Source organism: Gossypium arboreum, chromosome 2, assembly GCF_025698485.1.
Source record: "Gossypium arboreum isolate Shixiya-1 chromosome 2, ASM2569848v2, whole genome shotgun sequence".
NCBI classification, from domain to species: Eukaryota; Viridiplantae; Streptophyta; class Magnoliopsida; order Malvales; family Malvaceae; genus Gossypium; species Gossypium arboreum.
Window position 1 is genome coordinate 72,834,541 of NC_069071.1, and position 144,179 is coordinate 72,978,719.

At 33.6% G+C, this 144,179-nt stretch overlaps 4 protein-coding genes and 1 long non-coding RNA gene across 8 annotated transcripts; 1 reads left to right on the top strand and 4 right to left on the bottom strand.

Annotated features, from left to right (window-relative positions):
- Nucleotides 1–54,805: 54,805 nt before the first annotated feature.
- On the top strand, nt 54,806–55,540 carry LOC108466158 (uncharacterized). The gene has a single exon (XM_017766515.1). It carries the CDS (start codon nt 54,806–54,808, stop codon nt 55,538–55,540), a length of 735 nt encoding a protein of 244 aa, XP_017622004.1.
- A 21,463-nt stretch (nt 55,541–77,003) lies between these two features.
- On the bottom strand, nt 77,004–80,751 carry LOC128283725 (uncharacterized). Of its 2 annotated transcripts, none has more exons than XR_008274135.1 (5): nt 80,532–80,751; nt 79,165–79,313; nt 77,355–77,461; nt 77,198–77,265; nt 77,004–77,076 (listed from the first exon to the last, which is right to left on the bottom strand). It is a non-coding gene; the product is annotated as an uncharacterized LOC128283725 (long non-coding RNA). The 2 variants fall into 2 exon arrangements; XR_008274133.1 differs by having other exon boundaries at nt 77,355–77,644.
- On the bottom strand, nt 77,655–79,155 carry LOC128283721 (zinc finger BED domain-containing protein RICESLEEPER 1-like). The gene has a single exon (XM_053021101.1). The coding sequence runs from the start codon at nt 78,547–78,549 to the stop codon at nt 77,680–77,682; it is 870 nt and encodes a 289-aa protein (XP_052877061.1). The 5' UTR covers nt 78,550–79,155; the 3' UTR covers nt 77,655–77,679.
- A 15,546-nt stretch (nt 80,752–96,297) lies between the features above and the next one.
- Nucleotides 96,298–100,874, bottom strand: LOC108467083 (mitogen-activated protein kinase 17-like). 3 transcript variants are annotated; one of them, XR_001868754.2, is made up of 12 exons: nt 100,557–100,861; nt 99,303–99,711; nt 99,077–99,204; nt 98,918–98,977; nt 98,579–98,728; nt 98,289–98,444; nt 98,057–98,194; nt 97,885–97,958; nt 97,492–97,590; nt 97,164–97,416; nt 96,982–97,088; nt 96,298–96,879 (listed from the first exon to the last, which is right to left on the bottom strand). XR_001868754.2 is itself a non-coding variant. In XM_053024998.1 (11 exons), exons 2-11 carry the CDS (start codon nt 99,706–99,708, stop codon nt 96,450–96,452), a joined length of 1,524 nt encoding a protein of 507 aa, XP_052880958.1. In that variant the 5' UTR covers nt 99,709–99,711; nt 100,557–100,874; the 3' UTR covers nt 96,298–96,449. The 3 variants fall into 3 exon arrangements, 2 of the variants coding, with proteins under 2 accessions (XP_052880958.1, XP_017623064.1); XM_053024998.1 differs by lacking the exon at nt 96,982–97,088 and having other exon boundaries at nt 96,298–96,509; nt 100,557–100,874; XM_017767575.2 differs by lacking the exon at nt 96,298–96,879 and having other exon boundaries at nt 96,903–97,088; nt 100,557–100,854.
- A 2,308-nt stretch (nt 100,875–103,182) lies between these two features.
- Nucleotides 103,183–107,904, bottom strand: LOC108461754 (probable sulfate transporter 3.3). The gene is made up of 13 exons (XM_017761687.2): nt 107,413–107,904; nt 107,276–107,324; nt 106,966–107,173; nt 106,681–106,852; nt 106,408–106,473; nt 105,554–105,667; nt 105,334–105,450; nt 104,706–104,832; nt 104,339–104,625; nt 104,062–104,252; nt 103,879–103,961; nt 103,684–103,760; nt 103,183–103,583 (listed from the first exon to the last, which is right to left on the bottom strand). Exons 1-13 carry the CDS (start codon nt 107,716–107,718, stop codon nt 103,422–103,424), a joined length of 1,959 nt encoding a protein of 652 aa, XP_017617176.1. The 5' UTR covers nt 107,719–107,904; the 3' UTR covers nt 103,183–103,421.
- Nucleotides 107,905–144,179: the final 36,275 nt, after the last annotated feature.

Genomic DNA, 144,179 nt, shown 5'->3' on the forward strand with positions numbered 1-144,179 from the left:
CAATTATCTGATCTGGTTGCTCTGCCACATATATCTGTTCTGGTGGCTATGCCACGATTATCTGATCTGGTGGCTCTGCCACATATATCTGTTCTGGTGGCTCTTCCACAATATCTGTATCTGGTCACTTCGTCACAATATCTGGCAGCCTCGCTGCGATTTTTGTGGTGTGTAGCGGTTGGGTGGGTCGAGTAGTCTCCCCACATGGTGTAAGGTTGGTACGGGGGTGTTATGGATGAATCTGGGTTGGGTTTCTGCATAAACATGTAATATACATTACGTTACATTATGGGCCTATGGGCTTTATTCTGAATTCTGTTCTGGGCTAAGGCCAACTTATTCTATTTCTGCAGTTTGAGCTGATATAGGCTATGGTTGGGTTAATTTACACACTAAGTTTCCCCAAACTCACCCTGTGACAGCCCTAAATTGACCCTAGTCGGGAAGCGGTTTTGGGACCGCTAAACCGAGTCACCGAAGTATTTGAATATGATATATATTGTCTAAAATATGTGAATATGAATGTGTGAAAGTTTTAAGCTTCGATTTAGTCGATTGCATGTGAATTTAGTTAATAGGACTTATGTGTGACACTTTTGAAATGTAATAGGTTAATCTATAAGGATCTATTAAAGCATGTAGTGAAAACAATGGTTTTGCATGTCAAATACTCCTTTTTTTTATACATAGTGGCCGGCCATGATGGTACATATATTAAAATATGTAGTAAATCTTAATTAAATGGTTATTATTTTATGTAAGAGAAAGGAAATAAATAAAAGAAATAATAAGGATAATAAAAGAAAAGAAGAATGAAAGGGTGAGGAAAAGGAAAGGAGTAATCGGTTCTTCTTGGCCAAAATGAAAAGAGGAAGAAGGGAGGGAAGCATTCGGTCATCTTAGGTTAATATTAAGGTATGTTAATGCTCTTTCATTGAAAATCTTTGTATATTTGGAGTGGTCATCAAGTATAGAAGCTAGCTCATGGCAAATGTTTTTGTAAAGTTATGAAGATGACATTCGGTCATGGATGTTTGTATTTCTTTGATGTTGTTTTTGATGCTTTAGTGTATTGAGGGTTGATTATAGATGAGTTGAGCTTGGTAAAATTAAATGTTTGTGGCTTAATTGCTTAATGACAATCGGCTATGTTGAAATGCTAAATTAGTGTTAAATTGTAAGTATTTAATTGAGTGTTAGCCGAAATTGAGCTTATGATAGTAATTAGAATTTGTGAAATTTATGCATTTTGTGGTCCAAGTGTGATAAGAACCATACGGTTATGGCATGTAAGCATGAAGATTTGTGGATGTTTTAGAATTGGCCTAAGTGTTTTAGTCATTAATATATATATATATATATATATATATATATATTGCCGAATGTATGCTTAAGAAATTGGTTAAGTACATTGTTGTTAAATGCTTGTTGTTTTTGTATAATTGTTGCCTAGCTACTAAATGAACTTAGGGTATTATGGATAAGTTTAAGAGTGGCATAATTGAAATGAATGAAGTTTGGTTGTGCCGAATGTGATTTTAGTGCATGAATTAGGAGTTTAATTTCATTCGGTAACTCATACCAAATTGGGAGATAGTATTAAACATTAGTTTTATTTGTTAAATAATTGAAGTGAGCTTTGAATGGTTGTTTTGCTTATAATGGCCAATGTGATGAATGTGAACATGCATATATGTGTATTAAGGTAAGTTTCATGGTGATTATGCTTGTGATGTTGGGTTGATATTCAGCATTGAGTAATGTGGGGTAAGGTGATTAATCGGCTATGAAATTAGCTAAATTGAATAGGTATGTTTAATGATATGCTTAGTGTAATGTATAATCTTGTATCTCGGTTTAGTATTGAGATAAAGGTTAGATGTATGATTGGATTTTGGTATGTGTTAAATTGGTTAATCAAAGATTTAATACGACGAAATGTTAATGAATAACATAATTGGTTTGCACCTTAAGTAGTTGAAATAAAGCTTGCCGATTAAAATTAAATGTTTAAATTGTAATGGTCATATATAGGTATATATATATATATATATATGCCTTATGTATGTACCATGTACACATAAGGACATTCGGCAATATGATTAAATTCATGTATAAGGAAGCATGATAAATTAAGTGACTCCTTGCTTGTGAATGTGAATTAGATATAAATTAAATAAGCATGAAATCGAGTCATGGCATGTTAAATATGATACATATTGAAATCTATTGTTTTAGATATAGATTAAATGATATGTGATTGCCAAATGTGATTGTCAAGTGAATAATATTAGTTAAGTACTTAAGCAAATCTATTGTTTTACTTAAGCTTAAGAGCAAAGAGGATCAAAGTCGGATAGGGAAAAGAGAAAGTAAGCGAATAGCCGTGGATATCTAGTCGTCGACCACTTCGAGGTAAGTTTTAAGTGATTAAACGTTGAGTAAATTCAATCATAATAGGACATAATGAGTTGATTTAATAAGATATGATGTGGCCATGATATGCCTTAAACTCAAATGGTAAGTTCATAAGTGTTTGGACTTGGAAATTAAGAGCAAATTGTAATAATTTGCTTAGGACAGCAGCAGTAACGTGATTTTAGAAAATCACTATAAATTTTTGGTGTGGAATTATAGGCTGAATAAAATATTTAATCAAAGCTTAATTAGTCTAGTTTCTTATAAAAGATACCGTGTAAGCAAATAAATTTCCTATAAAGAGATATTTAAAGTTGTGTGAGACAGTGTCAGAATGACTCGAAATCCCTGTTCTGTTTTTAGAAAATCATTATAATTTGTAAAAAATGGTTATAAGATAAAATTTATATGCTTAGACTCCTTAATGAGTCTAGTTTCAAATGAAATCAAATAGAACATATTTTGAATTCTGTACAATGAGAAATTTGATTCGTAGTGAAGAGTGGTCAGATTAGTCAAACAGTGAAACAGGGGAAACTTTAAGAAAAATCTGGTATTGATTGGCCAAACCTAAAATTCTGAAAATTTTATGGATGTAAGATACATGAGTATATATTCAGGGAAAATTAATGGCAATTGATTTTGAGTTTTGTAGCTCCAGTTATAAATAATTTAGTGACTATTTCTTAGGAAAACAGCTTGTAGTGAATATGTGAATTTGTTGTAAACATTGATGAAACTATTTGAGTTGCTTATAAGCTATTGCTGAAATTGATGCACAAGATAAATATATGTATATGTGGTAAAGCTGAATGGCTAATGTGAAATATATATATATGAGATATGTATATGTGGTAAAGCCGAATGGCTAATGTGAAAAATATATATGAGATATGTATATGTGGTAAAGCCGAATGGCTAGTGTGAAATATGTATGAGATATGTATATGTGGTAAAGTGGTAAAGCCGAATGGCTAGTGTGAAATATGTATGAGATATGTATATGTGGTAAAGCCGAATGGCTAGTGTGAAATATGTATGAGATATGTATACGTGGTAAAGCCGAATGGCTAGTGTGAAATATGTAGGAGATGTGTGTATATTGTGGCCAAATGACCAAATGTGAAAGGTGTGTATTATTAGATATTGATGAGGCAAATGAATTACAAATATGACAGTCGATGTGAATGTTGTAACATGTGATTAAATGTACATGAAACTTGGAAATATATTCCGGGTAAGACCCGATGACTACGTGTGGAGATTATGCCCGGGTAAGACTCGATGACTACGTATGGAGATTTTGTCCGGGTAAGACCCGATAACTTCGTGTGGAGATTTCATCTGAGCTAAAGGTCTCACCGATAATCCGAGTAGAGGTTAAAGCTATAAGACTTCGTAATAAGAATTGCTTATAAATATATTCAATGCGAAAGGTTAAACAGGTATGTACTCCAAGTTTATATGTGAGCTTGACTTGAACTAAATCATAAGGTAGTTATGTGATGCATACGTGAGCAATCTATGAGACTATTCCTATGATTATGTGACATCGGATCAGTGTGAGAGGTTATGTGAAATTATACAATATATCTATGTCACATAAGCTCACTTTTATGTGAAAGTTTATCTGCCTATTGTATATGATGAGATGTGCATATTCGGTAAAGGGATGGTATGCCGAAGGAAGAGTGAAATAAAAATACGAACAACTATGTTATAATTTGATTGTTATCTATTGACACTGCTTAAAACTTACTAAGCATTGTAATGCTTACTCCGTTTGCTTTGTTCCTCTGTTTTATAGATCTCATTTCGAAGCTACAGGCTCGGGGATCGTAAGCAACTAGTCACACTATCACTATCCACTGCTTGTTATTGTTATGTTTTGAATTATTATGGCATGTATAGAATAGACCAATGGCCGAAGAATATTTTGGTTTATGTATATAAGCCATGCGAAAAGGGCATCTTTTGAATGTATACTTATAGAAGTTTAAATTGTATCCCTGACTGTCTTTAGTACTTATCTAAAGGAATGTTCAAAAAAAAAATTTTACTGTTCTGATATGAGTTTCAAGTCCGGTAATGCCCCTTTACCTATTCCGGTGACGGATACGGGATTGGGGTGTTACACACCCCTTTTATTTTCATCCACGCAGGTAATCCCCAACCATAGTGGGCTTGGAGCTGTGAGGGAATTCGGAGTTGCCACCTGTTCTGAAAGTTTGATTTTCTTCTGGTCAACTGGACATCCTTTTATTTACGTTTGAAGTTTTGGGTTTTTAAATGTAATAAGGCCGCTTAATTATTTTTTATGGTTTTAATATGTATTACTAAGATAGGTATTACTTATTTTAACTGTTGAAATTGGATAGCTTTAGGGCGCGTTTTCAAAAAAAGAAACAACAATTGATTTCAAAATAACACGACAACAAGCAAAGCTTCCACAATGAAAGTATTTTCCAAAATTAATCACTTTTCCTAAAAATGACTTAATCAAATCGGTTTCCTAGAAATATCCATGACGTTATGGTGTGGCAATAGCGGTATGCATGTCTAGGATTGGATCTGAAGGGAGCTCGGTACTTAAGCAGTCCGATGGACTCACCACCTCTTTTCCGGTTTCCTACCTGGTGCACAGCTTCCATTCATTTTAACCTATAATGAAATTATCTTTTAAAACACTAAGTATTTTTTTCTGGATCAACAATATAAAATGTTTTGAATGCTTCGATGTGGCATGTCAGATCCGACCATAACGTCTGGGCCGGGTTTGGGGTGCTACACTATCCCATTTCCACTCGGGTACCATCACTGGCTGAAGTAAACTCGAAGGCACTTGGTGTTCATCTTTTACTTATTGACAAATCAAACATTTTGATACAAATTCAAGGATATCTCATTTCATACCTGACCACCAATACAATTTCTTCAAATCATTATATATTTTTGTACTACCCGGATGAATTGGTAAACAACCACTGTGTGCTTCATGTAAAATTTTCTGAATAAATTCATATTTTTTGGTACACATACTCTATCCCTGAACATCAAACAATCATCCAAGCTGATCCGAAAGTCTGAATCATTACCCAATTCACACTAAGCTCTTTTGGCTTGCAATTCAGTATCATTTTTTTGCGTTTCACAAATTTGCTTAAGAAATATCGGTCTAGCTCTCATCTCGACCAAAATTGAACCATCATTAGACAAAGTCATTTTTGTATCCATAGCTCTCAAAGCAAACAAGGACTTTCTGCTCAAGCATCTACGACTACATTCGCCTTTCCAGATGATAGTCAATTATTAATTCATAATCTTTCAGTAACTCGAGCCATCTCCGTTGTCACAAGTTTAGATCTTTTTGAGTCATCAAATATTTTAAACTCTTATGATCAGTAAAAATATGTCATTTCTCACCGTACAAATAATGATGCCAAATTTTCAAAGCAAAAATAACGGCGGGTCAGTTTCAAATCGTGCATCGGATAATTCTTCTCGTGTGGTTTCAACTATCTCGAGACATAAGCTATCACATCTCCCTCTTGCATCAACACACAACCCAAACCATTTAATGAAGCGTCACTATAAATTACAAATTCTTTTCCCGATTCACGTTGTACTAAAACTGATGCCTCGGTCAATAATGCTTTCAATTTCTCAAAACTTTGCTGACATTTTTCGGACCATTCAAATTTAACATCTTTTTGCAACAACTTGGTCATAGGAGTAGCAATCATTGAAAATCCTTGGAAAAAATGTCGGTAATAACCGGCTAAACCCAAAAAGCTTCTAACTTCTAATACATTCCTTGGTGGTTTCCACTCAACAATTGCTCAAATCTTGCTTGGATCAATCCGATTACCATCACCTGAAACGATATGTCCCAAAAATTCGACTTCGCAGAGCCAAAACTCACTTTTACTGAATTTAGCAAACAATTTCTTATCTCTCAAGGTCTGCAATACAATTCTTAAATGCCCAACATGCTCGGACTCATCTCGAGAATAAATTAGAATATCATTGATGAACACAACCACAAACATATCTAAATACGATCGGAAGATCCGATTCATAAAATCCATAAATACGGTAGGAGCATTAGTTAATCCAAAAGGCATAACAAGAAATTCATAATGCCCATGCCTTGTCCTAAAAGCGATTTTCGGCACATCCGACTCTTTAACTCTCAACTGATAGTAGCCCGATCTCAAATCAATCTTTGAGAATATTACTACTCCTTTTAACTGATCAAACAAGTCATCGATCCTCAGTAAAGGATACTTGTTCTTAATAGTCACCTTGCTGAGCTGCCGGTAATCGATACAAAGTCTCATAGATCCGTCTTTCTTCTAAACAAATAACACTGGAGCAGCCCAGGAGAAAAACTCAGTCTCGCAAAACCCTTACCTGTCAACTTTTACAACTGAGCTTTCCATTCTTTCAATTCAATTGGAGCCATCATATACGGAGCAATCGATATTGGTGAAGTCCCAAGTACTAAATCAATGGAAAACTTAACCTCTCTGATCGGATAGCCATGCGAAAATGGCTTAAATATTTTGAGCATAGTATTAAAATCATTTTGTATATATATGGTTATTGAGAGGTGTGGAAATGCTTGGCAATGATTAGCCATTGGAATGGTTAATCACGATCATATTTGGTGCTATGTATGTCCAATGGCTAGTTGAATCATGGAAACTATGGAATAGGAAATTTCCCTTAAAATAGATGCTGACAGTAGCAGTGATGTGAGTTTGAAAATTCACTAAAAATATTAGGAATGTAATTAAATAATTAATAAATTATGTAATCGAACCTTGATGAGTCTATTTTCATATGGAAGAAGAAAAATGACCATATGAGTCGTATTTTATGAGATGTTTAAGTTTTCGTGAAATAGGGACAGAACGGTTACTGGATCCCCTGTTCTGACTTTGGAAATTTACCATAAAATAAAAAGAAATAATTAGAAGTCATTCTTTATATGTACAGATTCCTTTTTGAGTCTAGTTTCATTAGAAACAAACGGCATATGTATTGAAGCCCTGTACAGGGAGATATCTAAGTCGTAATGCATGAAGGTCAGAGTAGTCGAACCCTGAAACAGGGGAGACTTTAACTAATAAACTGTACTAATTGGCCTGACCAAAAATTCTAGAAAAAAATATGTAGATGGATATATGAGTCTAGTTTCAGGGAAAATTTACGGAATCAGTTTTTGAGTTTTTTAACTCGAGATATGATTTTTAAGGTGACAGTGATGCAGTTAGCCAGCTTGTCTGGAAATTTTAAAATGAACTGTGTAAATAAATGAATTAAGTTCATTAACACCTCGTGTTCGACTCCGGAAATGGTCTCGGGTGTGGGGCGTTACAATTTTATTGGTATCAGAGCTATGGTTTAGTCGATTCTAGGACTACCGTAATACGTTCGGGTCTAGCTATACATGCCATTGTGTGTCTATTTGATAGTGTGGTGATTTCTGATAGTTAAAAATGTATTTGTTTATAGTAATGGATCCCGATCCCAACCGAGCGGTAGCTGATGATCTTGAGAGTGTAGCGCCTACTCCCGCACAAGGGACAGCGCTGGTGGACTCTCAACCTATTGCTAGTAATCAGAATGACGAAGCTAGACAGGCTTTTTATAGCGTAATGAATGATTGGTTCAACCAATACATTCGAACTAATATGGCTGTTCCACAACCCCCATTCCCGACTAATACAACCCCTGCACCTGCGATACCTCCGGTAACTGACCAGATAAGGTTAAATAAGCCCCCAGTTGATAGAATCCAAAAATACGGGGCTACTGAATTTAAAGCTACAGACAGCGACGATGCCGAGCAAGCTGAATTTTGGTTGGACAACACTATTTGAGTACTTGATGAACTATCTTGCACACCCGATGAATGCCTAAAGTGTACGATCTCCTTGCTACGTGATTCTGCCTACTATTGGTGGAATACGTTGATTTATTATGCCCAAAGAGCAAGTAACTTGGGAGTTTTTCCAAACCGAGTTTGAAAAAAGTATATCACCAGAGATTCATTGATCAAAATGAAAAGAATTTCTTGAACTTAAACAAGGTTCCATGTCGATTCATCGATTATGAACGAAAGTTTGTAAGGCTTAGCCGGTATGCGCGAGAATGCATTTCTTCAGAAGCTGTGATGTGTAAACGTTTCGAAGATGGACTGAACGATGATATGTTGGCATTTTAGAAATCAGAGAATTTGTGGTACTTGTCGAGCGAGCTTGCAAAGCCGAAGAGCTCAGTAAGGAGAAAAGAAAAGATGATATGGGAGCAAAGGAGTTTCGTAAGAGATCTTCAGGAAAGCCCTTTCAACAGTCATCGAAGAAATTTAGAGATGATTTAGGCCGATCTAGAGACACGTCAGGCTTTTCTAGACGAGACCGTGATCGACCTCCTGTGAGTACACGAGTTACTTCGGTCGCCAGTGTTGGAAATGATCGTCGAGGCAGAACAGAGTGCTAGTATTGTGGTAAATGGCATTCGGGGAGTTGTAGATTCCATGATCGCTCCTGTTACAAGTGCGGATCAGTTGACCACTTTATTAAAGATTGCCCGAGATTGTCTGAACAGAATGTAAATCAGAGTGGGAAACCGGGTGCTACTACTACTCGTGGTAGACCATCTAAAAATGCGGGGAATGCTAGTGGCGGTCAGAGAGGATCTAGAGACGCTACAACCAGATCTGAGGCTCGTGCTCCTACTAGAGCTTATGCTATACGTGCACGCGAGGATGCTTCCTTGCCAGATGTTATTACCGGTACATTCACTCTCTTTGATACTAATGTGATTGCATTGATTGACCCTGGTTCTACCCATTCTTATATATGTGAGACTTTAGCATCCAGTAAGACTTTACCTGTTGAGTCTACTGAGTTCGTTATTAGAGTGTCGAATCCTTTGGGTCATTGTGTGCTTGTTGATAAGGTGTGTAAGAAATGTCCCCTAGTAATTCGAGGTTCCTGTTTTCCGGCGGACTTGATGCTTTTACCGTTTGATGAATTTGATGTTATTCTCGGTTTGGATTGGTTGACCGTGCATGATGCGGTTGTGAATTGCAAAAGCAAGACTATTGATTTGAGGTGTGCAAATAATGAGATAATCCGAGTTGAGTCTACTGGCTTGAATGGATTGCCAACAATAATATCCTCGATGTTAGCTCAAAAATATGTAAGAAAGGGGTGTGAAGCGTATCTTGCATACGTACTTGATAATGAAAAATCAAGAAAGAAACTTGAATTGGTACTAGTGGTTTGTGAATATCCGGATGTTTTTCCCGAAGAATTACCGGGGTTACCACCTGTTCGGGAGGTAGAGTTTGGCATCGAACTTGTACCTAGGACTACACCGATTTCGATAGCTCCGTATCGTATGGCACCAACGGAATTAAAGGAATTGAAAGCTCAGTTGCAAGAGTTGATGGATAGAGGTTTCGCGCTCGTGAGTTTCTCACCTTGGGTGCACCAGTATTGTTTGTGAAAAAGAAGGACGGAACCATGAGGTTGTGCATCGACTATCGTCAGCTGAATAAAGTGACAATAAAGAATAAATATCCGTTACCGCGTATTGATGATTTGTTTGATCAACTAAAGGGAGCTTCAGTGTTTTCAAAGATAGATTTGAGATCGGGTTATTATCAGTTGCGAATTCGAGATTCGGATATACCTAAAATTGCTTTAAGGAACGAGATATGGTCACTACGAGTTCTTAGTGATGCCGTTTGGGCTCACTAATGCCCTTGCGGTATTTATGGATTTGATGAATCGGATCTTCAGACCGTATTTGGATCAGTTTGTAGTTGTGTTTATCGATGATATTTTGGTTTATTCGAGAAATGAAACCGATCATGCTGAACACTTGGGATTAGTGTTGCAAATTTTACGGGATAAGCAGTTATATGCTAAGTTCAGTAAGTGCGAGTTCTAGTTAAGAGAGGTTAGCTTCTTGGGTCATGTGGTATCTGCATCGGGTATTCGAGTTGATCCGAGCAAAATTTCAGCCATATCTGCATCGGGTATTCGAGTTGATCCGAGCAAAATTTTAGCCATACTTAACTGGAAGCCCCCGAGAAATATTACTGAGGTTCAGAGCTTTTTGGGACTTGCCAGTTACTACAAACGGTTTGTAAAGGGTTTCTCGATGATAGCCACACCAATGACGAAACTACTTCAGAAAGATGTTAAGTTTGAATGGACAGAAAAATGTCAGACAAGTTTCGATCAACTAAAAGCTTATTTGACTGAAGCTCCAGTATTAGTGCAGCCTGAATCAGGCAAAGAGTTTGTCATTTACAGTGATGCATCCTTACTTGGGTTGGGTTGTGTATTGATGCAAGAAGGTCGAGTTGTAGCTTATGCGTCGAGACAATTGAAGCCACATGAGAAAAATTATCCAACCCATGATCTCGAACTAGCTGCCATCGTATTCGCTTTGAAAATATGGTGACATTACTTATTTGGTGAGAAGTGTTATGTATATTCAGATCACAAAAGTCTCAAATATTTGATGACTCAAAGAGACTTGAGTCTGCGACAAAGACGTTGGCTCGAGTTGTTAAAAGATTATGAATTTGTCATTGACTATCACCCGGGAAAGGCTAATGTGGTTGCGGATGCTTTAAGTCTTAAATCACCGCTTTTGTTTCTGACGATGAATGTACACCGTCTGCATTCTATCCGACAATGTGTTAGTAGCGAATTAAAGGCCAAACCATTGTTGATTCACCAAATTCGTGAAGCTCGTAAAGTCGATGATGAATTGGTTGCAAAAGCGGGCTGAATGCGTTTGAATATGGAATCGAGTTCCAAATTGATGATGACGATTGTTTGAGGTTCGAAGTCGTTTGTGTGTTCCAAGAAATTTAGAACTTATTTCGATGATTACGAGCGAAGCTCATTGTAGCCGAATGTCAATTCACCCGGAGTCTGAAAATGTACAACGATCCGAGACGTCGGTTTTGGTGGCATGGTATGAAGCGAGGCAGTTCCGATTTTGTTTCGAGGTGTTTAATATGTCAACAAGTGAAAGCGGAACATCAAGTACCTCTGAGTTTACTTGACCGATCATGATACACGAATGGAAATGGGATCGAGTCACGATGGATTTTGTATCCGGGTTGCCATTGTCGGCAAGTAAGAAAGATGCGATTTGGGTTGTTGTTGATAGACCGACTAAGTCGGCTCACTTCATCCCCGCGACGCACGGATTTTTCATTGGATAAACTAGCTGAATTGTATGTTTTCGATTGTAAGATTACACGGGTACCTATTTCTATTGTGTGGGATAGAGATCCGAGGTTCACCTCGCGATTTTGGAAGAAATTGCAAGAAGCTTTGGGTACCAAGTTGCATTTTAGCACCGCTCTTCATCCTGGCGATGGTCAATCCGGCGGATAATTCGGATACTTGAGGATATGTTGAGATGTTGCATCCTTGAGTTTAGTGGTTCATGGGAGCGGTATTTACCTTTGATTGAATTCACTTACAACAATAGTTTTCAATCAAGTACTAAGATGGCGGCTTACGAGGCTTTGTACGGTCGTAAATGCCGTACACCATTGTTTTGGACCAAGCTCGGTGAAAGTAAAATTTTGAGTTGATTTGATTAAAAATCACGAGAAAGAAAGTAAAAATAATTCGTGAAAGTGAAGGCGACATCGGATCGTCGAGAAGTCGCACGCGGATTTAAAACGAAGAGATATTGAGTATCAGGTGGGAGACAAAGTGTTTCTTAAAGTTTCACCTTGGAAAAAGATACTCAGATTTGGCCGTAAGGGCAAACTGAGTCCGAGGTTCATAGGGCCATATGAAATATCCGAACGAGTTGGCCCGATGGCATATAGATTGATTTTACCTCGACCTCGAGAAGATTCACAACGTTTTCATGTCTCAATGCTTGACGTTCTGGATCGATCCTTCGCACATAATAAATCCCTCCGAGGTTGAAATTCAAGCCGATATGAGTTATGAAGAAGAACCGATTCACATCCTAGCTCGTGAAGTGAAAGAGTTGCGAAACAAGAGGGTTCTGTTAGTAAAGGTGTTATGGCTCAAACACGGGATCGAAGAAGCTACTTGGGAAACCGAGAACTCTATGAAAGAACGATACCCAAACCTATTTACCAGTAAGATTTTCGGGGACGAAAATTTCTTAAGTGGGGGAGAGTTGTGACAACCCTAAATTGACCCTAGTCGGAAAGTGGTTTCGGGACTGCTAAACCGAGTCACCGAAGTATTTGAATATGATATTTATTGTCTAAAATATGTGAATATGAATGTGTGAAAGTTTTAAGCTTCGATTTAGTCGATTGCATGTGAATTTAATTAATAGGACTTATGTGTGACACTTTTAAAAGGTGATAGGTTAATCTATAAGGACCTATTAATGCATGTTATAAAAATGATGGGTTTGCATGTCAAATTGACCAAAATCTAGATGGTGGCCGGCCATGCTATGGGTTAAAGCATATTATAAACATTTTGTGTTAATGTTTTATGTTAGAAATAATAAAATAAAAGGTTAGTAATAAAGTAATGAAAAGGGAGGGGTGATGAAAACAAAAGTTGTCTCATCCATGCTCCCCCATTGCCGTGACTTGAGGAAGGAAGAAGAAGAGGATTCTCTTGCTTCATGTTCGGCTGGTTGATGTTTAGGAAGAGCTCAAGAGCCTAGAGGATCAAAGTTGGATAAGGGAAAGGAAAAAGTGATCGAATAGCCGTCGAAATCGTTCGACAACATCCGAGGTAAGTTTTCGAGTAATGAAACTTAGTTTATGATTTGATTAAGTCATGACATATAAGCATAACAAATAAGCGGTGATATAATGATTCTACTTGAATTGTATATTGAGGTGATTAGTTATTACCTATGACAGGTAGCAGAATGTGTATAGAGATCATGTTATAAAGCAAATCAAAATCATGCTCTTTGTATGTGGTTATTGAGCTGAAAATGGTAATGGTTGATAAGCGTCTTGTGTTTGAATTCTAGTTATGATAATGAAATATGGATGTGTCATGATTTATTGGTATATGTGCTTGATTATTCGGATGATATCCGGGCTAAGTCCCGAAGGCATTTGTGCAAGTTACTATATCCGGCTAAGTCCGAAGGCATTTGTGCTAGTAGTTGCTATACCGGGCTAAGTCCGAAGGCATTTGTGCTAGTGACTATATCCGGGCTAAGTCCGAAGGCATTCATGCTAGTGACTATATCCGGGCTAAGACCCGAAGGCATTTGTGCGAGTTGCTATATCCGGCTAAATCAAGATACTTGGGTTTGGAAGCGAGCGATCTTGCTGTAATAATTTCAATTAATACGCTCATAAAATACAAACGATAAGGTATGTTTCGTATATGCATCGGAAAGGTTGATTCCTTTCAAATAGTACTCGCTCAATTGATTAACGAGCTTCCAGCCTCTAGTTAGGTTTGATACCCTGTGTATGAATATATTGGTTGAAGCGTGAAGTAATTATGATTTTGAGAATGTGCATATATGAAATTATTCATTTAGTCATATGAACGCTATACTTTAGTCGTAAATAATTTCATTACTCAAAACTTACTAAGCATTAAATGCTTATTCCGTTTCTTAAATTCTCTGTTTTATAGATTTTTGTTCGTCAGCTATCGGACTCGGGATTGTTGAAGTCGAAGTCGTCCACACTATCTAAGCCTTTTTGGTACTCTTTTAGTTAAACGTTGATAATGGCATGTATAGGACTAACCTTTGTTGTTAATCAAGTACCTTTGGTGATGTGTATATATTCGGATAGCCATGCGAAAATAGCTTAAATATTTTGAGCATAGTATTAAAATCATTTTGTATATATATGGTTATTGAGAGGTGTGGAAATGCTTGGCAATGATTAGCCATTGGAATGGTTAATCACGATCATATTTGGTGCTATGTGTGTCCAATGGCTAGTTGAATCATGGAAACTATGGAATAGGAAATTTCCCTTAAAATAGATGCTGGCAGCAGCAGTGATGTGAGTTTTAAAATTCACTAAAAATAGTAGGAATGTAATTAAATAATGAATAAATTATTTAATCGAACCTTGATGAGTCTATTTTCATATGGAAGAAGCAAAACGACCATATGAGCCGTATTTTATGAGATGTTTAAGTTTTCGTGAAATAGGGACAGAACTGTTACTGGATCCCCTGTTCTGACTTTGGAAATTTATCATAAATTAAAAAGAAATAATTAGAAGTCATTCTTTATATGTACAGATTCCTTTTTGAGTCTAGTTTCATTAGAAACAAACGGCATATGTATTGAATCCCTGTACAGGGAGATATCTAAGTCGTAATGCATGAAGGTCAGAGTAGTCGAACCCTGAAACAGGGGAGACTTTAACTAATAAACTGTACTAATTGGCCTGACCAAAAATTCTAGAAAAAAATATTTAGATGAATATATGAGTCTAGTTTCAGGGAAAATTTACAGAATCAGTTTTCGAGTTTTTTAACTCGAGATATGATTTTTAAGGTGACAGTGATGCAGTTAGCCAGCTTGTCTGGAAATTTTAAAATGAACTGTGTAAATAAATGAATTAAGTTCGTTAACACCTCGTGTTCGACTCCGGCAACGGTCTCGGGTACGGGGCGTTACACATCTGGATATTCATAGACTACCGGCACTGATTAAATTTTCAATTCAGACATCTTTGTATTCAACACATAAGCAAGATAAGCTTCACAACCTTTCCTTACGTACCTCTGAGCATATATAGACAAAATCACAGTAGGAAATTCACTTGATTAATCGGTTTCCACCCAAAGCACATCACCTCTTTTACATTTCAATTTGATAGTTTTTTGTCTACAATTTACTTTGGCATCATGCAGTGTCAACCAGTCCATACCCAAAATAACATCGAATTCGTCAAATGGTAACAACATTAAGTCAGCCGGAAAACAGTGACTTCGAATCATCAAAAGACAATTCTTGTAAACATTATCAACTAGCACATATTTGCCTAAGGGGTTTGACACTTTAATCACAAACTCAGTAAACTCAATGGGCAAATTCTTACTAGATACCAAATTCATACAAACATAAGAATGAGTCAATCCAGGATCGATCAATGCAATAACATTAGTATCATAGAGAGCAAATGTACTGGTAATCACATCGGAAGATGACGCATCCTCACGAGCACGTATGGCATAAGCTCTAGTAGGTGCTCTAGCTTCGGATCTCACAGCTGAACCCTTTGTCACTCCTTTACTTCTAGTTCTATTCCCGGTATTTCTTGGTGGCCTACCTCTATTGGTAGTATTACTCAGCCTAGTACTCTGAAATTTTTCTTATTCAACCATCTTAAGGCAATCTCGGATAAAAAGCTCTTGAGAACCACATTTAAAACAAGGTCGATCATTCATTCCACACTCATCGGGATGTCGTCTACCACAACGTTGACATTCAGGTCTACTAGACCTAACATTACGCACACTTTCCATTGAAGTAGCTTGAGTTTTAGGACCCGAATATTGTTTCCCACGATCTCTGTGTGAATACCCAGCTGAAACATTCAAATGAGAATACATTTCTCTAGATTTCTTTGACTGAGATTGAAATGACTTACTCATCGGCCTTTTTCTTGAATCTCTAGCCTCACTCTCGGCCTTTCTTTTCTCTTTGCTTAGTTCTTCAGCTTTGCAAGCTCGTTCAACCAATACAACAAATTCTTTTAGTTCTAAGATTCCAACTAACAGTCTAATGTCCTCATTCAGCCCATCTTCAAATCTTTATGTTTCTGTCGATGAACCGCTGACTAATATATTTCTTTCAGAATTCCTCTTGAAAGAATTCCCATGAAACCCTCTCTCTCGGTACCATAGATGCTAGTGTCTTCCACCAGTGATATACTATGTCCCTCAATAACGATATAGCACATTTCAAGCATTCGTCGGATGTACATGATAACTCATCAAATAACCTGATAGTATTCTCAAGCCAGCTCTCTCGGGGTCTTCATCTACATTTGCTCTAAATTCTATAGCCCCTTGCTTTCAAATTTTATCAACCAGAGGCTTATTCAATCCTACCAATTCTACACCTTGAGGAGCTACGGAAATCAATTGGGGTTAAGGAAGGGGTGAAAGATGTTGAGCAGTCGGATTTTTTCGAACAAACTCTAAATACCACTCGTTCATCATGTGGAGGAAGGCTTCCCTAGCTCTTCCTCTCTGACTAACCGTGGGAGGTCTACTTTTACATGGCGCTGCCCCTTGAGCAGGAGCCGGTGCATTACTTTTTACCTCATCAGCTACAATTTGATCGGGATCCATTTACTATATGAAAACACAATTTAAAATTGTTAAGAGTAATCACACTATCACAATTTATTCATGATATGTATAGCTAGACTTTTACACATGCTACGTTAGTCTAAGAATCGACTAAATCGTAGCTCTGATACTATTAAATGTAATACTCCTTACACACATTTAATGTCAAAACAAAGTACGAAACATTACCGAACTTATCACATGAGCAACCATACAATTCCGAGTCATGAATTTGCGTCCAAATTAAAACCATTTGCATTTAATCATAAATTCCCTGGTACAAGCCTACGATGCCCAAAACGTACATTGGAAGTGATTTAGGACTAAATCGAGAACTTGAGAAATTTTTACAAAACTTAGAAAATTTTTCACTAAACAGGGGTCACACGCCCGAGTGGGCAGGCTGTGTTGTCACACACGCCCGTGTCGCAACCCCGTGTAACTCACTGACTTGTAACTCATGAACAAATTGAGATCTCATAGCCAAGCCACACCCTCGTATGCTAGGTCGTGTGGAAAATTAATTTTTATAAACTAGGTGCAGACTTCACACGGCCAGGGCACACACCCGTGTTCGAGGCCGTGTCGTCCACACAACTGAGACACACGCCCGTGTGCTCAATTCTGAGCATTCTATTTCTCAAAATTTAGGTGCAGGGGACACACGACCTAAACACATTCCCGTGCGGCAAACCGTGTATCAAGCATGGCCTAGACACACACCTGTGTGTCTACCCGTGTGGACAAAAATAAGGCTATTTACCAAGCCATTTTGCCACCCTTTAATGCAGACACCTACACAACATAACATAGCATCAATCCAAGCATATACATACAACCAAACTTCCACAATCAAAACATCAACACATCATTCATGAGAGACATCATTATATGATTATACTTATAACCAATATTAGCCCATTTCCAATGGCCTTATACAAAATGAACTTCTAACCAATATAAGCCAATACATTTGGCCAAATGAATTATGACACATAACAAAATGACCAAGTCCCCTATACATGCCATAACTCAAAATGTTGATTTCATTAATACCAAAATAATTGTTAATAGTGTGAGTGGATCTTCGACGATCTCTGAACCTGAGCTAGCTTGGTGTCACTAAAAGACAAGGGAAAGAAAGGGGAGTAAGCTTTATAGCTTAATAAGTTCATATGCAAATAATAAGCATCTTAACCACACCTTAATCATGCAATTTATATAATGTGAGATAACATAAATGTTACTAAAATCTCATAGTCATAATTTGCACAATCACAACCTTACCAAGAATTCATCACCCATCGAGTTTATTACTTATGAGTTTTACGTACATACTTGTACCAACTCGTAACATAACCACATCATTTCACATCTTTGACGTTCCTGTTGAACACTTGGAATATTACCAGACACTCAAAAAATCTTGCACATCAGTGTCATATATGTAGCTAAAGCTATCTCATATCTCATAACACATATAGGCTCGCTCACGAGCTATTCACGGGCCTGCTCGCTAAAGTTGTCAGTAAGGACGTAGCTACACAGTGCTGCTTACACAAGTTGTTAGGTATCTGCAACATATGCCAGAATACCCATCCACTGGTAGGACGTACAAGACCAGCACCTGGATTACATAAACACATATACACATGGGTTCCTAGTGACATGTCACTCGTATCCTATTCTATTCCTAAGGTTCAATCGGGATTTCTTGCTTGTCGAAAATTTGTCGAATACGTCCAAAGAATCAATCACACAATTCATGCAATATTAAAGCATTTAAAACATAAATATAACATTGCATTATTTACATACAAACTTACCTCGATACAAAAATAGTATAATTGGACCTAATCGTCAAACACTTTGCTTTTCCCCCGATCTAGGTCCGAACCTCATTTTTCTTAATCTATAATATCAAATTTAACTCATTTAACACTCAAATTTGGCCCAAAAATCATATTATGAAAAATTTACATTTTTCCCTAATGTTTCACATTTTTACAATTTAGTCCCTAGGCTCGTAAAATGAAATGTATTCAAGTTCTTCAAAACTCAAGCCTAGTCGAACCATTTTCATCAAGTTCTTCAAAACTCAAGCCTAGTCGAACCATTTTCATACTCATATCAGCCCACATTTTTCACTTAACCACACTTTTACTACTCATTTTATAACTTTTAAAAATAAGTCTTTTTTGACATTTTTACCGAAAATCACTTAGGAAAAGTTGTTTATCTAACACCAAACATGCATTTTCTACCATTAGACATCAAAATACACAAATATCTAACATGGATAAAATTTTAAACTTCATGTTTCTTTCAAATTAGTCCTTGAAATAGCTAGATTAGGTTACAAGGACTCAAAAACATGAAAATCATTAAAAACAGGGCTAGAACGGGCTTACAATCGAGCTTGAAAGCTTGGCAAACCTAGCTATGTCCTCTCTTGTGATTTTTGGCCATGGGAGGATGAAATTGAGAAGAAGACATCTTTTATTAGTTAAATTTTTTCTTTATTACCCAAATGACCAAAATGCCCTTAATGCCAAACTTTGAAATTTCACCCTACCATGTCCATATTTGTCCACCAAGAAGTATAATGGTCTAATTACCATTTAAGGACCTCAAATTTAAAATTTTATTTCAATTAGACACCTCTAGCATCTAGAACACACATTTTGCACTTATTGTAATCTAGTCCTATTAGTCAAATTGGACACTCTATCAGTAAAATTTCTTAACGAAATTTTCACACAATCATTCATTCATAATGTAGACCTTAAATAAATAATAAAAATTAACATTTCTACTTCAAATTTGTGGTCCCAAAACCAGTATTCTGACTTGACCCTGAAACGGTATTGTGGAATAAGTTCATGCCTAAGGGGTAGTGCACTCTTTTATCTGTAGCACTATGCAAGTTAAGTTACAAGGTAAGTTGATTAAAAATAAACTGGATGTAAATCAAGGTACTCAATTAGGTTTTTTGAAAGTTGTAAACCCTTGGAAAAGACAATTCAATAAAGATGTCACGCATGCCAGGTTCCACTATGAGAACATGGGTCATAAATATATATTATGATATGGACTTGAGAAAAAAGGGAGTTTCTTTTCTCTTCTTTCTTCCATTTTAAGAAAACAAATATATTGTGTGATTTCCTTAGAGATGAGTATAGTTCTCTCTTGTTAAGCTGAAACTAAGGATTTGAGTTCATTAAGAAGGTTGTTTCATATCCTACGTAACCATTATAGTCTTACATGTTAATCTTTAATAAAGTAAGCCTATTTTATGTGATTGATGGTAAAATGAAGAAATAAGGCTTTGCATGGGGTTATTTATGCTTAATATGATGATGATCTATAGTATTTAAATGAGCTTTAATGTTGTTCCCATGTTTTATAAGCAGTGGTGGCTGTAGTTTCTTGTTGAAAGTTGAATATGGAGTTCAAGTTGCAGTCCAAGGTGGTCAAGTGAGTCTTTATTCTAAATCTTGCACGAGTACTATTCATACCATGATATATGTGGAAAATTAATTGAATAGTGATGTTGAGATCATGAAAGATGTAGTATGAGATGGATGATGTATGAGTAATTTAGAGTGAAGTATGGTTATATTTGAACATCTAGAATGTATGATATGAGATGTGTGTTATGTTGTTTGGATATTAATAAATCCAGATGATTGTGTTTAGTTTTTTCCAATGCATAAAAGTTCTATAAAGTTAGTATGTGTCTGTTATTCGTGGATTTGTCTAAAAGGGCTCCGTCGGGACTTTAAACACGAACTCTGAAGTGAAACTCTGAATGAAAAGCCCATGGCCATGACACCATCTAAAAGGAATTAAAGGATAGTGATTACCCAATCAGGTTCTATGTGTGTCCCAGGACGATGATGGGCAAACATCACGTATTGTGAGTTTAGGCAAATCCATGTTGTAAACACGTCAGGAAAGAATAAGCCCTTATGGCGAACTATAAAAAAATAAGCCTTTGTGGCAAACTATGAAAAGAATAAGCCTTTGAGGTGAACTATGAAAGAATAAGTCTTTGTGGGGAATTAGAAAAGAATGAGCCTTTGTGGCAAACTATGAAAGAATAAGTCTTTGTGGAGAACTATGAAAGAATAAGTCTTTGTGGTGAGCTATGAAAGAATAAGCCTTTGTTGTGAACTATGAAATATTAGCCTTTGTGGTGAACTCTGTATGAAGTGATGTGAAGTGTCCCACATGACCTTTAATCACAATTAGAAAGACTAGAATGAACTAGAGTGTTTGATGATTTCAAGTAAGGACCAAGTAAATTCAAGAAATGATTGATAGTTTGAAGAAATAACGAGATGGATGAGCTTTCATTGAAAGAACAAATTTAAATAACGGCTGCGTTTAATAATTTGAAGAAGGGCATCTGTCTGTAAACAGTAATAGAAAAGAGTAGTAGAAGTTAAGATTAGGTATGAAGAGCAATTTTGAGTAATGGTTTGCAAATAATACGAATAATCCATGATTAAGATTAGTTGAAGGAGATTCCTAAGAGAATGAAGTTATTATATATGATGGTAATGGATTCAGACTAGGATATAACAGATAGAAGGAATAAAAATGTTTTGCAACTTGTTTGACACTTATTATTATAGATAGTGGATGATGAAAAAGAGAAGCTAGTGGTGATGAACTACTTGGAACTTTATGGAAACGATGACTAAGGTATAAGAGATTATTTCTCACCGAGTTCTTATGAACTTACTTGAGTTACACTTTATGTTTTAGGTTGAATGTGCATATGCGTCAGGAAGGACGATGCCAGGACTACACCGAACAAAGTGGCATATTGGGTTATTATGCATACAGAGCAAGTTTGATGGCATGTTTTAAAGTTTGAAATGTCACTTAGAAAACCATATATTGGAATAACTGTAATAGATTAAGATTTCAAATTGAATATCCTTGTAATTAAATTATCATGTGTCACAATTGTATCTACCTATTGTACATATATATTTGTGTAATTTAGTTTGAATTTCTTTGAAGTTAACTTGTGAATTTGTAATTTGTATAAGTAGAATAAGATTTTTCTGTATTTTTGTTGTAATAACCGAGATCCAGATCCGGCAAATTAGATCGGATTAAGGGTGTTATAGACCTTTCTTATTGCAGAAGAAAGATTTAGACTTAGATAAGTCTTTACGTTTCCTGGTTCTCTTCTTTTCCACCTATGGTTTCCTAAAGACCTTAGCATTGGCTTTCTTAGCATGTTTTCCCTTCCCTTTTGAGGAAGAAGCAATAGCTATCTTTGCTTCTACTCATCGGATCGGCTAACCGCCATCGAACATCAACTCATAGGACCGTAGTTCCTTTGTGAGTTGTGTAAGTGTCAAGTTCTTCTTTCCAAGGTTATAAGCGACTAGAAAGCTAGAAAAATCCTTGGATAAGTTTTCTAACACCATCTCAATTCGGGTGTTTTGGTCCAGATTGACCTCATTGTTTGTGGCCTCGACAAAGTAGCCCATAAGAGTGATCATATGGTCTTTACAGGGCTTTTGCTGGGCATTCATCAAGCTAGTTATAGTAGATTGTCAAGCCAAGGTAGCTTGGCCTCCGAACATCTCTTTAATGATCTTATAGCTCTCCAATTGCTTATACAGTGTGCTAGTCACACTTGCTATCATATAGTAATGATCTATCTCATCAGACTCTTCCCAGCATTTTTTAGCCTTAGCTTGAGTGGCCGGAAGGAACTTATTATCATGAACTATTTTAAGTTTCTCACAGCTCAAGACAATTATCATGTTCCTTTTCCATCCCTTATATTTATTTTCGATTAGTTTGTTTTCAGTGAGTATGTTCAATAAATGAGTGGGAGTAATTTTCGAACTAAAACAAAAAACATTCAATTATTAATATCTTTGTATAAGTAAGTGTTAGAAAAAATTTTGCAACATTATGATAAGCATTAAGATGATTCATGCGTCTTACATTAAACCTTGGAAACATTTGTAAGTTGTTGCAATAATGATTCCCACACCCATTGAATAAAGACACTGTGGGGTGATCATGATCAACTAGTAAGAATATGGATTTCTATCCAATTAGTACATGAACCTAATTCCTTAGGAATTCGTACGTACTAATAATCATGTAACATTTGGTCATCATTCTAACTTTGTAGAGATTTGTGGGGAGTTACTAGAACAAAAGAAATGTGCAATTGTACACACAATCACAACAAGTAATAAAGTGACAGGTAAACGTCAAGTTATCATACCCACAAGGACTATGAAAAGAATTATTTATGAAAGCACTTTTAAAAACACTTTGGTGAAGAAAAATGTTTTAATTTGAAGAAGTGATTAAAAACTAAGATTTTAACAAAGTAAAATAAATTTAAATAAAATAAAAGTTCAATGCACAATTTCAAAAAATGATTTTAACCAAGATGACATAATTGTGTTAGATTAATTACATTTCTTAACTTAGAATTATTAAACTCATGTTTATGTTGTTACGAATAAATTTAGAATTATTAAACTTATGTTTATGTTGTTACGAATAAATTCACGACAACTGGGTAATTTGCTAACTTATGAACATACTTACCTACCAAAAGCCATTTATCTCTTGACTTTATCTCTATGTTAATTCAACCGATTAAACAAATTTTAATAGGCAAATGTGTCCATGCACATACATACTTATGAAATTAAGACAATCTCTTGTACATATCTCTATGTCAATTCAAACAAATCATTTCAATCTCATAAGCACATAAAAGATTACGTGAAGTAACAATGTATTTCTACCTTGAAACAGTTTAATCACAACTTATGTCGTTGCTAATTTAACCCTCAGCTACCTTAGATGATTAAACATGCACTGATTAAGTATCATTTCAATTAATTGCAATTTCAATCCATTTAAATAATTAATTCATTAGTTACCTTACAATTGTAATCCAAGAATAACTTAGTCATGGTTTTACTTAATCAAACATCTTACCAAGGCCTATAACAACACAAACACAATTTTAATAAATTAAGTAGACGAAATAAAATCAACCTAACATGAATTAAATTCAATCCATATTAATTAAATTTAACAATTCAACATCACAAATATTCATAGACATGTTCATCATAACAACAACAAAATTAAAAAGATAAGGAACAAGAATCAAATCCGGTGTTCTTCGTGGCTTGACTATTTGCTCCACTCCTCATTCTCCACTTGTTCTTGTCAAACTGAGGCTTCTACGAACACTTGAATGCTGCTCCAAATGGTGGTTGATTGACTTTTTTTCAAGAGGTGAAATCGGCAAGGGAATAGGGGAAGAAAATGAAGAACAATAGAAGTGAATGAAGAGAGAAAAATGAGAGAGAAGTGAAGAGATGATAAGGGTTGAGATATGTTTGAAGTGAGCAGAAAAAGGAGTATTTATAGGTTGATATGGCTGATAAAATTAGCAAAAATCATCAGCCATAGAGTCCCCCAATGGCCGGCCATACATGCGGCAAGTGTAAAGAATTCAAACTTGCTATTTTAAGTTAGGGGCAAATCTATAAAGGCACAAATAGTGAAGGGTTTGAATGCAATTTGAAGGAGTCTTCAAGGGCCATTTTGAAAGTTAAATAATCAGCCAAGCAAGCTGATTGGGTCAGCATGTGGGACAGTTTTGGGCTGCCAAGTGCTCGGTTGGATCAATTTTCTCAGTTCAACTCAACTGGGCCACTTTTCATAATTAATTAATAATAATTTATTTAACCCAAATTAAATTGGATTAAATTAAAATTAATTATATTATGAATTAATAAACATAATTTGGACCGTAGGCTAAAAAATTAATTTGCCTTGATGCTTCAAAATTGCTTCTCAGTTTTGTGCTTCTAGTAGTGTCTGCCGAGCTATTTTTTGCCCTTTGTGCGAATCTGTCGAAAATGATCAAAATTAATCAAAATTTATTATAAAATTAAGTAAAATTAAACATTTTAATAATTTAATTACAATTTAATTATTTTATAATAATTAAAAATTTTTCGACAAGAATTTTCCTGAAACTGCATGAATTTGAGTTAAAAAGGGCATGAAAAAGTGTGTATATTTTCATGTGTCCAGTTACTTAACTAGAAAATCTTGAATGTATAACCATCAACTCAACACCTATTACATCATGTGCTACAATTCAGTTATCCTCTTTGAAGATAAAACTTCTAGATGTTCCTCTTTGACTAGTTACTTAACTAGAAAATCTTGAATGTATAGTCATCATGGGAAAATCTCATCGAGTAACATGCTTTGACTAGTTATCCTCTTTGAAGATAAAACTTCTACATGTTCCATATGATAATACCTACCCTATAGGTCAGTCCAATTATCATATGAAAAGAAGATAGTGCTTCCTACTTTCAAGAACTCTCTTTAATGAGATCCACATGGAAATCCTACCATAGAGTAATACACTTGCCATGCCATTACAATAGACCATTCAGGGAGGTTGTAAGTCTTGTTTAGGGACCTTCTCTCACTCAATATTTTAAAAAATATACAAGGTTTTTAAGTTTGGTTTCAATCATGAATGATCAATATATGCATGACAAGTACATGTGGCATTCTTAACTAATCTATATGGCATGCTTATCTCATATATGCATTAATATACATTCATAGTCATATAAATATCATCATGCTTATCTCATAAATATAAAAACATAACAGTTAAATGACTCTGACCAACCAAATTTTCCATGATTCCATCCTAGAAAAATAATAAAATTATAAAATTACAAAATTCACTCCAAAGCATACTTCGGGTCTTCAATTTTGCCACCACGAACTTCTGCTGTAGTCCTGGTTCACGTTTCTATTGTCTTTTCTCCATTTTTTACATGTCGTCACAACCGTTGGCCACCACCAGCCAATGTTAGCCATCGTCAGGCTGCCATCGACCACCGTCGGTCATCACTAAGAAAAATTGGGTTATAGCCGACCATTGTCGAACCACCGTCGGCCACTGTTGGACCACTGGTAACCTCCTACTGTCGAACCACTATTGGCTACCCTCTGGTTCAGGTTCATGTTGTGTTATCTCGGTTCTTACGTTTCGTTGAAAATAATTTTACAAAAATTTTTATGTCCGTTTTTGACTCACATATTTTATTCTAAAATAATAAAACTAAAATCATACGCGGAGACGATAGTCCACGGTCTAAAATATTTATGCCCAAAAAACAAATTAAATTACAAATAAATTTCTAGGAATCACAACTTCGGCAAAAATTACTTTATCATCCATAACAATAAAATAAATATGTACATTCATTCACATACGTTCTCCTAAATATGCGAATAATTACATGTCATATCTTATCTAATATTAATCAAACAAGATGAAGAGAGAGATTTGATCTTGATTTACACTATAAACATAGCACAACCTGGTGCTTAGATACCAATTGTTGGAAAAAATTTTGTTTGAAAATTGTTTTCTAGCACATCGAAAAATTAAAATTATGAAAATCAACTCGTTTGTGATATTTATAACAATAAACCTTAGATCGAAATTGTACCTGTGTTTTCGGATAAGGGAAACCTTGATGTTTTCCTACATTCAACCAAATGATCCTATTCACTATGCTCATGCCACGAATTGCTTTTTGAGTTTGGGATCAAACCAATTGAATCAAAACATAAGACTAGAAAAAGTTTTCTTTTCCTTTCTAGGGTGAAGGCGAAAACTCTCTCTTCTTTAATGGAAACTAGTATAATTTTTATTTTGAAAAAATATATTCAATAGTTAAGAAAATGTTCTGTTTATTTTTTGACATAGTAACAATCTTTCAAAGTTGTGTTAATAACTCTATTGGTACCATCTATTTATAGGAAAAGAAGGTAAAACCCTTATTGAGTTGTAGAGGTTTATTTCAAATAGAAAAACAACTTTCTACTTAGAGTAGGTGTAGGGTGTAGGGTGGACAACATCTCCTAGTATTCCTACTAGGGTTGTCCCCCTTTTATATCCATGAGGGGTTTTTGGACTTCTCTCACATCGGGTTCAATTATGAGTGCTTCCCAGACTTTTGACCCAGTACTTTTTAATTTGATCCAAAATAAACTTTAATATTCTATATTAAATAATTTCACATCCTAAGTTTACCCGCAATAAAATTATGACAATTTTACCCCTGGTAAAATTTCTAAAAAAATATGTTTAATATTTTACCACTCAACATGTTCACTATGGCCGAATGGTTTTTTTTTCATTTTTGGGCTTTAAAATAGCCCAAAAACATAAACTCATTTTTTACCCCATTTAAAATTTCTGAAAAAATTTGTTTAATATTTTACCACTCAACATGTTCACTATAACCGAATGGTTTATTTTTATTTTCGGGCTTTAAAATAGCCCAAAAACATAAACTCATTCTCTCAATCATTTTTAACTAATTCATCTACATTTGCAAATGAATCATTTCTTATTTTAATTTCTATTTCCATTTTGAGAAAGCCACATTCATTTCCAAATAATTCCATTTCCAAATAATTCTATTTCTCTATTTTAAATAAAACCATATTCATTTTTGAATGTTTTCCATTACTCTGATTCTATTCATTCTGTTTATTTTGATTCAAATACGCAATTCATTTTTGGTTTCAACAAGCTAGCGGAGGAACCAATTAGATATATGTAATTAGGACTCAAATGATTTATAATTAAATTATTGTTTTTCGCCTATTAATTATAAACTCATTTAGTCACGAAGTCATTCCACTATAATATCGTGATTGAGCTTTCCCTAATGGCATAACATTACAAAAGCAACTACTTAGTGCTCATCCAATGACCTTGCCACAAGTGTGTTACCCTCATAGGATATCCTTAATCTTTTTGAGATAATATTCATTCTCCCAATATGATCTTACTTTATCTCATGGTAACTACTACATCTTCCTTCATGAAAAGTCAACTACTATCAAATAATGATCAAGTCATCCATCACAAAGACGAACGACCCATGACCATGTTTACTTTTCATCAACCATGTAATGCCAATGAGAAGATATCATTTACCTATATCTTGAGCTATGAATTCCATTTTTGTGAATGGTGCTACATACTGCAGAAGTTGTACACCCAATACAGCAGCTTTCGGTTCCTTATTGATTCAAACTCAGGCTTTTACTTACATCGAAGCTGTCATCTACACAAGATTTAGGTATGCCACACTATGAACATCACAAGTGAATAAATCCATAAATGGATTCAGGATCTATTCTTCTTGGGTTCAATCCGATGTATTATCAGTCCAGTCAGTGACATCTATGTCTCTATCTTTTGGGAGTCATCTACTCTGATGCCCAAGACAAAGAATCTCCACAAATGGACTTGATAGACGACATATTAGCCTTTCAATCAGTTTGCTCATTTTCGGTTAGACTAAGGACATGTTTAGGTCCGTCTACTAATATAATTTGTTTTTTTGTATTACAATTTGTCCATGTAATACTGCTTAATATTAGTTAAACATTAGATAACTAGTGAGCAACATTTGCTTCCATTTTTCTTTGCGTGAGAAAACCATGTGAGGACAACAGACAAAGTATCATGAATAATACTATTAGACAATATGTTCGAAAAATTACAAGTGTACTTAGACAAAAATACTACACTAAGGACACCAAATCCAACAATAATTACTTTTTTAGACCTAGTTTTGGGTATGTACCTAGGTCTCTAGGTAAATTTCCATGTCTTGAGTACATTTCTATATAATTTTGATATATTTGGTATAAATGGTATAGTATAGTTTGGAACCCTTCGATACTTTTGAATTGAAATTTGAACGCAAAATTATTTCTGTTGAATGAATGACTTTTAGCTTATACTTTAACTTGGTAGTGAAATCATGATCTGTTATGTTAATTGTCTGGATATTGTATGTTCTATTTTTTACTTGGCATGTCAAATGTGTTGAAATTGATTTGGATTCATGTTTTATGTGTTTAGGTACTTGTAGGGGTCCAATTACATGACTCACATTGTTTAATTTCTAAGTTCCTAGGATAATGTCTTGAGACATCAAGAACATATCCTGAGACCTCAAGACCAAAAACTTGGATTTCATGCATTCTAGGTACTTGTCTTGAGACATAAGGTGTCAAGTCTTGAGACATAAAATGTCAAGTCTTGAGACATAAAACATCAAAGCTCAATTAGTGAAAATTTAGACTAGGATCTCGAGACATGGTCCACTATCTCGAGATATAGGGGTCAAGATCTTGAGACATCGTTCTATTGTCTTGAGACTTCAAGATTTGAACCCAAAAATCATGAAAATAGGGGAGGCATTTGTCGATACAGTGGCATGACTTCACTGACTTAAGACATTACCATGCGTTTTGCTAGATTGACCCATGATTCGTAATTTGGCTCTGTGTTTGATCATATTTGATCTTGAATTAATATACGTGAGCCCATTTGAGTGCATTTATTTTTATTTAATACTCACAACATCATTTAGTTGAACTTGTCACACTTTGTAACATCTTGAATTAGGGCTTAGCCAGAACAGTGGATTCAAGACCACAATTTCAGGATAGAAATAATTATTTTATGGATGTTACAAGGTCCATGATATATATGCATGCCTATGTGAAAATATCGATGAGAAATTTTACCGATAAAGTGTCCAATTGAGTTATTAGGACTAATTTGCAATAAGTGAAAAAAATGTGTTCTAGTTGATTTAAGGGCTTAATTGTGATGAGATTTGAAATTTGAAGTCCTTATTTGGCAATTAGACCATTATATGTCATTATGGACAAAAATAGACATAGGAAGGATAAAATATCAAAGTTATAATGGAAGGGCATTTTGGTCCATTGGTTAATAAAAGAATTAAAGGGAAAAATAGTCAAAATTTGTGTCCATCTTCATCCTCCTTGACCGAATTTCACAAGATTGAAATCCTCGTAGCTCAATTTAGCTATTTCTACCTTTAATTTGATCTAGGTTTCATGTTCAAAACATACCCATGAATGACATGCTTATGCTTTGATGCATAATGGAAGAATATGAAGGTTTGAGGTGTGATAAACAACTTTTACTAGGTGGTTTTTGATGAAATTGATAAAAAGAACCTAATTGTAAAAGTTGTAGAAACTATGTGTAAATGTATGAATAAATGAAAAATGTGGGTTGGTATAAGAGGGAAAATGATTCGGCTAGGCTTGAATAATGAAAATTTTTAGGGGCAAAATTATAATTTTTCCATATCGTGATTTTTGGACTAAAATGAATAATGCATGTATTAAATAAGCTAAATGTGCTATTATAGATCAAGAGAGACGAGGGATAGACCTTGATTGAGGAAAAGGCAAGGTTGTTGACTAAATCGCAAATTTGCCATATTTTGCACCAATGTAAGTTGTGTGTAAGTAATTCAACAACTCTAATATTACGTATTTAATATTTGACATTATATGATACATGTATGTATGCTTTAATAAAATTGACTTGTGATGATCCAATGGAAGTTTAGTGATAGCCTCGTGTCTCAAAAGCCCAGGTGACCCAAAGGAATACTTCGGACTTAGATGTTGTGACACCGTGCTAAATGTGCCTGTGTAAGACCATGCCTGGGACATGGCATCGGCGATGATAAATGTGTTTGGGTAAGACCATGTCTGGGACATGGAATCGGCGATGATAAATGTGCCTGTGTAAGACCATGTCTGGGACATGGCATCAGCGATGATATGTGTGCCAGTATAAGACCATGTTTGGGAAATGGCATCGGCGATGATATGTGTGCCAGTGTAAGACCATGTCTGGGACATGGCATTGATAATGATATGTGGGTTCATGTAAGACCATGTCGGGGACATGGCACCAATCCCGAGTGTCCTTTAGTATTCTGTGGGTTCAATGGGCCATTCAATATGTTAGGTTAAAAAGTGGAGTAATATGAGTAAGAATGTACGGTATAGGTACGTACGTAAATCTCATGAGTATTGAACTCGATTCATGATGGGAAATTTAGCATGAGTAGAAAGGAGTAAGATAAGCTTAATGTTTAAGGACATTTAATGTCAATTTTGACTATGTTCATTTGTGTAGTATCATATTGTGGTGATAATTGGTAATATGTTTAATCCATGAATATCTTGACTTATGTTGTTATTTATTTACATGCAACTTACTAAGCCCTGTGCTTACCCTTCTCTCATTTCCCTTTTCTTTTAGCATCGTCAAGCTAGCTCGGGGATCATGGACGTCAGAGCTTGAGTCTCACTATCAACAAATCTTTTGGGGTATAATTAGTTTACTACATTTAAGTATGGCATGTATAGGGGACATAGTATTTTGTTATATGTGTCATATTTGTTAGCCAAAGTGATGGCTCTTTTTGGTATATTATTTCATTCTATATATGGCTATGAAATATGCTCATATTGATTATTAGGTTGAAATCCCTAAATATTGTTACATGCATGAGATGTGTTATTACTTTTGTGGTATGTGCCAAATGGTTGATAAAATGTAAAATTTATGTTTGATGGATAAATGATGCCAATTGGTATGGTCACTATATTAATAAAGGTAAAGAAATGTATTAAATGAACTTAACAAGTCAAGGAGTCCCAATTAGGTAAACTTGATATGAATTTATCATGCATGAGTTAAAGCTATGGATGTCTAAGTAACCCTTTTATGACATGTTAACCACCATTGGCATATGAGTGTGGTGGGGTTGTTAAGGGTGACAAGAGGGCTTGGAAAATAGCCTCAAAGTTGTCCACACAGTAGACACATTGGCATGTGTCTAGGCCATGTGTGACACATGGTCAGCCCCATGGGCGTGTAGTCCGGTCGTGTGTCCCCTGCACCATAGTTTTACAAGTCAGTATGCATGGTAGTAAACACACGGGAAGAGACATGGCAGTGTGTCTCAGCCGTGTGGAGGACATGGCCTTAGGACATAGGTGTGTGCCCAGGCCGTGTGAAGTCTACACCTTAAATGCGAAAATTAAATTCGCCACACGGCCTAGCATACGGGCGTGTGACTTGGCCGTGTGATATTAAATTTATGCTGATGTCATAAATAGGGAGTTACATGGCCTGGAGACACTAGCGTGTCCTTTTGTCCACACGGGCATGTGACCCTATTTTAAGAAAATTTTTCTAAAGTTCACGGTTTAGTCCCGAACTTCCCCCGATGTATGTTTTGGGCCTCGTAAGCCCATATAAGGGACGATATGCATGTTCTTGAATAAATTTTAAATTTTGAACGAAATTTTATGGCCCGATTTTACATAGCAGTGTATGTTCAAGTCCGGAAATGCCTCATATCCTGTCCCGGCGTTGGACACAAGTAAGGGGGTGTTACACACTTAATTTATTTTTAGCTTTGGTGCTAGTTTTTAATATTTATTTGCGTTGTTTTAGCAATGAATATAACGTCTTATATCTTAATGGTGAGCATTCAATTGAATCAAGTGAAAAATTTTTGAGTTAATCAAGTTGACGAATCGTATTTTATCATCCTAACTCGATTTGAAATTTTCCCGAATCTAGTGAAATAAAATTTTGAGTTAAATCGAGTGAAACTGCTCGAGTTAAAATAAAAAATAAAACATGTCAAATTAAAATCTTGTTACTAAATAAATAATTTCATGTTAGACTACATAAATTTGAAACCATATATATTTCAAATCTTTTTCAAAGAAAAATAATAAAAGTGATACTTTAGTATGATAAACTTGAATAATTTTTATTTATTTATTTATTTATATTCCAATTTTTTATTTTAAAAATTTTTAAATTTTTAACTTTGTATATTCTTTAGATTTTTAAAACTTTTATAATCTTTTAAATATATACAACGAGTTTTTATAAATATTTTTAATTTTATTTTGAAAATTTTAGAATTTTTGTATTTTTATTGAGAAAGACACCAATTTGCTTGTTTTCAAAATTGATAGGGACCAAAGGGGTATTTACACCAGTATGTTATTCGAATTATTTGAGTTTACTCGAATAACTCAATTCGATTAACTCTAAATTAGAAAAAAAAAATATTTTTCAAATCGAATTGAATTTTACTCACTTCTATTGTATCTAATTGGTTTTCAAATTAGACGTAAAATGATATAAGCATATTTGATTTCAATGGGATTAGAAGTTGTGTGACCAAATTTTAATTTGTTTTTTTAATATTTCTTGACAAAGAAATAAGCTTCTTTCTCCTCCTTAATTTTTTGGTTAGGTTAATCAAATATCTTGGTGTAGATAAATAATAAGGCAAATCATTCAACTTTTTTCACTCATCTTGTCAATCATTTACATTTTGAATAACATCACCCCAAAAAGAAAAACTTGAATTGAGTTGTTAACCCAGATTCCTAAGGTAAAATTACCTCTCCAGTAAGCTAAAAGCACATGACCGGATCTTTAACACTATTTTCATGAATTCAGATTGACTTATTCAAAATCATATTTAATAATAATAGTAATAATAATTTGTATTTTAAATAATACAAAGTAATTCAAAACCAAGGTTGTATAAATATGGAAAGAAATGGAATCATAGTGGTGGCAAACAAATGTAATCACATTTTGAGAACTTCATTTAAAGATGGAATATGAAGGAATCAAGGCCTGCCCCATCTTTTGAAACTTCAACAACAAAATTTACCGATTATACATACCAAATTGAATTAATTAATTAATTAATTATAAAGTCATGTGATGGATGGATGACATATAGAGGGAATTCAGAAAATAAATGGGAAAAGCGTGCGTGTGGGGTGGTAGGGTGGGGCCGACATTGATGATGATTAGGTGAATGGGAACAACACACGGAACATAGAAACCCAGTGGTCCCTACCTTTGATGATTGGATGGGGAACCAGGTGTGGGCCCCTACTTGTCTTCTTGTCTTCCTCCTCAACATGTGGACCCCCCAACACAAATCCTCCTCCTCTCCTTAATTTATTTAATTTTGAAACAATTAAAAATTAATTATTCTTTGGTTAAACCTTATTGTTTCTTCTGTACAGCTCATGCAACGCGAGCTTTGTTTATAATAATTTAGTGCTATCGATAATAATAATAATAATAGAGAATTTAAAAATGAAAAAGAAGCTTGATCCTTCACCTTTTACCAAGAATGACTAACCCCATGCGTTTGACAATCTCCCACACCATAAACAAACAAATCATGCTCTCCCACAGTCCCCACTTTAGTAGGAGGACAATCGAATTCAAAGCTAAACAATGAAACAGACCTGAAAATTTGAAGATTGCCTGAATCCAACTTCTACATGCTGTAATTAACATGTCTGGCTGCTATGAACTCGTAAATTTTGTTTATCTCCAAGAATGAGCTAATGGAATACAATTACCAAGGACGGAGACATGCCTAAGTCAAGGGCAAGGGAGATGCTACTGATATACGTTTATGGCCAACTGATCATCCTCTAAGACTAAGTGTAGCTGAGTTATTCCGTCATAGATGCGTGTGGAACACCAACCTCCATTACTTGAGTGGAAAGCCAAATATTCGTTTCTCCACACCTAAACCTTGTCAGTGCTTTTTCCTTTCCATCACACTCAAAACCAGCCCTAATTAAGCTGAGATAGATATTAAATGAGCAAAAACTTTAATTATGTACTTCATAATCCTTTATGACTCATAAGGCTTTTCTCCAAACTCAAAAGAACAATAAAATAAAATAAAAAAACATTAGCAGACAATGAGCAATAATACCTTTGAGTCGTCCTTTAATGCCCTGTTAGCAGTGTCTGGCCAATGTCTTAATATTTTTTCAATAATATAAAGCCAAAGTTTTGGTATCTTTGGCTGTTCTCCCCTTATAACCTACTCTACTTTTTTTTTTAATAGCATAATATCAAAGTGAATAGCGATGAATAAAATTCGATTCAACTTTTAAAAAAATAGAAAATAAAATCAAATTTCAAATTATTCGAATTAAATTAATTAAGTTAATTAAATTTAATCGATTTTTTTTTAATTTTGAGTTCGAATCAAATTAAATTTTTACATTCGAATTATTTGAATAAACTAAATATTAAACTCTTTTTACTTCCCTTCCCATCTCAAACTCTTTTATTTTCCCAAAAAAAATTACTTTTCCTCAAACCCTTAAAAAAATTTCCCTTTATTTTCCTTCCAAAATTTTTACTTCTCTAAAAACCCTCAAAACTTTTTTCCTTTTAATTTCCTTCTAAAACTTTTACTTCTCTCAAACCTCCAAAAAAATTTTCCTTTTGCTTTCCCCCAAAACTTTTAGTTTATTTTTTTGAATATATATCTATTCTTTATATTATTGAATTAAATTTCACATTTTGTACTATTTATTTATTGAATTGTTTTTAATCATCTTGAATCTTTATCAATTTCATTAAAATTGAATTATTGATGATGCCATAAAATATTTGTGTTAAAATTTTCTCATTGGTATCAATTTTACATTTAACTTTAAAATATTTTTTATTAAAAATCACATTTTTTATATTTAATATTTTTTTAATTTCAAAATATATGGTGACAAGAATTAGAAGATAATTGAAGCACTACAGGAAAATAGGACTTTAGCGGCGTTTTTAGCGGCGTTTTATCAAAAAACGCCGCAAAAATTGTAAAACACATAGCAATAGCGGCGTTTTACCAAAAACGCCACTAAAACCAGAGCAATAGCGGCATTTTAGTAAAAAACGCCGCAAAAATAAAGCATTAGCGGCGCTTTTGGAAAAACACCGCTAAAAACCAGAGCATTAGCGGCGCTTTTGGAAAAACGCCGCTAAAAGTCATATAACCCCTAAACCCAAAAAAATCATAAACACTAATCTATAACCCCTAAAACAATAATTATTAAAATTTATGGTTATACAATATATTAAATATTTTCTTATATAATCGTAAAAGAGATAGTATTGAATTTAAAATATCGAATTAATTATCATTATAGTTTATGGTTTATGGTTTAAGATATATGGTTTAGGGTTTAAGGTTTATGAGTTAACTACGGTTTAAGATATATAGTTTAGGGTTTAAGGTTTAAGAGTTAACTAGTATTTAAAGGTTTATGATGAATTATGGGTTTAGGGATTATGATTAATTAGGGTTTAATGGTTAGGGTTAGAGTTTAAGGTGTAAGGGTTTGGGGTTAAGGGTTTAGAGTTTAGTGTTTATGGGATAGGGGTTAAGAGGTTTAGGGTTTAGATTAATTAGCATTTTTAATTTATATATTAAATGATTTCTTATATAATTGAAAAATAGATACATTACACCAAAACAAGTTTAATAATTAAAATATATTTAGAAAATCATTGATAATAAAAATAATATAATTATTTAATAATTACACTTTCTTATAGTTACTCTATATTATTACTTTTTCATTTTCCTTCTCTTTACCTTTTTCTCGCATGAATATTTTACTTTGACCAAATTGATTTTCTATAAACAAATCAAATAATATTTTACATGAAACAAGCATTCCCTTAATGTTTTCTTTTTCATAAAAATTAATTTAACCCCTAATGTTTACTCATTTTATTATTTTGATCCATATTCTTTTTAGGGATCATTTTGGCATCTTGTTTAGAATTTAGTTAAATTGCTTGCTTTTTTATGAAAAATTGACTAAACTATTAAAATTTTAATGACATTGACACGGTAGGTCAAGTGGCATTTTGCATATACTTCACCACTAATATGAATAAATATTCTAAAAGTTTTTATGAACTTTTTTAAAAATTTTTGATTTTTTAAATATTTTTTTAATTTTTATGATTTATACATGGACTACCATGTTAGTGGCCATATCAATGTCATTAAAATTTTAACAGTTCAGTCAGTTTTTTAATCTAAAAAGATACAACCTAACTAAAATTTAAAGGTTGAGGGTCAAAATAATCCCAAAACATAAGGGCCAAAGTAACAAAATAAATAAAAATTAAGGGTTAAATTTATCTTTATATCTTTAAAAACCTTTTATTACGTTAGTTTGGCTCACCCATTGTTTTTTTTAGTAAAAAAAAAATAGATATAAAGATAAATTTCATTGAGCACAAAGATTTTAAATAAATCTCTTTAATTTTTCTCGAAAATTAGGAACAATAATTAAAATTTTATATTTTTATCAAAATCTGAATAATTTTCAATAAAATAGTACTTTATGGGTTTCAAGACCCTTGCACCAAAGAGGTCGTGCGTTTCCGAGAATTTGAAGGAAATGATGCAAGCAAAGGGGCATGATGACTTTCTTCCCTTTCTTATTTTTTGGTAGGGTTTTATTTTTTTAAAAAGAGGGAGAACGAATGTTTTTGCTTGTTAGTTCCAGATATTAGGAGAAACCATAAGAATTGAGAGAACACGAAAGAAGAAATTAGGAAGAGTTAAAAGAAAGATTTTTTTTTTTTAAAAAAAATTATTATTAAAAAATAAAATTTCAATTATGTAAGAATAAATTTATAATTAATTGAATAATAATTTTTAATCCAGTTTTTTTTTTAAGATTAGAAATTATTATTTAATTAATTCATTAATTTATTGACACGTTTAGAAAAAAATATATAAGAATTTATAATTAGTGAATAATTTTATAATTTTTATTAGAAAATTATCGAGGAAATAAACATAATACAACAAAACGTGATGCGCTAATATACAGTACATCAACATTTCGTTTTTGTCTTTCCTTGAAGTTGCCTTACGTTCTTTTTAACCTTTAATTATTGTTTATACCGACACTTAGCCATTTCCCCCAAAATCCCAAAACAGATATCCCAAACGTTTAGCCATTTCCAGCAAAACCCCAAAATTTATTTCCCCAATTCTCTACATTTCCCTTAATCCCTAAATTTCCCCCAAAATCCCTAAGTTTTTTTTAATAGTTCTTCGTTTAAGTGAAGCCCTTATATTTAAAAAAAATTCAATTTTTTTCCGGTATTAGGGAAAGCGATTCGCCAGTTTTTCAAAGATCTAGAGTTTCGTCAATGTTGGAGAAGAGGTAAATATTCGATTAATTCATGCTTATAGTTGAATGAGAGAAATGAGTGATGTCAAAGTTGAGAAACCAGACGATGAACACCGCAAGAAAGCAACAAATTTCTAATGCAACTTTGCAAATGTACCACAATGAGGAAATAGGATTCATAATATCGTGAAAGCAACTGGATCTTCTTCTTGTCGTCTAAATGATCGAATAAGATTATCAAAATAGAGGTGTTTAATTAATCCATTAGGGTTCCCATATAGGTCTCGAATGCGGGTTTTGGCTGCAGATGCACCATCGAAGTGGAGAGTTGCTCATAATGAATGATTTACATTTACAAGAGAGGAGGAACAAAATACAAGAAGCCATTGAAGAGGCTGAGCAAAAGAAGAGGAAAAATAAGATCAAAATAGAATTTCATTTGCAAAATCTCGAGCCAGTCTCAAAGTGCGTATGTGTGCTTGATAGTAGTAGAATCTAGAATACGACCTAAACTTAGCCAAGTTGTTCCATACATCATATCTAAAAGGCAAGATGTATATATATGCAAGCATACCAATGAAAATTACAATTCTTCCTTTCTTTTTTCTGTTTTATTAGTAGAGTGAAACGGAACTTAGTTCTTACGGTTTTAATTTCCACAGATGTAACTGTTTTTCCTATACTAAGGTGCGATCTTGTTTTAAAGGAGCATACAAGATTCTGGAAGAAAAGTGGAGCAATTGAGAAATGAGAATACACTTTTAAAGAAATTCCTTTCCCCGGTGAGAGACCTCATGTTTCTTCTTGGCAAGTGGCAAGCGAGAAAATATACAATATTTTCCTTATTTGCTATGTATTACTTATTGATTTTGGCCTTTCTCATCTTGCATGTGGATCAGAAGTGCAGCAATTGAGAGACTCGAGTACCGATTTTATATGTCCAATGAACTTAATATCCATATATCAAACTTTTCAAAGGAAAGAAATGCATCCTCAATTTATCGATATTGTCTAGATCTTGTAAACAATCACCTTTTTTGCATCATCATGTATTATACCAGTGTTATCTCACATCGATTAAATTTTAAATTGTTTAAAGTTTTAAATTCAGACCGTATGCTAAAAGGGTAATTGTATTAATTTCTTCTATTGTATATACAGGAAAGAGAAGTAATGCAAGGGAAAAAGGCAAAACAGTGTTTAGAACCGGAAGAACAACACACATAGGAGCAGCTATATATGGAGACTAATGAGGAGGTTTAAGCTCATCAAGATCAATGGTGGTGGTGAGACCGAGTGACAATATGGGATAACATAGTTTCATTTTTTAAGACATTATAGGATCTCCGTTATACATCAAATATATATAAAGAAAAGCTTTTGTTTGCCTTCATCGACACGGCTTTCAAAATATAATAAAGATAATTAGATTTGCGGTGAGCTAAAGATAGATCACGCCATCGTAAAGTTTTTGATAATTTATATATTACTATTGCGCAAAAAACATGGCAATGGCATGGATGCTACAAGGGGCATAATGTCCGCACTATGGATCGGTTCAAGAAGGTATCTAAACAAGTTTTACGCTACTATTTTAACTTCATGTTTATTTAATTCAGTTTCGATAAAATTGGTGAATATTATGAGGTCTTTGCTTTATAGGTGTTCGAGAAGAAGTCCAACAGGAAAATAATGGGGGTATGTATATTTGATTCTAACATTAATTTTATTTGAATGAGGGGATACTATTACGTAGATATAACTGCTTGGAGACACAATATGTTTGCAAGTGGAGACACGATATAACTGCATAATTTGGCTTTTCTGACAAAACTTTAACTGAACAACCTTAGCTTTAAGGTTCCATTTCCAGACATTCATGGAGGTGCAATCTTTTTTATTTAATAAAACCATTTTTTTGGTGAAATATTAAGAACAATATAATACTAGTAGTCTGTATAACATAGCATTAGTTAAAAGAGAAAGGTTGATTGCAACCTTTAACCGTTGCTTTTTGTGTGCACTTCATAATTGTTGCTTTGTCTTTCGAGTTTTAGAGGGAAGTTATCTATTTAAGTAATTTACATAAGTGGAAACAAAATGCCTAATAATAAAATCACTAAAACTGATTATACACATCTCTCCATTGTCTAACTTAATCATTCACTTCATTTTCTGATTTAACTTACATGTAGCTTTGGATTATGTCTTCATTGTTCTACCCACACTCTTTGCCTTACATGTAGTAGGAATTTATTGATATAGTTTGTCACTTACTTGTGTATCTTGGCTGTTGGGAATTTAACATTTCTAGCTTCAGCACTTAGCAAAACCTGTCACATTTTAATTACAAAATTCTTTGTATGCAGTAGACATTATGAAGTGGAACCAAATATGATTCGAAAAGTACAGATTTGTGAGTTACTAGAGCCGACGTAACAAGCATAGCTCACGATTAGAGGTGTTGTTGGCGAGATTCAACTTAAAATTAAGCATGTTGTTAATAGATTTTATATTTGTTCAAATTCAACAATTTGAAATATGCACTTAAAATTTTGTCTAAACTCATCTTAAGTCTATTTTATTTTATTTTTAAAAATGCTATTTTATATTTAATCTAATATTTAGTATTTTATGTATTTTTCATTCATTAAATTATTATGTATAGTTATTTTATTTTTTTAATGCTTACATTATAGTATTATATATTACTATAAATCTTATTGGTAAAATTTTGCTATCATCTGTATTATGTATAAATTTACATACTTGTCCATTTTGTGAACAACAGAGTATTTTCTCATGTATTAAAGGATTGGCCGCAAGGTGGTGGTCAACACTTGGCCTCTGAACTTAACCACTCCATCGAATCATCTCAATTTTAAGGAATGGATGGCGTGGAACTTAGCTCCAAAAGCACGGCATCATGTTCACAAAGTGCCATGGAAAGTCTTTTCTCCTTTATTATTTGGCAAATCTTGCTTGCCTTAAAATGCAAGAATCTTCAAAACCACAATGACCACAATCGAAAGTGGTCCACCAACTCGAGCAAGGTTTGTGGAATTTTTGCGATGTCTGGACCCATGTTAACATTTAATCCTATACCCTCGTACATAATATTTTTGTTATTGTTGTTCTCATAAGGGTCTTTACATCCTTTCGTAAAGATTATTATGTATGAGAAGTGGATGTCTACATTCATTCACTTTGAAAACTTCTAAACTTGTCCTACCAATATCTTAAAACTTATTGAATTTGTTTGTATTTTCAAGAACTTTTATGTTTTTATCCTGGAAAATATCAATCCCAAATATTTTATCATATTAATGTTTTTGAACCTTGCATAATTTTTTTAGATGGACCTTGGAGTTGGCTCCTTTGTGCTAATGAATGCAGTTACTTCATGGCAAGCACGAAACATCAAATCATCAATGTGAGTCGTTATATTTTCCAGATGCTGGTGTTAATTTGTCATGTATATTGCTTACCATTGTAAATTCTTTCTCTTCTGAGCATACGTTATAATTTTGGCATCACAATTTTCTTTTGTGCATGTAGCATATCTAAATTTGGTATGCAGTATATAGATGTATATTGTTTCAGATCTATGTTCCACTAACTTTTCAAAATGCTTCCTAAGGAGTTGGTGGAAGGCAGCCTTTAAATCTGCAACTCCGCTACTCTTGTTAGGATTTGCTAAACTTGCTTCTACATTGAGTCTAGACTATCGGTAGAATATATTTCTTTTATTTGGACTTTTGTAATAATAGTTGTTTGCAATGGAATAGGATAAGTTGTGTACTATATCTACTTGCTAATATAAAACAAATGGAACTTTGGGAGATGTCTAAAATAATGCTCCAAACCAGTTTGTACTCAAAAGCATTTTGCATAATAAGCATAGAATTTATAGAAACTGGTTTTAGTTAAATGACGCCTTTCTTAATGTTGGTAGTTCAACATTTTAGTGTTGATGATTGATGATCAATACTTTTCTCGTTTAATGGAATTTCTCCTTGTAGGTACTTGTGGGGAATATGGAGTCAAGCTGGAATATGGAGTTCAACATTTTGGCATTATTTTCTCACCGGGATGAATTATGTTTTAGAAATTCTAATACTTTGTGTGTCTGTGTGTCTATGTTTTTTTATGTATTAAATTACATATTGAATCAATGTTTATGTATTAAATTTAAATTCATTAATTTTTATCTTTAGTTTTGAAGTTTAAATTTTAATGGAAAATTTAATTTAATTAATATTTTTATTTATCTTTAAAAGTATATAGTTTAAAGATCAAATTTCAAAAATTAAACATAATATAATATTTAACATAGAAATAAATATTATTTAATTAAAATAAAATAATTTTTTTAAGATCATTATTTTTAGCGGCGTTTGTGAGAAAAGCGCCGCTAAAGGTCATGATCTTTAGCGGCGTTTGCGAAAAAAAGCGCCGCTAAAGGTCATGGTCTTTAGCGGCGTTTTCAAAAAAAGCGTCGCTAAAGGTCATGGTCTTTAGCGGCGTTTTCGAAAAAAGCGCCGTTAAAGGTCATGGTCTTTAGCGGAGTTTGCGAAAAAAGCGCCGCTAAAGGTAATGGTCTTTAGCTGCGTTTTTTTCGAAAAAACGCCACTAATTTTTGTGGCGTTGCATATAGCGACGTTTTTTGCGGCGCTTGGGAAAGCGCCGCTAAAGGCAAAAAAAACGCCGCTAGAGGCAAAAAAAGGCCGCTAGAAGTCTATTTTCTTGTAGTGAAGCAACTAAGCAAGTAAAGAAGTTAACCCGTATATAAAAGATTAATATAAAAATTATGAGGGGATGAGAGTTAATAACAAATTTAATTATGGCAGGTGGTAGTGGCTACGAGGACCCAAAGTCCTTTTTTTTTTGTTTAACTTGAACAAATATATTTGATTTGATTTGATTTGAATTTCATCTCATTCGACTCAATTCGAGAAAATTTCAAATTGAATTAGGATGATAAAATAAGATTTGTCAACTCGATTAGCTCAAAAAAATTTCATTTGATTCGATTCGATCAAATGCTAACCCCTAAATTTAGGAACCTCGCCCTTTCTATTTTTCTTTTATCCAACATCAATTCATAAACCCTTAATTTCCCAGCCTTAACCCATGAGTAAAAACTCCATTCAATTTGATTTTTTTTTTAATTTTCAATTTAATCGAATTGAGTTATTGTATTTTTCAAATTAATTCGAATAAGTAATTCAGTTTTTCAAGTTTGAGTCTAATTGAATTTTACAGCTTGAATGATTCAAATACATTTATGTTAATACCCTTAGATCCCTGATAATTTTAAAACATACAAATTGGTCCTCTTTAAAAATTAAAAATAATATTCTAAAATTCAAAATATTTATTTCAAGAATTTTATAAAATATATATAAATTCAAAAATTTAAAAAGCATATTAAAATATATATAAATGCTAAAGGGTGAGTATTTGGTACATTGGCAATATACTTTTTTATTCCAAAAGCAACCTTAAAAATTTACATGTGCCTCTATTTTTTAAATATATATATATATATTAATAATTGATATAACCCTATCGGACAATTGTCAACCCCTGACCCTGTTTGTGGAGTTTAAAAACTCTACTAAAAGTGAACCGAATATTTTCCAATGTTAAATTTTAAAAAAAATTAAAATGATAAATTTGAAGTATTAGACAAGGAAATAATCAAATCATGTTTAACATACTAATTACTTGTTTTCTATTATTTTGTTTTAAAAGATTAGTTTTCAAATATGTATGGTATATATGTTTTCAACTCAAAATTTAGTCATATTGTCAACAATATTTTAATATGGCTTTTTTTTTAAAAAAAATTTAACTTGAACAAATTTATTTGACTTAACTTCCATTTCACTTGAACAGCAATATTTTCACCTTTTTTTCACTCGATTCAACTCAATTTGATCGAACGTTCACCCTTAAGTGCAACAACCACATAAGTAAAAGAGAAGGGATTGTCTGAAACTGTGATTCTACGTCATCCTTATCCCTTTCCAATAAGAGCATGACAAATCAAATTTTTCCTTCTGATTTTTAGCATTTTTAGTTGGATTTGAATTTTTTCTGGAGGAAAAAGTTGAAAATCAGGAGAAAAATCTGATTTTTCATACTCCTATTGGAAAGGGATAGCGATGACGTGGAATCACAATTTCAGACAATTCTTTATCCTTTCTCTAAGTAAAATTACCCAAACCAGTTTTTATTATAAACACCATAAGATAGATTAGATATCAAAGAACCTAACTACAATAGTTTGTTGTAGGCTAAGCAACGACCTAGAAAAACTTGTAACACCCTATACCTGATTCGATCTTCCAATCCGGATACCGGGTACCACATCAACCCGAATAAATTGTCAACATTTCTATTCTAGATTAATGTTATACTTAGACAACTTAAACTTTTGTTTCTTATTAATACTCATGGCACTAATTTTTAACTATTTACAACCCGACAATTTTAATGATCCAATAACTACTTACAATTTACAATTCGACTCCAAACAAACTCATTCAAACTTCAATCCTGAGGCATGGCCTCTAGGGATGCCCCTCTATATACATGAACAACTACCACACACCACTTAACCCTAGAGGAGTCTAGCTTGGTCTTTCTTGATTTCTATGTCTTTATCTGCATTCAAGTAGCAAACATTATAAGTTCAAAAGAACTTAGTGAGATCTGCTCATACAAATTTATAAAAGAACATTTTAGACCCTAAAAAAAAGATATTTTGTTCTCGAAGTTAAACTCCCTAGGTTTCGTGAGGAAATCCTGTGAACTCAATTCTATGCCGACTGTTGGTGATGTAATGCTTGACTTGACAGTAATCATGTTATCATCTAGGTTTCACCCTTGCTATTCCTTGATTCCAATTTTCTGTAGCGGACTCGTGCCCTCAACGTAACCCTATAGTACTCATCATTTTGGTCCATTACCTTTAGATACTTCAATAGATAGTGAGTTCCCAACTAACTATCTCTTACCCAAATATCACTTGACATTTTTCCATCCCTGGTAGGCTTACAATATATCACCGTTACTTCATGGCCTTGATAAACTTCCGCCTCTTATTTTTTTTTTTTTGCGGACTTTATTGACCTCCATGAGTTGACATTTCCTCCCATGAATACTCTTGGCGTCTACTCATTCTTTCAGTAACCTTTTATTGATTTCCAATTCAAGACTATATCCTATTATAGCCTATTTTGCCTTTGCTTATACAATATGGGATTTGCAACATCTCTGGCGAACTCTTATTAGAAAATATTACGATTACCATCTTGTTTGAGGAATTTATCCTTCTTATTACACATAACTAAATTAATATGCTTCCTAGGTTCCATGCATCATTGCGTTTGGAAATTTCCCCTTTTTTTTTTTTTCCTTAGTCTGTGTTCCCAGACATGCTAAATCCATTCTGTTTCGTGACTAGTCGCGTAAGTCTTGCCACAACTTTTTTGTACTTTGGTGGATCTCCTAGTTTTTTGGTCTAAGGACTACTCATGCAACCATATCCAAGCTATGGTCTTATACATGTAACCCCTTATTTGATGTCCTAGCGGACTACTTCTTGTTTATTATCTCAGTCGACTATTCATGTTGTCATGGCCGAGCTATGGTCTAACATATGTAACCCCATCTTTAATCTCCTAGTAGACTCCGTTGGTTGCCATAGTCGAGCTATGGTCTTACACCTTATAACCTCATTTGAGGTGTCATCCCGTAGGACGTAAATATCATCGTGTTGCCCCATAGAGCTTGCAAATCGCTATCACTGTGTTGCTTTATTGAACCTATAAATCATTATCACGGTGTCACCCTAAAGGACCAGTCGATCACCATCATCACGGTTTTATTATAGCAAGCCAATCGATATCATTCCAACTCATATCTAACCTTGATGCTCAAACACCGCAGTAACCCCTCTGCAAAGCTCAAAACTTTGCACATTGCGTTTTACACCCAGCAACACTGGATTGTGAAATCTAATGGAATTTCCATTTCCCTATCCATCCGTTCACCCATCCATTTTGCCACTTCTACTTCATCTATCTCGTCAAAATAGATTCCTTTGTACTTTGCATACAAGATACTCATATATTTTACGAAACACCCCAAACTCAACTGAGTAGGTTCAAACCAAATTTGGTGTGCCACATTAGCCACCGAAGTGACTCTCTGTTAACTCCCAACCTATCCTCCAACATACCATTTGATTATAACATGAAATATGCTAAGTTATTAAACAGTAATGGAATAATATCAAACACAAAAGATAAAACATGCAAGCTTATCAAACAAACAAAGGTAGGGTTCACATTTTACCTGAACAGTAAAACTTTAAGGGTTCGCATATGACACTCAACATAGGTTCGCCTAAAACAAAATCATATGAGTTCGCAATATAGCATAAAAGCATGAGTTAAAATTTAAACATAAGTTTTCATAATAGGATATTACACATTGTTCACAAATAAAACACAAGGAATGAGTTCACACATTAATATGGGTTCGCAAAGTAACTACAGTTCTCATACCTATATGGGCTCGCACAATTTGCCTGGGTTTGCTAAGTAGAAAGACTATCTCTACCAGGGGTACATATGTAATTTTTAAGGTCGTAGAAAATAGTACTTATTAATAAATCTAACTCACATATTATGATAAAAGGAAATACATGTGACGTTCATGCATGAATAAAAATAAACTTTATTCATAATAAAAAATAATATTCTAAGACAGGGTTTGCAAATTTAAATAAGCTTAAACTTTAAGAGAAATTATTTCAATAACAGTCAACTTATAATAAATCTAAATCCACATAAAATAATAAACCCTATTGCCTAATTCCCAGGTTCGCCAATATCTATTCAGGGATGAGCCTTGCCAAGTTATTTACCTCACCAATTCCATAATCGACCTACTTATCTGCAAAGTAAGAGAAAAGTTGGTGAGTTCATTGCGAACTTAGTGAATAATCAGGAATCAACAGAGTATGCTCAAAACACAGAGTTTAAAACATTAAAGGAAACTTAGTCTGAAATCATGTCACGAGTTAGGTTTATTGTAAAAATGCAAGAACCAGATTGTCTTTTTGTCTGCTTATCGAAAAAACATATAGGTTTGTATAAACAGTTTCAGTTGTGCTTGAGAAAAATAATTGAAAACTTAGCTTGTAAATAGAACTTGTAAAGCATAAAACATGCTCACATACTTATCTTATCATAATGGTTGAGAAACATAATATATGTTCTCGCACTTAGTACACTTATCAGAATCTTGTATTGTTGGATATTTGGATCTCCTTATAACACCTCAGCATGACTCAAAGAGTCCTTAACATGTCCTATAAGTGCAATTCGAAGCATTGCACTCTCTTGTACACCAAAATGTCCTAGAGAATGGAGCATAGCTCGACATTCCCTTTATCTTTCCAAATGTCTCAGGGCCTCAACGCCCGAAATCACAGAACTTATAGGTGAGTACTCACAATCCTTTAGTATACCAATATATCCAACATAAGGCTCGTAAAAGAGCATGCATAGAGACTTACCACAGAGAGCTCGTATAGGGAGCTTGCTTAAAAACACTTATTCATGTAGAGCTCACACCAAAGTGCATAAAAACATAGTTTATATAACCATAATTTAAAAAACATATCTTAAAACATAAGCTCACATAGGAGCACGCGTAAAAATTATTTTAAAACATAGCTTTAAAAACGTGCCTTAAAAACATATTTTGAAAATAGAGTGTCAGAGCATAAAAATAGAGTTTTTAAAAAAACTTTGTTCTTGGAACTTAGTTTCAAAAACCTTAAGTTTCATGAAAAACATAACAGTTTCCACACACATGACAATTCTTAACCTTTCATTGAAAAAACTAATAATTAAACAAGCTTGGCTTTGGCTTTATCCTTGCTCGTAGATAGCTTGATTGGTTCACAATATAAACAAACACACAGATTACTAAGTAGACAAAGCTTACAGAATTCACAAATGCAAGCGAACCTAGTTTTCTAGACAATCAACCCTAATAGAACAAAGGATTATCTTGGTCGATATGAACTTGGTTCAGAACAGATACTTAATGACAGAATATTCGACCAGAGAATTCTCATGAAATAAAGTTTGTATTTAAAGACCTAAATGTCTTGGAAATATTAGGATACCCTACTTGACTTAGGAAATGTGTTACTTGCACAAAAAATATTCCTAGATACATCAAATCTTTATTTCCTAATTTAACTCTGACTTTGACTTTGACTAGTGAACCTCGGTTTGAAACTTACTTGGCGAACACTAATTTGCAACTTAATTGGTGAACCCTAATTCGCCAAACAGACTAGCAAACCCTACTTGCAGTTAATCTGGTGAACCCCCTTACCACATCTTTTGGCATATACTGTAACATTGAAACATTGGCAAACTCCTTATTGATACTCTTTTGGTGAACTCCCCAGTTCACTGAAGCATTGGCGACCACCTAGTTTGCTGAAACACTGTTGAAACCTTACTTGTGAGGCAAAAAATTCTAGACCCGATCTCGAGATGTTACAATTCTCCTCCACTTAAGACATTTTTTCCTTGAAATATTCTCATTCAAATAGTTGAAGATACTATTTATTTATTGCTTCTTCTATTTCCCAAGTAGATTCGTTGGTCTTATGGTTTCGCCACAGCATCTTGACTAAAGGAATCATTTTGCTTCCTAGACTTTCACCTATCAAACCATAATCTTCACTAGTTCTGTCTTGTAAGTCAAATCAGGTCGTACTTCAATATCATCTGCTAACACCACATGGGATAGGTCTGTACAATATTTCTTTAACATGGATATATGAAACATATCTTGAACATGATCAAGTTTACAGGACAAATTGAGTCGATATACTACAGGACCAATCCTTTCCCCACTTCATAAGGACAAATGAATCTCAGACTTAGCTTTCCATTATGCCTAAGCCTTAGGACTTTATTCCATAATGATACTTTAAGGAATACATGCTCATCCACTTGATACTCAATGTCTCGCTGCTTCAAGTCAAGACTTTTGTCAGTCTGAAGTAAACTTAAGCCTTTCACATATTATCTTCACATTGTATTCAGTTTCATAAACCAACTTAGGACCAACTATTCGGTTTTCATCCAACTCTGCCCAACATAGAGGTGTTTGACACCTCCTTCCATATAGTGCTTCAAAAGGCGTCATCTAAATACTTTCTTGGTAACTATTGTTATAAGCGAACTCTACCAAGGGTAAATAATGTTCCCAACTTCCTTCGAACTCCAAAACATAGCTTTGTGGCATGTCTTCCAACACTTATATCACTCTCTTAGATTGACCACCTGTTTAAGGATGATAAGCAGTACTAAATGAAGCTTCTAACCTAAAGCTTCTTGCATACTCTTCTAAAATCTCAAAGTAAATTTAGGATCTCAATCGAAAATAATGGAGACTGGTACACCATGCAGTCTCGCTATCTCAGTAATGTAAATCTCTTTGAGCCTTTGCAAAGTATAGCTGGTGCAAACAGCTAAGAAGTGCACACTCTTGGTGAGGCGAACTACAATCACCCATATAGTGTCTTTCTTGGTCATAATTAGTGGAAAGCTTGACACAAAATCAATGGTGATGTTTTCCTACTTCCATTCTAGAATTTTGAGCGGTTGTAGTAGTCCCAAAGGATACTAGTGCTCTATTTTTACCTTTTGAAAAGTTAAGCACTTTGGTACAAACTTTTTAACAGCTCACTTCAATCCAAGCCACCAATAGAGTTTACGGAGGTCACAATACATCTTGTTACTTCCTGGGTGCATTACATACAGACTATTGTAAGCTTTACTAAGAATAATTTGTTGAAGCTCTTCGTCTCTAGGCACACAAAGTCTTCCACAAAAATAGAGCACTCCTTCCCTATTTAGTAAGAAATACCCTCGTACTCCTTATTCCACTTGGTGAACCCTCTTTGCCAACTCTTCATCTAAAGCTTACTTTGCCTTAATTTGTTGTGAGACAATTGGCCTTACTTGCAGTTTTGCAAGTAGTCCTCATCACTGCTTACACTTAGCTATGCGAACAGAGCTCACAACTCACTCATAGACTTTCTACTCAGTGCATCTGCTACAAAATTTGCCTTGTCAGAATGATACTCTATCACACAGTCATAATCCTTCAGCAGCTTTATTTAGGGTTATACTCAATCAAAGAGCTCTCAGCAAAGTGCATAAAAACACAGTTTATAAAATCATAATTTAAAAACATATCTTAAAACATAGACTTGCATAGGAGTATGCATAAAACTTATTTTAAAACATAGCTTTAAAAACTTATTTTGAAAACATATTTTAAAAACAGAGTGTCGGAACATAAAAATAGAGTTTTTAGAAAAACCTTGTTCTTGGAGCTTTGTTTGAAAACCTTAAGTTCCAGGAAAACATAACAGTTTGCACACACATAGAAATTCTTAACCACTCACCGAAAAAGATGATAATTAAACAAGCTTGGCTTTGCCTCTATCCTTGTTGGTACATGGTCCAGTTAGTTTGCAACATAAACAAACACACAAATTACTAAGTAGACAGAGTGTACAGAATTTACACATCTAAGCGAACCTAGCTTTCTGGACAATCAACCTTAGCAGGACAAAGGCTTACCTTGATTACTACAAATTTTGTTCAGAATAGAGACTTGACAACAGAATATTCAATGAGAGTATTCTCAGGAAATAAGGGTCGTATTTATAGACCTAAGTGTCCTGGAAATCTTAGGATACCCTCTTAACTTAGGAAAGCTGTTACTTGCATGAAAGTATTCCTAGATACACCAAATCATTATTTCCTAATTTGAGTCTAACTTTGATTGGAGAACTCCCAGTTTGCAACTTCCCTGGTGTACACTAGTTTGCAACTTTACTGGCGAACCCTAGTTCGCCAAATAGACTGGCGAACCCAACTTGCAGTGAATCTGGTGAACCACCTTACCTCATCTTTTTGCGTATACTGTAACACTGAAACATTGGCGAAATCCTTATGGATACTCCTTCAGCGAACTTCCCAGTTCACCAAAGCATTGGCGAACCCTCACTTGCTCAGCAAAAACTTCTAGACTTAGTCTTGAAATGTTACATTTCGTGCAAACAAGGTACTTGATACATAACACAAGTTTTCCACACATTCCACACCATGTAACATCTATTTAACATGCAATGAACGTATATGAAAATACTTACACACTTGTACAACAATATGTAGCACGTTCAGTCACCATTTTTACACACAACATTGGACTTATATAACTCAGAATACAACATCTTTTAACATGCAATGAACATACATGCAAATACTCACACACTTGTACAACAATATGCATGTTCAGTCACCATTTTTACACAATATTGGAATCATATGACCTAGAATACAACATCTATTTAACATGCAATGAACGTACATGCAAATATTCACTCACTTGTACAACAATATGTATTTGCAGCATGTTCAGTCACCATTTTTACACACAACATTGGACTCATATAACCCAAGATAAAACATAAATCATTTAACCACTCAATCTCATCAACTATCCAAGACAGAGTGCGAAAACTCAACTTAGATCCTTTTTCCTTGTCAGCTTAGCTTGTTAATAACTCTTGAAAAGAGTTATATTTCATGTCTTTAGACCTAGCTAATTTTTTGTACTTAAGTATATTTTGTTGCATTTTAGGACATTTTAGTTATACTTTTTAGTATTACATTAGGATTTGGACTGTGTTGGAATTAGATGGTTTTAATCGCTTGTGGTGGAGTTTTTTGTGTGGTAGGAACAGGTTTTGGAACAAGGAAATAAATGAGTGAAGTTTTTTTAGGGCAAAGTGCAAACAGTTTGCCAGCATGGATGTCGTGGCAATGTTGGGAAGAACAAGTCAACATTTTTCACGTAGCAGCCCTAGTTCAAATTCAAACTTGTACCAGATAAATCCCCCTAAAATAGGAGAAGATAATCACAAGCTGTTAGTCGACCCTAGCTTAATCTGTCTATAAAAACTGATGAAGGGGACCTCACAAATAGAGAAGAAAAAGTGAGAGAGATCCTTAGGCGTGAATAAGGGTTCAGCTGTGCAAAGGACAGGAAGTCAAAGATAGTCCTTTTTAGCCATTATAGGAAGCTGTGTTGTCAAAGTGTAAACTAGGCAAGTGAAAGCTACTTTTCTTAGTTCTTCCATTATTTCCATTAGTGTTCCTTCGAAAGATTAAATTGAAGTAGTTGAACGCAATGTCAAATAATATTTTGGTTTGGAATTTTATTCTTCAGCCCATGAGCTAAATCTCATAGGATTAGGATTACTTTTGATAAAACTTTAACTATTTTTATGAATGTTGTATATATCTAATTTACTTTATTGTTTCATTTTATTGTTCCTATTTCTTAAAATGCAACGATTTCTAAACATTGAAGGCTGTTCGTATACTATAAACTGATTCTAATTCCGAAAGGGTTGAATTGGTTGGATTAAAATTGAATGAAATAAGCAAGTATTCGATAGACACTTGTAGTCGATTCTAGACATAGAGTCGCGATCATACAGAAGGAACCCACGCAAGATATCTAAAAAGCCTATAGATACGGGCAAGGTAATTTGAACTTTTGCTTTCGTGAGAAGCAAGCCATTTTAGAACTCTTCTATGCAGTAAAGTAGACACAATTTTGCCACGACATTATTGATAGTAACGGTTGATTCTAAGTAATCCTGACTTTCCGAATCAACATCACTCTATCCGTATTCTTGGTCATAGTATCTTTGTCATAACATATTTAGTTGCCTATTTCTTTGTTTACAGTCTATTCGAATAATCATTCTCATTATTGCCATTTCTGCTTTCACTTTTTTCCATAGTAGTTCCAATTATTCATTAATACCTCGTATTGCTTATATCATTACTCCACTAATTTCCACTACATATTTATCATTGACTTTTGCCATATCATTAATCACATTTTATTATAATAACTTGATCACTTTTGTGCCACAATCCGATCCTCGTGGGAACAATACTCGCTCATCACTTTATTACTTGAATCAACGTGTATACTTGCACAAATTCGCTTATCATTTCACACACGACAAGTTTTTTGTGTCGTTGCCAGGGATCAAGAATTTGGTGAAATTTGGTTTGGTTATTTTACTTAGTATTTTTATTTAACTTAGTGTATTTACTTTTTACAGGTTTGACCATCAGTGCATGAGAAAAGGCATTTCTGCTAACAAAAAATACCTTTATGATCTGGAGATTGACAAAACCTTGCAGAGAAAGAGAAAAGAATTGAGAAAAATGGCTTGAAATAGGAATGATCTTAATGGTAATCCGAATGATCACAATGAAAATCCTCCCATTGGACGTGTGGTAGATGATAGAGATATGCCAATTAGAGAGCATGTCATCCCAATGCTAGATGATTTGAATCCAGGGATAGTCAGACCAACCATACAAGCTCAACAATTCGAGTAGAAATTGGTAATGTTCTAGATGTTACAAATAGTGGGACAGTTCGATGGATTACCTATTGAAGATTCGAGATTACATTTAAGACTCTTTCTAGAAGTATGTGATTTATTCAAACAATAGGTTGTTCCTGAAGACACCTTGAGACTTAAGCTATTCTCGTATTATTTAAGAGATCATGCGAGAGTATAGTTGAATGCTTTGCCATTGGGAACAGTAGCATCATGGAATGATCTTTGCTAGAGATTCTTGTTACAGTATAACCCGCCTACTATAAATGCCAAGTTGAGAAACGATATTACGTCTTTTTGGCAGATGGAGGATGAGACACTATATGAAGCTTGGGAATGATTTAAGGAGTCAATTCAAAATTTTCTAATGCATGGATTCTAGCAATGGACTCAAATGGAGATGTTTTACAACAAGTTGAATGCACACACAAAGATGGTAGTTGATGCGTCTACCAATGGTACTTTGTTGGACAAAACTTATAATGAAACATACGAGATCTTGGAAAAGATTACCAACAACGATTATCAATATCCAAACACAAGAGCTGGGATGGGTAAGAGAGCTTTCGATACCATTGAGCTTGATGTAATCACTTCGTTAACGACCCAGGTATTTTTTCTAGAAAATATAATCAAAACCATGAAAAATCCAAATTTAGCCCATAAGATGAAATCGTCAGAGTTATCATGTGCTTATTGTGAAGAAAATCATGTGTTTGACGAATGCCCATCAAACCCAACATCAGTATACTATATGGGTAATTCCAATCAAAATAGCAATCCATATTCCAACCCTACAATTCATGGTGGAAACAACATCTGAATTCCAGTTAAGGTAATCAAGGTGTGGGAAACTTCAACAATTCCACAAGACAGAATATCAACAATGCAATGCCTGGTTATGTTCAACCTATGCCGAGGCAAAATACCCAATATGGTCAAGCATCATCTCCTACTTCTATTGAAGTTTTGTTAAAAGAATATATGGCCAAAAATGATGTTGTAATCCATTGTCAGGCTGTATCTTTACGAGCACTTGAAAACCAAGTGGGCCAAATAGCAAATGCTCTAACTTCAAGGCTATAAGGAGCATTGTCGAGTGATACTGAGAAATTAAGAACACAAGGTAAAGAGTATTACAAAGCAATCACCCTTAAAAGCGGGACTTAGTTGAGTGATGTTATTCACGATACTACAGCAAGAGAGGATAATGCAAGTAACAATTGAGTAAAGATCCTAGAACTATATAAAAAGTATACAAAATCTAAAAAGGATAAGTAGGAAAATGTTACGGTAAAATCAGATCATGTTACCAACAAAAATGTCACAATAAAACAATATTAGCAACCTAAAAGAAGATCGCCTCTACCTTTTCCACAATGATTCCATAATTGTAAACAAGATGCTCAGTTTAAAAGGTTTTTAGAGGTCTTGAAGCAACTCCATATTAACATACAACTAGTAGAAGCTTTGGAGAAATTTCGTGAAATTCATGAAAGATATATTATCGAAGAAGTGTAGGTTGGGAAAATTTGAAACTGTTGCTCTCGCTGAAGGGTGCATAACAATGTTGATGAATAAATTACCTCCAAAGTTGAAGGACCCAGGGAGTTTCACTATCCCATGTTCCATTGGAAGTCATTATGTTGGTAAGGCGTTATGTGATATAAGAGCAAGTATAAATCTAATGCCTATGTCTATTTTTAGGAAGCTAGGAATTGGGAAAGTAAGACCTACCACAGTAACGTTGCAATTGGTTGACCGATCTTATGCCCATCCAAAAGGTAAAATTGACGACGTATTGGGAAGGGTTGATAAATTTATCTTTCCTGCAGATTTTCTTATTTTAGAATGTGAAGCTGACCATAATGTACTAACTGTTCTTGGAAGACCATTTCTTGCTACTAGTAGGACCCTAATTGATGTACAGAAAGACAAGCTAACCATGGGAGTGAGTGATCAAGAGATTACTTTTAATGTGTTTAATGCATTAAAATGTGCGTATGATAATGAAGAATGTCACACCATTGGCTTAATGTCACACACTGGCTTGATAGAAGCAGCAGCGGATGAATTTGCAAAATTTTACTACAGCAATTCTGACAAAAAAGATGATTTGATGGAGCAATGTGACACAGTAAGTTTTGAAGAGCTTGGTGAATTTAAAGAAGCCCAGCAAATAATGGATAGGCCAGCGAAGAAATTTGAATCCCTGGATTTATCATAACGATCTTTTAAGCCTCCTAAACCATCTGTAGAGGAATCTCTCGTTCTAGAGTTAGAGCCTCTGCCACAACATTTGAAATATACGTATTTGGAAAATAACAGTACTTTGCAAGTTGTAATTTCTGCTAAGCTAACACCTAAGTAAGAGGACTGGTTGGTAGAGGTGTTACAACGATCTAAAAGAGCACTGGGTTGGACCCTTGCCAATATAAAGGGAATTAACCCTACATTTTGTATGCACAAAATTTTATTGGAAGATTATCATAGCAAATCTATTAAACAATAGAGATGACTAAATCCAATTATGAAGGAAGTTGTCAAGAAAGAAGTTATCAAGTGGCTTGATACTAGCATTATTTACCCAATCTCTGACAACTCACGGGTAAGTCCTGTGCAATGTGTACCCAAGAAAGGAGGTGTCACGGTAGTAAGTAATGACAACAATGAGCTCATACTAACTCGTACTACTACAAGATGGAAAGTGTGTTTGGACTACCACATGTTTAACAAGGCAACTAGGAAGGATCATTTCCCTTTGCAAATCATCGATCAAATGTTGGCCATATTAGTTGGTAAGGCTTTTTATTACTTTCTAGATGGTTATTCAAGATATAATTAGATTTCCATAGCACTTGAAGATCAAGAGAAGACAACTTTCATGTGTCTATATGACACTTTCACATTTAGACGAATGTCATTCAGGTTATGTAATGCCCCGGTAACTTTCCAACGCTGCATGATGGCCTTATTCTTGGACATGGTGGAATTTTTTTTTGAAATTTTTATGGATGACTTCTCTGTGTTCGAAAATTATTTTGAAGATTGTTTAAGAAATTTAGAGATGGTTTTATGTCGCTGTGAAGAAACGAATCTAGTATTAAATTGGGAGAAATGTCATTTCATGGTCTGTAAAGGCATTGTCCTAGGACATAGGGTGTCACAGTGAGGAATTGAAACGGACAAAGCAAAAATAGATGTGATAAAAAAATTGCCACTGCCCACTAGTGTTATGGGTATTATAAATTTTCTAAGACATGCAGGATTTTACAGAAGATTTATCAAGGATTTTTAGAAAATCTCTAAACCCTTGTGTACTTTACTTGAACAAAATAAACCTTTTAATTTTGATAATCAATGTTTGTAGGCTTTCGAGGAACTCAAGAAGCGACTTGTAGTAGCACCGATTGTGGTTGCTCTAGAATGGACATTACCCTTTGAACTCATATGCAACGTCAGTGGTTATGCTGTAGGAGCAATTTGGGCTCAAAGGAAAAACAAGGTACTACCTGCAATATATTATGCTAGTAGGACGTTGATAGAGACTCAGCTTAATTATACCACAATAGAGAAAGAATTACTAGTAGTGGTCTTTGCATTTCACAAATTTCGTTCTTATTTAGTAGGAACAGTGGTTACAGTCTACACAGATCACTCGACTATCAAGTACAGGGTACGAAAAAAAGATACCAAACCGAGATTGATTTGGTGGATACTCTATTACAAGTGTTTGATTTTGAAAGTAGAGATCGGAAAGGAACTGAAAATCAAGTGGCTGACCATTTGTCAAGAATAAAATCAAGGAATGAAGATGAAAGCAAGAAATATATTAAGGAAGAATTCCATGATGAACAGTTGCTCATTGCCAAGGTGTTACCTTGGTATGCCGACATAGTAAACTTCTTAGTAAGTGGTGTAATGCCATTTGACTTCAATGCTCAAATAAAACAAGAATTTCTTCACAACGCCAAACAGTACTATTTGGATAAACCATTCCTATTCAAGCATTGTGCAAATCAAATAATTCAAAAGTGCGTCCCAAACGATGAGATGCATAGTGGCATACAACATTGTCACTCAGCCTTATATGGAGGACATTTTGGAGAGATGAAAACATGTGCCAAGGTACTCTAGTCAGGATTCTATTGGACATGTTTTTTTAAAGATGCTCATGAATTCTATAGGTTGTGTGACCATTGTTAAAGAAAAGGAAATGTGTCTAGGAGACAAGAAATGCCGTTGCAAAGTATATTGGAGATTGAATTGTTGATGTTTGGGGAATAGACTTTATGGGTCCATTTTCACCATCCGTGGGTAAGCTATACATATATTTGGTAGTAGATTATGTTTCTAAGTGGGTAGAAACAGTAGCCTTAGCCTCTAATGATGCTAAGTCGGTATTGAAATTTTTGCATAAGAATATTTTCACATGATTTGGCACAGTGAGAGCCATTATCAATGACGAGGGATCCCATTTTGATTGTAAACCAATGGTCAATGCCAGGTACAGGGTGAAACATAAAATTGCCATGACATATCACCCTTAGACGAATGGCCAAGCTAAAATTTCTAATAGAGAAATTAAACAAATTATGGAAAAAGTGGTGAATCCATCTCGAAAGGACTGGTCTACTAAATTGGATAAAGCTCTATGGGTATACCGAACTGTATTTAAAACACCACTAGGGATGTCACCTTTTAAACTTGTTTACGGTAAGCCATGTCATTTAATTGTTAAACTTGAGCATAAAGCATTTTGGGCAATTAAGAAGTTGAACATGGATTGGGTTGCTGCTGGCAACAAGAGATTGCTGGAATTGAATGAGATGGAAGAATTTTGAACAGAAGCATATGAGAATGCTCGTTTGTATAAGGAAAAGACCAAGTGATGGCCTAATGCCAAAATTTTACCAAGGCAATTTGAACCTTGACAGCAGGTATTCTTGTTTAATTCTAGGCTCAAAATATTTCCTGGTAAGTTAAAATCTTAATGGTCAGGACCTTTTGAATTAATTCAAGTGTATCTGCATGGTGTTGTTGTTATTAAAGACCTAAGAATAGGGGCTACAGTCAAGGTTAATGGACAATGCTTGAAGCATTATCAGGATGCTCCTATAGAGTGTGACAAACAAAGCATTAGCCTTCGTAATGTTTGAATTTTTGTTAATAAGTAGTTTTTTCCGTTTTATCTCCCATTGCTATTTTTATTTTTATTCTCTTTGTTTTTATTATTATGAACATAAGTAGAATAAAAGAAGCAGGGTTTGTTATTATATACACAGCAGTAGTTTGCTGCAGCATTACCAAGAAACATTATGCTATGACAAACTGAATAATGAGGTGTTAATAAAAGAGTTGACCGATTAGAAAATTTCAAAGGAAAGATTTTTAGGTAGTTGCATTTAGTGAATATTGGGAAACCCAAATTATGAAGCCCACAATGTAGGGCTCGGTTATTTCATTTTTTCCCAAACAGTCTTTTTCATTTTTAACTTTTCCTCCACGTCATAAACCTTCTCCCTCATGTTTCCCATTCCCTAAAAACTGTCACCACTATCCCTTTTTATTTTCTTCAACTAGTTCAAGTTTCCTATTTCTCACAAAGTTCAAATTTTTACAGTTCTCTCATCTTTAACCTCTCTACTATTTGTTTTTTTTTACTCCATTATTTTTCTTTTTTGTTTCCCTGACCTTTTTTTCATGGCTAGTTTAAGGTGTACTTCTAAAATAGCAGAATCTACACACATTGGCACCCCGCAACCAAAAATATTCTTCAATGCTGCTGCTGCCACAAGGTATTCAACTAATATTCTAAAGTGGCCATTTTGTTTTGAACAGGGATTTTTATTGAAGGATGAACCCCACATGGGGTACGATGAATCGGTATCCTCGATTGTAGAAAAGCACAATTGGAGCAGGTTTGTCTACACCCAGGGGATGTTGTGGGTAAAGTGGTGAAAGAGCTTTACGCTCATGTAAATTCCCTAGATTCTCCCTTCATTTATGTGCAAGAATACCATATTAATGCCAAGTTCAACATCGAGGAAGTTAGAGATGAGCATTCTGAATTTTCTAATAATATTACATCGAAAGGGTTGGCTTTATGCGTTGAAGGAACATAGTGGATTATTTCAAGCTAGGAGTATTACACAGTTGAAAAAGTTGTATTAAAACCAATTGGAAAGGTGTGGTACCACTTTTTAAAAAGTCGTCTTATGTTGTCTACGTATAACACGACTGTTTCAAAAGAAAGAATGTTGTTTTTGCATTCTATTCTACAAGGAAGACAAATAAATGTAGGGAAGATTATCTTCCAAGACGTCCATAGGTGTTTTGATAAGAATTTCGGGAGTTTAAATTTTCCTTCCCTTATTTCTGCCCTCTATAAGATGGCAAATGTGCCTTTAGTTGATGCTGAGGAAATTACTCCCAATAAAAGTTGGTATAACGCAAGCAATTTTTGCAAAGCTTTGAGGAACTAAGTTTGTCGCAGCAACCCAACACAGTCAAGCTTCCCCTACCACACATATTCCCACAACAACATCTCCCGCCTCTCATGACCAGGAGACTTCTCTAAAACAGTTAGAACAGAGGCTATCACTGTTTGAGGTACAACAATACCAAATAATGGAAGAGTTGGAACAAAGTAATGAAAGCCAGGCTCGGTACTAGTTCGTATGTGAAAGATAGGGATTTGGCATTAAAAAGATCCTTTTAGAAAAAAAATTTGAGACCTATGCTAAAGCCTTCTTCGTCTTAGCATCTAAGCATGACATCCGCACAAATCAGTTAAATCAAAGTTTTTCAACCTTAAAACCCATAATCAAATTTACAGAGACTTATTAGGATCCTTTACTTTCTCCTTCCTCGAATCCTCGAGTACAGGAGGATAAGAAAGGTTATCGATACTCGATTTCTCTACTTCTAGACTCCAATTTTCGTGATTACAGCTCCATGAAGAGCTCTCTTAAATTCTCTTCTTCTCTAGAGCAACTGAAGAAGACAAAACAAATTAAAAAAAAAAAGAAGAAATTTATAGACTAAATTAAGAGGATTCTTCTTCTTTTCTAAAATGTCCTCTCTCACCTATATATATCTCCTATGCATGGTTTCCCAAACCCTCCTAGCCAATCATCAGTAATCATTATGTTTCCTACTATTGAACCAGTCGACTCCATCCTAACCAAACTAGAATTAGAACTAAACCATTTGCTCATCAGTACACAATTTTCCCCAAAATTCCTAGTAGAGTCCACCAACTTACCATACATTCAATTAGGTCCCAAATTTCCTCCTTAATTGGGCCCTTAAAGATATCCGGGTGTAATAAAACTTATTTATCCTAAACTATTATTTTTTGGTTAAAATATGCTATAAGTTTTTGCACTCTTTGTATATTTGACATTTACTCCCTTTATTTTTATTGCAAGAAATTTAATCTCTTTACTTTTTAGATTTAAAAATGCATGTTCAATTATTAGCATTGTTAAAATTTTTCTGTGTAACACCCCATACCCAACTCGATTGTCGGGTTTGAGCTATAAGGTGTCACATTCGTTGCCAGAGCAACTACGAACAATCACAATCTAATTTACAAAATTAAACACCAAATATAAATAAAATATTATATAAAATAATAATAATCATTTTTCAAGTCTTAAATGAGCTCACGAAAGCTCTAATGCTAACCTGAGACCGAATTAGGACTAAATTGTAATATTTTCAAAATTTCGAGTTGACGTCTCAACTTTTGGGTTTCCTCGTCACAACGCAACAGACTAACTTAGATTTTTTTGCAATAACCAACGTTCAACGCCGCGTCATGACATGGCGATATGATCTCTTCGCAACGACACATGCTCGACGTCGCGATGTAACATACTATTTCTAAATGGTCAAGTTTTGACACCTACTTGAAATCACCTAATCATCTCAAACACATTTGCAACTACAATATTAGCCAATTTATATGTCCAATAAATTCAATTATAGCCAAAGTATCTTTTATACATATACAATTTACATCCATTTCAACAATTTCATTAAAATACACAATTCGTTTTATCATACTCAACATTGAACTAATTGGCATATATGCATATGTTTATAGATACTTAGTCAAATAAAATATTAGCATACCATGTAACAGCCCGATTTTCAGTGATGTTGGAAACGGTAGCTTCGACGCCACAAATCCGATGAGTGAGTCTGTAAATATTATTATTTAATATTTATGAGTCAAATATAGTATTATAATAAAATAATTTTTGTTAATTGCATGAATATTTAAGTACAAGTGGTTTGTCCCTAAAGTCAAATGGTTTTGGAAAACAAGGTATCGAGACCTTATTTCTATAGATCGAGCTCGTAAATATTTTTATTAAATATTTACGAAGTGATTATATAGGTGTATTGAAATTTGATCTAGAAATTTTGACATTTTGATAGTTAATTAAGGAAAATTACTAAATCATAAAGGACGAAAAACTCAATCGCTATTGAATTTTATTAACTAAATGACTTAATTAATATATGTGGGAGGACTTATATGGTATTTAGAAAATTATAAATATTAGTGGACGATAAAGCTCTTAGTCATCTAGTTAAATTTCATGTTAATAATATATGGTAAAAGTGTAAATAAATAAATAATGTATAAACAAAAGACAAACAAATGTATCATCATCTTTCTTAGTTTATTTTCCACCAAAACATGGAAAGAAAAACACCATGGACAAGCTCAACATCTGGCCAAGCTTAGTTTGATGCATGTAAGTGTAATTTTCATCCATTTTTCATGACTTTTATGTTTTTGAGACCTTTGTAGCTTAATCCAGGTAACCCAGGGACTAATTTGTAAAACTGTTAAATGTGTAGAATTTTACCATGGATAAATGTGTGATATTTTTTAAGTTTGAAGATAGATTTATAAGTTTTGATAGTTAAATAGGACTAATTTGTTAAGCAGTTTTAGTTTATTTTAAAGTTTAAAGATTAAATTGTTAAAATAGTAAAGTTACATGAAGTCTTGTGAAAAATGGATAAATATGGGCTGTGTAGAGAGTATATAAAATTTGGCCAGCATTGATTTGGTTAAATTGTGATAGATTTAAAAGTTTCGGGTTTAGGGTAAAAGTGTAAAATATTGATAAATGGTAAATTACATAAATTTAAGTATTTTAAAGTATTTGAATTGAATAACTGAATTAAATTATTATATTTAGATTAAGAAATGAATCAAATGAACAATAATCACAAGGAAGGAAAGTTAGCGGAGTAATAATCGATGTTGGGTTCGTTGTTGTTTTTGGATTAAATAAGTTCGTAAATTGATTAAATTAATTATTTGTTGTTTTTGGTGATTTAATACATATCTATTTATGTTGAAATTGAAATTAACTGCTTGAGATTGGAATGTGATGAGTTAGACTAAGTTGTGATGATTTTTAAGTTGAGTATTATGTTTGGGAAATATGAAATGTGTCCCGTTTGAACCTTGTGAATACTTAGGATACAAATGGCATGTCATTAGGGGGTTATTTACAGTTTCTAGTGCTACTCTTAGATGTCCTACCAATGGCTGAGGTCCTGCATTTGTTGTGAATTCTCCACAGCTCGTGTGAGCAGCATCGTGTAGCCTAACATCTCGATCCACAGCTCGTGTGAGCAGCATCATGTAGCCTAACATCTCGACCCACAGCTTGTGTGGCCAGGCCCATTTCACAGCTCGTGTGAGCATATACGTAACACCCTTAACCCGTATCTGTCGTCGGACTAGGGTTAAAGGGGTTACCAGGAAAATTAGAATATTTTACGAAAAATTCATACACATTATCCACAATCATAATCAAGCGTTATCATAGAGTCTCTTATATAGGTCATCGAGACTTTAAACATACATTAAAAAGGGGTCGGGACTAAACCAAGCTCATACAAAATTTTTCCAAAACTTAAACATTTTTCAAAGTTGTACAGGTCACACGTCCGTGTGAACAAGCCTTGTGCCTCACACGGCTTTAGAATGCCCATGTGTCTAGGCTGTGTCAAAACAGGGCATACATACTGACTTGTCGACACAGCCACCAGACACGCCCGTGTGCCTGGCCGTGTGAAAATTAGGGAGACTACTGACTCGGCCACATGGCTGACCACACGCCCGTGTGTCTAACCCGTGGTCAAAATTGACTTGGCCACACGGCCTAGCACACGCCTGTGTATGCGATCGTGTGGTCTACACAGGCTCATTTCAAAATGGCCCTCAAGCAATACGGCTGAGACACACGCCCGTGTCTCTGCCCGTGTGGGAAAAAAGAATAGCCCATTTGCAAGGCCAAATTGCCACCCATTAAGGGTCCTCCCTACAAGCATCAAATACACTTCAATTGCATAACATTTTCAGCGAATTCCAATCATCAAACATCCATCATTCATGTCATATTACCAACATCCAATTTCATACTTATATTCCATACTAAAACATGCCAAATCTTAAAGTAAAAATATACCAAAACTTATTGTTTATAACCTCAAAACCTTTCATTCAATCTTATGCCATGAACTTACCAAATTCTTCAAATAAGCACAAACCAAACTTACCAAAATGACCAATTCACTTGGCCCTTCAAGAACACATCACATAGACATAATTTGCATCACATACCATATACCGAAGTCAAACCATAATCATAACCAAAACCAAGCCATATCACATGGCTAAATATATACATCACAAAACATAATCAAAGTTCTTCTAGCTTATACATGCCATACTTTAATATTCACATTTTCAGAAGGTACCAAAAAAAAGTTCGATACTGTGGTGATGATCCTCGATGATCCCCAAGCTCTCGGTAGCCACGATATCTATAAAACAGTTGAACACACAGAGTAAGCTTTCAAAAGCTTAGTAAGCCATATACAAATAACTTAACATTCAAAACATTAAAGCATCATCAAATTACATATACTCCTTAGTCAAGTGCTATCATAAACCACATAATTCATATACATTTCTCATATACTCAATTCTTTTGTATATATGGCATACTTTCTCATACTTATATCACATATCATCATTTGCTCATGTACTTACCTTTTATTCTCAAACATTGAACTATATTTCAAACGTACCTGAATTAGATACACATTTCATATATTCATTCTTTTCTCGGAATTCTTGTTGAACCGTTCAGAATCATAAGGATACGTCGATATCGATGCCACTATCCCAGACTGGGTCTTACACGAAATCAAATACGATGCCAATGTCCCAGACGTGGTCTTACACAAAAACACATATCAGATCCTATGTCATGACATATGTATCCTAACTATTCCTAGGGTTCGTACGGGACTTTTCGAATGTCAGAACTTTGTCGATACTTTCTCAGATGTCTCATATTTCTCAACTCTTATAATCATTCATCATAGTTCAATAGCATATAATTGATAGTAATTCAATTCAAAACACATTTATTTGTATATATACTTACCTCGTACGGATTCGGATAGACAGAATTGACTACTCGACGACTTTCGACTTTCTCCGATCTAATTCCGTTTTCTTTAATTCTTGATCTATATGAATTCAAATTTCACTTATTCAAGCTCATGTTCATTCAAATCAATCCAAAAACACATAATTAGGGCATTTTACAAATTAGCCCTCATACTTTCATATTTTCATATTTTGACAATTTAGTCCCTAATTCATAAAATCACAAAATACACCAAATTTCTTTAGACATATGCTTGGACAAATATTCCTATAGCTCATACAAGCCCACATATTTTATTTATTTCACATTTTAATCCCTCAATTTACAAATTTCACAATTTAGTCCAAATTACTCAAATTCATCAAAAATTCAAATACAAAATATGTTAACCTAAAACATATCTTTCATTTAATAACATCAAACTTCATAAAAATCATAGTTTCATCAATAGCTGAACTCAAAATCATTAACAATTTTAGAAATTAGGACATGGGCTTGATAGTATACTGAGCAACGATCACAAAAACGTAGAAATTATCGAAAACGGATCAAAATACATACCTTAATCAAGCAAACTCTTAGTCAAATCCTAACTATCTCTTTTTCTTTTGGCTATGGATGATAATGGATAAACAAATTTTGATTTTGTTTTATTTATTAACCTTTATTAACACAAGTACAAAAATGTCCTTGATTATTAACCTTTAACACATAATAATTCATGTCCATGAAATTCCATTAACAATAATCATGGCATATTCACATCATAAGGACCTCCCCTTTAATAAGACATAGCAAATAGGCACTTTAACAATCAAAAGGCAACTTTTACATTTTACTTGATTAAGTCCTTTTATCAAATTAGGCACACAAACGATAAAATTTTCATACGAAATTTTCACACATTTTAATTCACATATTTTAAGCACGAAAAATAGTATAAAAATATTTTTTGACTCGGATTTGTGGTCCCGAAATGACTATTTCGACTAGGGTCTAAACTGGACTGTTACAATATACAATTACATGTTACAATCACAGCTTGTATGAGTATTTCCCAAGTATTCAATGTTATTTCATTTGGTTCAAAGGGTGATAAAGGTTTAAACAAATATGTACATATATGATGGTCAAAATATGTGAATTGGAAGATGTTCATATAAATACTTGAAATGGAAAGCTATGTTTATCGAACATATGATAGATGTAATATGTGCTTGTTATGTTATTATTATGTTCCATTATTTGTTAGAATTATATGTTTCTTTGTGATACCTACTAACCTTGTATGGTTGTATTGTATAGGAAAGAAATGTAAGTACAAGATTTCATGAATGATTATGTGTTAAATGGTAAAATGAAATATTTAGATGAATTGGTTATACGGAATTCTTTTATGCATACAGATATATGAAATGTAACATCCCAAATTAGGGCCTAGTCGGAACAGTGGTTTTGAGACCACAAGTCCGAGATAGAAATAATTATTTTATGATTCTTATGAGGTTTATGTTATGAATGCATGCTTGTGTGAAAGTTTCATGAAGAAATTCAATGCATAAAATGTTTAATTGCATTTTAGGGACCAAATTCAATAAAGAAAAAAACTTGCATTCTAGAAGCTTTAAGCATGAAATTGCATTAGATTGTGAATTAGAAGGTCCTAAGTAGAAATTTGACCAATTTCTAAAATTTTGGACAAAAATGGACATGCATAGAGAAAAAAAATTAGAAAAAGAAACCCTAAAGGCATTTTGATCCTTAGGTAATTAAAACAATAAAAAGGGAAAATCAAACCAAAAATGTTTCCATCTTCCTCCTTGGCTGCCAAAAATCACAAAACCCCATATCTAGGGTTTTTTTCAACATTTCCAAGCTCAATAGTAAGTGTTCCCTAGCCCCGTTTTTAATGTTCTTTGTATTTTTAAAGTCCTGGTAACATGATCTACCCATTTCTAGCTATACTTTGAGCTAGGGTTCATGTATGAAAATTGATCCGTGCATGAAATGCTTGTATTTTGATAATTTATGGAGGATTATGAATGTTTGATGCATGGTGAACATCTTTTATTAGGTGATTTTTAGTGAAAACACCTAAACAAGGGATTTGTTTGTAAAAGTGTGAAAGTGAGTAGTAATAATATGAAATAAAAGAAAATATGGGCTGATATGAGCATAGAAAAGGTTTGGCCAAGCTTGGGTAATTAAGAAAATGCATGCATTTCATTTTACGAGCCTAGGGACTAAATCACAAATATGTGAAAGTTTAGGGGTCAAAATGTAAATTTCCAAGAGTATGATTTATCGACCCGTTTGAATAATGTGAATAATAAATAATTTAAATATGGCATTATAGATCAAGAAAAACGTGAATCAGGACTTGATCGAGGAAAGAGTAAAGTATACAACAACTAGGCTCGATTATCATCATTTTGTACCGAGGTAAGTACATGTGCAAATAATGTGGTATTGTAGTATGTTTTAATGCTTTAATATGATGTGATAAATGTTTTATTGTAATTATGAGTTATATGCCTATTGATTGTTATGAAAACATTAATGTTATCATGGTCGTTAACCACGACGTTACGAGCAAGTACGATGGAGATACTATATGCAAGTGAGGAAAATCCCATTTGAACCTTAGGAATAGTTTAGGCTACAAGTGACATGTCACTAGGAACTAAGAAGTCTGAACTCGTTGAGTGGTCCAAGTTTGTGAGGTATGTAGCATCCGAGCTCGTTGAGAGGTCTGAGTTCATTATGGATGCAAGCATCCGAGCTCGTTGAGAGGTCCGAGTTCATGATGGATGCGATTCATGTAACAATTGAGGTCGTTGAGAGGTCTGAGTTCATGATGGATGTGTTACATGTTATGTGGTAGCTTCGGCTACGCTTGTATATGTGGCACTTATATGCAAGGTTTCCGTATATCCAATAGTATTCCGAGTGTTCAACGGATAATGTAACGATTGTATTGAAAGTCTCGCAGAGGGCATATGAAAGAGGTATGGTTATCGATACTCTACGATGAGTATAGGTACATACGCTAAACCTATGAGTAATGTTTTGATAAAGATTGATTTAAGATACGCAAGTATGTATGAGCATCTGATGAGTAAGAAAAAAGGTTTGAATGGAGAAAATTTTTTATGTATATGTTACCATGTTTTTACATGTTGATTTTTTATTACTTTTACATATTATTTGTATATGGACTTACTAAGCTTTAATGCTTACTCTTCTCTCTTTCCATCCTTTGTAGTTTCACCAAGCTAGCAGGGGATTGGAAGTTGTCGGAGTATTCGATCACACTATCAAAAGACTGTTGGGTATAGTGAAAATATTATTTTGAGTATGGCATGTATAGGAACTTGGTTATTTTGTGATATGTGTCATGTTATTTGACTAATTTGTGAAGGCCTATGATGATGATGATGATTCTTTTGTAATGGCCATGTGATATGGCTCATATTTGATCATTGCGGTTGTAATCTAATTACCCATGCATGCATGTGTTAGTGTCTTGATGGTAGGATATTTTATTGCTTGGTGAATTCATGATAATGATGTGGTATGTTGTTGATTGATGAATGTATGGTAAAGTGTGGATTAAGTGCTAAAGGTTAAAGGATGACCTAATGACTTAAAATGACTATGTGCATGAATACACAATTTGAGGTTATGGTAACAAGTTTAATAATGCATGAAATGGGTGTGGAATGCCTCTAAATGGTGTAACAAATGAGGGTTCAATAAGATGACATTATGAAGATGTGAGAGTGCCATGGTGTGGAATGTTTGAGTGTATATATATGTCATGTTGCATGTTGTAAAGTGTGTTTGAATGTATGAGTGATTGAGGGTGACCAACGGCTTGGAAAATAGCCTCCAAAAAGGTCCACACGAGTAGACACACGGGCATGTGTCACACACGGCCAGCACCTTGGGAGTGTTGAACAGCCATGTGTCCCTGCACCTAAAATTTCTAAGTCAGTTTGCATGGTAGTAAACACACGGGTAGAGACACGGCCATATGTCTCAACTGTGTGAAGGACACGGCCTAGCACACAGCGTGTGCCATGGCCGTGTGACCCTAAATAAGTGATGACATCATAAACAAAATGTTCAGGTTTTTGGACACGGGCGTGTCTAGGATGTGTGAGGGACACGGGCCAAGGACACAGGTGTGTGCTCGGCCATGTGAAAACCCCTATAGGTTCAAAATGAAAAATAATTTTTAGAAATCCCACAAGGCTAAGGGACACGGGCGTGTCCCAATGCGCACAAGCATGTGCATTGCCTCCACACGGGTGTGTAGGGCTCAACCCTAGAAATTTTCTTAGAATTCTCTTAAGTTCTCGGATTAGTTCCGGATTGTTTTTAATGTATGTTTTGGACCTTATAGGTCCATAATAAAGACAATATGATTTTGTTTGATTGGTTTTAATTGGAATGAAATTTGATGACCAATGTGTTTTCAAAATGCCCTATCTATGTACGGTAATGCCTCATACCTTGTCCCGATCTCGGGTACGGGTAAGGGGTGTTACATGAAACAAATATATGAAGTGTTTACACGAAATATTTTTAGGAATATAGATATATGAAAAAGGGATGTTTGAAATACATACTTGAAATAAAGATGTTAAATGTTAAATTAATATGTGATGGTGTATGTACCAAATGTGTTTTTAGGTATATGTTTGATGACATGATAAAATTACATGTTTTATATATGAACTCACTAATCTTGTGAGACTTGTGATGTGTATAGGAAATTAACTGACTCATGATTAGGATTTTGAATTATCTTGTAATATGTTTTATTACACCCTTTTTCGGTAAGTCAAAGTTTAAGTTTATCATGAACTTACAAAGCTTTATGTAAGCTTACCTCATTTTGGTTTTTTCTTCTTTGTAGATCATTGGATTCGAGTTGTCGATTGGATTACTTTTGGAGATACCACTATCCGTTCAACAATTCGATATAAAATGTGATTATTTTTTTATTTAGGTTATAAGTGACATGTTCTAGGAGCATTTAAGTTCTTTTACTATAATAATATTATTTAAACTTAGTTTAAGCATATATGTGTATATATCTTTGGATTTGGCTTATATATGTTCATATATGTATGTCTTTAGTTGTTTGGTGTGTGCTTCTTGGAAGTGTTTGAAATATGGTAAGATTGAATGTGAATGGAATGATTGAATTGGTACAAATGCTTAGGTAACATGGTAGATCTTGGTTGATGATTTTTGTAACTCCCCTTACCCGTACCCGAGACTAAGACAAAGTACGAGGCGTTACTAGATATATACTTGGACATTTTCAAAAATTACAGGTTATAAAATTTCATTCTAATTTAAAATCAACTAAACAACATCATAGTGTCCCGATTATGGGCCTACAAGGTCCAAAACATAGATTAAAAGCGATATGGGACTAAACCAAGAATTAAAGAAAATTTTAGAAAAATTACTAGGGTTATACCTCACACGCCCGTGTGCTTAGGGACACGCCCGTGTCCCTCACCCGTGTTGGATTATTTGGATTTATTTTTCAATTCGAACCTACAGGGGTTTTCACACGTTCAAGCATACGCTCGTGTTCCTGGTCTGTGTCCCTCACACGGCCTAGACAAGCCCGTGTCATCGCCCGTGTCTAAAAACCCAGACATTCTGTTTATGACGTCATCATTCATTTTGAGGCACACGGCCAAGGTACACGCATGTGTGCTAGGCTGTGTCCTCCACACGGTTGAGACACACGGCCATGTCTCTACCTGTCTGTTTACTACCATGCAAACTGACCTAAAATTTTAAGTGCAGGGGACACACTACCGGGCAACATGTCCATGGGGCTGACCATGTGTCACACACGGCCGAGACACATGTCCATGTGTCTACCTGTGTGGACCTTTTTAAGGCTATTTTCCAAGTCCTTAGTCACCCTCTATCATCCATACACACTTAGAGACTTCAATGGTATTTAACATGGCCTAATTATACTCTTAAACAACCTTGACATGACTCATTGCATGTTAACCTAATCTCATCGATTTAGTAAATGCTAAATTATCCTTTTCGTGTTAGGGATTAACATAGCACATTTTACTTTTTACCCTTAGGCTATATTATAACCATATACCATTATATACTATGTCCACTTTCAAATTATTAGGTTCCATTTCAATCATCCAGTCATGATAAACCTCATCATCATATCTCATGAAACATTTAAACATAAACATGCATCATTGGTAGGTTTACTACCTACATCAATATGAGTCATATCTCATGACCCTATACAAAAGAATAAGTATACCATTTAGGCCATTACATTGGCTAGCCAAATGACACATATAACAAAATAACCAAAAATCCTATACATGCCATTAAACAAAATGGAAGTATCTATATATCACAGCAGGACAAGTCGATAGTGTGTTGATTCTCCAACTATCTTCCAATCTTCACGAGTCCACGAGCTCTGTAAGACAGGGAAAGGAGAAAAAGGGGTAAGCATTTATATGATTAGTAAGTCCAGATAACTGGAAAATAAACTTACAGATTAATTAGAATACAACCATAGTAAGCATTAATTCCAACAAGCATGAAATAGTTTCCCTATCACATGCAGTCAATCATCAAGTTAGTCTCATAACAATACATCATGTCATTAGTCTTAGATGAGCTCATCAATTTAATATTTCCATTTCTATTTCTCTTGTTAATCCAGTTGAATTTCTCGAAAATCTCGATGGGTAGCCTCATTATCGTCAAGTTATACAAGTGATCACCTCTAGTACACACTCCCGTGAACCTTATATCTTACGGCGGGATTACCAGTCCAAGCTAAATCCCCATAGTATTAACTCATAGAGCAATGTCGGGATTACCAGTCCAGGCTAAATCCCTTTCTACAACAATTGCTCCCATAAGCTCAGATCTGAATTGCCAGTCTAGGCTAAATTCAGTCTTCAATTTGATTACCCGTCTGGGCTAAATCCTTAATGCACCCATATTCTTCAGGAGGCTCGATCACTCAAGGAACATCCGTCCAGGCTAGGTCCTTTCTCTTTTGAGATCATCAAATTACTCGTCTGGGCTAAATCCTTTTCTGCAACACATGCAGGATCTCATGTCATGTAAGCCATAATTTATCCATCGGATTCCCTTTTCTATTTCAACCGGGACATTTATCATTTTTCCTTTACACAAGCACATTCATAAATTATCATGCAATGAATTTATAAATTTTCATACATTCAAGAACACGCATGTTTAAGTATATTAAGAGTTTACTTCGGGTTATACGAACTTACTTGGTAATGGCTTCGGTTTCGTATTTTGGTTATTTTGAAACCTTTCATTTTCCACGATTGACCTTCAGAATTGTTTCCTCGGGGACTATATCAATAAAATTAGATTATTAATACATCACATTATTCGTTTTAGGCCTAAAACTCACCCTAGGGAAAAATGACCATTTTGCCCATAACTTTTCACAATATTTACAATTTAGTTCTAAGTCTCATATAATGAAATGCATGTAATTTCTTGGCTACCCAAGCCTAGCCGAATGTATTATAAGCTCATACTAGCCCACATTTTCCTCTATTTCACATTTCTACCCCACATTTTATACCTTTTTCAATTAGGTCCCTTTTTGGTGTTTCCATGAAAAATCACCTAGCAAAAGATGTTTATCTAATATCTAACTTTCATAATCCTCCATAAATTATCAAAGAAAAACCATCTCATGCATGGGTCAAATTTCTAACATGAACCCTAGCTTGAAGTATGGGTAAAAATGGATAGAGCACGTTACGAGGGTTTCAAAAATACGAAGAACATTAAAAACGGGGCTAGGGAACACTTACTATTGAGCTTGAAATGTTGGAAAACCCTAGCTATGGAGACTCCTTCAAATTCTGCAGCATGGGGAAGAAAATGAGTGAATTTTTGCTTGATTTTCCCTTTTTATTTCATTAATTAACCAAATGACCAAAAAGCCCTTCCTTACTAACCTTTCCAAATTTTCCATGTATGCTCATTTTTGTCCAAAAACTTAGAAATTGGGAAAATTACTCTTTAAGGACCTCTAATTAATATTCCAAAGAAAATTCATACAAATTGCTTCTAGAATCCAAGTTTTGCAATTTATTCAATTTGGTCCTTAATTTCCAATTGAACACCTTACACATAGAATTACTTCATGAAACTTTAACACATGCTTATTTTCATATCCTAGACTTCATAATGATCATAAAATAACTATTTTAACATCAGATTTGTGGCCCCAAAACCACTATTCTGGCTAGGCCCTAATTCAAGATGTTACAATTTTGGTCATAATAAATAAGGTATATTTGATAGTTGAAGAAGTATGAAATCTTGAGTAGTTGTACTTAAATGGATTATGTTTCAATGTTTGAATTGTGGTGCCAAGTGATGGCATATTGGTTAGGCACATAGGATGAATGATTTTGGCATGTTTTAGGTATGTTTGAATGTGTTTTAACCATGTGAAAGTGATTGGAAAAGGTTTGGTTTGGTGTTCAAGAAATGGATGTTGAATGGTTTGCATTAGGGGTCATTTTGGGTGCACACAGCCTGAGACACGGGCTGTCACATGATCGTATGCCACACATGACCATATGTCTTATTAATTTTAGGTGTAGGATTTTTCAAACGATCACAATCAATTACACGGTCTCAGCACACAGGCGTGTAGAGTAGCAACACATGTGTGTGGGGTAGCCCAACGGGCTGGCCTTTGTCGCACAGCCGTGTGACCCCAATTTTTAATTTTTTCTACATTTTTGTTTTGTTTTAGATTAGTCCCTATTTGTTTTCAAACTATTTTTGAGGTCCCAAAAGCTCGATTTAAGGTTGTTTTTGTATGAATGTCATGATTATTTATTAGACATTGATTTATGATATTTAAATTGATTTTTGAATTTTGTTTAAATATTATCAGATATGTTAATCGTTGTAATATCCTGTAACCCTATTCCAACCCTATTCTAGCGACGGAGACAGGTTAGGGGTGTTTTATACCACAAGTTATGCCTAGCCTGATATTATAAAATTCTCAATTTCATATATTTTAACATGTGGCCATTTCAAATACCAATTCCAACTCCAATAGTTCACATGATCACATCTTAAACCAAAAATCGACTAGGCCTAGGTACATGTCATGCTTAAAACAAGACAGATTTATACAAACTTTGCTAAGTAAGGGATTGCCTCATGGATGTTGGATCTACTGATCGCACTCTCAAGAATTTATTATACTTGCGCACGGAGAAAAACAAACTGTACACTAAGTGAAAACGCTCAGTGATAATTCCATAACATGAGATAAAATAACATATGCATTAGTAAATTGTCACAAGGTATATAATATCAATGACTAATCAAAACATGTTCTATGATGCTAAATAATTCTATTTATGTATTCACATTTGAGCATACCATAACAATAGTAAAATCAATTCAAGTTACCTATCAACTACCTACCTTTAAACCATTTCCAATTTCAATATATTCAATTTCATTCTCATTTAACATCAATATGTCATTCAACCCACCATTCAATCATTTTCTAGAGTCTATTGACTCATTCGTATTTGTTTGGCCCCTAAGGCTCATTTTCAACCTATTCATATAGTAGTTTTATACTACTCTTGTCATCCCCTGTGGCCCAGCTACGGTAGTTTGCCTTCTACAATATATTACCATTTCGGATGGCCCAACAATGATAATTTAATCTATTTTAATATTCTACCATCTCGGATGGGCTGACAACGATGGTTTTCTTTTCCAATATGCTACCATCTGGAATGGCCTGACAACGATAGCTTTCTATTTCAATATACTGCCATCTCGGATGGCTCGAGAATGATGGTTTTCACAATTTACTTATCCTACCATCCCGGGTATCCCAACAATGATAGTTTTTGCTATAGACATATCCTACCATCCTGGATGGCCCGGTAGTGATGGTTTTTAACCTAAGGCATCCCAACTAATTCGACGGTACATGGTACTATTATTAGAGTAATACCAAATCAATATACATTGTAACCATATATCACATTTCAGTCCCATAATCACTTTATTTCATACATTGCTTACCATTCAACATTTTGTATCGTACTCATTTTTTCCTAAATTCAACCAATACACAGTTTCAACATTCAATACCATCATACAATTCAATTCAATACATGCTCTCAATCACATTCACAACCATAATCCAATTCATTTTCCAAGCACATATATTCATGTTATACATGTATACTCAATTATACTAAATATCATATATCCATTAAATCATATTATTTTTATTATATTCAATTTAGTCATTGTCTCGATATTTAATCTTAACCATATCAATTCAATTCAAACAACCATTGAAAACTTATGTCAATATCATATAATGAAAGATGCCATGAATATGCAACAAATAAATTAATCTCGAATCATTGAAATACAAATTGGGGGTCCCACATCACTCCAACCAAATCACACCCAATTACCAATGCATATTTTACAATTTATTCAATTTAGTCCCTGAACTCATGACAAGCATATCTTTCAATTTCTAGCCTCAGATTAAAATCTAATTTCACATATAATCATTAGAAACCCTCTACTTTCTATTCCTACCAAAATTTCATGGCATTTTTTCATTTTATTCAATTTGGTCCCTAATGTACAAAATCAATAATTAAGCTTTACAATTTAGTTAGTTTCATTAACTAAACTTAATTTCTATCAATTTCACTCCTAATTCTTCAAGAAATCAACAATGAAAACTTTCTAAAACTCTAACATTTTTACAAATTGATACATAAGCTAACTAAATCAAATTCTCATCACCTCAAATCTATAAATATTACAAGAAAAAGACTTAAATTTCATACCTAATCAAAGCTCAAAAGTCACAAGGGTTTGAAAGCTTGCATCCAATTTGCCTTTATGGTGGAGTGTGAATTAGGAAGAAGATGATGTTAGCCCACTTATTTTTTACTTTTATATTTCAATTAATTATTAATTAACTCAAATTAATTAATTTAATCATGTTTTCTAACTTAATTAATATTTTAATCAAACTTACTGGAATTTCTCATCATCGTCCACTATCACATAATTGAAAATGGTTTAATTGACATTTTAAACCTTTGGTTAATTGCTATTTTAGTCCCTAAGTCTTTTGTCGATTAAAACCTATAGCGATTGGATTTTACAATTTAGTCCCTAAGCCTTGATTAATCATAATTTCGGCTAAATTGACTATCCAAATTTTAATTCATCTATATCATAACTTCGTAAATATATCTATTTAATATTTACGAACTCGATTTATAGAAATGAAGTCCCAAAATCATAATTTTTTACAATACTGAAATTGGGTCGTTACATTTCTATTAAATTCAAGTTTATTAGATAGTCATTTTTTTCATTATATGATTATTACTTGAGAATGTTTTTTACTTCAAAACGTTACATCTGTAAATTGAACAAAAGCATTTTAACGGTGTTAGTAATATGACTTAAATTTTGAAATCAATAAAATAGAGACTAAATTTCAACAGTACAAAGAACAAAGAATAATGAGACTTGAAGCATAACCTTATTTTTTTCCATGCATCTTTATACCTGAATTAGCAATAAATTAATTTCACTAAATAATTTTTAACCATTCACATTAGAGGTGTCATGGGTCGGGTTCGGGCCGGGCCCACAAAAAATTTTAGCCTAACTCAGCCTGAAATATGGGCCTGGAAATTTGTCCAAGCCTGGCCAGGGAAAAAATTGGTAGGGCCAAGCCCAGCCCGGCCATATTAATTTTTTTTTACTTTTTTTATTAAATAAAAAACTTTAAAATATAATAAATCAAATACATTTAAAAACATAAAACAAATATTAAAACAAATAACAAATAAAAAATAAGACTAAAACAATTCTTAAAATAATACATAAATTGAAAATATAATAAAAAGTAGTTATATTAAAATTGAAACAAATTAGAACTAAAATAATAACCAAATTAATAACAAAACAAAAGTTTTACAATATCAAAACAATATTAAAAACGACAATAGATAACATAATAAATAGTTGCAAAAAAATAATAAAACACAACAAAAAAAAGTGAGAAAAAAAGAAAAACAAACATCAAAAAAAGACCAAATAGCAACAAAATAGCACAAAAAACAGCATCGCCAACAACACCAAAAACCTGCAAAATATAATCAAACAACTAAAATATCTCTACATTAACCAATCAACATATTTAATTTTATAACACAATATAAATTGTAAGCTAAATTAAATTGTCAACAATTACAAAGGAAGATAACCTAAAAAGCAATCGAAGAAACATCGTCCTCATCGTCCTCATCGTTATCATCATTCTTGGAACCAATTTCTAACATGAAATAAGAATAAATAATTAGATAATCAAATTGGTAAAAAAATAATATAAAATTACAACAATAAAATGAGAATAATAATTACCTGTTGAAAATCCCTTAGCTCGCATCTAATCATCCAAGCAAATAACGGCTTGAACCGTTTTTGGCTTAAGTGAACTCCTTAAAGGTGTGATAACTTTCTTACCCATGCTAAAAGCCAATTCGAAAGGTACAGTTGATATTGGAATTGCCAAAAGATCACGAGCTAATAATGAAAGCTCATTATATCGAACTGAACTTTTGCTCCAATAATCCAAAACATCTATTTGACTATTCAACTCAAGCTCCGGTTCTTCCAAATAAATGTCCAACTGTGACTTTTCACTCCTAGTGCTAGATTCATTTAAATATCGTTTATAATCATCACTCTAATCAAAATCTCCCCCAAAATCAACACTATTAACATTGTGTTCATCCAAACTAGAATCAACAGGATTTTTATCCGAAACATTAGAACTCTCAGCCAAAGAGGAAAACGTGGATTTGGATTTCTTAACATACTCGTCAAACAAGAGTCTAAGATTGCTAAGAATGGTTTCAACAAAATCTGAAGCATGAAGACCATAGATTGTAGTAAACCAATACTGCACATAATTCAACTTGTAACGAGGATCTAAAATTGCAGCACATGACAATATCAACGAATACTCAGCCCAATATTTATTAAATTTCTCTTGCATTTGCTTAACCATTGGAGTTAAAAACAAATAAGGACCTTTAACTGTATCAAGCAAGACCTTGTGAACCTTCCAAACCCCTCTAAAATAAAGATTAGCCGTTGGATAATTAGAACCAGAAAAAACACAAGTCACATCATAAAAGACTTTCAAAAATTTGCAAAGAATAGCAACGTTTCTCCACTCCTCGTTAGAAAGTGCAAATATTTGATAATCTTTATCTCGTTGGCCCCAATAATCTAGCACATCTTTATAGTAAAGAGAAGATTCAAGCATCAAATAAGTAGAATTCCATCTCACACAGACATCTAGACGCAACTTTTTGGTCACATTCAAATGAAAACTTTTGTCGGCCACATCATAAAATATTTTCCTACAAGTTCTCGAATTTTTTATGTACTTAATTCCATTTCGAATCTTACCAACAACATCATTAGCAAGTTCCAAACCAGCTTTAACTATGAGATTCAATATATGTGCACAACATCTAATTTGAAAAAAAACACCATCACACAAAATAGCTCGGTTTGCACGAAAACGATTTTTAAGACAAGAAACCATAACATCATTATAAGAAGCATTATCCAAAGTGATGCTAAAAATTTTCTTGTCTATACCCCATTGAGATAAACATAAAACAAGTTCATCCGCTATGTTCAAACCATCATACGGAGGAAATAAAGCTCTAAACCTTATGATTCTCTTTTGTAGCTTCCAATTTTCATCAACCCAATAAGCAGTAATGCAAATATATTCATCATTAGTATGCTTCGAGTTCTAATTATTAGAGGTTAGACAAATTAAACCAGGTGCTTTAACCAACTTTTCTTTAACACGATCTCTCTCTTTTGCATAATACATTAGGATATCCCTAGCAGCTGTATATCTACTTATATTCTTGAAATTAGGACTAGCAATACTTATCATGTATCTAAATCCCGGTTCTTGAACTGTCCTAAATGAATGCTTGCCACATACAAGAAAAGTAGAAATAGCTTTACGACACTCATCAGCATCAAACTTGTAGTTTTTTTTTAAATGGAACACCTCCTAATGATGGTTGAGTGGCTATGGTGTATTGACTAATGTCCTTATTAACTTTTTTCAAACAGCTATTTAGATGATGTCTTAAATGAGAGGTTCCACTAGAAGACTTAGTAGAGAAGATAGTCTTACAGTGATTACATTGTGCCTCTAATTCATTTTTGCTCTCGCATTCAAGCTTTGTCATTTCATCCCACACCTTTGAAGTGGTAGACTTTTGACGTTTGGCAGCACTTTCATACTCATTAAACCCATCGTCCACATGTATAAGACTGTTCGAACTAGCCATAGTCATAAAAACTCAAGTCATGAAATCCAAATAAACCAAAAGATTATTAATTTTCATACTAAAAATATCTAATAATTATGATGCAATTTATAATTAAGACCAAATGGTTTCATCTTATTTAAATATCTACCACAAGCCTAACAAAATCAACTATAGTTTGGTAATAATTAAATAGTCATTGAAACCCCAACCAATCAGTTCAGTCCAACCAAAAAACAGATCAAGAAATTATAAAACACAAAAAAAAAAGCCTAAAATAAACTAAATCAAAATAATTTTCATACTGTATGAAACACGGATCATCCAATAAAAAAATACAAAACACATCTAGCTAATCTCAATCCAAAGTTTAAAAAAAATCGAATTGAGGACACTAACCCAATCAATATATTTACTGAAACCGTCTCTAACTTTAAAAAAAAATTCCATATATTCAGGGTAAAATTGGTAAAAACGGATTCGATTTTACCATTGTCTACAGGAAATATAGTTTAAGCCCTTTGAGGATGTAATAACAAGTGCGGCCGATCGAGATAAAACAAAGAAATTAAAAATGGAAATATGTCTATCCTTTATCCCTGGTACTATCACCATCACAAATGCATTTGTAACATGAACTTGTTCCTTTTTTTCTTTTTTTAATGAAATTCTATTGAAGGAATATCTTCTTCATTAATATAAGGGGTAATATTTAAAATGTAAAACCTGTTGGGCTAAATTCAATTGGCGATGCATGTTTTGACAACCCAAATTAGCTGTCTGTCAATGCAATGTTTTCCAAATATCACTTCCACAATTCCATCAAAAAAAAAAAAGAAAAAGGAAAATGGAAAGCTGAAAGAATTGGACTTCACAAAACTGTAAGTATTAATTAACTCCGTTTGCCATCTCTCTCACCATGTCTTTAAAACCTTTGGCAGCTTCTAGTCCAATGATGTGTAAAAATGAAAGGCTCTTTTTTCAGGCTCTTTTATCAATCTAACGACCCATATTTCCCTTTTTTTATATTCTTTTATCATGCTAAAAATTGTGGGATTCATGTGATGTATTAAAAATAAAACTTTGGATACATTAATGTAAAGAGGGAATAAACTATCGGTTTTCTAGGTAAGATATGCAGCTGAAGACATAAGTATATGGAATGTTCCTAACTGTCAACCGTTGGGAAGGATAGATGATTTGTAAGATTCGATAAAATGAAGAAGCTTACCGTGAAGAAGACAGCAAATGAAGAAGCAAAAATGATGAAGTTGCTGAGCTGAGCTTGAGGCTAATTGGAGGTGGCCAACGGACAATTGGACAGTGGAGGTGGTGGTGGTGGTGAGCTAGAAGGTGGTGGTGAGCTAGGGATTTGGGTTTTGGAAATGGAAATAGGAGGAGGAAGGCAGTAGCAGCAGCTAAACGAAAATAACAAAGAGTAAAGTTACTTTAAAATTAAAAATAAAAAAATAATTCAAAATAATTTAATATTAAAATTGGGTTGGGCCAAGCCCGGGCCAAAAAAATCTTGCCCGAGGCCCGGCCTATTTTTTAAACGAGCCTCGTTTTTTGTCCAAGTCCATTTTTCGGGCCTATATTTTTACCCAAACCCTCCCATTTTTCGAGCGAGCCTTCGGGCCGGGCTGGGCAGCCTGGCCCATGCACACCTCTAATTCACATGATGATTTTCCATCATATGGCTATCAGTTTAGTATATTTTTACTTCAAAATGTTACATGTGAATTTAATAGAAGAATTTTAATGATGTTAACAATTGAATATGAATTTTGAAATTAGTAAAGTAGACTAAATTTCAAATGTATAAAAAGTAAAAGGACTTAAAACATATTTTAACTTTACTTTTTTCATATATTTTTATACATAAATTAGCAATAAATTAATTTCACTTGATAATTTTAACTATTCACATGATGGTTTTTCCTTTTTATTAAAGAGAATTAAAATATTTTACTTATTCTTAATTTTAAATCATTCTAATTTTAAATTTAAACCTACACTAACAATTCTATATTATAACAAATCATTTAATATTGACGTAAAGATTAAGCTTTTTCTTTTGTTAATACACAAAGAGATTACAGAAACAACAATTATATCAGAATCGTCCAATTTGGCAGAAAAAAAAATGTTATATAGGCTTGTTTCAAGCATGCTTTCAAATTGGAAGCCTTTGGGAAAGGACATAATGTAATTAACATGGGAACACGTGAAATGTAAACGTACATACTACTTTTTCTTCCTCGAAAAAAGAATTGTTGTATAGTTGATGGGGTTGGGTTGAGTTAGATTTGTGTTGTATTTAACTATAATATTAATATATTTTATATTTGTTGAGCTTTGATTTAGTTTGAAATATGAATCTAAAATTTTATCTAAGTTTGTTCATAATTATAAATCGCCAACCTTAAATCATTTTAAACATACTCATTATTTTTTTAATTTTTTAAAAATAATTATATTATAATATTATATATTATTATAAATTTAATTTCTATCGTTACAAATTATATCACATATAAACATAACATTATATAATTTATTAAAAACATAGAAAATGGACTAGATTTGAAATAGACATTGTAAGGCCCAATTTTAGCCCGGGGTCCAAATCAGAATTCAAACAAAAATAAAACCAAATAAAATATAAAGTCCAACTTTACACAGTCCCTTAACAGCTCAGTCCAGCTACAAAACCCAATTACATCAACCCAATAAGGCCTAAAAAAACCTAAAACCTAGCCCAAAGTTACACGGCCCGACAAGCCCAAAAACGTTAAACACTCAGAACCCTAGGGTTTCTGCTAAGCGCCACAGTAGCCACCAAGTAGCCCTTCGTCCTCACCGCCAGCGCAGCACCGTACGACAACCGAGCTCCGTACCTTCGTACCTACGCACAAATGCAAAAAGACAACACAGCAGAGAGAAAAACAACAGCAAATACAGAGAAAAATAGGAAAAATTTGATTTTGATTTTGATTTTCGGCTATAAAGCCGTGAACAATGTATTATTCGTTTTTTTTTTACGGATACAAAATAGAATACAAAGAAAACCATCAAAGTTTTTTTAAAGGTGATTTCTGATTTAAGTTTCTGGAAATTTCTCTAATTTTTCTTTCAGTTTATTGTTTGAGGTCTTTCGTTATTGCATTTGAAAATATAAAACAAAAAAGAGAAGCCTCACCTTGCGAAAGTGCCATGGACTCCGTCTGCTTCGTTGAAATCGGAGCGTAGAAGGGATTCCGCGGTCAAAATTGTCGTCCCTTGAAGTCCGAATCGGTTCATCACAGTTGATAGGAGTAGATCGGTGCTTAGGAGGGGAGTTTTAGGGTCGAATGAGGAGGAAATAAAAGGGGCTAGGGTTTTATTTTTTTAAGAGTTGATTGTTTCATTTTTTTGAAGGTATTGTTGTGTTTATAAGAGGGGAGAAACAACGCCGTTTGGGACCTTCGTCAGTAGCCTCAAAACGGCGTCGCATAGAGCGACCCGTTTCGACCCTACCCGATGGCCCCCAGGATCTGCGTGTTTATGCGGAGAGGGGATATTTGCGCTAATAGTCCTTCCTGTCCGCGCTATTGTTTCCGCGCTGTTGTTTGATTGAGTCCTTTTTTATATTTTCTTTCGTTTTAATTTTTACCTGAGATTTGTACGCAGTTTTAATTTAGCCTATATTTAAACGCATCGTTGTGGGATTTAGTATATTTTCAATTTTGATCCTCAATAATTTGTGCGCATTCTATTTCGATCCTCAGCTCAGCTTTAATGATTTGTTTTATTTATACATTATCCTTTCAATTTTGTTTCTATTTCAATTAAGTTTATTTTATGTTTTATATTCTTGAGGATTTATTTATTTATTTATTTATTTATGTATTTTTTTAAACCTATTATTTTAACATATTATTTTGGAACTACTTTTTAATTTCATTTTGTTTTAGTTTTTTTAATTTCCTTTTATATATTGTTAAATTGTTTTATTGTATAAATTATTATTTTAAAATCTTCTCTATGTAATTTTATGTTTAAAATCCAATTTTAGTATTATATATTTTGTTTGTTTCATATATTTTCCTATATTATTATCCTTTTATATATATATTATTTATATTAAGTTTTTTTCTTCATGTATATTGTTTTGTGTGTATATATATGTAAATATTTCCTACATCATCACTGTTGAATTATTGTACATTATTTTTATATATATTGTTGATGATTTTATATTATTTTATGTACTTTCTTTTAAACCTATTCATGTATGTATGTTTTCTTTTAAATTTATATATAATTTATCTCTTTCAAAATCTTTATTTTACTATATATATATATATTGTTTTTAACACTTTCATCTATTATTATTTTTATATATTAACTCTATTAAGTTTTCATCTCATGTATGTTGTCAATAAGTTAATACATGTTGTTTTAAACTATTTTGTATCTCGGTTATTTTAAATTTCTTCTTACATAATATTCATTTGATAACTTGTCCATATGTTATTACACTTATTTTTCTGTATACTTTATTTTAAATTTTCTCGTGCATGGCCCGTTGTTATACCTTTTTTGCACATATAATTTAGGTTAAAATTATATAAATGGACTGATTTGAAATTTTCTTTTCTTCATTTATTTTAAATTCTTTTATTGTTATTCAAAAATTTGTTTTATATTTTATTAATTTGCTATGCAAATATCAAAAATGTATATATGTACGTATCCGGTGTTGGTTGTTAATATTGCTTGAATATGTTGGGAATTTATCATCATTGTATATTTTAAATTGCATGTCTGAAGTATTATCTTTTTCATTCAACAATGTAATGTTATGTTCATGTATATTCCTTTTGTGCTTGATACTATGCTTTCTTCTCCAACACATTTGGGCCAGTTTTATTGGATTCATTGTTTTTGTACCGCATGCGAACTAAATAAAGTGCGTTGTGAGCCGGTTTTACAAATGTTTGTTTGAAAATCTCCCAAAACACAGGCAACGTTTGATTTTTGGAAATTCAAGGAATCATGCCCTACCGTGCTGGGTTTCGATTTTCTGTTTGTCCAAAATAATCAAATATTCCTTTGAAATTTCATCTGTATTTTCTAAATTCTAAAACAAGGTAATGTTCAATGTTTGGAAATTCGAGCAATCGTGCCCTACCGTGCTGGGTTTTGACTTTTCGTTGCACTAAATAATTGGGCTTCTTTTTGTAATTTTCAACGTATGAGCTTTTGGAAGTCAAGAATTGATCATGGTTTCGAAGGAATAAAGGATCGTGTCCTATCGTTCTAGATGTGATGTTGTATTCCTAAAACAAGAGAATTTTGACGACCAACTTGAGCCATTCAAATGTTTTAAAATGAACATATTTCAAAAATAGCTTTAAATCTTAGACATAAGGACAGTACTTAATCAATTTGGTACCAATTTTGGGTGTAGTAAGGGTGTTAATCCTCCCTCATACGTAATCGGCTCCCGAACCCATTTTTAAGTTCGTGTAGACCAAAATTGACTTAAATGTAATAAAATGTTTTATTAGGTGATCCAATCACACCTAAACAAAGATTGGTGGCGACTCTACACTTTGTTTTAAAGTCGATCCCCGTTTTTCAAAAAATGGTTTCGACAGACATTTTTAACCCAAACTCAAACTAAATTCATATTTTAAACTTTTTTATTTTAATTTATTTTTTACACTTAATATTTTTACTAAAACCCTTTGTAACAGCCCGTTTTCATTAAAATCGGAATACTGGTTTTGGGACCACAAATCTGAGTTAAAAAGAAAATTTATTTTAATATTATCACATGGTTCGTATTATGATTGGAATGCTATATGAAAATTTTTATAAGAAAATTTTATCGATTATATGTTTAATTAGGGAAAGGACCAAATTGCATAAAATGCAAAAGTTGAGTTCTAGTAGCTATAAGTATCAAATAGCTATGGAATTCAAAACTTGAGGTCCTTATATGGTAATTATACCATTAAGAAAAGTTAGTAGATATTTTGGTGATTCATCCATGAAAAATAGAAAAAGAAAATGATGAAATTGGAAAGTTAAAAATTAAATATGATAAATAAAATAAATATCAAATAACATAAATTTATATCATCTTCTTCCCCAAAATTTACATAGAAACCCTAGAAGAGAGAAAGGAAACTAATTAAGCTTAATTAGTTATCAAAGTATCAAAGTTTTTCCATGGATGAATATGCTGAAATTTTGAAATTTATGGTAGAAAATGAAAGGTTGTTGATAGATAATTAACTTTTAAAAAGAGAATTTTGATGAAATTATGATTTAGGGACTAAATTGTTAAGATGTAAAAGTTATGGAAAAGTTCTAAATTTTGTGAAATGTATGTGTTGTAAATGTTATATGAAAATTTCAGTTAAGCTTGAAATAAGGATTAAATTGCATGAATTTCATTTTCCGAGCCTAAAGACAAAATTGAAATTAATAAAAAGTATAAGGGTAAAATGGTGATTTTGCCTAGGATATGAATTGAATGTAAATGAGTATGAAATCTGTAACGCCCCAAAAATTGGGCCTAGGAGAGTTGGGCTTTGAGTCTGGGATTCAGATAGAAGAAAACCTGAATATTGAGAAGTTTTAAATATTACTAGTGTTTAAAATATATATATATTGATAAAATATTTATGTTATTACTAATATTTTAATTTTTATGAAAATTATTATCATTATAATTATTAGAGACAAATATATTTATAAAATTATTGTTGTTAATTTAGTGTTTAAATTAACATATTATTAAAAAAATTCTTGTATCTATTTTTATTGATTTATGGAAATTATAATTATTATTATTAGGAAAAATATATATATTATCGTATTTGAAATCTTCAATATTATGGTTATTATTATTATTATTATTTTAGTTTTAAATAAATTTAGAAGTATTTAAAGTATGGGAAAAATTGATCCAAGACTCTAGTAAAATAATTATTTTTGTTCTTTAGGGGATCTGGGCATTAAGGTTTATTAATAAGTTAGGCTAAAACTGGACATAAGGAGGAATCTGGCCTAGTGGTTAGGCGTGTTAAGCAGTAGGAAGGGAGCAGGGGTTCGATTCCCTGCGTGCGCAAATGTGAGTTTTTTTTTTTAGTATACAGGTTGCGGTTGGAATAGGCCTTAAAGGAACTTACGAATGAAGTTTGACACAAAGAGAGCCTGTGGTGCAGTGACAAGCAACGTATGTGTGTGTTAAAGAGGTCGCATGTTCGATTCCGTATGTGAGCGAATCCTGTTTTATTTTTAAAGTGGGCCAGAACTGAAACAGGTAAGGTTTATAATTTATTGTGGCCATATATTAGCAAGGAAGGAAGCTGGGTGCAGTGGCCAACAGCATGGGCGTGGGCGCAAGGCGGACGGAGGTCTGGGGTTCGAGTCCAGGCTAAGGTATGTTTTAATGTTTTTAAAATGAACGGGACTTCAGCAGGTAACCTTTAAGATAAAATGGGAGGGTATATTATTGAAAGCAAATGCGTGTCCTAGTGGCCAGCAGCATGCTGGGCAACCTAGAGGTCCCAGGTTCGAACAACGTTATGCGCAAAAGGGTGTTTCTTTTTGCTGAACGCACGTGGGAAGGACCGTACGGGATTGAAATGCTACCAGCTGCAGGAGGATTCGGCTGAATGGGGGACTGCTACTCAGCAGTGGAGAGTTTGAATTAAATTCAAACTTTGATTATGGCCATGAATTAAGGAGATAAGGAAGGAATTAAAATTGAAAAAGGATTTTATTTTATTCTAATCTTAATCTTATTTCTTTTTGCTCTTATTCTTTTTTATTTTTCCTAAAAGCTGAACAATTTTCTCATTTTTTTTTATTTTCTTTCCTTCTCTCATCTATTCCCCTCTTCTCTTTTCTTTCTCCTCTTGCCGATTGTTCTTAAGCTAATCCTCTCTTTTCTCTTCCGTTATTTCTTCCACAAACTCTCTACCTCTCATTCTTCCTCTCTTTCATTTATAGTAAAAGTGAACCGATCATTCTTTTCATTGCTAACCGAATATCAACAAGCCAAATCCCAAGGAGTCAAAGGAAGTCGATTGCTTTATAAAGTGACCCAAAAGCCAAAAGCACAAAGCACCCTTGGGTGACTTGGTGGCCGATTCGTAGGATCCTTGTGGTACGGGTTCGCTAGTGTTTTAGAGTCATGATCGCGTTGAATCGAGTTAACACGGATTGAAACCGTTTGGGTAAGTGAACCTTGGTAAGTGCTCGTAGCTTTAATCAATTTAATATTAGGGAGTTTAAGAAAAGCGAAACCTCTCTAATTTAGGAGATGGCGAATATGGGCATAGACTTTATGGGGTCTTCTTTTAATATTTTTGGTTTATTTATTGAAGGAGCAGCAAGGTGTAGTGTCGATTTGGAGTAGCTTGGATCACCGGAGTAGCTAGGCCCAATCATCAATCGCGACAAAGGTAAGGTGCCTAAGGCTATTTTGGAGGGTGGCCGAATGTGTAAGTGTTAATATTGGATAGTTCTTGATTTGGTTCAATTATTGCGAGCTGATATATTTAACAAATGATTATAGGAGAAATCGTGTAGGAAATCTCGCCGAGGAATATCGCAAATCGTGTGTAAACGAACCCTTTCATAGCTTAAAGCGATAAATGCCGAAAAGCAAAATCCAAAATTCGGCATTTCGAGGACTCGTGAGCAATTAACGCTCATTAGTTAGTTAGATTCGTTGAGATGATGATCGGGAACATTGGAAACGGTAAGAACGTGATTTTGGCATTCACGGTAAGTTGGGCCTCGAGGGTCGCAATAGGCCCAACAAAGCTTTCGGGCCCATTTGGGTAAAATTGGTAGAATATGAAAACTCGTTAAATTGCGATCGAGACTGATAAAACCATTATGGAATATAGGCTAAATGGGCCTAGATGACGAAATTGGCTAAGTAGGGCCCATTAGGGTTTTAGGCCCAATAACTCGTTTTCGCTAAAAATGGGCCAGAATCACTGTTTGCACCCATGAATTGTTTGTAACCGTTAATGAACATGGAAACCCTTAATTTTTGGTAAAATTACAAGATTACCGTTATAATATGAAAATGACCGTTTTGCCCCTAGGTAAAAAAATGACCATTATACCCCTAGGGTTTATATATGAACCTAATGCATGGGATTTTGATAAACATGATATGTATGATATGCACATGACATGTATGATATGCACATGATATGTATGATATGCACATGAGATGTTCATAAATGCATTGGGTTGGGTTTTTATATGGATGGAGGAAGTGCAAAAGGGCTTATGCCCCAGTTATTAAAGGGCTTATACCCCAGTTATTAAAGGGCTTATGCCCCAGTTATCAAAAGGGTTTATGCCCCAGTTATCAAAAGGGCTTATGCCCCAGTTATTAAAGGGCTTATGCCCCAGTGATCAAAAGGGCTTACGCCCCAGTTATTAAAGGGCTTTTTGCCCCAGTTATTAAAAGAGGCAAGGCCTCCAGTTATATGATAAAGTAGCTATGCTGCCAGTGGAGAGTTATGGCGGGGTGGGTCGAGTTAATCCCCACATGGTGTGCTGGTTGGTATGGGTGGAGAGTAGCGGATGGTGGGTTGAGTAGTCTCCCAAAATGGGTTGCATTCTTTCATTTGGCATTACATGTGTTATAAAAATGGGCCTATGGGCCATACCATTTACAGTAAAGGCTTCGACCCAGTAATATGAAACTTGAAAAGGCTTCGGCCCAGTGTTATGAGATATGAAATATGAAAAGGGCTATGGCCCAGTATATGTTTGAGATTGGATTTGGGCTTAGACCCAACAGGCTGCTATTGTTTTGGGCTCTGAAAGGGGCTTGTTGCACACTGAGTTTCCAAACTCACCCCCTTTCCTTAACCTTGCAGGTGAGCCTTGATGTGGAGACTTGGGCCGGAGGGGATTCATAGTGGCCACGGTGATCGTTTTTGGACCTTTAAATAAGAGTTGGTTTTCATTTAATTTCCTTTAATTATTATTTATTTTTGGGTTGTAATAAGGCCATTTTTAACTTTTCTTTTATTTCTTCTCGAGATTATTTTATTCTTAATAACTTTAAAATTGGCTGATAATTATTCAAATAGGCTAGACTTAGGACGTGTTTTCAAAACGATATTTGTTTTCAAAAAGTTCAACACCACGATTAATCGATTTATCAAAGTCGTTCACTTAAACAAATTTAAACTCGATATAACAAAGTGTGGCTATGGTTGTGGGCATGTCTAGGATTGGATCCAATCAAAGAGCTTGGTACTTAAGCAGCCTTCATGGCTCACCTCCTCTATCTCGGATACCTACCTGGTGCCTAGCTTACATACACTTTGTTAACTCAACAAAATATAGGGTTTTTAAAACATTAAAATGGAACGTGGGTTTTCAACTCGAATGTGGCACGTCAGATTCGGCCATAGCGTCTGGGCCGGGTTTGGGGTGTTACAAAATCGATTAAATTGATGTTAAATTCATTTATATAGATCCGGATAACTCAAATTCAAAGCTAGATTGAGGAAAAGAAAATGTGTCGGATTAGTAGACTTTTAAATATGAACAAGTGTCGAGATTAGTTTGTGTAACTTAATTATGTATATTTATATATTTGAATTGAATGTTGTACTTATGAGAATTGTATAAATAATTAATGTATGAAAATAATCACATGCCCGAAATTTCTCGATAAACAATAAATTCCGTTTGAATAATAAAATGAGATGGATACAGTATTTTCTCGTACTGATTATAGTCCTGCATATGTTGCGGACATTATAGCTCAGACGAGTAACCTGTTTAAAGCCTTCTCGAGCGTCCTGTTATATAGTTCCTACGAGCATCCTAATCGGTAGTGATTCTGCATGTGTTGCGCACAATCGCAGCCCTTTGTGAGTGTCCTGTTACATGATTCGATTGGTTGTGGTCCAGCATTTATTGCAGACACAAATGCAGCTCTACGTGAGCATCCTGATATAGGCTCTTATGAGCTTCCTAACATGGCTCGGTTGACCTCCCTATTAAATGGCTATCTAGTGCTCCCTGATAATAACTCTTCGAAGTTAACTGTTAAGCTCTATGTGCTCCCTGATTAAAACTCTTATGAGTTTCCTGTTTAGCCCAGATAAGCGTCCTGTTACATGGCTCATTTGAGCATCCTGATATGTTGCTTGAGAACATGCTCCCTAATTATGTGCCCTAACGGGTACCCCTGAACATGAATTGACGGATCACTGATTTGTATACCTTATGTATATTACTTGAGTATTCATCGATATTTCAATAATTCAATGGATAAAACTCCTAACATGAGAAATTATGAGATTAAAAGAATTATGTCTCGAATACTTCTGAAATATTCGAAAGTTTGTAGTATGATGAGTTCATTCATGTTTATTTGATGTATATGTGAAATATATGACTAACTTGCTTAATTGAGTGTATATGATTAGGAAAACTTGCTAATTTGTTGGGAAGCATGTTATTTTTATGCTTATTTAAATGAATATGATTGGTAAATTTAGTTCCTGTTATACGAACTTACTAAGCATTAAATGCTTACTAGTTTTCTTTTCTTTGTTTTATAGTGCTCGGAAGCTCGCAAAGGTTGGAGATCGGTCAGAGTATCATCACACTATCCACAAGCTCATTTTGGTATAAATAGTAAACTTATTTTGGTATAATGGCGTGTATAGGCTAACTTTGCCAATGTTGGCATGTAAATGGATGTTTGTAATCTAGCCATTAAAATGGTTAGTGATGGTATGTTTTGGTATATATATATATATCATAAGGTTATATCATAAATAATATATAAAAGCTTAATATGGTTGAGTAAGTTAAAGTAAATATAAAAGTTTTGATAATAAGGTAAGTTTGGAAATACATGAACATATGTGATAATATATCACACATAATTCTTGCAATTGGCTTGGATAATATGTATTGAATTGGTTGTTATATATGTATAAGTGTTGTTGTTGGTTAATGGAAAATTTGGGTAAGAAATAAAGTTAAGAAATGGCTTTATTTTATCCACACGGGCGTGTGTCTAGACCGTGTGAGACACACGACCGGGCACATGGGCATGTTGTTTGGCCGTGTGTCCCCTGCATCTTAAAATTGAGAAATAGAATGCTCAGAATTAGGCACATGGGCAGAGACACGGGCGTGTTTCTCAGCCGTATGTGACACATGGACTAAAACACCGGCATGTGTCTTGGCCGTGTAAATCCTACACCTAGTTTTCAAAAATTAAATTGACCACACGACTTAGCACACTGGCGTGTGGCTGAATGTGTGACCCAAGTCAAAGAGTTACACAGGTAAGGACACGAGCTGGGACACGGTCATGTGCCTCTCATTGAATGCCCACACGGCCTGAGACATGGGCATGTCACTTGGCCGTGTGAGCCACACGGCCTACTCACACGGGCGTATGACCTCTGTATATAAGAAAAATTTTAAAATTTTGCGAAAAATTCTTTGAGATCCCAATTTAGTACTGATTTGTTTCTAATGCTTAAATTCTTGAGAGTCCATTCAAGAGACAATATGATTATTTTCGGATATGAATAGTAAATGACATGATTTATCTGTAATTGTTCTGTAAATTCCAGTAATACTCTATAACACTGTTCTGATGACGGATACAAAGTTAACAGTGTTATACTCTTATAAATTTTAACTGAGTTTTGGGTTTGAAAAAATAATCTAATCATAAATGGTTTTAGAGGCCTCTAAACAACCAAAAAGAAAATAAAAATTGCAAACAACAATCAGAACAAAGTAGCGGAATTAAATAATCAATCCGGTATAATACATACCTTTTCAATATTAAAACCATATTTAATTTCGACTTGGCGTGTTCTAAAGATTAGGTATTTTTTTTGAGAAAAAATGTTTATGATGATAAAGAGTATATGTTTAATTTTAGAGAGAGAATAATTTAATAAATATAAAATATTAGAGTAATTAGATAAAATATAGAAGTATTTTTTGGTTAATTTTGTATTATTGAATACCTTTTAGACTAAAATATTGCATATAATAATTTGATTTTATATTTTATTATTTGTTTAGAAAATATGTTGTTAAGTATTCTAGATATTTTTAATAATTAATATTATATTTTAGAATTTAAAAGTATGTAGTTGCATAATTATATTTATGCTACCAAACATAATATAAAAATTGTAATTTAATTACATTCCATCAATCAAAGACATGAAAAATTATAAGAGAGTGCAATTGCTATATTAGTAATTACATTTTCATCTAATTACTCTATAATGTCTAAACACACCTCAAATATGTTTTTGAAATTTCTTTATAAATTTTCGATCTCTATTATTTCTCTTCAAATAAGTAAATTCAAGTTTATACATTAATCATAGTTTTTCTTATTTAATTTAGATTTGTTTAACAATGACTCGTATTTAAAGAAGGTTAATATTATTATAATCCTAAAATATTCTGGCGTGGTGCGCATCGCGAATTAGATTATATTCTTAATTAAATATAGTACTTGTATTACTAATGTTTTAATTGATGTAATTTCTTTTCAAATTAAAAATATATATATTTAGAGTCAAAATTGACTTTTTATTACTTAAGTCTTTCAATTATAATTTCTTTCTATTTTCATATTTAATTTTTATCTCATTTTAATACCTAAATTATATTATCATCCCATTTTACTCCAAATATTATTTGCGCCCAACACAAAAGTGCCATATTTTACGTTCTTATTGGAAACTTTTTATGTTTTTCTGAGTAAAATGGGTTGAAAATGATCATTTAAGTATTAAAATAGAAAAAAAATTAAATATCAACGTGACAACATATATAGTTCAGAAGTTAAATAGTAACTTAATTTTTTAAAATAAATAAAAATTGAATTGTTATGACAAAACTATGCAAAATATGAAATTAATGTAACATGAAACCAAAAATTATGATAATAATAATCAAAACATATCATCTTACAAAGAATAAAATCAACCCAACAAAATATATATGATGATATCAAAACCTTAGTGATGTGAAAACCACTATATAAAATCATAATACTTTATAACAATAAAAAAAGTAATGAGAACACATCACAAAAGAATAATATTCAAAACACTACTCAGACATATTTACGACGTGAGCAAACACATTATATTTTAAATTATATAACTTTGAAAAGTATATAAAATAAAAATAACATAAACATACAACCACAAATATCTCAAAATTCACATAAAACAAATGATAAAAGATTAAAAACATATACACACAATATCGACATGATGAATATCATAAACATATACAAACGTTGACATGATAAGCCAAATGAAAGGCAGCAATTCCCTGAATCAGTAACTTAATTAGACGACACTCCTCAGAATAGAATTAAATTTTTAATTATGATATACACATATAAAAAATATCATATATATATTTTGGGAATAACTTATATAAGAATAATCCTAATGTTTTTATGCACCAATAAAATATCGCCACATCATCATCAAATTTTAAATATATGAAATTATTATTATACATTCATCTATAGATAAATTATTTTATGGACATTGCTCACCACAATATTCATGTCCCTTTTTAATTATTTAATCACATTTCAACAATTTTTTTCATGCCATTAACACATAATTTTGATTTTTTTTACCCTAAACCTTGAATATAGAATTCCGAACCTTAAACCCAAAACCAACATCCCTAAAACTGAATCTATAACCCCAAATATTTAAACCATGAACCCCAAACTCATAATCCATAGCTCGAATCCTTGAACACAAACCCATAACCCCAACATCAAACCCCAAACCATAAATATTAAATCCTAAACATTGAATCTTAAATTTAAAACTCTAAACCCTAAACCTAGGGGTTCAAGGTTTAAGGTTTAAGCTTCAAGTTCAAGATTTGGGGTTCTGGATTCGGGTTTTAGAGTAAAACAATTACCAAAATTATGTATTAATGACATAGAAAAAATTGCAAAAGAATATTACTTTTTAAAATTGGTTGCACAAAAATATAAAAAAAATATTAACTTATGAAAAGAAAAAGATTAAAATTTGTAAAAGAAGAAAATGTATGTTTATAATTTAAAAATTAATTATTTTAAGTAATTTAATTAAAGTTAAATTAAGTTAGAGAAGATATTAGATATAGATGAGTGTACAATAATACTTTGTTATCTTTAAAATTTAATGACGTGACACTATTTTATTAGTGCCTAATAACTATGCTTTTAGGTTCATCCTAATATAATTTATTCCACATATTTTACAATATTTATAATATAATAAATAGAGACTAAAAAATTAAGCATTCAAATTTATATGAATTTTAATCATTTTATTAACAAAACATTACAAATTTTTAAAAATATTTTTAAATTAATAAATGAATGTATTTTAATAGATACATACAACAAAATTCATGCATTACAGGATAAGAAACTAATTTATATATTAAGTATGGTTAGTATTTAATATAATATCAGTAAAAATTTAATTTCACAAAGTTCAAATACCATTACATATATTTTCTTTTTAATATTTAATAGTTTTATTTTTTACCATACTCTAAAGTGAGTTTGCATAACCATTTCAACATTATTTATAGAGTCTAAAATTTTCACTTATAGTGTATTAAATCATTTTTAATATCAAGTATGTAAATTAATTTTTAAATAAGTAATTTTAAAGTGATGATAAAGTTACACAATTTATGGAAGGAGCTGAATTTTGACAAAAGAATTATTAAAATATGTCTGAAAAAGAAAATCATCATAACTCGAATACACAACCATGTCAAAAGTTACATAAAATTATTATACTTTAGACAAGAAAATTAAAAATAGGACATGACAAAAAACTTAATATTTAAAAATAAAAATTGAATCACTAACATAAATTATTCATAATATGTTATGAGTTAAACTTAACAAAGCATGATACAAACAAATAAATTATTTTCTAAATTAAATCACCATAATAAAAAACATGATATAATAATAATAATAATAATAATAATAATAATAATAATAATAATAATAATAATAATAAAACCCACAATACAACGTGTTCATAAACATGTTAAAATTTATATAGCACAACTCATTAACGTATAACAGGACAAAACAAATATATAATATAGAAATTATATAAACCTTTTAAAATGAATTTGACTTGTCACGTGGCAAGTTTTGGCAAAGAAACAGAGTTCATTTCTCTCAAATTGTGGCTACAATTTTATGGGATAACTTCTACTTTATTAATACAGATTATATATATGATTGATAAGTATTTCATATTTATAACTTTATCAATATCACTTGTTTGGTATTTGCAAATATTTATTATATACTTATAATAAAACTTAAATATTAATAAATTTAAAATAATATATTAATATCAAACATATATAATTACCAATTAACTCCTAATTTAGTTGATTTATTATTGTTGCAACAATCGAGATATGAATTAAATATTCTATTTAAAGGTTAAGGGTCATGAGTTGTAGAAAAAAATATACATGATTCGCACCGATAGCATCAATACATAAAACAAAAACAGCACTCGTAATGGGTTCTTGTGGATACTTGTTCCAGTGTAAGAACAGATACTGTACTGCTTGGGACACCTATTTAACTGCAGTCGCACTTGATTTTTGTTCCTTGGTTTATGGTTTTAACTTCGTTTGGACTTTTGTAGGCCATGATTTGTTGCACTATTGGGTATTGAACAAAATAGAGTTTTTCTTGCCTCTTTCAAGCTGGAAACATGTTGATGATTCCCAAAACAATAGTGTTGCCTAGACTATGTTATGAATTAAATTAGACCAATCTAATCAATTTGGACTGAAAACTGAAACGTGATTTTAAAAGAGACGTCAATTTGGTTAACCCATTAACCATTCCGAAACGGTTTAAAAATTAATGGTCAAACTGATTTTTTAATTTTTATAATTTATTTAATTAAACCGATAGTATTGGTCAAACTAGCGAATAAATAGTCTAATTGATTTAACCATCGATCCAATTTTGAAAATATTTTTTCTCGAGATAGGAGATTGCAGCATCTTGCGAAGGAGCGGAGGCTTTTCAACCACAATTCTCGGTATTCGGATATATGAATATGGCACCCCTTGCTTTCTTTCTTAACTGCAGACAATTAAAAAGGACTATTACATGAATCAATGAGTGGACTCTCTTTCATGCAGCCATATCTCCAACCCATTGGCTACAATTGCATGTTTCATGTTGTAAATATGATCTTGGTTTCACAGATAAATGAAATTGCCAAAATGTGCCTCTAATTGAATTGCTTGATTCATGTGAAACTGCAGTTAAAACCTAGTCAACTTTTTGAGTATTGACTGCAAAGTATGCGTACCTTTACAGCAAAGACCCAATTGACTCCCGTAAATAATTTTCTTTCCCATCTCCACGACGAGAAACTAATTTGTTAAAAGTCGTCGATGGAAAACAGGTAGGTAACTCCATCTGAAGAATCATAAATAACAGCTACAAGCTACATCAGCCAGGTCACCCATATTAATTGGTTAGAGAGCCAAAAAGATCTCTAATAGTAAGCTTCCACAAATTTTATGGCCTCTGAAGATAGACTAGGTACCTCCAAAGGAAATGAAAGTTGCAGACATAGCAAAATATAACAAAGCACTAGAATCTATGTCGAATACAGATGGATTAAGCTATTGCTTTCTGTACTTCATTGTGCACCTGGAAATAGAGGATATGAAAACCCGCATGAAGTGAAACATTAACAAACAGTATTCGTGATTAGAGAACACATACCTCACAAGGTTTCTGAATGACACCAACACACCTTGAAGCACTGATGCTATTGCTTTTCAACAGGCAACGGGCAGTACTTGAAGTAGGTTTCCCAGAGGTGTGCTGAATCCCTGAAACCTTCTGGTTTGCGTACCCCAAGTCCCGGGATCCTTGCAATTTTGTAGGGCTTTGATATGTCGCACGAGTAGCAGAAGACACGGTACGCTTTTTTGATTGATCAATGTGATCAGTATCATCATTGCAGATTCGTTCCCTAAGAAACAAATGGTCATAGTCAGCATATTCAAATCAAACAAATTGCAAGTGAGGAGCAATTCTAGCAATTCACCTAGGCAAAGATGTATATTTCCTTTGTAGCAGAATGCCACTGTCATTCGTTCCATATTCCTCGAGACAAGCAAATTGTCGTCTAAACCGATCAACTCCACTAGGTTGACACAAAACACACAATTAACTTAACATTCATTAGTGTTTAGATTAAAAGAGGCGCGGAAACATTAACTTAAAGATCCAAATTTTTAGGTGGTTTAACATATAGCTTGAAGATTATAAATCCTATTAGAACTTGGACAAACCATCAGAACATTGTTGTACTAAATGTGAAGTAGAGGTTCAAATATAATTCCTCTTTCATATAAAGAAAGAGCATAATTCATCACTTTGCAGCTCCAACATGGATCCTCACTGTTATGATACACTTAGAAATAGTAAGATGCCTGACCTTGGATACATGAAGCTAATCTGATCTTTGCCTTGAAGGTGCTCCTGAAGCATCTGCGGATGGTACTCTAATATCTATTCACATTTAAAATAAGATGCACCACAAGTGAACAATAAATGAAAGATGAAACTAAAATGGAGAGGCAAGGACTAATCACTGTACACATAAATACCTCTCTGTAGATTAGCTCTCGGACATCATCTTCAGCCAATTTCCTTCGTTCAAATTCAAATTCAAATTTTGAAATGGGTTTCATGGATGGTTCATTGTCCAGATTTGCCAATCCATGGAAATATGGATGAGCTAGTGCCTGCATAAAGATCAATCAATGAAGTTAAGAAATAAAATAGAGAAAGAAGAAAAGGGAGCAAAATCTGAAACTAACAGAAACCCCTCAAGTTTACCTCCTCAGCAGATGGACGATCATTAGGATCAAATGCGATGAGACGCTCAAGCAAATTGAGGGCCAATGGATCTATAGTTGGAAATTTTTGTGAGAAAGGGATTGATTTCTTTTTTCTCATGCTATTCAAATACTTTCTAGCTTTTTCATTTCGTATCTGCAGATATTATGAAGAATCAAGATGGTCAGGAAACCAGATCTTGGCCATGTTTAGAATAAAGCTAGGAAGTAACTTAAAGAGGCTCCCAACAAGAACTGATGAAAATTTTCTCCAATTAATAGATAGCAGACCCTTGCAATTGTTTCCACAGAGGGACTGCCAAGCAAATCAGTCACGAGTTCCAACTGATCCACGATATTCTTCCCAGGAAACAACGGTTTCCCTGTAAGCAACTCAGCAAATATACATCCTACACTCCAAATATCAACAGCAGGGGTGTACTGCAGAATATCAGGTTTTTGAAATCAATTAATAAAGTTCTTAAAGGAGTTTGCTCAAATTGATTAACCTGAATGGATATAAGTAAAACTGTAGCAGCAGTGTACGAGTGAATGAGAAGGAGAAGAACAAGTTCTTTAAACAGATTATAGTAAATTAATTTCAATAAGATAAAGGACTACAGCATTTACATTTGAGAAAAATGAACCGCACAGCTCAGGAGCACGATACCATCGAGTAGCCACATAGTCCTTGAGAAATAAATGATAATCAGATGTGAATGATAGCATACATTGCATAAACAATGGCAATAAGTAGCAGAAGTTATAAGGCAAGAAGGAAACACTTACAGTCCAAAAAATAGCTGAAGGTACATCAGTAAATGATACCCGAGCAAGTCCAAAATCACAAAGCTTCAGTTTGCAGTCCGCATTAGCAAGTATATTTTTTGGCTTTAAATCTCTATGGAAAACATGAGCTGAGAAAATTGAAACAAAAAGGTAAAAACAAAGTGGGTCATTATTTTCACAAATTAGGAGAAAACACTACTGCAATAGATGGGTGAATATAAGCCACCTGTGTGAATGTATTTTAGACCCCGAAGGAGCTGGTACAAGAAAAATTGATGATGGTCAGGGGTTAGATCGTCGTTTATCTTTATAACATGGTGAAGATCAGATTCCATCAACTCAAAAACAACAAATATATCTTTAAATTCTCGACTACATGGAGGAAGCATTATGTGTTTTATTTGAACTATATCCGGATGTCGCAGCAACCGTAGGAGTTTGATCTCTCTAAGAATGCGAATTGCATCAGGGGTGTGCTCAAAGATATTGGTCATCTTCTTAATAGCCACTTTCTCTCCAGTGTGAGTATCTATAGCAGATGCAACCACACCATAACTTCCTCGGCCGACTACATCTGTTATTTCATATTGACTTGCTTCACCATATTCAGTGAAAAAGTCTTTGTCAAACATTTCCTGATCAAAAAAAGAATCCATTAGGTTCCATGTTAAACAAAATCAATATGAAAAGCTTACACTTTGAATGGGTTCACAACATATTTGAAGTAATACAAAAATGTACATGAAACTACCTAGCATAGAATTAGATGTTAATCTTCTAAGTACTGGAAATCTATGGATTTGATTTTCAAATACTGTACTCGAATCTGTAGATTTGGTTCGAATTTGAATTCGAATAGATCCTATCATAATCTTTCGAATGTATAGATATATCAGATTTTTACTCATATTTTTATATAGTGACTATGCCCATCCTCATAGTTCGTGGAAAAAATGAAATCCAAATTCACTGTCATAAAATCCTATAATCAAATAAGGAAAACTTGTTTTCTATGGTGACCTCTAGCAACCCTAACTTCTCAATTGGATGCAAATATTAGTATATTAAACCAAGAAAAAGACAAAACCAAACACATCAAAGATGATTCTTTTTTCATCTATTTCCAAAATTTCAAAATATTAGAATAAAAGCCATGTCTAGAGAATGTTTAGGACTTAAAAAATAATTTAATTAATAAATAAAGAATCTGAGAAAGGAAATTCCAGCAGACAAATTCCTAGTTATTATTAAAAGTCAAGAGAAGAAATTCAACTAAAAGAGCTTGTAGGTAAAAACCACTTCATTTTCAAGTCATTTTCGTCGCTAAAAGTTCCATTATATGAGCAAAACTTCAAACCTCCATATCACTCATCAAATAGACATTCAAACTCCCCAAAAAGAAAAGCAAAGAAAAAAAAAACCATAACTCATTGAAATAAAAACAGATAATTTAAGCGGTTACAGAGCAAAAAGAAATTACCCTTTTCTTTCGGGGGCAAACGAATCCAAGGCTGCAGCTGAAGCTTGAAGATTGATGATAAAGAGGTTCAAATAAATGCGGAGACAAGATATGAAATTGATGACAAGAGCTTCAAATAGACGCTGAAACCACAGAACAGATATGAACTGCTCAAATAACACCTCCACCACCTTATACGTAGAAATACAGCACCAGTAGGCGTATTTTATACGTGCATATACTATCTATCTTGAATCCAGTGGGGTTGGATGTTGACAAAACGAACAACTTGGTCATGTTAAGTATTTATATTAAATATATAGGGTAGATAACAATTATCATTTAGCTGTTTTCTATGAATGAACCCTTTCACGTTTCAAGAAAATCCACAAAAAATCTATTCACCAAGTAAATTTTAAATAAAAACACAATTATATTTTTGTTATTTTTATTGTTTTAATTGCAAAATTTATTTAGAGAAATAATTCGTTTTTGCTTACGTAAGTACTGTATACGTCTTTTCATTGACTTGTCACCATCTTGATTAGCATTTTAGGGTTGATTGGAGCTTTTTTATTATTATTTTAATTCCATTTCAAGTTTTTCCTTTAATTTTTCTAATTTTTACTTTTTAATTGAATTAATTCATATTGTTTCAAGATTTTTTATTTTTAATTAATGTTTTTAGTTAATAAATATGTTATCAAATTTTATTTTTAATTGATATTTTTAATTAACAATTCTTTTATTTATATAAATAAAATATAAATATGTAATTATATAATTAAAATATATATATTTATATATTATTATGTTAAATATTTTTTCTCTTGGGCTTGTGCTCAAGCGTCCTACCATGTGGGAGTCCACTTATATTTACCGTACATATATACGTGTGGGGACTACTGAAAAAAAAGTTAGTTTTCTTTTGGTGTACCGATAAAATCTAAGAAAAGAGAAGTGGGCGAGAAAAAAATGGTTCTTTGTACACAAATCAACCTTTGTATTTTCCTTTACCGGAGGTTGATTTAATGTTCGTTGGAGCTTATTTTTTTATAGTAGGTAGTAGACTCAAAATTTTTTAATGTGTACAGATTTTTTTTTTGGCTACTGTAACTTTGGGTTTTTAGCTTTTAAAGTCTAACATCTTTTTGATAATATTTTTAACTTTTCTCTTAAAGTTTACTTAAGCTTATTTGTTTATAGTTTGAATTGTAAACTTTTTATTGTGGCGGATTGTGATCTTGTAAAAAGGACTTTCTAGTCATGTGGTTTTTATCATTTGCTTTAAAAGGATTTTTTACTAAAAATTATTTCTCGATTTATTAGTTTTGCTTGCGATATTGTGGTTGATTTGCACAAATTGTTAATATATTGTGTTATTGGGTTTGTCATAATTACTGAATTGATTTTTCGGGAGCAAAAGAATATCAATTGTGCTTTCGCATTGTTTCATTGGGTTTGGTTTCGTTTAAACAAACTAGTATCAAGAGCTTAGTTATCATGTTTGGTAATCATGAAAATTAGTACTAGTAAGATGATTATGTTAAATGACATAAATTATCAACTTTGGCAAAACAAAATGAAAGATATTTTGTTTGGGAAAGCTTTACATTTTCGTATTTTTGCTACTCAAAAGCCCGAGTCAAAAACTATTGAAAAGTGAGAATTTGAGCATAAGTAAGTGTGTGGTTTTATTCAACAATTTGTTAAAGAGAATGTTTATAACCAGTGATCAAGAGACACATGTGGGCACATTGTGAAACAAGCTTGAAAACTAGTATGCTTTGAAGTTTGGCAATAACAAGTTGTCCAATCTTTTAAAGACTTCAACTGTTATGTTTCTTGTACTTCATTTTACTGTTGAATGTTTATCTACACTTTTCTTTTAGGTTTTATAGAGTAAATATTCAATCTTTCATCTTTTCTCAAGCTTTATGTTAATGGCTGTCATTTCCTTTTCTTGCTTCTTTGCTACCTTAGATTTTAGCATGGATAACTAAATTATAAGGGGGTTGGTTGATGGAGACGTAGGTAAGTTGATTTTTGGATGAGGGACTGAATTGTAAATAAATTGAACTAAATCGAATAAATTTAAAAATTTAGGATTGATTCCCTAAGGGAAAACCAAAATAAGTGAGACCAAGAGAAGATCTTATTGGACACCAATTTGATAAGTCTCAGGTTTAATAAGCTATAAAAGTAACATATTTTAATCTCATTCTTAATGCGTTTTTGAATGATTAATTATGCAAATTAGTGAATATGATACTCCTAATACTTTAAATTCATATTTTTATACTTAAGAAGCATTTGGGAGCGAAAGAAGCGAAGAAAGAGCCAAAATCAGACAAAAAGAGCTATTTTCAGAATCCACAAGGGTTGGGCACATGCCCCTGTGAGCCATACAGGTTGGCCATACGCCCATGTGCCAGCCCGTGTCGATTTTGCACTCTGCTTCCCAAATACGCTGAAAAATTTAGGCTTTCTAAGCATTCTAAAGACTATAAATACCAATTAGAAGAATAGAGAAGAGATCCATCACAGAAGATCGAAGAAAACATTCGAAGAACGCAATTCGCGAGTGTAGCGAGGGAGGCAGCCAATGTGATACTTAAAAAAAAAAAAAACCTAAAAGTCTAGGGAATGTATAACATTTTATCTTATGTTTTATTGGAATGCAAAACCAATTGCAAGGTCATTGAATTTATGTTTTGCAGTAGTAAGACAAGAGGGGAAGTAGGAAGATAGTGAACGGGGAGAAAATATGTGGAAAACCAAACGGCTTGATATATATATTTTTTAATAATATGAAATACTTTTGATATTCTCATTGTAAAACACCACAACATGATAGCTTTTGTGGAGTTATATTTTTGGTTTTGTTCATACTACATGATTGGAGACCTGGCTTTTGATTGTTGCTGTAAGTGTCGCAACAGCTTCCCCTACTGTCAAGAACAAGCAATCTGGTCTCATGAAATCTCCTGCTTCATCTGATTTTTGCAATTTTTCCATCACCTCTCCCAAAGGATTCACCAACACAAGCTGCCATGTCAATAATAGAAAACAAGTCTTACACTTTTGAACTTGAAAAACATACATGCATACATACATAATGAATTGTTTTTGCAGATTGGGAACTCACCTCAGCTCCTTTCTTTTCCACTGTTTTCTTCAGTTCTTTAAAGATTGATACGCCACTCGTGTCTATGGTACTCACCGCTGGAAAAAAAGATGGACAACAGAGAATATGCAGATTTTGAGTTTTTCTTGTTTTTTATTGCAGACTAGCCACAAATACCAGCATCATTGCTCTGTTTCCATGGTTGAGACTGCTTACCTGACATCACTAAAACCACAAATTGAAGGCTTGACTGCTTCTTATGATCTTCGGCTTCATATTCTTCAATCCATCTCAAGATCCTTTGTAAAAGAAGCCCATTTCCCATTACATAGTAGAGATACAAAATAATTAATCTAAAGATAGGTAAGGTATTACAAAATGTGTAAAGTGATAACCAACCTCTCATTCAGATATGTGGAGTTAGCGAAGTTGATAGGAGCTTCAATGCTTAGGATAAGGAAACCCGGGATCTTCATCGATTCTTTGTAGTGGTGAAGATCCCGGAAAATATCTGTCCCGGGAATGTTCCCCAACATCACTGTTTTTGGCCTAGTAATTTGCTGGAGGATCTTGAAAATAGACATCCCAACCTGGTTCATTGATATATATCCCCATAGCTTTACAGGTTTGACATGTGGGATTGCATATTATGAGAAGGTGGGAGAAGAGAACTTACTGCCATGGCAAGACCATCTTGGACCGAGATGAAAATGACACCGAAGAAAGCACACAACATCACAATGAAATCGAATTTGTCGATCTTCCAAATTTGACAGGCTGCTGGAATGTCTATAAGGCCAACTACAGCTGACACAATGATAGCTCCCAACACCACGTTTGGGGTGTACTGGAATAAAGGCATGAGAAAGAGAAGGGTCACCATAACCGTAATCGACATTACTATGTTAGACACTGCACTTTTCGCTCCTGCATTGTGATTAACCGCTGATCGAGAGAAGGCGCCTAATATCGAATTACCTAAGTTAATAGCCGCTTAAAAAGTGACTTATAAAGATTAATTGCCTGCTAGAGTAGATGTGTACCAGTTGTAATGTAGCAAGAAGTGGAGGAGCCAACCATGTTCATCAGCCCAATAGCCATCATTTCCTTGTTACCATCCACTTTATAATTCTTAAGAGCAGCAAAAGTCCTTCCTACTGCAATGCCTTCCTGTTTACCAGGAAATATTGAACTGATTATATTATTGATTAGAGGTTTTGAACCATTGTTAATCTATTTCCATTATATAAACTGGTACTTTAGCCTTTGCAAATTGAACCAGTTTCTTAATTATTGTCCTTCTACTTCCATATAACTCCAGGCCAAGCCAGGATGCCAAGGGGTGTCCTGTAGGATAAACTTTTACCTCCTTTATTAACTTGTTCAATAATCTGACTAGGCAGATATTAGCTCATCAGTATTACAAGAATGGTATAGTTTGGTCTGCCAAATTTGTTTCAGTTTCCAATTTCAAAATAAATCTGTGGGGGGCAACTGGCCATCATTTATTGTATGCATGTTCCCCTGCACATCAAGCCTTAAATGGTTTGCTTTGTTATCTATTTTGGTTTTCAGAGAGCTATGCCAAGTTATTGCTTTGCTAATTATAACTGGTGCCTTTATTTGTTTTTAATGAGGTATCAGATTAATTTGGGGGGGGGGGGGACTTACAGTGAGGGAAATAATGCCAGTAACAAGGCCAGTTTTTATTGACAGTCCAAGGTGGCTTCCACGAAATTGCAGCATATTCCATGAAGGAGGATTTAATCCTTCTTGCAATTTTCCAATCTAATAAGTAGGCAAACCAATTAACAGTCAGCCAAAGAAGGATAAAAGGAAAAGGGAAAGCAAAATGTGAGAGTTACTTAAGTGGGGGACCCTGGAAACTTACTATACTGATGCCATGGTGCTGAGCTTTGAATGCAAAAACCAGAAGCGTAGAGAGGATGACTGAAACAAGAGGAGCACCAGCTGAGACCCAAAACAGCTTTGGTCTTTTCATGCTCTGCATGGCACACACACCCAAGTCAATGCATATTCCAAGTGTAAGACTTGCACAACAGTGTATTGACCCTTTCATGTAGGACCCTTTGGATTGCTATGATTGCATCATTACTGAATCTTGTTCCAGACCAGGAAAAAGAGAAAAGGAAAGTGAACCAAGTCCATAAGGGCTAAGGCAAAAGAAGTAATGGAGCCCATACATGTTGAACATGCAGAAACAAGCCTTAAAGTTTTGAAGTTTTGAGCTTGCCTGCGAGGATCCCATACCATGTTTCTCAAATGTTCCCTTATTTTCCCCAGGTTGCAAAGGGCAGAAAGCTTTATGTATATCCATGTGAAGTCAATACTTAATATTTACTTCCAGGATTGGCAGGATGTGGACATAAAAGAAATAATTAATAATGAATCATTTAGAAAACACTATGACCACCCAAACCATGGCAATACATGACATATGTTACCCATGCAGAGCCAGAAAAGAGTCAAATCATCAACCTTTTACCTTTCTGATTGGTGAAATGAATATTTTTGGGGGCCATATATTAGAAAACAGTGAATTGTATATGATAGAATCATAGAAACCATCCAATTAAACACGGAAATAAATAGGGGTTGGGGGGGCGGATTTTGTCTTGAGTGTCAAGTTCGATTTTAAGGCGGTTAGTAGCGCCCTTTTGAGAGAGAAAAAGACCAGATTCCACTTCAGACTTGAAGACAAAGAGATGAGTAATAAGAACGTACAACATGTCTAGCCACTAGCAGGAACACCAGGAAGCAAAACCCCATCAGTATTGTTTGCCAAGACCACTGCAAAGAAGAAGAAAACCCCATAAATTTGTGATGGAAACGAATATAAAATTCAGACAAAAGAGTTGCTCTACTATGAAGGAACCTTGAACCAAGCTTGTTAAATGATGAGAGAAAGCAAAAGTGACAAAGTAATGAAGCAGTTACCATTTAAGTGACATTTACATGAAAGGATTAGTGCAGAGTGCAGATTGAAATACCATTTACCTCCTTTGTATTGTGGAAAACAGAGCTCAAAACAGGAACCAAACCCATTTTTGTAGTAAAATGAGTGATTCCAAGAAGGCTTTTCAGTTGTTGTAAAGAAACTATTATAGCAGCCCCTGCCATGAAACCGATAAGTGTTGCCTTCGAGAGGAAATCAACGATAAATCCGAGCCTGTTGCCAGAAATCATCAGAAAGTTATTCTAAATAAAAGAAAAAGAAAAAAAAAACCATCAGAACGATTAATTAAAATTATATATATTTAAGGGTGGAAAAAACGACTTCACCTTAAAAATCCCAAAGAAGCTTGGAAAAGACCAGCAAAGAAAGTTGTAGTAAAAGCTAGTTGAAGAAACAAGACAGGATCACTGACAGGGGATACTTCTTGCCTAAGCATGGATCCAAGTATAAGTGAAGCAATGGAAACAGGCCCTACTGCAAGGTCCCTGGAGCTTCCAAGTACAGCATATACAAGAGGAGGCACAAAGCTGGAATCTAGACCGGTATGGAATAAACAAGCTTTACCAAATCAAAATCCAATCAAGCAGTAATCTCAAAGCAGCAAACAAGCTTCATTAAAAGGGCAGAGTTACTCACAGAGGCCAACAATTGGCGGTAGATTAGCAAGCTTAGCATAACTGATTCCCTGAGGTAAAGAATTTAAGAGGTCAAAGAAATGGAAAAAAAACGTTGATAGATGATTATAGATAAAAAGATGAACTGAAAAGCAAAACCTGGGGGATGGCTAAGCTAGCAATGGTAAGTCCGGCAACAATATCAGATTTGAAGAGACTGAGACTATAATGAGGACCCCATTGGAGAATAGGGAAGATGTATTGAGCTGCAAGAATCCATTTCTTCCCGGTAGGTTGTCCTTTGAATTGGCGCAGAGGATCATCAGGGAAGAAAGTTTCTTTGAGCGTGGTTTTAAGCTTATGAATGGTGCTCTTATGGGGTGGTGGGACAACTCTGTGAACCTCCATGGTTATTTCAAGGCAGGTTTGAGGCTGCTCCGTGTTGCTAGAATTAGAGTACTCCATGGTGGTAGTAGTAGTAGTAGAAATGGAAGCAAGAACGAAGAAACTTGGTAATAGGTGTTAGCTTGTTTCGGTTGAGCAATGCTCCAATTTATGTATGTAAAGGCCCGTCAAATCAAATCAATTTATGTGTGTAAAGACCGCGAACAAACAAACTAGTACTTGTCGAATAGAATGTCTAAACTCTATGACATAGAGGAAGAGAGAGAAAGACGGGTGAGCCTTATCAATAAGCCATTGTTGGTGAATAGTGATCCCACTTTTACTTTATTTTTATTTTTTTAAATTTCCATACTTCTTTGAGTCTTGCGTGCAATAAGTTGTGGTAGAGATAATGTAAATGTGTAATCTCTCTTTTGAAAAGTTACAATTTAGGAATATATGAAAATTATAAATGTTGATATTCAAAAATTTAAATATTTTAAAAAATTATATATTAAAAATAACGGGTTGAATTAAAATTTAAAGGTATATTTTATTGGATACAAAATGAGTCAAGATCATATGTACCCACGGAATGAATAAATTCATGAGAAGTGTGAGAATTAAAGGGTTAACACTTTAATCACGATAAGTAAATTAAGCAAAACGTGATGAGGATAGTAACACATTTCAGCTCCCATAAGGAAGGGGTATGCCAATATCATTCATATATTGCATGTTTTTAATGCAGGCAGAAGATGGAATGTTTTTTTGATGGGATACCAATGGCCAGCTCAGTTCGCTCGAATATCAGGAGCTCCAACTAGGGTTACATTTAGATACAGTAACTTTTGGTTGGGTAACATTAAATATAGTGGTGGTGTGAGATTAAACCACAGTATGTTAAGTATATCTACAAATAAAGTTAGAAGGTTAACAAATATCTTATAAGAGTATAATAATAAAAATAAATATTAAAAAAACATATGTTAATTTTTAAAATGATTGTGGAATTAAAAAAATTGCACTATCAATATGCTAAACATTCACCCTTAATATATTAATTTTATAATAGTGTAGGTATAATATATTAATTTAAGTGATAATATAATAAAATTATGTAATATTAAACTCTAATTAGTATTATATTTATATTAACCAAAAATTAAGATTACATTTATTTAAATAATTATTAAAATAATTATATTATATTATATTATATTTATATTAAATATTAATATATATTCAAATTATGTTATATTAAATAAGAAATAAAACCATATGCAAACTAAAAATTAAAATTATTAATAATAATGAAAAGATTAAAGACGCTAAAATAGTAATTTTAGCCTTGAGAGCCTACAGCATTCACTGGCCATCTAACCTCCCGTTAAAATTTTGGAGGCCCCATAAATTTGAAAATTGAAACACCACACTAGAGGTGTGACCAACATTATAAAAAAAAATTCTCTTACCTTTTAAATTTTAAGCATAATGAATTATTTTGCCTACAATTTTTCTAAAAATTCATTTAAACATTTTATTTTATTTTACATTTTAGTTCTTAAATCTTTTACATAGTGATAAGAGTATTATATTATAAATGAAAAATATTATATTATATTATAAGCATAAAATTATTATATTATAATAAATTAGAACAATCAACTCACTATTTAATAGTAATAAAAATTTTAATCTATATTAATTATCCTAACTCGTTTCACCTAACTTTAGTTGCATCGACTAAATTGTATATTAATACTAATACTATATAAAAAGTATAAAATTAATAATTTCTTCTGTTATAATAACAAATAATAAAACTTTATCTGTTAAATGTGCCAGTTTTAAACTTTAAAATAGAAAATTAAAAATTAAAAAGAATCATTTATATAACAAACAAATGGAAAAGAGAGAGAAAGACAAATTCTCTAAAAGCTTCCTGAACAACTTCATATGCGTGTTTTACGACTATTATATATTTAATATGTAATGATTTGTTGCGGATAATCTTATTGCTTAATGTATTAATATTTTTTTTGGTTTATTTTGAAATTGTTGGAAGATGATTTTTTATTTATAGAGTTTATTTTGAGTTTTTTATAATTGATAAAAATATTTTATATTTAAAATTTATTTAATTTCATTATTTTTCTATTTTTAAATATTCTATATATATTAAATAGTTTTCAAAAGTATCAATAAATCTAAACGACAAATCAAATTAAATTAATACTAAAACATACCAAGTAAAAAATGATAAATTCAATGATGTGAATTGACTATTAATGAAAAATATATATCAGTTTATTAGAAGTTGGAGAATGCCTATCCAATCAGATACGTTTCATGATTCTGATATAATGCATATGACCAAAATCATTTATTTATTTCAAAGGATGATATTTGAAGTTCTACCTTTATTTTTTATAATTCGTATGATGATTTTTTGTTTCTTTAATATTATAAAAATGTTATTTTAATTAATTATTTAAATTTTTATCTTTTTAATTTTAAAATTTATGTTTTTTATCAAAATCACTCAAAATGAATAAAATAACTAATGTTTTTAGTTTTATTGACATTGTATACACGTGAATTGCCATGTGGATGATACGTAAATATTTAATTAATTTTTTAAACTTTAAAAATTCAAATAATTATAAAAACTATTTTAAAAATTTAAAAAATTAAAGATATATAAATATTTGTAAAATATTTTAAAATTTAAAAGAATAATTAAATGTTGACATGCCATCTACGTGGTTGATGTCTACGGAACTAACTGAAAATTTTAACTAAGGCAAGTGCATCTATCAATTAATAATACAGCTACGGTGAGGAAATATATCGTTCCCATGAAGACTAAAAGTACTAGTAATTACTATCTTTTTATTATTTAGCCGAATAATTCGAGTGATTGATTAAAAACTAAAATCAACTAAATTAATTAACTAACGAACACGACAAATAACAAATCATGAAAACAAACAATTTACAACAAAGAAGAGAAAAAATATTCAGGAAAGAATTCACCTAGATTTCATCTGTCATTATCAATCTAAATTATGCAATTTGTTTACTTAGTATCTTTATCTGTAGAAATCCCTGAATTATGCTAATATCTTTTTCGAGAGTAAGAGCAACTGAATCTAAGTTGATTAATTGAAATTTCTTTCTAAATAAAACCCATATTATTGTATTAACTCGATCTATAGATTCCCTTATTAGGCTTGACTCTAATCCGGTAGATTTATGTGTCATATTTCTAGGATTACATGCAACTCCACTCACTTAGGCAAGATCTACTCTTAAACAAGGTCTATTCATCTTCTGATTTAAGCACATCAAACATGGATTAATAATCTAGAAATAACAAACCAAGAATGAAGCACGCATAATTGAGAACAAGATCTAAGTATTTATTGTGTAAAATAAAAATCAAATGACAGAATTCATCATAAGGTTCAACTCCCTAGGTACTTAGAAAATTAGTTCATGCTAAAAAATAAAAACATCCAAGACATAGTATAACCGAAAGAAATAGAAAAACTCATAATAATCTCCTAAGAAATCAACTAGAATCCTCAATCTTGACGGAAATCTACTTCAGAGTCAGCTTCAACGATATTTTTTGAGTTGTTTTCTTGAGTATTCTATGACGGCTCTCTCATTTTCATATTTTTTGGTCATATATACGTTTTAGAATGCTTGAAAAATATAAAAATTGCGTTTTCTCGCAATTCAGAGTACCAATTCACGAAATTAACACAACCTGGCACATGGTCGTGTGGCAGCCCGTGTAGATTATGTAATAGCTCGTTTTTCAATGGTGTCGGAAACTATGGTTTGTAACACTCCTCACCTATATTCAATGCCAGAATAGGGTTACAGAACATTATCGAACTTGTAAAACAATTAAACATTCATTTCATATACATTTTCAAATTTCATGCAATCATCATTCAAACTCAATCACATTGTCCCTAATACGAGCCTATGTTGTCCTAAACATGCTTTAAAAGTGGTTCTGGACTAAACCAATAGCTCAAGAAATTTTTGAAATACTTAGAAAAATTTTCCAAAATATAGGGGACACATGCCCGTGTGGCCCGACCATGTGTCTCACACGGCCAAAGACACGCCCATGTTACAGGCCGTGTGGACATTCGAAATGGAATCACATGGTCGTGTCCCAGCCCATGTCTGACCTCGTGTAACTCTTTGACTTGGGTCACACAGCCAACACACACGCTCGTGTGACTAGCTCGTGAGCCAGACCATGTGCTAGGTCGTGCCAAACCTGTAAGGTATACTAATTTATGCCACACGACCAAGTTGCACGCCCGTGTGCTAGGCTGTGTGGAGCATATTGACTTGATCTTTAATTCAACACCAGAGGACACACAGCCGTGTAACACAACTGTATGCCACACACGACTAAGACACACGTCCGTGTCTCTACTTGTGTAGACAAAAATAGGCTATTTACCAAGTCATTTTGCCACCCAATTTGCATGTACCTACACCAAATTCAAATGGCACAAAACATAGCATATAATAGGCATTCAATCAACATCAACTAAGCATATTTCATACCATTTCCAAACCAACTAATACAAGATATACAATCTTACAATATGTCATCCAATTTCATGCCAATTTTCACTTTCTCAAATCATCAATATGGTCAATTTCTCAACATGCATTATTTTATCTAAATTCACAAACATAAAAAACTCAAATCTCAACTATTTGTATCCCTAATTACCAATTATCAACAAGCATCACATAACCCACATCCAACACATCACACAAGTCATATGCACATATGTGTATATATGATCAACTATATACCAAAATAAGCCAACTCCATGGCTATATACAAAACCAAACTTTATAAATTTACAAGCCAATTCAAATTGTTAAATTCATTATCAATCCATAACCAAAATGACCATAATCCTATACATGCCATATACCCAAAATACTTAAGTTCAAAAGTACCAAAGTAATAGTTGGATAGTGTGATGAAGTCTCTGATAATTCCCGAATCTGAGCTAGCTTTTATTTCACTATAAAACATAGAAAAATTAAACAAAGTAAGTTATAAAGCTTAGTAAGCTCATATAAATAAACTCAATTAATCATAAATACACAATTCAACCAACAAAATATATCATCATATAACTCATATTAGCTAACAAACCTTCCACAATATCAATCACAGGATTAGTTGTGAAATTCACAAGTTTCATTGATTCAATACTTATACGATTCTTGTACATATCTGTACCATCTCTTACTAGTCTCATGCTTATCCATGTCTTTGACATACCCATTGAACCATTCGGAATAATACAGGATACTCAGGAATCTTGCACCCTAAGTGCCAATAATATATAGTCAAAGCTATCTCAATAAATCTTGCACCGAAGTGCCAATACATAGCTGAAGCTATCTCAATATCTTAACTCAATAATGCTTACTCTCGAGATATCAACGAGTCTGCTCACACAAGCAGACGATCATGACGTAGCTACACGGTGCTGCTTACACAAGCTAACGAGAATCTGCAACACATGCTAACGAGAATCTGCAACACATGCTGGATAACTCAGTCACTGGTAGGACGTACGGACCAGTACCCAAAACAATAATAACCCCTAATGACATGTCATTAGTATCCTAATCTATTCCTAAGGTTCAATCGAGATTCTCGTTGCCAAATCGTCATCGAATGTGTCCGCAAGGTAGTATTTACAATTTATGCAATATCAAAGCATTTAAAATACAATTATAACAATGTTTATTACATACAAACTTACCTCGAATGCAAAAGCAGTGAATTAAGTCGATTAATCTGAAACTTTGTTCTTTCCTCGATCTAAATCCGTATTTCGCCTTTCTTAATCTAAATATAATCAAAATTAAATTATTTAACAATCTCTCTATTCAATTTAGTCCATAATACACATTAAAGCACTTTTACACATTTGCCCTTAACATTTTACATTTTTACAATTTAGTCTTTATTTCATAAAATCACAAATTCATGAAATTCAATTAAAACCCATTCTAGTCAAATTTCAATTAAGTCCCTAGAAGTCCTTATCTTTTATTTATTTCACAATTTAACCCAAAAATTACACATTTCACAATTTAATCCCTAATTGGACATTTCACTAAAAAACACTTAACAAATGTTGTTTATCTAACAAAAAGCATGTATTTTCTACCATTAAACATCAAAACACACATAGATTCATCAATGGAAAAACCATAAACCTTTAACAGTTTTGCAAATTAGTCCCTGGGCTAGCTAGACTAAGTTGCAATGATCTCAAAAACATAAAAATAATTGAAAATGGGACAAAAACGAACTTACAATTGAATTTGCAAGTGACTGAATGCTTCAACCCTAAAATATGGCTTTTCTCCTCTTCAATTTCGACAATGAAGAAGATGATAGCATTAACATTTTGTGTGTTTTATTTAATATACCTTAATAACCAAATTACCTAATTAACCTTTAATATAATTTATTAAATTCACTTAATATAAGTCCAAAAATGTGCAATCATATAAAAATGGTATATTTACCTCATAAGGACCTCCAATATTTAATTTCATAGTCATTTAATACCTTTAACTATTAGAACATCACTTTTGCACTTTACGCGATTTAGTCTTTTTTATCAAATTAAGCACTCAAACGATAAAATTTCTTAACGTAACTTTCACACAAACATACTATCATGCTGTAAACATTAAAATAATAATAAAATAATTATTTTGACTTCAGATTTATGGTTTCAAAACCACTATTCTAATTTAACTAAAAACGGGCTATTACAACTCTCCATCTTAGAGATTTTCATCCCTGAAAATCTTACCAGAAAAGAGGTTAGGGTACTATTTTCTCATAGCTTTCTCAGGTTCCCACATGGCTTCTTTTACCCTATGATGTTGCCATAAAAATTTCACCAAAGCTATACGTTTATTTCTCAAATCTTTAACCTCTCGAGTTAAAATTCTGATCAGTTCTTCGTTATACGTCATATCAGGTTGAATTTCAATCTCTGTCGGAGAAATTACATGTGATGAATTTGATCGATACCGTCGTAACATTGACACATGAAACACACTATAAATATTTTCCAACTCAGATGGTAAAGCTAGCCGATATGCCATTGTCCCTATTTGTAACACCCTCACCCATATCTGACATCGGGATAGGGTTCGAGGCGTTACCGGGATTTTGTATTCACAAACATATTAAATCGGGTCGCCAAATTTCGCTCAAATTTAAAAATTTTCAAACATGTGCATTTCGTCCCTTACACAGGCCTTCGAGGCCTAAAACATACTTAAGGGTAGTTCGGGACAAAACCGGGAGCATTCAATAAACTTTGGACACCTTAGAAAATTTTCCTTACTTTGAAGTGTCACACGCCCGTGTGGCTTGGGACATGCCCGTGCCCTCAGCCCGTGTGCAACACTGACTTTAACCTTATCATACAATTAGGGACACACAGCCAAGACACACGCTCGTGTGGCCTGCCCGTGTACAACACTGATTTAAAATTTTAGGTGCAGGGGATGCACGACCATAACACACACCCATGGCGGTGAGTCGTGTGTCACACACGGCCTAGACACACACCCGTTTGTCTAACCGTGTGGACCCTAATAGGCTATTTCCAAGCCTTTGGTCACCCTTTTCATCACTTATAATTAATGATTACCAAATACAAAGTATAACGTGATTATATTCTTATAAATGATCTTGGCAATACTCATTGTATGGAAACATCATGTCATTGGTTTCATACATGATAAGTTATTCCCCATCTTGTATTTATGGGTTTCCATGTCACTTTAACAGATTCAAAATTGGCTCGTTCTTGTGACTTATTGCCAATTATAGACAAACCATCACATATGGATATAAACATGCATAGATTTGCAGGTCATAGCCTACTTCAAAATAAGCCAATTCCCATGGCCATATACAAAAAGATAGGTATATCTTTACATGCCTTCATTTGGCAAATCAAATGACACATATAACAAAATACTCAAAAGCCCTATACATGCCATGGAACAATTTAGAAATGTCTTTATACCAAAACTGATCTATTTGATAGTGTGCTGCTTCTCCCAACCGTCTTCCAACCCTTACGAGTCCTTGAGCTCTGAAAAGCAGGGAAAAGAGAGGGGTAAGCATTTACATGCTTAGTAAGCTCGAATAATCAGAAAGTAAACTTACCAAGTAATTAGCATACAACCAAATTGGGTAATAAAATCAATAAGCATGAAATGGCTTCCCTATCACATACACTCATTCAAAGAGTTAGTAATATAACAAAGCACCATGTAATTTATCTTAGATGAGCTCATCATTCAACGTCTCATTTTGTACATATATCTCACATTAATCTTGTTGATTTTCTAGGAAATCTCGATGGAATATCCAGAACCCGTCAATTCATAAGGATAATCATTTCAGGTATGCACTCCTTCGAACCTCACATCTTACGACAGAATTACCGGTCTAGGCTAAATTCCCCGTATCGTAAGCTTATAAGGTGATGTCAGGATTACCAGTCCAGGCTAAATGCCTTATAACGAAAAACACCCTTAATGAGTTCGGATCTGAATTACTAGTCCAGGCGAAATTCAGACCCCAAATTGGATTACCCGTCCGGGTTAAATCCGTAATGCACATATATTCTTTGGGAGGCTTGATCAACCAAAGGAACACCCGTCTGGGCTAGATCCTTTTCATAATTGAGATCAACGGATTGCCCGTCTGGGCTAAATCCTTACTGCAACACATGCAAGATCTCAATTCATATGTCAAGCATGGTTTATCCATCGAATTTCCTTTTTAACCTCAACTGAGACAATTTTTCAACATATCATTATTAGAGTTGCAATTCATGTAATTTCATGCCATCAATAAATACAATCATCATGCATTCATAAATCATATAATTAGACACATTATGAGTTTACTTTAAGTTATCCGAACTTACCTGGTATTCGTTTCTGTGCTGTGTTTTAGTTATTCTGAAACCTTTCATTTTCCTCGATCGACCTCCGGAATTTGTTCCTTGGGGTCTATAACAACAAAATTAAATCATTAAATCTCCACATTATACATTTCAAGTCTAAATTTCACTCCGGTCCAAATGATCGTTTTGCCCCTAACCTTTCATATTTTTACGATTTAGTCCCTAGGCTCGTATAATGAAACACATGCAAATTCTACCTAACCCAAGCTTAGCAGAACACTTCTCCCTCTTATGGCAGCCCACATTTTCCATTATTTTCTCATTTCTACCATACATTTTACAACTTTTGTAAAAAGGTCCCTTTAAGGGTTTTTCATGAAAATCACCTAGGAAAAGATGTTTAACACACATCCAACTTTCATATTCCTTCATAATCCATCAAAATACAAGTAACTCATGCATGAGTAAATTTTTAAACATGAACCCTAGCATGAAATATGGGTAGAAATGGAAAGAGTAAGCTACTGGGATTTCAAAAATACAAAGAACATTAAAAACGAGGCTTGTGAGCACTTACTATTGAGCTTGAAAAGCTTAGAAACCCTAGCTATGGAGGGCTTGAGAGTTTCAGCTGGTACAAGGGAGAAAATGGCTGATTTTTGGTTCATCTCTCCCATTTTATTTCATTAAAATGCCAAATGACCAAAATGCCCTTAAGCCTTTTCTTTAAAATTTCATCCATGCAAGCCCATTTTTGTCCAAAAACTTAGAAATTGGGAAAATTGCTCTCCAAGAACTTTTAATTTATGATCTAAAGCAATTTCATACAAATTACTTCTCTTCTAGAATCCAAGTTTTGCAATTTATTCAATTTAGACCCTAATTTCCAATTGGACACCTTACTCAAAGAATTTCTTCATGAAACTTCAACACATGCATATTCTTATATTCTAGGCCTCATAACAATTATAAAATAAATATTTTGATGTTGGATTTGTGGTCTCGAAACCACTATTTCGACTAAGCCCTATTTCAGGATGTTACACTATTCGTTCAATAATTTTATATGGCCCGATGAATCGTGGACTCAATTTTCCTTTGCGACCAAAACGAAGTATTTTCTTCCATGAAGATACTTTTAAAAATACTTTGTTGTCGACTTGAAATTCTATGTCTTTACGTTTCAAATCCGCATACAATTTCTGTTGATCTGAAGCTGCTTTCAGACTATCGCGAATTACTTTTACTTTCTCTTCAGTCTCTCTGATCAAATCAATCCTGTGAATTTTATTCTCATTAAGCTCAGTTATTATAATGGAGTTCGACATTTGTGACCATATAAAACTTCATACTGTGCCATCTTTGTACTCGATTGAAAGCTGTTATTATACGTGAACTCAACCAATGACAAATATATCTCCCAGTTGCCTTCAAATTCTAAAACACAACAACGAAGCATATCTTCGAGAATCTGAATTACTCTCTCAGACTGATCGTCAATTTACGGATGAAATACGGTACTAAAGTTCAATTTCGTACCCAGAGCTTCTTGCAATTTCTTCCAAAATCACGATGAATCTCTATCTGAAATAATCGAAACTGGCACCCTGTCAATCTAACGATCTCAGATATGTATAATTTAGCCAATTTATTAAGCGAATAGTCTGTAGTACCGAAATGAAATGTGCAAACTTCATTAGTCGATCAACGATAACCCAAATAACATCTTTAGTCTTTGGAAATAGGGGCAAACCCTATACGAAAGCCATCATAACTCTATCCCATTTCCACTCAGGTATCATCATAGGCTGTAGTAATCCGAAAGGTACTTGATGCTCGGCTTTTACTTGTTGAAAAACTAAACATCTTAACACAAACTCTGAAATGTATCGCTTCATGCCCGACCACCAATACAACTATTTCAAATCATTGTACATTTTAGTATTCCCCAGGTGAATATATAAAAAACCACTATGTGCTTCATGTAGAATTTTATAAATGAGCTCAGAATTCTTTGGTACACAAATTCTATCTTGGAACATTAAACAATCATCGAATCTGATTTGATAGTCTGAATCACTAGTCGACTCACATTGCACTTTTTTTAGTTTGCAACTCCTTGTCACACTTTTGAGCTTCACAAATCTGTTGAAGAAATACCGGTTTAGATTTTAACTCTATTAAAATTGAACCATCATTATGCAAGGTTAACTGAGTATTCATCGCTCTCAAAGTAAATAATGATTTTCTACTCAAAGCATCCACGACTACATTCTCTTTTCCCGGATGATAATCAATCACTAACTTATAGTCTTTTAAAAACTCGAGGCATCTTCGTTGTCGCAAATTCAAATATTTCTGAGTCATTATATATTTAAAGCTCTTGTAATCAGTAAAAATATGACATTTTTACCGTATAAATGATATCGCCAAATTTTCAATGCAAACACAATAGCGGCCAACTCTAAATCGTGCATCAAATAATTCTTTTCATGCAATTTCAACTGTCTCGAGGCATAAGCTATTATATTACCTTCTTGCATGAAAACAAAAACCTAAGCCGTTCAATGACGCATCGCTGAAAATCACAAACTCTTTACCCGACTGCTATTGAACCAAAACTGGTGCCTTAGTTAACAATGTTTTCAACAGTTCAAAACTCTATTGACATTTCTCGGACCACTCGAATTTCACATCTTTTTTTAGCAATCTAGTCATGGTGTAGCAATCATCGAGAATCCTTTAAAAAAACATTGATAATAACCAGCTAAACCCAGAAAGCTTCTAACTTCGGATATATTTCTCGGTGGTTTCCAGTCAACAATGGCTGAAATCTTGCTCGGATCATCTCGTATGCCTTCAGCTAAAATAATATGTCCCAAAAATCTAACTTCTCGAAGCCAAAACTCATATTTACTAAATTTAGCGAACAATTGTTTATCCCTCAAGGTTTGTAGCACAATCCTCAAATGCTCGACATTGTAACAGCCTGAATTAGACCCTAATTGGAACGATGGTTTAGGGACCACGAATCCAAGTCAGAAAAATATTTTAAAATTATTTTCTGTGTTTATTTTGTGTGAATTTATATCTGTAAAATTTTTGTGATTTAATTTTGTCGTTTAGGTATCCGATTAAATAAAAGGACTTAATCACGTAAATTGAAAACTTGATAGTTTAAAGCATCAGGGCCAAATTGTTAGTGGCTTTCTAAGTTAGGGAATTTATGTTGTAAATATCCCATTAATGCATAAGTGGGATGGTATAAGACATATGTTACATGGTTTTTATATTATATTATTATGGGTAAATAAGTAAATTAAACATTAAGTTATTATATGTTATAATATAACATAAAACATAAAAAAATAAAGTCATTTGAGTGTTCATATTCTTCATAGATGAAACTTAATAAAGGAAAAAAAGAAAAGAAAGGAAGCTAGGGTTCGGGTGGTTTTAAGCTCAATCAAGGTAAGTATTCAGCTCGATTTTTGATAATTTCTATGTTTTTGAGATCGTTGCTTAGTAACCTTCAAGACCCAAGCTTTGATTTTTTATTTTGATGAATACTTTGAGTTATGCCCTTGTTGATAACTTGTGATTTTTGTTGTTTGATGATGAAATATGAAAGATATGTTTTAGATTAACATATTTTGTATTGGAGTTTTTGATGATTTTGAGTAATTAAGACTAAATTGCAAAAATAATAATTTGAGGGACTAAAATGTGAAATTAATGAAATATATGGGCTTGTATAGATATGGGTACCATTCGGCCTAACATGGGTACTTTGAAAATTTGTGTATTTTGTGTTTTGTGCAATAGGGACTAAAAAAATGGTAATTTTCCCATTTATGTGTTTTTGGACGAAATTGAATGAAAATATGTTTGAATGAGCTTAATTTGAATATGTTTAGATCAAGAATCAAAGAAATCAGATTTAGACCGGGAAAAATGAAAGTTGTCGACTAGCAGCCCTGTCCCGTTTTACGACTTCTAAGGTAAGTTTATAACCAAATAGACGTGTTTAACGGTAATTGAATGCTAAATTTATATGCTGTTATGAAATGTTAGTATTTATATATGTTATGGCCGAACATGGATAAACTTGGCTGTTGCACTTCCGATTTTGTTTCGACCAAGTTATTACGTCCGAAAGCCCCGTATGAACCTTAGGAATAGTTAGGATACAAATATTATGACATAGGATTCCTATATATGTGTGTGAGTAAGACCATAGCATCGATATGTGATTCTGATATGTATTTACGAGTAAGACCCTGCCTGGGACAGTGGCATCGATATGTGACTACATGTAAGACCACGTCCAGGACGTTGGCATTGTACGACTTGTGAGATTATCTGAGTGTCTTATCAAATTCTGAATAGTTTATCGGGAAAAGGTAAATTGTGTTTGGAAGTGAAATACGAGCTAAAAGGGAGGTATAGATTTAACTTGTTGACTAACAGTAATAATGTAAGTATGTATTTGATATTCGTTCTTTTTATGTGTATTTGGTAATATAGAACATAAGTGAGACTGGCATGTGTATTCAAATTTGTGGCCAAATAAGTTGAGTATCAATGAACAATACATAATAACGTGTAAGTGTATGTGACTATGCGAAATCGACTTTATAGGATATAAATATAAGTGTAACATTATGATATGATTTTCGAGCTTATGTTTTTTTTTTAAGTATATTTGTGCATGATTTTTTTCTTTTATAATTAGTTGTTTTGGAAGTTGATTATTATAGGTTTGAATGACCATGTTAGTATTCGGCCTAGGTGGAAGAAATGGTTTATGAAAATTTCTTAAGTATTTTATTTGAAGTCTTAAGGTCGAATATGCTAATATTATTATAATTCTGTTGATTATAATAAATTGAATATGTCACTTGGCTGTTTATTTGCTTATGACTTACTAAGCTAAGATAGCTTACTTTGTGTGTTATGTTACTCTGTTTTGATAGATTTTGGAGTCAAGCTACAAGCTCGGGGACTCAAAGTTCATCAGACTATCAACTATTTTGGTACCTTTATAAGTTAAGCTCGAATTATGGCATGTATAGGCTGGAACATATTTTTGTGAAGTGTTGATTTTGGTTATGCAACTAAGGCCATGCGAAAAAGGCTTGCTATTTATGGTTAAATTTGATTTTCTGATAATGCTTTATGATCTTGATTATGAAATATGCGGATATGCTTGATTGTGATTTGATTTGTGGTAAGTATATTATGTACTGGAAATGGCTTTATTTTTAAGTTTGAATTTAATTATGTTGGACATGGTTAAATCTAATTTCATTAAAATGTTATATGTTTAGAATTATAAGTTATATGTGTTAGGTATTATGTGTTTTGAATCGGTTTGGTGGTGATGATAGATACAATGAATAATCGGTTTTGTTTTTAGCACTATTTAGAGATTATGTTCTTGTATATAAATGTGTGTGGTGAGCTTGGTTAAATAAGTCAGCTTGAATAATGCTCTAGTTGGTGTATGTGATTTTGCTGTATAAATATGTGTATGTTCGAGTGATACATATTACTATAAATCGGCTAGGACTTGAAAAGGTGGTAGTAGTTTATTTCGGTTGGTGAGTAGTTTTAATGAAGTTTTGAATTTAATTAATATATATGCTGATTGATGAATTGGCCTTTACATTTATATATATCTATGTATATATGATGTATTGGTTTAATAAAAATATGCATTTGTACTTAAAATCAAATTATTATTTGGACGAATAATTTGATGACTGAATCATAATTAATTAGTTGGGTTGCTTTTGTGCAATTTAGACAGGATAATTAACATGAGATTTGAGAGTACTTTAAATCATTAATTGTGTCTTGAATGGTAATTGTTTGCATGTAGATGATTCGGATAATTTATATTAGTATGTGAGTTAAGTTTGATAAATTTAAGCAATGATGGTTCGTCAATAATCCAAATTTGATATAGTTCAATATGCATGATGTGATTATTGGTTCATGAAATGTATACATATTCATATATAATCATTCGGTGAATTTGTCTATGACATTTAATTGAAGGAACAAATTAATATTTGAATTCTTTTAATTGGTTTAAGATGTGCATGTAAAGAATTAAAAGTTTAATCTTTGATTTTTAATTAGAAATTCGATTACCAGTGGAGTATTGAACATATGATGTACACATTTGTAATATGATTTGTTTTCAATGAATGTTTAATATTTAACTAATTATATGCTTATATTTATATGATTATAATTTGAGTTATTATGAGTATATCCAGAATTGTACTTTTGTTCAGTAATGCCTCACAACCCTATTCCAGCGATGGATACGGGTTAAGGGTGTTACATTTTATTGGTATCAGAGCAAGGTTTAGTCTGTTCTAGGACTACGTAGTGTGTGTGAGTTTAGCTATACATGCTATAATTATATACTGCGATAGTGTGATGACTTCTGACATTTGAAATGTGTTTTCATATAGTGAATGGATCCCGACAGAGCTGTAGCCGATGATGTCGAGATTATAGCGCCTGCTCCCGCGCAAGGAACAGCGCTGGTAGATTCTCGACCGATTTCAAATAACCAGAAAGGAGAGGCTAGACAAGCCTTTTATCAAATGATGAATGATTGGTTTACTCAATATATTCGAACTAACACGGCTGCACAACAACCTCCACCCCCGATTGATCCATCTTCGATGCTTGCTGTGTAATACCCAAAAAAATTTTTACAGTAAAATATTATCTGTGATATAGTAAAATAAGGAAATAAAGTGACAAAAAGGGAAATTTTGAGTTATGTCAATTTTGGGAAGTATATTATGATATATTAATTCAAAAAAAGACTAAATTGTAAAAGCGAGAAAAGTTTTGTTGCACAAGAGTAAATACTCAAAATTTGAGGGGTTAAAGTATAAATATGAAAAAGTTGAAGGACTAATAGTGTAAATATTTTAAGGGTGAAATGATCTAGAAACTAAGGAAAATGGATGGATTAGGGCCAAATTGAATAGGTGAAGAACTATGAGGGACTAAATTAAAATTTTACCAAATTAAATGATGACTCAAGGATGAAATTTTAAAAGATAAATAACTTAAAAGATAAATAATGTAATAACCTGAATTTTATGGTTATCGAAAAAGTGTATTTTCGAGTCTCAGATTCTTGAAAATCTAATCAGTAAATATTTGTCAAAAATATTTAAAAAGTTAATTGAGTGGTTAATTAGAATTTAATTAAGTGAATTTAGCTTAATTAAGGATAATTGGATAAAAGGATTAAATTGAATAAAGTGTGAAATTTTAATTATAGATTAAAAGAAAATAAAAGGACCAAAATGACAATTATGCCATTTAGTATAAGTGAGGTGACATAAAAAGTAAAAATCCAAGATTTTTACTTAGATTTTAATTATAAAATATATATTTATTAGTAATAAATGATATTAAATTAATTTATTATAATTATATTATAAGATATTTATATGATAAATAAATTAGTATAAAGACAAATGTATAGTAAATAAAATATACAAGTGTATGGATAAAATACATACATTTGTAATATAAGTATTTAATTATTAATGGATATTTATTAATTATAAAAGATATTTATTAATTAAATAATTATATTATAAGATTTTATATGATAAGTATATTAAATAATGACAAATGTATGGTTATAAATGGATACAAATGTACTAATAATATACACATGAATAAATAAATAATATAGAATACCTAAGTGAAGAAGATAAAGTTCAGCCTATAGATCTTCCTAATGTAAACCCTTATGCTGCTTATAGAAAGTTCGCTTTTTCCCCTGTAAAGTCCATTACTTTTTCCCCTGTAAAGTCTATTAGAACTTTAATCAAAGGTTCTGCTAAACAAGTAAGGGAATATATCCAAGCCTCACGGTTTGATAGTTTTCCCATTTCTCCAGCTTCACTAGAGCAGTTTGTTACCCTTGAAATTCCAGCAGAATTTCCAGTAGAATGGAAACGTGCAGGATATACTCATATCCACTTTGGAGCTATACGAATTGCTTTAAACTACCATGGCACAACCAGAAAGCCTGTAGTTACAAGAATTGCACTTTTAGATTTCAGATATTTGGAATACCAAAATGCATGTATTGCTACTATTGAAGCAACGTTAAACTCAGGCCTCGTTATGGTCACTCTTTTCCCAAATTTCACAATGGCGTTGGCAGACCCCAACTTGACCATAGCTTTGAAGGTTCGAATTCAAATAGCAGGAGCACCACAAGTAGCTTCAGCTATTACTGCAACCCTCCATTATCAGATCTTCTATAGAATCTAGGATCATGCCTTTAATCTTTCAAGGCATTGAACAGATGACTCCCTACTTATCTCAGTAAACACAAATGACCAGCCTTATTGTGTTCATGTTCCAAGACAAATTCCTAAAAAGGAACTTATCAAACTTCTCCCAGAAAAATGGATTACTAGCTATGAACAATTACTTGAGCATAGCCAACCAATCCATTCAACCACAAGTAAGATTACATCAAAGGGAGATGGGACAACTGAGATCAAGTTTGATCATAGTCATCTTCACAGTCCAAAGAATTCTAATATTTTCCCGACCCAGTTGATGATGCAACTAATCAAAAGACCGGCACAACTCCATGATCAAGAAGATCTAGACTGTTGTTGCCCGTTATGTGAATCAGGCCCAGAAAGAAGCCTGATAGAAAGTTTTTCTGCAAATGGAAAACCTTTATATATGTTTAAAGACCCTGTAACTGGACATTGTCCTTAGGCTTTAAACTGCTCATGTGAATTATGTGCAGATGATAGAATGGCCGCCTGGATTGATGGTATGGACATGTCTGCAACAAAGCCAGGAAAGAAGAAGAAAAAGAAAAACTCTACCCAAGACGAGTTTTACAATACATGTGTGTATATATATATATATATATATAAAAGGAAATAAAGAAAGAAAAATAATAGAAAATGAAGAAAAAGCAAACGAAACAGAGAGCAGGGGAATGAAAGAAAGAAAAAGAGAAAAGAAAGAAGAAAAGGGAAAATTAAAGGTGTGAAGCTTGGAAGTTTAATAGGTAAGTCAATTAAGTCCTTTTCTTTTAATTTTGATGTTTTAGAAGTTTTGGAATAAGATTTTGATGAAGTTAAGTTGATATTGTAATATCCCGAATTAGGGCCTAATCCGAATAGTGGTTTTGTGACCACAAATCCGAGATAGAAATAATTATTTTATGATTATTTTGAGGTCTATGATATGATTTCATGATTGTGTGAAAATTTCGTGAAGAAATTCTATGCATAAAGTGCTTAATTTGAAGTTAGGGACTAAATTGAATAAGTTGCAAAACTTACATTCTAGAAGTTTCTAGTATGAAATTGCTTTGAAATATTAATTAGGAGGTCTTAAATAGTAATTTGACCAATTTCAAAGTTTATGGACAAATATTGGACATGAATGGAATTTTTGGAAAGTTTAGTAGTAAGGGAATTTTGGTCATTTAGGGGTAAATTGAATTAAAATACAAAATTAAAAGCCAATTTTGCTCATCTTCTTCACCATGGACGTGTATACCAAGGGAGACTCCAAGGCTAGGGTTTCCAAGCTTCCAAGCTCGATTATGAAGGAAATCGAGATTTGGGCTTAAATCGGGAAAATACAATGTTATGGACTAAAATGGTAAATTACTGTTTCTGGATCGAGGTAAGTTCGTATGATAATAATAATGCAATGTTATATTTGAATTATATTTCTTATTATTATTGCATATATTGTATGATTTAATATATTGGAAAAGTTGATGGAATGGTGTTTATGATGTGGAAATATGACATGAAAGAATATTACATGAAATGCAAGAAAATGATGATACATGACAAGTGATATATGAAATATGTGATTTATGTTATGTAAATTCTTAAAAGCTGATTTGCTATTTGAGTTGTGTCTTATTATGCTATGAATGGACAATTGGTACTATGGATAGTGAGATCGACACTTTGAGTAAGTTTGTATATAAATAATCTATCGATTCTTTTTTTGTTAATATATTTTGATATCATATGAAATGTGGCTGCCTATCAAATGGTTATTTGATGTAAATTATGAATTTAAATTGATTAAGGACAATTTGGTAAAATGTTGAAAAGTGAGGAATTTCACGATTGAACCTTCGGAATAAAAACGATACGAATGATCTATTGTGAGGTCACATGTGTAGTACTAAGTGCAGGCTACTATGCGTACCCGAAAATTGTGATCACGTGTGTAGTACTAAGTGCAGGCTACTACGTGTATTAGATGGTGAGGTCACGTGTGTAGTACTAAGTGCAGGCTACTACGTCACGTGTGTAGTACTAAGTGCAGGCTACTACGTGTACCAGACTGTTGGTCGTATGTGTAGTACTAAGTGCAGGCTACTATGCGTACCATATAGCTTCGGCTACAAGTGTGGAAATGGGAAAATGTGCGAGCAATTATGTATCATTATTATTCGATGAGTTCAACGGGAAATCGATTAAATGAAAATACATGTGAAAGTGATTATGTGATGAACAAGTGCAAGTATATGTTTATTTGAATATATGAGCAATATGCTCAATATTTGAGCGAACCTTGGTAAAATGGAATGGATTAAGTGAAATTGTGTAAAAGTGAACTTTAGTAGTAAAACAGTATTAGACAGCAGCAGTGCATGAATTTTAAAATTCACCAAAAATTGTGTAAGTTGAATTAAATTTAAAAAAAATTATGAAAATAAATCTTAATGAGTCTATTTTCACATGAAAGAAACAGGGGAAGAAAAAGTATTCTATATTGCGTGATATTTGAATTCTTGTAAAATAGGGTCTGAATGAATTTGAGATCCCTTGTTCTGACTTTAGAAATTCACCATAAATTTTACAAAAATTATATAGAGTATTACCTTACATGAATGGATTCCTTATTGAATCTAATTTTAAGGGAAACAAACGTCATGGTCGTTGGAATTCTGTACAGGGAGAAATTCGGTTTGTAGTGCACAGGGGTCAGAGTAGTCATACCCTGAAACAGGGGAGACTTTAACTAATAAACTGTACTAAATGGCCTGACCAAAAATTCTAGAAAAATATTAGTAAGTAGAAATATGAGTCTAGTTTCATATAAAATTTACGGAATTGGATTTTGAGTTTTGAAACTCGAGATATGATTTTTTTTAACACCAGGACTCCAAAAAACAGCCTGTCCTGAATATGTATAATTGTAAAATTATAGTGTTTTATCTTGAAAAGCATGGTAGAATTTGCTTATTATTTTCATATGAACTTAATAGGTGTAAAGCTTACCCATCCTCTCCATTTCTTTAGTATGGGAAGGTCGGCTCGGGGTTGGAGATCGTCAGAGGCAAAATCACACTATCAAACTATCATTTTTGGGAAAATTTATTTAAATATTAGAAATATCAAGTGAGTGGCATGTATAGGAAGTTGGTTTGTGATATGTATTTTTATTATGATTTTGACCATACGTATCAGTCTGCATTGAGTTATCGTATAAAATCATGAGATGTGGTCCTTATCCATTATGGTTTATAAGTTTAATTAATCGTGTCATGTCCTATGTTTTGATGTGATGATATAGTTAGCTTTGTTTGTTATGCATGTGTTCGAAAAGTTTTGAATTAAATGAAATTTTATGGCCCGGTTTTCGTCTATGTGTATTGTTAAGTCTGGTAATGCCTCGTACTCTGTTTCGGCCTTGGATACGGGTAAGGGGTGTTACAGATATTTTGAAAGTTATTAGATTTCTAGATATTGTTCATGTTGAATGAAATGATTGAATTAGGGATTAAATTGATAGAATTTTCAAGTTAGAAGTGAAATAAAGACTGAATTGTATGAACTGTGAAATTTGGGGCAAAATGAAAATTAACATTTTACACTAAAACAGTTTTGGATAGCAGCAGTAGTCTAACTTTGAAAATTCACCAAAAATTGTAGAAATCAAATTATAGGACGAATAAAATATGAAATTAAAGCTTATTGAGTCTAGTTTCTTATAGAAGAATTTTAAATCATGAGATATAATAAATTTTGTGAGAAAAGGTTAGAATGATTTTGGGTTCCCCTATTTTGACTTTGAAAAATCATCAAAAATTGGAGAAAAATAATTGTGGGCTTAAATTTATATGTTTATAATCTTGAATAAGTGTATTTTCAAGAGAAATAAACGGGAACATCATTCAAATTCTGTACAAGGAGATAATTAATTTTTAGTGAAGAAGGGTCACAACTGTCAGATAGCAGAACAAGGGTAACTTTAAAGAATAAAATGTACTTATTGACTAAACAAAAAATTCTGAAAGTTTTATGGTAAGAAGATATATGAGTCTAGTTTCAGGGAAAATTAGCGGATCTTAATTTGGAGTTCTAGAGATCCAGGTATAAATAATTTAGTGACCATGACACAGATGGACAGCTTGAATATTCATAAAAGTAAATAATAACAATTATAGATAATGTTACTTACAAGTGTGTTATATACATTAAGGATGTGAAATGGAGAGGAGGAGGAAAATATATGAATATTCAGCTAGTATGGATAATTTGCATGTTTTAGGCTTAAGGACTAAATTGAATAAAAGTAAACTTCAGGGGGCAATTTTGTAAAAATGTCAAAAATGACCAAATTGAAGGGAATGAATTGTTTTATTATCTAAATTAATAAATTGAGTGAAATTGTCAATTTATGATCGGGTGAAAATTGGGAAAATAGTAAATTACCAAAATGTCCCTGAATCTTAATATTTGGGTGAAAATTGGGAAAATAGTAAATTACCAAAATGTCCCTGACTCTTAATATTTCTGCAATTTCGCTAGGTAAGTTCGTATAACTTGAATTATATTCTTAAATGCTTGAAATGTATGTTTTTGATATGAATATGATTTGAATGTTCATTGTATGAAAATTGATGAAACATTAACATATTTGATAAAAGGGGAAGATATCTCGGTTGAATGAAACGAAAATTCGATGGATCTCTAAAAAGGAAGTGACGGTAAAAAGGATCTAGCCCGGACGGGTGATCTTATCCTGATATAGCCTTCCCAAAGAATACGTGTAAATGGATTTAGCCCAGACGGGTAATCTGAATTAGGGTCTGAATTTAGCCTAGACTATTAATTCAAATCCAAGCTCATTAGAGTAATTGTCGTTACAGGGGATTTAGCCTGGACTAGTAATCCCGGCAATACTCTATGAGTTTATATTATAGGGGATTTAGCCTGGACTGGTAGTCCCGCTGTAAGGATGAGGTTCGCGGGAGTGTGCTCTTTGAAATGAAATGTGTAAGACCATGATTGAAAGATACCATGGCAACGTGATATGAAATGTTTAAGACCATGGTTGAAAGATACCATGGCAACGTGACATGAAATGAATAAGACCATGGTTGAAAGATACCATCACAACATTATATAAAATGTGTAAGACCATGGTTGAAAAATACCATGACAACATGATATGAAATGTGTAAGACCATGGTTGAAAGATACTATGGCAACATGTTGGGAAATGAATAAGACCATGGTTGAAAGATACCATGGCAACATGACGGGAAATGAATAAGACCATGGTTGAAAGATACCATGGCAACATGACAGAAAATGAGTAAGACCATAGTTGAAAGACACTATGGCATCATGTCAAAGATAAATAAGACCGTGGATGGGAGACGCTATGACATCTATTGAACAATTGATATTCAGGTAATATGTATCAAATGACGAATGGTTATATGAAATGGTTGTGTGAAATGTTTACAAGAACTGGTCATATGGAAATATATGTAAAACATAGTTGTATGAAATAATTATGAAGATAGATAAACGAAAAGTATAAGTACATGGAATATAATTTATGTTAAGTTTGATATAAACTATTACCTAATAAATATACATAAAATATTTGGAAATGATGGAGCATGAAATATTGATATAATGAAATAAATGATATATACTTATGAGGAAACGGTAAGAGAATGATATGTTTCATGAAATGTACATATATGATTATCTTTCATATGTTGATACAAGGAAATTATGTAAGTAAAGACAATTATAAAACTCAAGCGTGACATGTCGAGAAAATAAGTATATCAATGTTGAATTTATATGAAATATGTACTAGTGTACTAACAATGTTGTTGTTTGATGCCTATACAAGTGCCAAGCTACTGATTGAATGGTAATATATTTATTTATATGATGCATTGAATCGGTAAGTATTTAATTGAATTTTTTAGTGATCTGCAAATTTTAGTAATGCTCTGAAACCCTGTTTTGACGGCAGATACGGGTTAGGGGTGTTACATGCTGTACATTAAGTAAGTGATCCATTGAGATTGTATAAGCCACCTATTGATAAAATCAGAAAACATGGAGCCGAAGAGTTTAAAGCCACTGATGATGATGATGCTGAGCGGGTTGAGTTATGGCTTGATAATACTATCCGTGTATTTGATGAGTTGTCATGTACCCTAGATGAATGTTTGAAGTGTGCCATTCGAGACACAGCATATCATTGGTGGAATACCCTAGTATCAGTGGTTTTGAGAGAGCGGGTGACTTGGGAATTCTTTCAGACTGAGTTCCGTAAGAAATATATTAGCCAGAGATTTATTGATCAGAAGCGTAAATAATTTCTAGAGCTGAAACAGGGTCGGATGACCGTAACAGAGTATGAGCGAAAATTCGTAAAACTCAGTCGGTATGCCCGAGAGTGTGTTTCTACTGAAGCCATAATGTGTAAAATATTTGAAGATAGACTGAACAAAGACACTAAATTGTTAGTTGGCATACTTGAGATAAAAGAGTTTGTGGTAATTGTTGAGAGAGCCTGTAAAGCTGAATAGCTTGAGAAAGAGAAAAAGAAAGTTGATTTTGAAGTTAGAGACTTGCGTAAGAGATCATTCAGTAGGTCAGTCTAGTCGGCACCAAAGAAATTTTGAGATGATTTTAGTCGTTCAAAAGCCACTTCGGGTTGTTCTCGACAAGACCAGAGCAGACCACCAGTGAGTTCGAGAGCTACCTCAGTAGCCAGTGTGGGTAATGTCTGATCAAATCAACTTGAGTGTAAACACTATGGTAAACGACATCCCGGTAGTTCCAGATTGCATGATCGGGCCTATTTTAAATGTGGAATGACAGATCATTATATTCAAGATTGCCAAGGGTTACCTGAAGAGAATCCAATGCAAAACATGAGATTGGGTAATACTGCGACTCGGGGTAGACCATCGAGAAATGAGGGTAATGCGAGCGACAGTTAGAGAGGAAATAAAAATACAGCAGCCAGATCTGAGGCTCGTGCACCTGCCAGAGCCTATGCCATTCGCGCGCGAGAGGAGGCTTGGTCCCCAGATGTTATTACTAGTACATTCACTTTTTATGATACTAATGTAATTGCATTGATTGATCCTGGTTCTACTTATTCTTATGTGTGTGAGACATTAGTATTCAGCAAGACTCTGTTTGTTGAGTCTACTGAGTTTGTGATTAGAGTGTCAAACCCCTTGGGCTGGTATGTTATGGTTGACAAAGTGTGTAAGAATTGTCCCTTGATGGTTCAAAATCTGTGCTTTCCGGCTGATTTAATGTTGCTGCCATTTGATGAATTCGACATAATTCTGGGTGTGGACTGGTTGACTTTACATGATGCTATTGTGAACTGCAAGAGAAAGACCATTGATCTTTGGAGGCAGAGTGATGAGGTTATTCGGATTGAATCTAGTGATTTGTATGGTTTACCAATAGTAATTTCTTCAATGCTAGCTTAGAAATATGTGAGAAAAGGGTGTGAAGCTTATTTTGCCTATGTGCTTGACAGTAAAGTGGCCAAAAGGAACATTGAATCAGTACCTGTTGTATGTGAGTATCCAGATGAGTTTCCTAAAAAATTACCAGGCTTGCCACCAATTCGGGAAGTAGAGTTTGGTATTGAGTTAATGCCTGGGACGACTCCGATATCCATAGCTTCGTACAGAATGGCGCCTACCGAATTAAAAGAATTGAAAGCTTAGTTGCAAGAATTGACAGATAAAGGTTTCGCGCAATCGAGTTTCTCTCCGTGGGGTGCACCTATGTTGTTTGTGAAAAAGAAAGACGGAACTATGAGAATGTGCATCAATTATAGACAGCTCAATAAAGTGACTGTAAAAAATAAGTATCCATTGCCACAGATTGACGATCTGTTTGATCAACTGAAAGGGGCTACAGTATTTTCGAAGATAGATTTGAGGTCAGGCTACTATCAGCTGCGAGTGAAAGACTCTAATGTATCGAAAACTACTTTCAGAATGAGGTATGGACACTATGAGTTTTTGGTTATGCCTTTTGAACTTACTAATGCACCTGATGTTTTCATGGATTTGATGAATCGGATTTTCAGACCGTATCTGGACCGGTTTTTGGTTGTGTTTATAGATGACATTTTGATCTACTCTCGTGATGAAGCTGAACATGCTGGACATTTGAGACTTGTGTTGCAGACCTTGCAAGATAAGCAACTGTATGCAAAATTCTGTAAATGTGAGTTCTGGTTAAGTGAAGTCAGTTTTCTGGGTCATGTGGTGTCAACATCAGGTATTCGGGTTGATCCGAGTAAAATTTTATCTATACTTGATTGGAAACCACCTAAGAATGTTTCTGAAGTCTAAAGTTTTCTAGGACTGCTGGTTATTATAGGCGGTTCATGAAAGGTTTGTCTATGATTGCAGCTTCGATGATGAAGCTATTGCAAAAGGATGTCAAATTTGAGTGGTCAGAAAAGTGCCAGGAAAGCTTTGATCAGTTGAAAGCCCTGTTGACTGAAGCTCCAGTGCTAGTTCAGCCAGAATCGGGTAAAGAATTTGATATTTATAATGATGCATTTTTGAATTGATTGAGATGTGTTTTGATGCAGGAAGACAAAGTTATAGCTTATGCCTCGAGACAGTTGAAGCCACTTGAAAAGAACTACCCGACACAAGACCTAGAATTGGTAGCCATTGTGTTCGCATTGAAAATTTGGCGTTACTATCTGTTCGGTGAGAAATGTCATGTTTATTCTGATCATAAAAGTCTAAAATATTTGATGACTCAGAAAGATCTGAACTTAAGACAACACCGATGGTTAGAGTTGTTAAAAGACTATGAGCTTGTGATTGACTTTCACCCGGGAAATGCTAATGTTGTTGCTGATGCTTTAAGCTGGAAACCATTGTTTGCTTTGTGTGCAATGAGTGCGCATATGGAAATGTCTGATGATGGTTCGATAGTAGCTGAATTGAAAGCAAGACCTTTATTTATTCAACAAATTTGTGATGCACAGAAGGTCGATAATGAGTTGATCGCAAAACGAGCTCAGTGTGAGACAGATGCTGATTCAGAATTTAGAGTTGATACTAATGACAGTTTGAGATTTAGAAACCAAATATGCATTCCGAGGAATTTAGAGTTAATTTAGAAAATTTTGAATGAAGCTCATAATAGTTAGTTATCTGTTCACCCAGGTAGTACAAAGATGTACAATGATCTGAAACAACTTTATTGGTGGCATGGTATGAAACGAGACATTTCTGACTTTGTTTCAAGATGTTTAGTCTGTAAACAAGTACAAGCTTAACATTATGTGCCTTCAGGATTACTTCAATCTATCATGATATCAGAATAGAAGTGGGATAGAGTCACAATGGATTTTGTATCTGGTTTACTGTTGACACCGAGCAAGAAGGATGCAATTTGGGTTGTTGTGGATAGATTGACTAAATCGGCTCATTTTGTTCCAATACGTACAGACTACTCACTGGATAAGCTAGCTGAATTGTATGTTTATCAGATTGTGAGATTACATGGTGTGCATATATCTATTGTTTCGGATAGAGATCCGAGGTTTACATAGCAGTTTTGGAAGAAACTGCAAGATGCACTAGGTATGAAATTACATTTCAGTACTACTTTCCATCCGCAAACAGATGGCCAGTTTGAGCGAATCATTCAGATACTTGAGGATATGTTGAGATGTTGCATTCTCGAGTTTAAAGGTATATGGGAACGATACCTACCTCTGATTGAATTTGCATATAATAACAGCTTTCAATCGAGTATCAAAATGGCACCTTATGAAGCTTTGTATGGTCGTAAATGTCGTACACCATTATACTGGACTCAGCTCAGCGAAAATAAGATACACGGGGTCGACTTGATTAGAGAAACTGAACAGAAAGTAACAGTAATTCGTGAAAGTCTAAAAACAACATCAGACCGTCAGAAATCTTATGTGGATTTGAAATGGAAAGATATAGAGTTTCAGATAGGAGACAAAGTTTTTTTGAAAGTCTTTCCGTGGAAGAAGATACTCAGATTTGGTCGCAAAGGCAAATTGAGTCCGAGGTTTATTGGGCCGTATGAGGTAATAGAGCACATCGGGCCACTTGCTTACAGATTATTGTTGCCACCTGAATTAGAAAAGATCCACAATGTATTCCATGTTTTGATGCTTCATAGATATCGGTCTGACCCTTCACATGTGATTAGTCCGTTTGAGATCGTGATTAAGCCCGATATGACATACGAAGAAGAACTGATTCGTATTCTGGCTCACAAGATTAAAGAGTTACGAAATAAGAAGATTTCATTAGTTAAAGTATTGTGGCATAAAAAAAGAGTTGAGGAAGCAACGTGGGAACCAAAGGATACAATGAGAGAACGCTATCTAAACCTATTCACTGGTAAGATTTTCGGGGACGAAAATCCCTAAGGGGGGAGAGTTGTAACAACCCGACTTAGACCCTAATCAGAATGATGGTTTCAGGACCACGAATCCGAAGTCAGAAAAATATTTTAAAATTATTTTCTGTGTTTATTTTGTGTGAATTTATATCTGTGAAATTTTTGTGATTTAATTTTGTCGTTTAGGTATCCGATTAAATAAAAGGACTTAATCGCGTAAATTGAAAACTTGATAGCTTAAAGCATAAGGGAAAAATTGTTAGTGGCTTTCTAAGTTGGGGCGTTTATGTTGTAAATATCCCATTAATGCATAAGTGGGTCGGTATAAGACATATGTTACATGGTTTTTATATTATATTATTATGGGTAAATAAGTAAGTTAAACATTAAGTTATTATATGTTATAATATAACATAAAACATAAAAAAAATAAAGTTATTTGAGTGTTCATATTCTTTATAGCCAAAACTTAATAAGAGAAAAAAAGAAAAGAAAGGAAGCTAGGGTTCGGGTGGTTTTAAGCTTAATCAAGGTAAGTATTCAGCTCGGTTTTTGATAATTTCTATGTTTTTGAGATCATTGCTTAGTAACCTTTAAGACCCAAGCTTTAATTTTTTATTTTGATGAATATTTTGAGTTATGCCCTTGTTGATAACTTGTGATTTTTTTTTGTTTGATGATAAAATATAAAAGATATGTTTTAGATTAACATATTTTGTATTGGAGTTTTTGATGATTTTGAGTAATTAGGACTAAATTTCAAAAATAATAATTTGAGGGACTAAAATGTGAAATTAATGAAATATATGGGCTTATATAGATATAGGTACCATTCGGCCTAACATGGGTACTTTGAAATTTTGTGTATTTTGTGTTTTGTGCAATAAGGACTAAATTGTAAAAATTGTAAATGTCAGTGGTAAAATGATAATTTCCCATTTATGTGTTTTTGGACTAAATTGAATGAAAATATGTTTGAATGAGCTTAATTTGAATATGTTTAGATCAAGAATCAAAGAACTCAGATTTGGACCGGGGAAAAATGAAAGTTGTCGACTAGCAGCCCCGTCCCGTTTTACGACATCCGAGGTAAGTTTACAAGCAAATAGATGTGTTTAATGGTAATTAAATGCTAAATTTATATGCTATTATGAAATGTTAGTATTTATATATGTTATGGCCGAACATGGATACACATGGCTACTACACTTCCGATTTTGTTTCGATCGAGTTACGACGTCTGAGAGCCCCATATGAAACTTAGGAATAGTTAGGATACATATGTCATGACATAGGATTCTGATTTATGTGTGCGAGTAAGACTATGACATCGATATGTGATTCAAATATGTGTTTATGAGTAAGACCCTGTCTAGGACAGTGTCATCGATATGTGACTACAGGTAAGACCACGTCCGGGACGTTGGCATTGTACGACTTGTGAGATTATCTGAGTGTCCTATCAAATTTCGAATGGTTCATTGGGCAAAGGTAAACTGTGTTTGGAAGTGAAATACGAGCTAAAAGGGCCAGGTATGGATTTAACTTGTTGACTAGCAGTAATAATGTAAGTATGTATTCGATATTCGTTCTTTTTATGTGTATTTGGTAATATAGAACATAAGTGAGACTGGCATGTGTATTCGGCTTTGTGGCCAAATAAGTTGAGTATCAATGAACAATACATAATAATGTGCAAGTGTATGTGACTATGCAAAATCAGCTTTATAGGATATATATATAAGTGTAACATTATGATATGATTTTCGAGCTTATGTTTTTTTTTAAGTATATGTGTGCATGATTTTTTTTCTTTTATAATTAGTTGTTTTGGAAGTTGATTATTATAGGTTTGAATGACCATGTTAGTATTCGGCCTAGGTGGAAGAAATGGCTTATGGAAATTTCTTAAGTATTTTATTTGAAGTCTTAAGGTTAAATATGCTAATATTATTATAATTCAGTTGATTATAATACATTGAATATGTCACTTGGTTGTTTATTTGCTTATGACTTACTAAGCTGTGATAGCTTACTCTGTGTGTTATGTTACTCTGTTTTGATAGATTTTGGAGTCAAGCTACAAGCTCGGGGACTGTCAGCAAAGTTTATCACACTATCAACTATTTTGGTACCTTTATAAGTTAAGCTCGAATTATGGCATGTATAGGCTGGAACATATTTTTTTGAAGTGTTGATTTTGGTTATGCAACTAAGGCCATGCGAAAAAGGCTTGCTATTTATGGTTAAATTTGATTTATGATAATGCTTTATGATCTTGATTATGAAATATGCGGATATGCTTGATTGTGATTTGATTTGTGGTAAGTATATTATGTATTGGAAATGGCTTTATTTGGTTTAAGATGTGAATTCTTTTAATTGGTTTAAGATGTGCATGTAAAGAATTAAAAGTTTAATCTTTGATTTTTAATTAGAAATTCGATTACCAGTGGAGTATTGAACATATGATGTGCACATTTGTAATATGATTTGTTTTCAATAAATGTTTAATGTTTAACTAATTATATGCTTATATTTATATGATTATCATTTGAGTTATTATGAGTATATCTAGAATTGTGCTTTTGTTCAGTAATGCCTCACAACCCCATTCCAGCGACGGATACGGGGTTAGGGGTGTTACAGACATGCTCAGATTCATCTCATGAATAGACCAAAATGTCGTCAATGAACACAATAACAAATCTGTCTAAAAACGGTCTAAAGATTTGATTAATCAAATCTATAAAAACTGCAGGCATTAGTGTAACAGCCCCTTACCCGAGTCCGAGGCCGGGATTGGGCACGAGGCATTACTTGACTTAAACTCATGCATACAATCATTTCAAATCATAAAATTTGATCGAATTTAAAACTTTTAAATATTAGTCTAGAAATTCTTAATATGGGTCTACGAGGCCCAAATTGGGCTTTTGAAACTATCTAGAAATAATTCAAACACCTTTGAAAATTTTGAAAAATGTCACTTAAAACAGGGCACACGCCCGTATGGAAAGGCAACACACCCGTGTGGCCCTGTTGGCCTGGCCGTGCCAAAGGCCCGTGTGGTTCACACGGCCTAAGCACAAGGGGACACGCCCGTGCCCCGAGCCCATGTGAATTAAATTCCAAATTTGAACCTACAGGGGTTTTCACACGACATGACACAAGCCCGTGTCCTTTACACAGCCATGACACACCGGTGTCTTAGCCCATGTCTAAAAACCTTGACATTCTATTTCTGACGTTAGCAACAATTTAGAGGCACACGGCACGGCCAAGGCACACACCCGTGGCTGTAGGCTGTGTCCTCCACACGGTTGAGACACACGACCATGTCTCTGCCCGTGTGTTTACTACCATGCATACTGGCTTGCAAAATCGAGGTGTAGGGGACACATGGTCGTACAATACGCCCATGGTGCTGACCATGTATCACATACGGCCTAGACACACGCTCGTGTGTCTACCCTTGTGGACGATATAAGGCTATCTTGTGACAGCCCTATAGTGACCCTAGTCGGAAAGCGGTTTCGGGACCGCTAAACCGAGTCACCAAATTATTTGAATATGATATTTATTGTCTAAAATATGTGATTATGAATGTGTGAAAGTTTTAAGCTTCGATTTAGTAAATTGCATGTGAATTTAGTCAATAGGACTTATGTGTGACACTTCTGAAATGTGATAGGCTAATCTATAAGGATCTAATAGTGCATGTAATCAAAAGGGAGGACTTGCATGTCAATTTTCCCCCCGTAATTAGTAGTGGCCGGCCATGAGCATGAGGGTGGACAAAATGTTATGGCTAAAACATGTCATAAACATGTGGGTTGATGCTTTATGTTAGGAATAATAAAATAAAGAGCATGGGCAATAAAATATTAGTGTTAGTAGGAGGAGAAACAAAAAAAAAAAAAGAATGTGTGTGGTTGTTTCCCCCCCATTGCCGTGAGTTGAAGAAAAGAAAACAAAGAAAAAAAAAGTGTCCATCCTTTTTCATTTCTTTTGGCAGAAAGTTCTAAGGAAGAAGGAATGAGCTCTTGCTTCATGATCAGCTTGGAAGAGGATTAGGAAGAGGTTTGGCCATACTTGTATCTAGGTTAAGGTATGTTTGATGTTGTGCCATGAGATTCATGCATGTTTTTAGTAGTTAGCTTGAGTTCTAACTAGCCCATGGTTCAAATCTTTACTATGTCATGGAGATGATATTCGACTAAGGTGGATTTGTGTTGATGTCAATTGCATGCTAAAAGTGAAGCTTTGTAATGATGCATGTGATGGTGGATTGATGACTCTTGAATCTTCTTTTTAGCATTTTTGAGTGAGACATTAAGTTTTTTGTTTAACCATGACCAAAATTGAAATGGTATGGTGTTGTGATACATTCGGCCATGGTGGGAAGTAGAAGAGAAATATGGTTGTTGTTCACGTTATTTGGATGAGAAATGGTAGTAAGGTGAAGTGCAAATGTTAGTGTTTGATTTACTAGTGTATATATGTGTATTGGCCAAGTTTTGAACTTGAAACAAAATGGTGTTTAGTCAATACAAGTGACCATACTTGTAGAATGTATTAAGTGTTGCAATCGGCCTCAACATAGACATGCATGTTCGGCCACATGAATGAGTACATAAGTTGGTGTGTATGTTCGGCCATAGGTAAGCATATTGATGGCTTTATCTTGACTTAGAAAATTCGGCTAAGGGGAATATTAGCTAATATGTTGAATTCGATTCGTGATTTCGTACATATGTGACTCTAATGTCTAATGTATATATGGGCTAAGTACCTTGAGCTTCTCTTTTGATGTTCGAATGAATTGTATTAAATTGCTTAATGTGATTAAAAATGCGTATGACCATTTTGTATTTGAGCTAAAGGTGGCCATATGACCCATCAAATTCATTGTCATGTTCGGCCATAAGCTAGCATAATGAGACTTTAATAAGTTAAATTTGTTTGAATTAGCTCAAGAGCTTAGAGGACCAAAGTTGGATAAGGGAAAGGAAAAAGTGATCGAATAGCCGCCGAAATCGTTCGACAACATCCAAGGTAAGTTTTTGAGTAATGGAGCTTAGATTATGATTTGATTAGATTATGTCTTAAGTAAATCAAAATCATGCTCTTTGTATGTGGCTATTGAGCCGAAATTTGTAAGTGTGATAAGTGTTTTGTGTTTGAGCTTTGGTAATGAAAATGAAATATGGATGTGTCATGATTTATTGATATATGTGCATGGTTATTCGAATGATATCCGGGCTAAGTCCCGAAGGCATTCGTGCGAGTTGCTATATCCGGGCTAAGACCCGAAGGCATTTGTGCTAGTGATTATATCCGGGCTAAGACTCGAAGGCATTTGTGCTAGCGACTATATCCGGGCTAAGTCCCGAAGGCATCTGTGCTAGTGACCATATCCGGGATAAGACCCGAAGGCCTTGTGCAAGTAGTTATATCCGGCTAAATCCCGAAGATTTCTTGAGTTTGGGAATGAGCGATCTGCTGTAATAATTTCAATTAATATGCTCGTAAAATCTCAACAACGAGGTATGTGTTGTACATGCATTGGATTAATTGATTCCTCTTAAACAGCATTCGCTCAGTCGATTAAGGAGCTTCCGATTTTTGGTTAAGTTGATCCCTTATGTATGAATATAGGGGTTGGAAATGTGAAGTAGGACTGATTTTTGAGATTATATGTGTATATGAAATTATCCGTTTAGCTATATGAATGCTATACTTTAGTTAAGCCTAATTCCATTGCTCAAAACTTACTAAGCATTAAATGCTTACTCTGTTTCTTTGAATCTCTGTTTTATAGATTTTGGTTCGTCAGCTATCGGACTCGGGAGTGTCGAAGTCGAAGTCACCCACACTATCAAAGCCCCTTTTGGTACACTTTTGGTTGAACTTTGAAATGGCATGTATAGGACTACCCGTTTTGTTGTTGGTCATGGACCCTTTGGTTTTGTATAAATTTGGATAGCCATGCGAAAATGGCTTATATACACTTTGAGCTTAGTATTATAATCGTCTTGTATGATGTTCATTAAGAGGTATGGAAATGTTTGGGAACGATTAGCCATTGGAATGGTTAATCATGATCATATTTTGTGCTATTTATGCAAAAGGGCTAGTTGAATCATGGAAACTATGTAATAGGTAAAGTCTACCTTAAAAATAGATGCTGATAGCAGCAGTGACGTTAATGTGAAAAATCACTAAAAATAGTAGGAATGGAATTAAATAGTGAATAAATTATGTAATTTAACCTTGATGAATCTATTTTCATAGGAAAGTAACGAAACGATCATATAAACAGTATATTATGAGATATTTAAGTTTTCGTGAGACAGGGCCAGAACGGTTTCTGGATTTCCTGTTCCGACTTTGGAAATTCATTATAAATTAACCAGAGATAATTAGAAGTCATGCCATATATGTATAGATTCCTTTTTGAGTCTAGTTTCTATAGAAACAAACGGAATCAGTATTGAAACCCTGTACAGGGAGATATCCAAGTCGTAATGCGCAAAGGCAGTGTAGTCGAACCCTAAAACAGGGGAGACTTTAACTAATAAACTGTACTAATTGGCTCGACCAAAAATTGTAGAAAACAAATTGTAGATGAACATATGAGTCTAGTTTCAGGAAAAATTTATGAAACTGGTTTTCGAGTTTTGAAACTCAAGATATGATTTTTAAGGCGACAATGATGAAGTAACCAGCTTGTCTGGAAAATTTTCAAATGGACTGTGAAAATAAGTGGATTAAGCTCGTTAACCCCTCATGTACGACTCCGGCAACGGTCTCGGGTACGGAGTGTTACAATTTTATTGGTATCAGAGCTACGGTTTAGTCGATTCTAGGACTACCGTAATACGTGTGGGTCTAGCTATACATGCCATTTTGTGATTATTTGATAGTGTAGTGATTTCTGACATTTGCAAATGTGTTTATTTATAGTAATGGATCCCGATCCCGATCGAGCGGTAGCTGATGATCTTGAGAGTGTAGTGCCTACTCCCGCACAAGGGACAGCGCCGGCGGACTCTCAACCTATTGCTAGTAATCCGGATGATGAAGCTAGACAAGCTTTTTATAGTGTGATGAATGATTGGTTCAACCAATACATTCGAACTAATCTGACTATTCAACAACCTCCATTCCCGACTAATACCACCCCTGCACCTACAATACCTCCATGAATCGACCAAATAAGGTCGAATAAGCCCCAGTTGATGAATCCAAAAACACGGCTATGAATTTAAAGCTACGGACGGCGATGATGCCGAGCAAGTGGAATTTTGGTTGGACAACACTATCCTGCACTCGATGAGCTATCTTGCACACCGATGAGTGCCTAAAGTGTACTATCTCCTTGCTACGTGATTTTGCCTACTATTGGTGGAATACGTTGACTTCATTGTGCCAGAGAGCAAGTAACTTGGGAGTTTTTCCAAACCAAGTTTCAAAGAAGTATATCATCGAGATTCATTGATCAAAAACGGAAGGAATTTCTTGAACTTAAACAAGGTTCCATGTTGGTTACCGACTATGAACGAAAATTTGTAAGGCTTAGTCGGTACGCGCGGGAATGCATTTCTTCAGAAGCCGTGATGTGTAAACGTTTCGAGGATGGGCTGAATGATGATATAAAGTTGTATGCTGGCATTTTGGAAATCCGAGAATTTGTGGCACTTGTCGAGCGGGCTTGCAAAGCCGAGGAGCTCAAGATGGAGAAAAGAAAAGCGAGGTGGAAGCAAAGGAGTTTCAGAAGAGGTCTTTGGGAAGCCCTTCCACGATCATCGAAGAAATTTAGAGATGGCTTAGGCGATCTAGAGACACTTCGGGCTTATCTAGACGAGATCGCGACCGACCCTCGTGAGTGCACGAGTCACTTGGCCGCATGATGTTGGAAATGATCGTCGAGACGAGCGAGTGTCGAGATTGTGGTAAATGGCACTCGGGAGTTGTAGATTCCATGACCGGTCTGTTACAAGTCTTGGTCATTGACCACTTCATTAAAGATTGCCCGAGGTTGTGCGAATAGAATGCAAATCGAGTGAGAAACACGGTGCTACCAACGCCGAGATAGACCATCTAGAAATACGGCAATGCTAGTGGTGGTCGATAGGATCTAGGGATGCTACGACCAGATCTCGAGGCTCGTGCTCTGCTAGAGCTTATGCTATACGCCGCACGCGAGGATGCTTCCTTGCCGACGTTATTACGTGTACTTTTACTCTCTTTGATTCTAATGTGATTGCTTTGATTGACCCGGTTCTACTCATTCTTATATATGTGAAACCTTAGCATCCAAGAAGACTTTACCTATTGAGTCTCTTGAGTTCGTAATTCGGTGTCAAATCCCTTGGGTCGTTACGTGCTTGTCGACAAAGTGTGTAAGAAATGTCCCTAGTAATTGAGGTTCTGCTTTCCGGCGGACTTGATGCTTTCGCCGCTTGATGAATTTGATGTTATCCTCGGTTTAGATTGGTTGACCGTGCATGATGCGGTTGTGAATTGCAAAAGCAAGACTATTGATTTGAGGTGCGCAAATAACGAGATAATCCGAGTTGAGCCTACGGACTTAAAGGGGTTGCCACCGTAATATCATCAATGTTGGCCTAGAAATATGTAAGAAAGGGTGCGAAGCATACCTTGCGTATGTACTTGATGACAAAGAGTTAGAAAAGAAACCGAATCTGCGGTGGTTTGTGAATACCGGATGTTTTTCCCGAGGAATTACCGG

Excerpts from the sequence above, each read along its gene's own strand:
- LOC108461754 (XM_017761687.2), bottom strand. The coding sequence starts at position 107,718 with ATGGAGTACTCTAATTCTAGCAACACGGAGCAGCCTCAAACCTGCCTT. Across the intron at positions 103,962-104,061 it reads TCCACATATCTGAATGAGAG|GATCTTGAGATGGATTGAAG; the intron begins GTTGGTTATCAC and ends TCTTTTACAAAG. Across the intron at positions 103,761-103,878 it reads TGTGGTTTTAGTGATGTCAG|CGGTGAGTACCATAGACACG; the intron begins GTAAGCAGTCTC and ends CTTTTTTTCCAG.
- LOC108466158 (XM_017766515.1), top strand. The coding sequence starts at position 54,806 with ATGAAAGATATATTATCGAAGAAGTGTAGGTTGGGAAAATTTGAAACT.
- LOC128283721 (XM_053021101.1), bottom strand. The coding sequence starts at position 78,549 with ATGGTTTCTTGTCTTAAAAATCGTTTTCGTGCAAACCGAGCTATTTTG.
- LOC108467083 (XM_053024998.1), bottom strand. The coding sequence starts at position 99,708 with ATGTTTGACAAAGACTTTTTCACTGAATATGGTGAAGCAAGTCAATAT. Across the intron at positions 99,205-99,302 it reads TCTAAAATACATTCACACAG|CTCATGTTTTCCATAGAGAT; the intron begins GTGGCTTATATT and ends CAATTTTCTCAG. Across the intron at positions 98,195-98,288 it reads ATCGTCCATCTGCTGAGGAG|GCACTAGCTCATCCATATTT; the intron begins GTAAACTTGAGG and ends ATCTTTATGCAG.